The following is a 137,388-nucleotide window of genomic DNA, read 5'->3' as shown; positions in this document are numbered from 1 at the left end:
AAGCTGAGACAGAGAGAGCTCTTCTCTTTCACTTTTGCACAGCAAAGTACCATTGCATTTTCTGTACAATGTATAATCTTAGTTTAGGCTGCTGTAGCGGGGCTTGTGACCCTCACCTGATAACTTTGCTAATAGAATATGCCCTCAAGCACACTAGACCCTAAAGACCCCTGAAAGTTAAAAAACAAACATGTAAATGTAGCAAAAGGTTATGAAATGTATACTCGCATGCTTCATAGAGTAGGCCTGCAACTCTGAGATTTTACATGATGATAGGAAGTTCAATTTACAAAGTGCCTTTATGATAACTCACTTTGCTTTGAAGCTGAAAGTTTTGATTAGTGTTCTGTTAAACACAAAGAAATTCCTCTAAAATAGATCTGTAACATGACAAAACAATCTGTTTGCATGTAATCTTTAAAAAATTATACTAGTATGCATACACACACACATATATATATATATATATATATACATATATGTATGTGGTGTGTGTGTGTGTGTGTGTATATATATATATATATATCTATATATATATATATATATATATATATATATACACATATATATACATGTTTCTTGGAGTTTTTGACTATGTCTGTAAAAAGGAGAGAATTTTGTTGACATAAAATGCTGAAAAGATGTTTACATCCCAAGATGGAAAGCCACATGGAATAGGCTTCCCATTGCGCATGATGCGTCAGATGGTTCAGAATTGCCTAGAAAGAGATTTAGCGAGGTATCTGTTAGGATGGGCCCCCCTCTAGTGGCCTCTTTTGGTATTACAATTGTTCATACTGCAGCGTTAATACCCCTCAGCTGTGTACAGGCTGACTGACATTTTACGTGTGTTTCCTTTATGGTACTGTGATTGATTTTTGTTGTGCTATCGTTTTAAGTGTGTTTAAGTGATATAAGTGAGGGAGATTTCCTCACACACAAGTTGCGCCTCATGTGCCTCAACTTTTTATGGCATACTGTCAGACTTCCTTGTTAGAAAAACCAGCATAGACCAGCATGGCTGATCACCAACAAAACCAATATATGTTGTGTTGTGGATGCTGGTATGCTGGGTGAGCAGCTAAACCAGCACCAGACCAACACTAGACCAGCATAAACCAGCATGAAATGCATGCTGGACTGTGCTGTTTTTTCAGCAAGTTATTTCACTTTCTTCTGAGGCTTTCTTCAAAAGCAGATTTTGCTTTCTAGAAGCCCTAAAAGGCTATTCACAAAAGGCTTTTTAAAACATCAGCATACAATCGATTCCACAGCTTGTTAATTTCAGATAATGGCCATTACTTTTGGCCTCTTTTGGGTGCAAACAGTACACGCTTGCACATTCAGATTTGGAGCAATTGACTAAGGCCAGCAAAAGGGCAGTTCTTTGCCTTTAGGCTTTAGTATCATCTTGAGTCCAGATCTGAGATAAACAGACTTTTAAAGTTGAAATGACCCCATTAGTGAAACAATCCCTTTATACCTTCACAAATGATAGCCTAAATTGTAATCAGTTCTGAATGGGGGCCTTATCAGTCCAGTCCAACCTAGATTCTTGTTTAAGTGACCTTCATTGTAAATGGGCCGTTTTGAATGTGGAGGAATGGAAGATCATGCCACAGCATATAGAAAATGTTTCTAGCATTTTTGGACATCAGTGGACAAAACGTCATCATTTGTACCTCCTGTAATGACAGCCCTCCACCAGTAGGGGTCAGTGTCATCCTCTCTGCTTTCTCAAAATACACACAGGATTACAACTACTATACCTCTTTCCATCAGCATCTGTACCCACTGCAGACCCCCTGATCTCACACCACTAAATCCCTCCTCACGGAAAACGTTGCTCTGGTGAAACTTTTAAAAGCTCTTCTTAAGACACACTGTCCCAGCCAAGCAGAGTCTGCACCCAAACCGCTTCCTCCAGTAGCCTGCCGGGGAATGAGGGAAAGATCAGAGGTTTGGGCTCAGGAGAGAGAGATAGAGAAGCTGAGGAGCATGGATAGCGAGAGTGGCTTACTCAGCATGGCTGTGAGATTTAGTGCTTTTTTTCCTATCATAGTTTCTGTTTCAGCAGATATTGTTTGAAACAGATATTATGATTATGTAAGACTGTATTGGATGAAAATGAGTACATGTTTAGGTTCTTACAGCTGCTTTACAAAGACTGTAAATGAGACAGAGCGAGAGAGAGAGAGATCAAATCACTTACTACTTTAACACTGAATACACTCATTGGCCACTTTATAAGACACACCTTAAAGGGGAATTCTACCGACTTCAAAATTTCTGCATGACAAAATCATTAAGATGTCAACAAAGTCATTCAGATTGGTTTGATGTGAAATGCTCCATTCCAGAGAAACTAATTGTCACAATTATTAACAATGGTGGTGAAAGGAACCAGACATCTGAGTTCAGTTCCTCTCAAAGCTTCATCATAGCAAGTATTACATGAAATGAGAATGAGATATTGGGCGGCACGGTGGCGCAGTGGGCAGCCCTGTTGCCTCACAGCAAGAATGGCCTGGGTTCAATTCCCGGCCGGGTGACCATGGTCATTTCTGTGTGGAGTTTGCCTGTTCTCCCTGCGTCTACGTGGGTTTCCTCCCACAGTCCAAAGACATGCAGTCAGGCCAATTGGACATGCTAAAATTGCCCCTAGGTGTGAATGTGTATGTCTGTCTGTCTGCCCTGTGATGGACTGGTAACCTGTCCAGGGTGTATCCTGCCTTCTGCCCAATGACAGCTGGGCTAGGCTCCAGTGCCCCACCGCGACCCAGAATATGATGTGATGTTTATGAGATATTGTTTCACGATCGTTTTGTGAAGGCTTTGGCCTAAAATCTGTCTTTTGTCAGAAGATGGAGACGTATATGCAGGGTGTTGTAAGGCAAGATGGCCCCAAGAAACCATTACCATTATCAACATTACATGTAAAAACTCAGAACATGTGTAAGTTCACTAGTAATGCTGGATAGCAAATAAAATGGCTATATTTGTGTTGTAGACATCATGACTTCTGGTTCCTGTCACAACCTCTGTGAAGAAGTTTAGTAAAGTTGTCGGTAAGTTTCTCTACAGTGTTCTCTACAGTGGTCAGGACCTACACGGTACCTCAGCTGAGCAGGTATTATTTGGATGGTGAATCATTCTCCGCACTGTAGGGCTACTGGAGTTCACTGTGTACACCTACTGTTGACTCTATTAGACACACCAGCCATGTTGGTCCAACATGTAGAGCCAGTAGCTCATCTGTTGCTGCACAGTTTGTGCTCATCATCCTCTAGTCCTTAATCAGTGGTCACAGGATGCTGCCCACAGGACACTGTTGACTGGATATTTTTTGGTGGACTGTTCTCAGCCCAGCAGTGCTGAGAATGATCTATCGTACAATAATACCTGCTCAGTGGTGGCCTTATGAGGTCATCTTGACCATAGATGAATGGGGTAAAGAAGGGCTAATCAATGATACAGAGTACCACATGCACTGCTAAATAGATTTTGTATGTTGTATGTGTATTTTGAAAATTTAAATGTCCTTTTTCTTATAATTGAAACCAAGACTATTTAAGTCTCTAAATGTTCTAAATGTATATTCATTTTTATTTCAATGATGCTATATAAATATGGTCATACTAATAAAGCTTACTGAACTGATATGAACTAAGGGAGAGAGAGAAAGAGAGAGAGAGAGAGACGAGGGTAAGGAGCTCGTTTTCTGTTCCAGTAATGCTGCAATAATGAGCTGCAATCATGATTCCCATCATCTCTCCATCTCCATGAGTATTCATGCACTATCCCACTCTCTCCACTTGCTGAAAGAGTTTTTCCAATTTTTTTCCCACAATGCTTCCAGTTTTCCCACTACTCTTCTGTTTGGAAACTCTCCTTTACTGTTTTATTATTTCACCTGCTACGCATAGACATACTGATTTATACTGGCGTGAGCATAAGAAAGACTAATCTCTCTCTCTCTCTCTCTCTCTCTCTCTCTCTCTCTCTCTCTCTCTCTCTCTCTCTCTCTCTCCCTCTCTCTCTCTCTCTCTCTCTCTCTCTACTCCAGAGTGAGTAACATTCCACATGTAGCATTTTTCCCCTCTGAAAAGAATTGGCCTTTTAACCCCAGCACAGCCTCATAGGGTCTTTCTGGTAGTTCCTCCACACAGCTGGTGAAGGTTAATGGGGCTGGATGAACCACCTTAGCATTACAATAGCTGATGAGCTGTATATTACATTTTTCTTGTATTGTTCCCCCTGAGGTCCATGCATGATGTTTCTGTAGGTTTATAAACCAAAAAAAAAAAAATGTATTTTTGTTACTATGCCTTTGAGACTGATATATGTAAATGACCTCTGTTCTGATCAGCTCCCCTGTATTGTGCCCCATTCAAAAAGCAGTCCGGGCTAAAACACTCCTTATAACTACAAGGTTAAAGGGCGGAATTAAAGTGCCGTAGGCTAAATAGGTGGATGTTTGTAAATGTATAGTTTACATATGTGGACCAAAGGGACCAGTGAATGAATTGTACATTAAACATACTACATTGAACTGTTTTATTTAAAAATTGAGGACAATTCAGTTGTCTATATGGGTCTACATTATTTACAACATTATTATAGTTACTATGCTATAAAGTGCATGTTTTGATCTAGCAAGCTATTTAAAATGGGGGTACAGTAACTGTTTTATTTACAATGCTCTTCTAAATGTCAGTCATGAGCCATATTATCCTGCCTGTTATGCTATGGCTCCATAGAGGGGAAAGGGTTATTATTTTTGTGTATATCTAATGAAATATTTTACTGAAGGACGTTAAACCATCATTTTTATTGAGGTCAAGGTGTCCCACTGGGAAAATGACATAAGCAATAGAAATACCCTGAGGATGCACTAAAATCAGGGTCCACAAGTGTTGGCCATAAGTGTTGAAGCAGCATGAAGCACTCTTGAGAACAGGAAAGGGAGTGTGTTATCATGAATAGCATCACAGCTAGTCGACCTTGTGTTCTGCTGCTCTTACACAAAGGTTTGCAAAGTAAAATAAAAGTAAAGCAAAGAAGCCAAAAACATTGTTTAAAGTATTGGTTTTTAATATTGGAAATTTCTTCTGCCAAAAAAGTGGTTCCAGCAGCTTAGAGTAAAGTGATGTTGATACTTAGCAACTGGTGGTCAGGAGAATGATGCAAGCATGGTGAAAAAGCCATGTGGTTATCAGAAAGGAACTCAACATGAATTGAGTCGGAAATCTTAACACATTTTCCTTCTGTACTGTGACGTATTCCCAAATGAAGCACGGAATTAGGGAAGGACGCTGAGCTGGGTTGAGTGTTTTCGTTTGATGATACGTGGGGATGGTGTAGAGAGAGGTGAAACATATTACTGGTTAACATAATTTTCCCGGAGCATTGTAATGCAATCAAAAGTCAGAAGATGTTTTACACTCTCACAAAAAAAAATGTATGGAACTGTTACTGGGTACCCCTCTTGTCACTGGGGTGGTACCCTCATTGGTACATCTCAGTACCTTTGGTCAGGGAACATAACAGTACCATAATCCATTGAATTTCATTGTTTTTTTTTAAAACATCAGGTTATGAAAAGATACAAATATGTGCTTTTCCACTAGTAAAAGCTTATTTAAGGCACACAATTGGACATTAAAACCAAAGTTGTACCTCTGAACAAAAATGTACCTGCACAGAACCTTTATTTCTAGAGGTGGGCAAAAGTCATTACACTTCCATGCAACATTATGGAAATCAAGAATTTTGCCTTAAAGAGCCCATGTTCTTTATTTTTCTTTATTTTCTGATGATGTTTGTGTGGGTTTATGTATCAATTCAGGTCACAATTCATTTTACATGACTGTTTTCCAACTTCTCTTTTGTCCTTAGAATTACACAGGCTGTTTTTGTTATTGTGTCTTTCAGACTGATATATGTAAATGAGATAGAAACTTTTTTAGGTAACACTTCACTTGAATCCTGCTAGATAACTATACTATAAACATGCCATGGCACTACCATTAATAATCATGACATATGTTTTAATGTTTAATGTCCTGACGGCTAACTAGAGCACATTTGTGACATGTACTGTCATGATGTCAAACATTATGGTATCTGTCATGATGGTTACATGACTATTACTAAAACACTGTTATATTTCTGAGCTAAGTATGTCATGCCAGCACATGACATATGCCATGGTGTGTTTATGGCATGGTAATGTCAATGTTATGTAGCATGGTTCAAATAGAGTGTTAACCTTTGTTACTTACAGTAGGCCTATTTAAGTCTAGAGTGGTGGATATAGCTTTTGGCCCAGAGGGTCATTCATTCTTGCTCTCCCCTCGGCCTGCCTCTGAAGAGCTGATGCTCTGCCAGCACAGAGGGTGATCTCATGGCCACTGCTTTCATGTGGGTTTCTCCAATGTCAGAGTTGACACGGTGGAGAACAATAAAGTGTTCTGTGTGTGAGTGTGTGTGGCCTGGCTGCAGGCTTACCTCAGAGGCTCGCTGGGCTTCACACTCTAAGCCCACTACCCCTGCCTCTGTTACGGCAGCCTCATGCCGAGCTTACACCAGCCTGCTCTGAGATCCAACTACAAAGCTTTCTTTTAAGCAGCTACAGATTACAATGAAAGAGGTGGATTTCCTTTGGAATCCACCAAAACAGCAGACAGCCAACTTAGCGTCAAAACATGCGTGTGTACTCAAAATCATGTGCATCTGTGAGCGCTAGTGTGTGTGCTGGCTCTTAGAATGGGCCCTTTAAGCACCAGACACCCACCTGGACCAGTGCCATTTCCAGCTTTACAATGTTTCCTGTCTTCATGAACCATCTGCATGAGCTGATCTTTAATGTGGCTGCAATGTTTAATTATGTTTGATTGAGCTGTTAATTGGATGCAGAGCTGAATGAGGCTTAATGATTGCAGCCAGCTGGCAGCGTAAACACACACACCCCAGCAACAAGTGAAAAACAACTGCAAATATGGGTGACCCAGAGACACAACATGAATCGAGACCAAAAGGAACTTGCAAAGGCAACTTTACAGCTTGAGTAGAGTAAAATTAAAGATTAGAACAAAGAAAAGAACAGAACAACAGAGTTTTTAAGGCTGCACAATTTGGAAATGATAGCAGTAGAAGAAGAAGAATATTAATATAACATAAATGAACACATATTGGATAACAATAGTGTTGCACATTGCGTGAACACTAAACAAAGAAGGTTGAAACAACTGTTGAATTCTTTAAGGATATTTCTATAATATGCACTCATTTTTGTATCCTTTCTGCTTTCACTGTGACCTTTCAGTGTTCTATCAAAGCCAGCTGTCACCCTGCTGTTGGAATCATTGTGCAGTTGGGGTTAGTTTAGTCAGCAAGATATAAATAAGCAGCGGTTTGAACATGAAAACCTGTAGGCACAGATCAGAAGGGCAGCATGTGTGCACTCATTTGATGACAAAGAGCCAAAACATGCAAGACATGCAAATGTTTTTCAAATCCACACACGTGAAAAACCATCCAGTGTCCATTTTTACTGCAGCTTATCTCCAGGTTTATTCCCTGAGACACAATACACACCATATACAAAGATGAAGTCATGGCTGGCAGAAGAATGCTTGAAGTTATGATGTTTTGACGTTCCATTGCAGCTGTTGAGTCTTAAAGGTGGTAAATTTAAGGCTTATGGTGAAATGTTCGACCCTAAAGACAGATGTATTTTGTAACAGCTATATGAGTCAACACAATAAACAACACACAGACAAAATACGCTTCATCAAAATATATTTATTACTTTTAATAATGTAATGTCATTTGTATTTCATTGTGAATGCAGGGTGAATGTGAAAATAAGGTCAACACAGTTTCCAGTTTTTATCACTGTCCAGTGAGAGGAAAAGTGGCTAGATATTCCAACTCCTCTAGCCTCTAACTCTCATACTGCTATGTTACATCTTGTTTCAAGGGTAACTCTAGCTTTCTTTTTGTTGCTTTTTATTGCTTTTATTGATTTTTCCTTATTTTAGCTAAACACATGGGAAATATGCACTGTTTAGATACCTGAAGTATCATTGATCTGAATTTCCAGAACAGTATGTACAGCAAAATTTAACGATTGACATTATATGTTGACATTATATATATAGATAGTTGTAGATTGTTCTCAGTCTTTCGCCTATCGAGAGCAGGAAAATGTAAGTTTGATCATTTTGGACTTTTGTTTCATGAGAAATTGCAGAGAGAAAGCTGAATATCCAGCAAAAGACCAATATAAACCCAACTTTACCATGGTGTCCATAACGCAAAAGGATGCTGCTTTTTTGGCAGAGGGTATTGCCAGTATTAAAGCACAATTGATATAATGTTCAGGTTTTCTTTGCTTTTAGCTTGCTTTATTCAATGACCTCATATCTCCAAAAAGCTAGCTTTACAATAGAAGAAAAAAAATGTTCTCAACATTAATGGAAGTTAATGAAAAAGTAATTTTGGAGCATTTCTAATGGTTCATTCATAATGAAATTGTAACACATTGTGAAGGACGGCTGGCATTATTTATTAAAAGCGTAAAACAATTTCATTTGCATCATTTCTTCCGTCAAGGACATTAACATGGAGTTTACTCCCCCTTTGCTGCAGTAACAGCCTCTACTCTTCTGAGAAGACTTTACACTAGATATTGGAACATTACTGTGAGGATTTCATTGCATTCAGCCAAAAGAGCATTAATAAGTTCAGGTACTCATGTTGGATGATTAGTTCTGGATCACAAATGCCACTCTAACTCATCCCAGTGTATTGGATGGTGCTCCATCTCTCCAGAGAACACAGCTCCTTTGCCCAGTGCTGGGGGGCTTTATAGCCCTCTAGCTAACACTTGGCATCTCTGCTCTAAAGAGTCCCATTATATTGACAGTGCTTTTGGACACATAGTGCATATACAGGTTTGCCCAGTTTCTCTTTGGTTTTCTTACAAAGTCAGGACCTCAAAATGTACAAAAAACACAAATAGGTGAAATTCATTGTATTATTAACCACAGCAGTGCTGTGGGAAATACTCAGGGACTGGTCATGAGATAATGAATCTTGAGTCACTTACTGTCTCCAACCCCCCAAGGTGAGTATCATTTTTGATGAGGTTTCTTTGTTGTGCATCTTCTTCTATTTTTTTACCATTTGGTTCCATGACAGTCTGTTTTTCCCCCTGTTTACTGTCCACATCATCTTGCCACATAATTATTCTATAATGTGCATCTGTTTGTCCTGTTTCTTCTTTTCCACAACATTATGCATTTTGCTTTCTTTAGCATACAGTGTGGCCCAACCTCTGCTCATAATGACTTGCCTCTGGAATACTCTGTCCCTCTAAATCACAGTCAGAGTAGTCGAAGTCTGTATTTCCAGCTAAACAGTCTCATTCCAGGACCCCAGCTGTTTGGCTAGACACTAACGAAGACCAGCCAGTCTTTGCAAAGGTGCCTGCCTGCTTTTTATTTTTTCCAGACTCAGGAAACGAGTCATTCCTTTTTTCGGCTCGTGTGATCTTGATTATGTGTTTACTTTTGCTCCTGTCCCAGGCATATTTGCCATGGCTGCGGTGTCCATGTCTCAAGTCCAGGAAAGTGATATCGTCGTGTGCTTCATCCCTGGTGGGAGCGCTTTGTTCATTCCTGACAAATGACGTGTGACTCATGATTTGCTGAGTTGATTTTGGGGTGTGATTATTACGGAAGCCAAAAGTGAAATTCTATTTTAGGAGAAGAGTCATGTTAGGAAAAAATCTGAATTGCTGTGAACCAGCTGTATGCTTGAGAGTCAAAAACTTGCCATTCACCCTGTGATAAAAATCTAATTTAAAAAATATTAATGAGAGATTGTGTGTTGTTGCTATCATACAAAAGCCAAGTATCTCTGAAATTGCAGCTTCTTAGGAGAACACACTTAAAGAACTCTATTTAGAGAACCATTTTTGCAAATGAGATGTGTCAAGGTAAAGAAGCTCTTTTAATGTTTAAAGAGCCTCCACATGAGGTAAACGTTCTAGGAAGAACTCTTAAATTGTTTTAGAACCTTTACATTATGTGAAGGTTCTTTGACCCTTTAAAATCCAGGCTTATTACATACTAAGCCTTATTATTCAGTAACTACAGGGACTGCAGTGCAAACTGGTTGAGCTATTCTTAGGTTATAGGAGTGTGTAATAAAACTTTGGGCCTGGCCATTTAAGGGGTTAAACCTTTAAAAGTTTCTTCACACTCATAAATCACTCAAACATGGTTCTTTAGGGAACCAAAAGTGGTTCTACTATGCCTTTTTTAAAGTCCCGTTCTACTACTCCTTTTTTAAAGTCCCATACCCCCCAGATATTAAACCTCCTGCTGCGAGCCCCCTCTCACTCTTTACACACAAACATGTCATACCATATACTACGTAATACTGAGCAATACTGAATAAATAATCTTAGGCCTGTATTATAAGTGTGGTTCACTCTGAAGTGCTGATCAGATCACAGAAATTAGGAAGATGAACAAACTTTCTTCATCAGAAATCACAAAGGCAGCATCACAGGCAGTGGTCCATATGAGGAAACATGCCTGTTAGAGAGTCTTAGGCCATAAAATGATCAGTGAGTAACAAAATGTTTACCAACACAAGCCACATATCACATAGCGCACAGTAACACAAAGCATCTCTACAAACTAAAATACTAACTTCTAAATACTAGTTACAGCAGCTACAAATTAATAACTCACTATAACCGTGAACTAAACCACATCTGTGAAAGTAAAAGTAACTCAAATTCTCAATTAACAATGATCATGCATTACCAGATAATAGACAACACTTATTCATTCACACACACAGCAACACACACGAAGTGAATGAATGAACTACAAGTCAGTTTGAACATACGATGCACAGGATGAAACACAGTGAAGAGCCTTCTCCAAAGCATGCCTTGCAAATAATAAAGAGAAAAATTCTGAACAATTCCAACATCAGTTTGTCATGTGCTGAATGACTGTCCATCGAGAGTATGAGGAGATGGTCTGGCCAGTAGTCTGACTTGTCAGTTGCGCAAAAGATGTGCACAGTGCAGCCACATCCATTAATTCATGAAAAAAAACTACCCCTGCCCCTCTGCCCCCTGATTTCTCAAACGATTGGTCTTCTTACAGCACATTCACAGTACATGCACAATAAATGATATTAAATCAGAAACATGCAGTACAGCTAGCTGGCTAGCTAGCTTAGTTAGTTAACCTACGACATTGCAGTTTATGTTCACAACTTTGCAAAATGGACAAGAGGAGGAGAGAAAGATGGAGTTGAGAGGCAAAGAGAACATGTCCTCAGGATACCTAATTCAGAAAGACAGCAACAGGCCAGTCTTCACCTTTAGCCTCCTCTAATCACCTGATCTCTCGAGCTAGCTGAACCCCACTGTAGGCTGTATCCCTCCATCAGGAAATATCACAATAATCCACTTCTGACTGAGACGACTGATTTTCAGACACTAGCTGACCAATTTCATTAATGATGGCATGTTTAAGTCAAGTTAAGTCAGGGTTTATTTACATAGCACTTTTTACAATAGGTGTTACCGTAACGCAGCTTTACATAAAAATCCAGGTCTGAGCCACCATCAACAAGCCAATGGTGACAGTGGCAAGGTAAAACTCCCTAAGAGCAAGAGGAAGAAACTTTGAGAGGAACCAAGACTCAAAAGGAGAACCCATCCTCCTCTGGTTGACACCGGATAGCAAAACAATAACAAAAGAGCAAAATGAGAATAAGGTTTTACCATCAGTATAAAATATTAAAATACTGAAAAGGGGAAGAGCAGGTGAAGCATTAGCTATGATTAAATAGTTTGAGTCTGTGTAGCAGTTGGATCAGCAGAAGGGTCAGTGGCATGCAGGTGAGGTTTAGCCAGCGTTCCACAAAAGGAAGCCCCATGGTGGTCAGTAAGCAGTGGGCACCCGATCGAGTCAGATAAAGCAATGGCATCAGATCGCACAGGATGGACAGTTGTTCAGCTAGTCGTTCCCTTACAAAAATTGTCTGTGTTCTGTTTCCTAGAGTAGCCATTTTACATCTGATTACAAACTGAACCCAACAGAACAGTGTTCAGTCATATAGAACCCTTTGCTTACACTTGTAGTTTGTGCTCAGGCAGATTAAAGTTTGTTTTTTAGAGACTTTACAGAGATTTTCAGGAACACTGACTGTGCGTCATATATCCAAAAATACTGATACATTTAAAGGAATAAAGGCATCACTGAGCTGTAACTTTCACTGAGGATCTCTTTTTTTAACCTGGGTCTATGTGAATGCTCATTAGAGGACATATCAAGATGAAAAGGTTGCCTCTTTTGTCTTAACTAAGTCCAGCTAACCTTAGACCTGGCATATGATCAGAGGCGCTTTATCATAAACAGGGAAATCAGCTTCATTTATACATCCGCTGAGCTCTTGCTGCAAATGGCCCTTTCTTTCTCCTTCTTCTTGGGAAAATAACTACTGGGGATGGCTTTGTTGCCACTTCAAACTGCTGGAGTTACAGGTCCATTGGAATAAAGGGGACACATAAGGACAGGCATAGGGTCATGAATAAAAAATGAAAAGAAAAAATGTATACAGAAAGCTTTTTAAGTATCATACAAAATAGCATGAAGCTCTCATGAACCAACTGTCATGAATAAACAGTTGGCTTAAGCTGTGAGTGTAGTATAGAGAACAGCTTTGCATTTAGGGGCTAAAGACGTTTTCTCTAAACACAAACCCTAAAACCACTGGCTAGTCCAAACTGTATATTCAGTTTATATGCATAAATTACACACACGGTTATAAAATGCAGACATCCTCATGAGTATCGCTTCATTATTGGCAGGCTAGACTGGGTTTTTTAGGGTCAACCTGGAAAGTAACTTTCAGGCTTGTCTTTGTGTGTCAATATAAGGGAAAAGCCCTGTAAGCTTTATTAATGTACAAATAATCATATGCAAATGTTTGAACACCTTGGTCAAATTACATGTTACAAGTTAACACATCCTCTACAGGGAGCAAACACATACATACCATTTTCTGCTAATTCCAATGCACAATTGATATTTTTTGCTGAAAAAAAACCCCCAAAAAACACTAAAATATAACTTTTGCACAGGTCACTTATGTGCCTTTTTCCCAAATATGTTAAATTCAACAAATAAACAATAAATGTGCATTAAAATGTAAGTATGTTCTCTGTACAGGATGTGTGCTTGTGAAACAAACATGTAATATGACCAGGGGCGCCCATACTTTTGCAAATCCTGCATTGCTTGGTTTTTATTTCTAACTTAAGCAAACAGTGCCAGAGAAGTGACATGACTTGCTGACTAGATATGGATGCAAATTCACTGGCTACATGTGCCCACTTGACCCCGGTTTTGTACTTTTTGATGAATTCGAGTGTGGCTCATTTTGAATAAGTCACTATCGCAGCTTGTATGATATTTCACTATTATTTGTAACATTTCTTGAACATATTCCTTTTCATTTACTGGTTTACATCATAGACAATGGAAGAGCAAATTCTGAGGTGGTTTGAGTTGTGACTGGCGCATGGCATCATTTAAATGTTCTTTTTAGTTGCTCTAATTTTAGTTCCCTCATCGAAAAATGGTCAACATGACAATGAGTGTGTTTACATGCACTCAATATCCCAATAACTGCAGAAAATCAGATTATTCCAGTAATCCGATCAACACGTTTACATGCACTTGAGTAATCAGATAATGGGAAACTCAGACAATAATCAGATTTCTGCTTTGCAACCAGCCAATAAACTCACAGAAGAAGACGTGACATAACCATAATATAAAACTCAAATTTTATACTGCGGCTTTTTTTAAAAAACATCACACCACTTTACCTGAAAATATGAACATACATCATCTAGAAAATGAAGAATATTTAAATCCTTCATTTCATCAAGCAGTAGTTTCACCAGCGCTCCAGAAGTGTTTTGCTGCCATCTCATGGCAATGCTGCTTGCTTATTTCCGGCACCGCCATCTGTTTTTGCACATGTGCAGACACACAAATCTGAAAGAAATCAGAGTAGGAGTTTACATGCAATTAAAAATTAGATTACTGAGCTAAAATCCAGCTATTTTTATCAGATTTCTAAATCAGTTTTCTAGACCTTACTCTGATCCAAGAAATCCGAGTATGCTGTTTACGTGACAATTTGAATGATCAGAAAACTGCAGAAATCCGATTATGATTGGATTGTGGAGTGCATATAAATGCACTCAATGTTTTTTCTGAGGTAGGTGAGTTGAGGTTGGTGCATGAACTGGCCAGTCAAATGCTTGTTGAATTCAACTGCTCTGGTTTTAGACGACTATTTGAAACACGGTTAATAGTCCCAGTCAGTTAGAAAACTCTGAAGTAATAGAGTCGTAATGTAATTGTGTAAATTAGGGAAGTCAACCAGCAATTCCCACCCACCACAATTCATCAACAGCCACATCTCACAGAAAAATAACTAGATCATCTGGGCCTGAGTGGTAGCAGAAAGACCTAAAGCACCTGAAAACACTCAAGATTCCTCTACGCAGCCGCAAGAAGTGCTGCTATAGCTCCCGGATAGGCCATCATATGGAGGGCATTTACAGAGTCTGCTCGCAAAGGCTCAGCTTGGCGTTTAGGCGGTCAACCACGAAATAAATAATTATGCACAAGACTCTCTGAACCTAATAATTACATGCTAGAAATGACGGAGTTCTGGCTTTTCCATGGTAGCAAGGAGCAGAAAAGACAAACTTCGTAGATCCAAAACGATTTTCCTCCTTCTTACATTTTTCCATTCCGTTCCATATGATCTGATCCGGAAGCTCTATGAAACAAGAGCGCGTTCCCCTTCAGTAGAAGGCTGAGCTGACTCTGGACCGCATTATGAGCTAACAGGATGACGTGGGACCAACTTAACTTATCCCAAAGGCTTCTGAAGGGGCTGAGCCAGGCAAGATGAGCTGGCCAAGCCTGCAGCTCTGGTCCTGTTGCCTTGTGCGCTCAGGTTAGGAAGAGCAGTTTCCAACCACAAACATATTGTTTTGGTGTAGACGGCAATGGGGAGTCGTGTAGTTTTACACTCTCTGGGAATTTTGTTGAGCGCACTTGTATAAATTTACATACACAGAGAGTTTACCTGTGGAAATAATCTGCAGTGTGATTTGATATCAGTGCTGTGCATCAAGAGAACCATGCAGGGCCAGAATTGTATTTGCTCAGTAGGGGTGTGTGTATGTGTGGCTATGTGTTTGCACGTGTTTATTTGTTGGAAGCCACAGAAAAACGTACAGTGTAAGCGCCGACAAAATGGTCCTGACTTTGTAAAGTGATTTGTACAAAAGTACATTTTTCATTTTTAAGTTTTAATGTGCAAAATCATTTCTTTTTGGTTCCTAAGGTTAATGTTAGTGTTAGGCTTAGAACATTCTTATCACATATAGGTAGTTATATACATAGTAGTTATATTAAAGCCATGAGAGACTTGCATGATTGTATCATGATGCAATCATGGAGCACCTAAACCCCTTTATACATGGTGAAATCACTGTAAAGCACAGCCTTAAGTGGCTTGCTTTTATACAAAATAAAATATAAGATATATACATTTTCAATAAATTAAGTTATAATTAATAAATGTAATTGCAATAAACATCCATTCCACCAAGAAATGCAGTTTGTTTAGAAAATGCTATTGTTGCCAAGCAACTATGGACCACTGAACAGGACAAGAACTTCTCCCATCACCATATACTTCAGTCATTTCATGAACTTTTCATTTTTTTTATTACACTTATGGAAATATCACAATAATTCAGTATTTAATGCAGACACATTCACCAAATTGCTCACCAAATTACCACTTTCTGAAAATTTGGTACAATGATAATGCTAACTTCTGCTAGCATCTCAATGTGATTTCTGGTGTTGTGTTAACATCAAGCTAACAGTGCCATATGTTCGTTTTCCCACTCTGGGTTTAATACTACTTACAAAACATGAATATCTGACCAATGTAAGACATTCAAGAATGTTTTTATTGCATTTTAACCATGAATCATTCAGTGATACTTTAGGTAAGCTATTGAATGTTAATGGAGGACTAACTTAGCCGGTTAGACACATTTTAGCCTATTTAGCCTGCTATATTTTAGCCTAGTTGTGAAGAAAACAGTTTCTGTCCCTCAGTTTAAGCAAAACCATGTTCTTACTTCATCTGTCTGCACACTTGGTGGTCCATGTGAGCAGAAGTCCATTCACAGTTCAGTAGTTTGGCGCATTAATACAGAATTCAGTTGTTGTGACATGGTCAAAGTTGTGTGAATTAATGAAAAGAAAAAACTTTGAAAGCAGCTCAATCTTAGGACCAGAACTATCAATTAAAAAATTCTATTACCTATACTTTTAAAACTAAAGGTGGCTTCTTTGGAATGATGCCATAGAACAGTTAGTTTCAAAGAATCTAAAGAACCTTTCAGCAGATGGTTCTCTCTAAAGTTCTTAAAGGTTCGTGTGTTTGTGTGTGCACTGTGTTTGTGTGTATGTGTTGGTGTGAACTCTGTGGTGCAGTCTCTCTGTGGTGTGTGGTTTCAGTTTCCACATTACTCCATCTTCCAGTGTTGCTACTGGCTCTCTCTGCCAGCAGTCTCCACTGCCAGATATCTGGAAAAGTAAGAATGACTCACTTCTCAGGCTAGACCTTTTCTTTCTATTTCTGGAGGCGGGGTTATATTTATATTATGCAGCTCTGCCATTTTTCTCATTATAATGAGCTTTTCCACTGGCACACTGCTGCCCTACCAACAATTAAAATCTACTCCATTTTCTCTCCAGCAAAAGCTAATGACCACATGAAACTAAGAGTTAAAAATGTTTCGACCAATAAGCAAAAGCAAGCTATGGACACTTTCCACCAGAGCTGTTAATGTGCGCAGCCTATGGTCTGATTTTATTGCTTTTCTGACAATAGGGCTCATTGCAGACTCTGATGGTAGAAGAAACCTCCATGGTGGATGAATCTACATTCAGATTAGCAGTGTTTCCATGTAGATCTGATGCTGAAATGTTGTAATTGTAGCCTACAGGGATTATGGGGGAGTCAAGTGCATTTATGTCAAAACTCATGACACTAAAACTGTGTGAAAGGTTCAGTGTGGCTATCAAAGGCAGCTGTTGAAAGGAAGGAGTGATTCTGGATCAAAGTTAAAGGAATTTCCGATTTTATTACGGTTAACATACATTAGATGAACTATGATACAGTTTCTACAAATTCTTAAATGAGTACTTGTGTAATCCAAAATGTATGCAAGTCTTCTATGTTATTTTGCTATGAGCCAAAAAATCAAGCATCCACATGGTGGTATACCCTTAGAAATACAGGTGCCAAAAAGCGTTCTTTGAAATGATGCAACTGAAGGACCTCTTTTGGTTTCTTAAAGAACGTTCCAGTGAATGGTTCTTTAAAAATCTCACATACCAAGGAAATACTTTTACATATTTTTTTACAAATTACATATCAGTATGATATTGAAATAAATGTACCATAACATATATTTAATCTACTACCAAGCCCTGCTGGTGACATCCTGCATAAATAAAAATAATGCGTGGCCACAACTTAGTAAGGTGTGGAAACAAGATAATTAAGTCATGGCCACAACTTAGTAAGACATAGGAACGAGATCCTAATATGTGGCCACAACTTAGTAAGGTGTGGGAACGAGATCCTAATGTGTGGCCACAACTTTGTAAGGCATGATCTCGTTAATTATCCCCATGCCATACTAAGTTATGGCCATGCATTAGGTCCTTGTTCCCACACATTAATGAAGTGTGGCCACACATTATTTTTATTCATATGGGATGTCACCAGCAGGGCTCTGTAATCTACACATATGTGCATGTATATTTATATTTTGGCATATAGAGTACTGTACAATAGTCAGAGACCACCATTCATTTATCTATTTTCCAGTCAAAATGCCTGTTAAGTACAAAACATTAATTTTGCAGCTTCAGGTATAAAAGCCAAAAGGATTACGACAGCAAATATATGTTTAACCAACTCAACAACTACATACAGTTTTAACAGTGTCTGGTCTTTGCCTTTATTTCAGCTTCTATTCTGTTTCGAAGACTTGTTTTCAGTTTTTAAACAAATCTGCAGGGGTATTTTTCCACACCTCCAAGTTCAGTCTCAGAAGTTGGTTGCATTACTACTCACAATCTAAGTAATCCCAAACACATTCAGTGATGTGGAGGTCTGGACTCTAGGGTGGTCAGTCCATTGTTCTGAGAACACCAGCAGCTTCTTAGTTTGATTAGCAAATGTTTTTTTTTGTCTTTTTTCTTTCTTGTTTGCTACACATTATTACCTTATATCTATTATCTTATGTCTCAAAAAGAACTGAAAAATTAAAAACTTGTACTTAAACACCATTTTGAATGCAAATTAAAGAAATAAAGGGGTGAAGGGTGGTCTCTGACTTTTGTACAATACTGTATATCAATATATTGGCATACATTCAAATAACAAAAAGTGATGAATGTTGCACAAGTGATACAAGTGATAAAAAAGTGTGCATTTTTAAAACACTTACATAAAGGGTCTGATTAACATTAAATCAGAAAAAAACGAAATATAAAAACTCTCTTCATGCCTCTGATAACATAGATTATATTGTCATTTAGGTAGAATTGACCAAACACAGTGGTTCTAAACCGTCACCTATATTGACAGTCATTGCTTATATACTTGTATAGTGGAAATGTACATACATTGTTGTTTGCTTTCTGTTTTTATTAACATGTCACATACTGTCCTAACTATTCCAAGCCCAAGCCAAAAACTATTTGGGAACCTTTATTTTTAAGTGTATAACAGATAGTAGGACTTACCCATCTGTTAAAACTGCTAAATAACAGTAAAAAAGTCTGAGATTCTTTTACCATCTGTGACATGTATGTCTTTCTCTTAGCCAACATTCTATACCTCATCCAGTTATGTAAATAACAAATTCCTTTAATGCTCCAACCAAAAACACCTGGAAAACCCAACATAGTAAATTAATTGGTGTAGCAGTTTTTAATGGTTTATAAATTCGGATTTTGACTGTTGAACAGGTGCCCTGGACCCAAAGTAATGGAAAAAGAATGTGCCTGAGCAGCTACTGCTATTGGTTTGAATGTCGGAAGGTATGTCTCAAATTAAAATAAACTTCCTAGATGGAAGAATTCCTTCAGTGGTAGGCAAGTAAAAGGCAAGAAAGATACATTTCAAACAGCCATTCAGTTTGCACTGCTGTACTTTTGAACTGACCATTGAACCAGGAGGTTAATAGCTTTGTGAAAGCCAAGGCAAAATTTCAGGAGCGAGACATGAATTTATCATGTTTCTATCTCACACGTCATAAAACATATGCTTCCACTTTTATTTCACTGTACAACCAGTTCTGAACTTTAACTGGTCAGTAAGACACAGTAGGCTTCTAAACAAACAAGTAAAGCCAGAACAGTGTGTCTCTGATTAGTGTAAACTCAAAGCACTTAGACACACAGAAATAACTCAACCAATCCCAACAGAACTGGGGCATGTGTCCTAAAAGGAACTCTACCCCAGGGAGACTGTGTGTTTGTGTGTGTGAATGGGAATCTGTCCATCTATCTGTCTGGGTCTGAGTCTATGTATACACATGCTGTTTTAACCATGTCATTGCTTCTTTCAAGGTAGAAAAAAGCAAAATATATAGCAAAGTTTTTGCATCAAAACTGTTGAACATCTTCTCTGGGAACATTTCTACTGTACAGTGTGGTATCACAAAGTGTGGGTTATTACTAGTCTGAACCCAGAACTGTCCATTTCCTGTATCTGTTGCTCATTGCATAATGATATCTGCAAAAGTAAGAAGGGTTTTAATGATTCTGTGATGATTGTGTTTGATCAACCAGGGACTCATCATATCCAGCTCCACCTCCTCCCTATTCAGTGCTTATGGTACCATGGTGACAATTGATTATTGCTTCCATTCCTTTCTGGAGACTTTTAGTTTTCCAAAGAAACCTGCAGGGATGTTTTTCCACAACTCCAAAGTTCAGTCTTAGAAGTTGGTTGCATTTTCGGCTTCTCACAGTGTAATAATCCCAAACGAATTCAATGATGTTGAGGTCTGGACTCATGGTTCTGAGAACACCAGCATTATCAAATGTTCTTCTTTTTTGTCTATTTCCTTTTCTCGGTAACACTTTCTTGACAGCAACACATCCTTTCAGACCAATGGACAGAAACACCTGCTTTAATTTTCTAAACTGTGCTTTTGGGAAGATTTTTGCTTATTTTCCTTTGACTTTCCCCTTTACTATGCAAGTGAATAATCTCATAGATAATCTACTCAGAAATATCTCAAGCAAAAATGAATAACTTGCATTTAAGGGCCATTTTGACTAGAAGTGATGTATTTTTGTTATAAATATAATTGACAAGATCACATAATTTGCTCATTGTCTTGGCAGAACAGCGTGTGAAAGTAACCACTAATTCCTTAAGTGTTAACATTTCTGAGATCACCATTTATAGCCCATAACCACCGGATTTCAACTCAGTGAGGGTGCTGATTCCATTGAGCATTCCCAGACTACAGGAGTTGAGCTTTGAGTAAAATATGGCAGAACTGGAGAAGTACAGCCTTCATCTCAGCTTGCGAGTTTGTGAGAAAGCCAGCACTGGAGGCCAAAACCACGGAATTCCTCCACTTCGAAATGGCATGTCAAGTCTAAATTCAGTGCCATCCAAGTGCGTCTACTTTGGCATGACTGGTTGGTTGCCTCAAGGTTCTATGGCCTAACCATAGATTCTGACGCCCGTAAGATGACTTCTTCTAACTTCTAAACACATTTATGTGCTGCAGTCAGCGCCTCAGTGGATCTGTCAACCAAACATGGGAACCTGAAGATAGACTCATGAGGAGCAGTCTGAGAGTCATATATGGAAGAAAGAATTTCATGAAAACTGTAGTAAGTTTTTGAAAATTCTTTGTGAATTTTTCAGGGATCGTATGTTTTCCTTTATGTGGTTTTTCAACTATTGTCCAAAGCAGTTCGAATTGAAGTGAATACATCAGTGAATAAGACTTTAAACAGCTTCCATAGTTTTCATTCTGCTGTGGTTTTCTGGAGTGTCTTCTCACGGTGTGAAGATGAAGCATGCTGTTCTGAGGCCGAACATTCTGCGCATGTTTGTTCAGCCACAAAGCATCCCATAAACTGACCTTCATGTAGAGTTTCATCATCACGCTCAGTTACCATAGCAAGCCGTCCAAACAAGATCTGGAATTCTTTTTTTTCTCACATTTGACGAGAAACAACTCAATAGAAAAATATCACTGATGAACTTTCAGGAGGTAGCTGATCCCATAACAGTAGTGGAGAGCAGGGCCCAACCTAAAATGGTTTTTGCTTAATCATTTAAAAAGTTTTTGAAAGCAGATTAAAGCGAAATTATTTTTTTATACAAGCAAAAATGAAAACATAAACTTTGTTTCCAGCACCTAACATTTGTGAACAATTCAGCCAAAGCAAAGTGAGTGCAAATGTTACAGCTAACCCCATAGGTGGGGTTAACTGTAACAGATTGAGGAGCTACTTTTAATAGCCACCGAAAAACTCTGGTCAACCAATGAAAAACCAAATTGATTCAGTGCAATTCAATGTTGTTTGATCTAGGCAAGCCTTTCAACATAAATGCATAAAAATATATTCATCAAAATAAATACGATCATTGAAAAGAAAGTGGATCAAACATGGCAATTTTTGACACCAGAGTAAAACAGCATGGTAAAAATTTAAGCCTGTTTTAAATACATTTTATTCACAACATTGCATTTGATGCATCTGTGCATAAAAACTTAAAAAATTGATTGTTTTGATTTTAAATAGGCCATGGGCTGTATAAATGGGGTGGCCATTGGGTGACCATAGCAACTTTAGGGAGTCCAATGTCCATAAACCCAAATGTATGTGCAAAATATGTGTAATTTCCAAAAATGACCCAGAAAACAAGAAGTCGTATTACCTTTTCTTTTTTTTTATATGTATTCAAAATTATAACATTGACATTGGATGAATGGTAACTCAACAGAAACATAATATATCAAGACTTTTTTTATTTCTTTTTATTTCTTTTATTTTTTATTTTCCAAACTGACCCTAATCAAAACATAATTTGTATGTTTACCTGAATGCAAAGTTCAGTATAAATATGTAACTCTTTAAAATCCCATCTGTTTCAAATTGATTTCCATGTCATAATTGCTGTACCTCAAACGATTTAGACTTACTGATAAAACTAGTGGATAAACGTAGTCAGACAGCACCGAGTTAGCTATGTCTCTAGTTTGCTCACATTTATCAGCTAAGATTTAAATGTAAACATTATTATATTGGGGTAAAATTGATTATGCAAAGATAATGGCAGCTGATAATAGTGAGAGAAATCACTGGATGTGCCAATGATTGAGTAAGTGAGTTTATTAAGTCCTGCAATAGCAGTGACGCCGTCAGCATGTTGGAGATAAACGTGGGGAGGACTGATACGTACGCTCAAGGGTAGGAAGCATACAAACATGGTTTGCTTTAAGCATTAAAGTACCAAGCACACCATAGCATTAGAGAAATATGGCAACTATAGTTTTCCAAATCTGAACACTGCACCATTTAAGATGGAATGGAGCATTCCAAATTGGAAGCCAGTGAATAAGAAGCTAAATCCAGCCTCATTGTGCAAAGCCAGAGATAGGAATAGGAGTATTTTCTTTCTATTGTGAGCTCTGAGTTTATTGTGTTCTGGGCGATTAGCAAGCTAGTGTCTCCTCTAGCAGTTTTTTCCCACTGATGTGTTTGAATTAGATTCAGTTTTATGGCCAGATCCCTTATCCACAGAAGTAAAATTCAAGCTACGGTCCACCTACTAGAATCCCCAGTAGAGGCTGTATTAGCCTGGCTAGCTCTCAGCAGCCACATTTACATGCAGCCTGATAATCCGTTAATAATCCGAGTAATAGCTCGTAAAACAAATAGCTCATAAAAAAAAATCCATGTAAACACCTCAGTCGAGCAAGACTAGTCCAGTTGAAGCCATTGAAGGAGATAGGTAATCCTGTAAATAATAAATAGAAGAATAATAACCATGTAAAGTGCATCAGCTGTAAACTCAGGCAAACACACTGCTGCTCATCTCACTTTGACTGGACTCATGTGATGCTTGTTGTCATGGTAACGTCTACACTAAGTGGTGCTCTACGTATGTGCATAATTTTGAGTCGGATTACTTGTAGTGTGCATCTAAACAGATTTTCCATCAGAGTCTTACACTTTAGTCTTAATCTATAATCGGAATGTATTTAATCGGATTGGCAAAATTCATACAAACACAGCCACTTTAAGATATTTACATTCTTTAAAATGTGCCATATTACAGCCACCAAGAGGGTGATAAATAATACAGGACTGAATTCTCTGGCTCAGTGATTTTATTTGCAGTGGAAAAAGTTACTTTTGTGGTGCAAAACAGTCTTCAGGGTGTCAAAAATTGCAGATGAAGCTGGGGATCTAAGAACACGTGAAACACAGAAAGCATGTTCTATTTAAATCTGATTAACTACATTAAATATCCATGTTACATTCTGCCCCGCTCTCCTCTACACTCTCCCCATTGCTGGGTCAAAAAAAAAAAGTGATCTTACAGCGTATTCTCAAAAAAGACAACACTGTGTAATTTGCCTAAACATAGAAGGTTTATCTCACCCATACACATTTACTGGTCAAATGTGTGTGGGTAATGGTATCCTTTAGAAACGTCTGCATTTATGTTTCACAACATCAATCATTGCCTGTGTTACATCCTGGCGAAACTTCTAAGGCTTGTGAGAAAAATACGGAAAGAAACTCCCCAGCTTGGCATGTAGATGTCACTATAAAAACGCCAATGAAATTGTTTCAAATTATCAGCTTTGGTTGCCATTTCTTGAGCTATAAAATCTGGAAATGGCCAGTAGGAAAGAAACCCTGAGGCATAGATCTGGGTTACCACTCAGTGGGATATTGGGTTAGCATGACTCTGAATGGGAGGCTGAGGGCACTTGACTGCGGTTTCCAATCAGCACAATGCATTGATGATTTCCATGCTGTAACTGTGGGGAGATGCAGAGGGGAGCTGATACTGAGAATGCTCTGTCTATCTACTGCCAACGATCTGTGTTTTCCGAATCTGATATCGTTCGGAAGAGGCCTGTCTGCAGCTAGGAACCATGCCAAAGCGAGGGAGAGAGCAAAACAGATTTCAGAGTATATTCCTTGACGGCTTTTCAGAAGCACTGTCGAATTGCAGGTCACCACTCTTTCAATGCAAGTGTTATGAGTCAATTCTCCAGCTTTGGCAGATCATCTGGTTGTATTTTAAGACGAGACTACCTTTCGCTAGGGTCTTTAGCTATGATTGGTGCTCATCCAAAATGCACAGTCAGCATATGCATCCAAATAAAAGATGTAATATACTATTAAGTTCAGTTCTTGTTTATTCTCAGGGCTGTACAATGTGAGAATATTGTTGCACATGATGGGAGAAATTAATTCTGTGTGAATGCAAAAAAGATCACAGTCGCACATGTGTGAAATAATTTTATGTGTAGTGTTTATTCGAATAGTTTGTGAAGTCCTTGTGCTCATGGTCATTGTAGTCAATTATGTGATTCATAAGCTATTCTCAACACATCAAATATTTTCCTACTGTCCAGGCCATCTCCTCAGCACAGTCCTGCAAACAGCCACACAGGTTAAGTTCTGGTGTTTATGGTAGTTGTGGTCCGTTGGGTAGGACTACAACTACTTCATGAACTATAAAATGCCCAAAAATGATTCGGCTTGGGGCTGCAATGCCATACGTAACGCTAACTACGATTTGGGATTTTACTGTGTGTTTTTTGAACAAAATTAATGGTCCCAAAATCGTCTTTGTATTTAAAGGCTGAGACACCCCTGCTGTGCTTACTGCCTTTATGAATTAAGTTAAAACTCACATATTACATAAAATTGAGTTTTACCCTGAGGTAATGGAATATTTTGCGTCCTGTTTTGAAATTTGTCACAGCAATTCACAAATCCTGCTGATGTGGATTCATGCATGAGCTTAGTCTCTTAATGATGCACAAGAACGCTACGTGAGTGCTAACATAGCCTCCTTGTGGGTAATCCGAATTATTATCTGGGATTTATACTTAGATGATATTTATGTAGCTTTTCTTTTAGTGCTTCAGTATTTTAATTTGTGCAATGACACCTTTAACTTTCCCAACACCAGTGCTACCTGCTCAAAAAGTTTAAATACAGCCTGGAGTCCTAAATCTGTCCTTTCCTGAGTCATTTTTATAAGGTTATGTAGGGCTAGCAGGGCATGAGTTAGCCAGCAGGATATATTTGGGACAATATTTTAGAACACTAAACCTAAGGTAGATGAGAGGTTAGATGTATAGTGATGTAAGTGGTCACCAAACCTGCTCCTGGAGATTTGCCACCCCATAAAGCTGATAGAACAGTAATCCACTACATTCGATCAATTCAGTTGTTGTGCTCAGAACTTCTGCATTAGCTGAATAAAATGTGTAAGATTTGGGTGATGAAACCTGCAGGAATGCTCTTAAAAATTGAAGTTACCTAAACAGTTCCTGCTTTAAATGTTCTAGAAAAAAAAATGGTATAGAATCTTTACCTATATGTATAAGGTTCTTTAGTGGTGGAAAAGAGGTTCATGTTTGAATCCTCATGTTAGCATCATCAAGTCTGAAAATGTACTGATCTTCTGAGCATGTATAAAGTGTGGCGAGATCAAATAATGTTTCAGTCTATGACTCTCTCACTCTTAAAAACTAGCAGGCTGAAGACAATTATGTGGTACATAATATTTATTTTCAGATAGTCCCAATATGCTAAAAAAGTGTTTTCTTATTTGGCTAATCACCTCCCATGGAATTGGAGGTTTTTAAATCAACCAGCATACAATGAAGCATTTATCATTTACAATGTAATGATTAGTTTAACTGAAATATGTCAAGAGAGCAGAAATTGTCAATTGTTCTTTCTTCTTCCTTCCCCCTTCACTGGATGCACATGCTGCAGAGATTCTGCCAATTTAGATATGTTCTGCCAATTCTGTGACTGAAACCTGGTTGTGTTGACTTAATAAAACTTGGTAAGTGAAGTTTCATAAATTATTGTTAATATTTACAAACAAAAGTTAGCCTTAGCCTAGTCTGAGATATTCCTTCTTTCTCCTGATACGCATTGAAAATTCATAAAAGTTTGGCTTGCAAGGCCAGCCTTTCAAATTAGCCTTAGCAAAGTAGAATTAACCAGCTAGCTAATTGCTAATTGTCAAGTTAACGGTAGAAATATTACCATTTGGCTACTTACCTATCAACCAAGCTAATGCCATTAATGCAATAGCTAGTGCAGTATGCAGTTTAATAACCTTCAAATTGTTTTGCAATAAGTAATTTTGAATTTGTCAAAATCCAGTTATTGTTACTTCTGTATTTTCTTTACATGTAACTTTACAGTTTAGTTTAATCTTCATTACAAAGTTATTAAAAACTACCTTGTGAGAAAAAACACCACAGGCCTGCATACGTTTCTGAATCTGACAAACTTTATGGTTTCCCTTCTTGAAGGAACTGGTTAGGGATTAATAAAGAGCCATCTAAGGTAAGGTACTACAAAGCACCTTTTTGGAAAGGTAGAGTGAACAAATATGAATAGTTATTCTAAGAATATTTTCTTTTAAGAATCTGACAGCGAACCGAGTATTACAGAGTCAGCTGAAAGTAAAGGGCACCCAGACACACAGTAGCATAAGCTTCTAGCCCTGTCTAAGCCTTTCTCTGCTGCCCCAGTGTGTGGTATATCAGAGGTTTTGCATTAAAGACCCAGTGTACTAAACCTAAAGAGGGAGAAATGGATTTTTCTCCACACAATCTACTCATATTCTTCACTCTTTGTCCACTCTCTGAGGGCCTGCTCTTTTAGAGCACTCCAGCTCCTGTCCTTCTCATCAGCCACGCATCATGTTGGAGGTAATGCTGAATTGATCAGGATAATTGTTTGCAGTTGCTGGTCAGCGTTTGGAGCCTCTGCGGACATGAGGTAAGTGTTGCTCCTGCAATGGATGGGGATTGATTTTTTGCTACTCTTTATTTCAGGACCTCCACATTAAACAAGACAAGAAAGAGGGTCATATTTCTAAAAGCCAGATTCACATTCTGGAGGTCTCTCTTTCTTTCTGCCCCTAAATATCTGCAGTCCAGCATCATTGAGGGGGGGTATATCCACCATTCTGTGGAAACACTGACAGAGGCAACCCAACTCCATCTTGACCCTGGCCCTTTTCCTCCATTCACTGGGAGAAAAAAGGGGATAATTTTAATTGCAGGTTCCGCTCCAATTTATCATTTGTTTCTGACTGTTGACGTCTCGCAAGCGGGCAGCGGGAGATTCTTGAGCCATGAGCTACCTCCCCACAATTTTGCTGTGTTACTGCCTCATATTGTGTTGTGATAGTTACCAGACTACCCCCACCACATTCTCATTCTCTTCCACCCCATCCAAAACAACCCAACCATCCTTTCTCTCCATTTCTGTCTTTACTGGAGGAGAATGTGATCCTTTTGTTTCCGAGAGGCCAACGATTTAGGACATATTGTTTTTAATACGCTTGTCTAAGTTTGGTTAGCTTGGTTCAGGTTGCACAAGCGGGAAATTAGTGAGCAGCAGCGTGCTGATTGGTTCACCTGGTATATTCATTAATCTGACCTGCAGATGCACAGGCAATTTTCTGTCGGTAAATATGATTGCCTTTTACTGTTCATGGAAATAGGTCGCATTTCAATATTATGAGGAATATATGTAATAATAAACACCTCTGATATTCCTATAAATTTACATCAGACATTTATAGCTGATTTATAGCTCATAATGAGAGTATCCCCGTGACTATTTCCCAGTACAGCACACTGGAGTCAGTTTAACTGCTGATATAAAACTATAAGGATCACTCAGTTCTTGGAAAGAGTTCTCTTGATATTTTTAGAGTTTCCACAGTTCTGTTTGTCTGTGGGAGGGAGGTATCTGTCTGTTGACTCTGGATGACTATTCAAATTAGGACAAATGGTTATCGTTTGCAAAATTGGTGCAATAAACTATATTATCATGATACAAATTCAGTTGCAAAGTACCACTTGTGAGCAATATGGAGCCTTCAAACAACGAAAGGAATTAAGGTAAAACCAAACTTCCATAAAATACGCTGTTGTAAATATGCTTGTACATTTCAGCATACATGCAGTTACGCAGGCAACCATGTGACACCATGTTGTCCAATCATAGTTAGGGACGGTCTAAGAACAAGAGATTTGATTTGCGTTTTTCCTCTTTTTTATTGTCTGCTTTCAGCTCACTCAGCAAATTTAGGACAGAGTTTTTACAAGGCTGGGATAGCAAGAGAGAGAGAGAGAGAGAGAGAGAGAGAGAGAGAGAGGCACAGTGACAGGACTAGAATGGCACTTTATCTACTTCTATTGATAGAATGCATTTACAGTGAGACTCAACCGGATATTTACCAACCGGACACCAGATAATGGCCCTCAAAACCAGACTGTCTGGTCCAAAACTGGACACTTGACAACCCTACCCAGACAGCCAGATTATGATCTTAAACCTCCTGATATTAATATTTCCTGAGTTCATGATGCTGTTTATATCTTCCAACTTTATTTTATAACATTTGTTCTAAATCACATTCCTGTGGCTTTTGGAAGAAAAGTAACCCCAAAATATCACAGACCCACCACCATACTTCACAGTGGCATTTTGGTTGCATGATTCTTTTTACCCCAAGCAAACTTCTGGTATTTTTTTTGCCACAAAACTCTGTTTTCAAAGTTCCAGTTATGTTTTAGAGAGATGTGACAGTAAAGATTTTCTTCTGGCAAGCCTTCCAAAGAGTTTGTTGGCATCAAGGTGACCTGTAGTTGCAGTTTTGGAGCAGCTGAAAAACTTTTTCATAGTCTTTTTTGCTTATCTTTTACAATGGTGCTAGTAATTGTGGTGTGCACTGCATATAAAATGAGGTGTCCTAAGGGTTTCATTTGGAAAAGATATTGGAAATCAAATTTAGGAAATTTTCAGATGGTTTATTTATGCATTTATTGTTTGTACAGTGATGGAAACTTTTTAGGTCATGGCTGTTTGTCAGTTTGCTTTTCTTTATGTGACAATTATTCTCCACTCTTAAAAAACATGGTTCTTCAAGGGTTCTTTACTTAAGAAAATAGTTCTATATAGAACCATGAACACTCTAAGAACCATCTGCATGCTTAAATGGTTCTTCGCATGGTAGAAATAGGTTCTCCATTTGATAGATAATGGGTTGTATATTGTTCTACATAGAATCTTTTTGAAAATGGATCTATATATGAGCAAAAATGTTTTGCTATTGTTACAAGCTTGACATCATAACAATAGCAGAACTCTTTTAGGTGCTACGTAGAACCATATACAACACATTCTCCATCAATCTGAAGAACTATTTTGCTGTGCAAAGAACCCTTTAAGCATGCAAATTGTTCTCTGACTGTTTATGGTTCTATATAGAACCATTGTCTTTACTAAAGAAGCCTTGAAGAACCTTTAAGAGTGCATATCAAGCTTTAAAAAGCTTTACTATTTATCCTGAAACAGTAGGCCTAACTGGCACTGTAGGGACAGATGGTTGTGATAAAATAGTTTGATGAGAGGAAAGAAAAGATGACTTTTTAAGTACACTTAATGAACGCAGCTCTTTTTGCTTTGGTCATTCAGGATGTTTAATTCACAATTATCATTAGGAGCCCTTAAATTATGTGTTCCTTCTGTGAGTAACACATACTTAAGCACTCAACAAGTTTAACGATAGTTATAACAAAGGACAGGTGAAGAAGGATGTGAATAGAGGGTTGTTTTTGGTAGAGTCTGGGTACATAGCAGGGATTAACAAGCAGGCTGATACAGAGTGTACAGGGGTGTCTATCAAAAACTCATAATTATAAAAACACAATGAACAGACACTCTAAGTGAAAATAAACAGAACAAATCTAAGTAACAAAAAGTGAAGAGTAGAGAACTAAGAACAGACTAGAATTACAAATACACAGGCACTGATAAGACACAGGCGGGAACAATGATCAAGAGGAGGGCTTACAAACAACATGACAGCCAGTAGGAAAAACAAGGGTTAAACAGAGGAGACGAGACCAAGACAAAGCAAGAAAGCGACATAACCTGATTTAGAGAAGCGTAACAAGAGTAAAAATAAACATAATAATAATATTCTTTATTTGTGTAGCACCTTATTGTGTAACACATCGTCTACAGAGAGCACACTTTTGCACACATTACTGCATTTTACTGTGCAAAAGTTATGGCACATTTTATATTTTATGTTTCATTTTTTTCAATTTGTTAAACTCAAGCAGAAACTGTACACCAAACTTTGCATAACAATCCCGTGTTGTTAAGTTCTCTGTGGAGGATACATTGTCTTATTTTCACTTTGAAAATCAACAAAACATTAAACATTAAAACCAGGGTTATTCATACTGTTGCATGCAACTGTTCTTAAGAGTTAACAGCCTACTAAAACAGAGCATAAAAGCACTGAAATGAAACTAAAATGAATATATAAATTATATTTAAAGAAAAAGCAAAGCACAATAAAAAAGTCTGAATAAAAAGTACTGCAGTGTTGGATGACAAACAAACAGAAGACACACCAGTTCCAAACAGAGGGCAGATTATGTGATTAGCTACAGTCATAGTAAATCAAACTTTAATTTCAGACGCATTTTAAGCACTTATTTTGGTCCCATCAAAGCACATTTTGCAATGCATCTTCTCACACATGTGCATCTTGTCCTAACAGTTGAAATAGAGTTATTCTGTCGGTAAATATTCTTTCAGTATTTGGTAGAGGCCTGTTCATCCATCTACCCACTGTTATTATTGCCACTGTTAAAGGACAGCATGCATTTGAAACACTTCTGTAAATGAGCACCTAGTTTTAAGAGGCAGAGAAGATTCTACAGAAAGCCGACTGCTGCTACAGTTGCCCAAACTTTAATCAATCTGATTGAATATGTAATCAGTTGAATTTCAATTATTGCCACCCATTTTTTATCCCCTCACTTTTTGCACGATCCTTCCACAAATGCATAGGCCTGAGGGAAGAGAAATGCATTTAGCGCTTTAAACACATGTTCATGGCCCATAATTTGAATGTTTAGGCTTTTAGGCCAGTTTCATTTCATATTCATATTTATGCCTGAAACTGCCACTAAAGGTTTAGTATTTTAGGCACAGGGTCTTTAATAACTAGCCTAATAGAGAGGAATAAGTAACAATTCAAAACTGCTTGAGACCTGAGAGTCAGGCAGCCCCAACACTGTATAACATATCGTTGCTGTCCAAAAAAAACATCTCTATTTTCTTGATTGTATATTATTTGTACGTTATTGTGTCAAAATTTCTTGATGAATGGGCCAATAGAAATGCTCCAAAATCTCTTTATAATTACTTAAATCAAAATTTAAGAACTTTTTGTTTTCTCTTGTAAAGTTACCATTTTGGAGATACACATGGTTATTTTATTTATTCATTTATTCTTTTTTTTTTTTTTCTTGGACAGCAACGATTTAATGCTCCAACAATGTATCCTTCATTTAAAAAGCACTTATTGTGGGTGCCTGATGAGTGTCTTGTGAGAGGAAGGTCCCTAACTTAACAGCAAACCACACTTTTTATAGTTAGTTCTCAGAATCATTTTGATGAGATGTCACCAAATGTTATTTGCTGACTTGGGCTTGCAGAAAGTATTCAAGAAACTTGATCACGCTTTAAACACAAGGGTATTTAATTGTTGTAACATCAACAGTTAACTTTCAAGAATTTTTTAAATCCATTGTTTGACTGCAATGTATGGGAATGCAGTAACATGCTAAATTTACCTTCTCTCAATTTATAGTCTGAATGAATATCACCAGTTAAGAGTCTTGTCATAAATGTTGGTACATGTATATCGGAAAACTCAGGAAGGGAGGATAGTGCTTATTTTGGGGGAAATAGACAAATAGACGACCATTCAGCATGGGTACGTTTTTTCTGAAATGTGAATGGGGGGCCACTATCGAAATGGGTGTAACTAAACACAAAAGTAAAATGTAGCAAAAGCAATGTTTTGAAAAGTAGAAAAGTACTACTTGTTGCAAGTGGAAAAGTGAATTTTCTGAGATAATTTCCCTAATTAATTAAGTCCCATTTCCATTTTTCCTACCCTAACTTGATTGAAAAAACAAAGACCTTTTAATTAGTGAATATATGTGTTAAATGTATGGGTTGGATTTTATAGCATTTAAAATATATTAAGGGACAATCAGACACTAGTTTGACAAATTGTTATTTATCAATATATTCATTCTGTTTAAATGCTCATTCTCATACTTAAGATCCCTTTATAAAGAAGCAAACATACGTAGGGCTGTCAAATCTATTGCATTTATAATGTATTAATGTGGTAAGTTATTATCATTATCAGTGCCATTGACGCATTTTCGTAATTTGACCCTTTGAACCATCTACAGTAGTGCAAGCTAAAGCCCAGATGTACTGTATGTTGCATGTTAGAATCAATGATTGTAGCCCTCTCACTGAAATATAGCTTTTAAATACAAAGCAGCAACAACCAAGTGGAAATATATAGGTCTCCCTTGAGACCCTCCACTGTAACAACAATACACACTCATTGTTTGGAACATGCAGCCACTGTTGCTCTCACTGGACGTTTATGATGAACATTCTGTAGTGATGAAAAACATTATTGAACTATTAAATGTAATAAATACATTCTGATTAAGCTTATTTTACCCACTCATATAGCTGTAACAAAATAAACTGCTTTTTATATGGAAAAACAGGATCTCTTTAGGTTCAAATTGATTCATCATTATGAACTACCCAATATAATGTGATTAACTGCAATTAATTATTTTAATCATTTGACCACTCTGGCATTGAGGGGAAAAGAACATGCAGAAGATAAAAAAATGTGAATGCATCTGCAGTGAGGGTTTAAATCCTCTTTATGTTAAAGGGACTTACAGTTAATGTATAGTCTCAAAATAGTGAGTGGATGAGTCAAGTCTGATTACAGGGCAGTGAATATAAGCCAGATCTAGAAGTGATGATTTATGATGTATAGCTGCCAGAATCAGCGAGACAGAAAAATAGAATATAGATTTGTCAGCCTTGGCACTCTAATATGATGACTTCTACAGACTTTGTAGTGTGTGTGGGGGGGAGGCGGAGGTTGAGGGATGTGTGCACACACTTTGGATGTTTTACAGTCAGGATGTTTCGATCAGATCTTAATTACACTGCAGTGTGGTTGTGCAACACGTTCATACAGAAAGGAATGTGGGTCATCTATCTGAATGATAGTCAGCCGATTGTCGGTATCAGCTGTTACGTAATATGTAATTATATGGCTGGTTTGGATGGTGGTCCATGTTGGTTAAGGTTGAGCTGGGGGTTAGACAGTGTGGTTTAAGAGCTACCATACTGCTATGTAAACCACAAATCTCTGCATCAATCATGTAAATGGTGATGTAACTGAAGGATTTGCCATTACTATGTTACACATACTGGGACATTAACAAAGATCATTTCTGGCATGGAATTTAAGTAGAACTGTATGTCCTAATGTTTTTATTGTGTGGGCTTCAGGTTTATTGGTGCCATTTAAAGATTTCTATCAATTCTTTTGTCAATGGCTTTTTGAGAAAATAAAGTAGTGGCTTAATGTACAGTGCAAAAGTCAGAGATCACCCTTCATTTATTTAATCTCCAGTCAAAGTAGCCATTTACAACAAGTTATTCATTTGTTGGGACGTATTTCTGATGAGATTATATCCACTTACATAAAGAAGAGGAGAGTCATAGGAAAATAAGTGAAAAAACAAGAGCTTCCAAAACTGTGCTTATTAAAATACATAACAAAAAGAAGACTTCTAGCAACTGTGCAAGACCCGGTAGACCACCAAAACTATCACCATGATATAAGCATTACATAAACAGTTTTATACTGTGGCTCATCAGTCACTTGAACAATAAGATGAATGTAATGTAGCTGTATTGTGTTGTATACTTACAGTAATAAGCTGTAAATAAAATAATCTCCTATAATTTTACATATAAACTGTAAAGGTAATGATCTCAGTAGCCAGTAATTCACTGTAAAATTGCATATGAACATTGCTTATAATTTGCACAAACATGACCAAAATACCAAAATAAGCTGGCAATACTAATAACCAAAGTATTTCTTGAACACCTCAGTGTTCTAGCACTTAAACAAGGAAAAAAGTAAACTTTTAAAACTTTCAAAGACACCAAAATCTGTGTGGTACAGCTCAACATCATCCTCACTGTAACTTGCTGTGTTATTACAAATATTAGTTGACTTATTGTGAAAAAATTTGGTTAAATATTGTGAAATCCTGGCAATATTTAACAATAAAGCTTTTATATTTGAGAGAAAGATCTCTCAGAAAGTCAAGCTTCACTCTTGCTTCAGATCTGAAAAAATCCACAATTGTTTTTGTCCGTCCTTCCACTGTAAGAAGATAACTCAGTGCTATGGGTCTGAAATTGTGAGTAGCAGTCAAGAGATCTTTACTGAGAAAAGGAAATAGACAAAAAAGAAGAGAGTTTGCAAATCAAACAGTGGACTGCCACCCAAGCCCAGACCTCGTATTTGGGATTGACTGAATTGAGCAGAAAAATGCAACTAACTTCTAAGACTGAACTGGAGGTGTAATGTTGGACACACTAAATGCTGAAAATGATGTGCTTTTTCTTTCTGGAAATGAAATGAATGAAAGGTGGTCTCTGACTTTTGCACTGTAGACTTTTGTGTAGAGTAAGTCCTAACACAGTAATGATAGTGATAAAGTGAGTCACTGAGTAAAAAAGAGGAAAAGAGACAGAGTTAAGGAGGATCCCTCTGCAAACTACGTACCTCCCTTTGGTTTAGCCTCAGTCTCCTCCTTCCTCCAGATATAGTGAGTCTTTTCAGCAGCAGTGGAGTCAATCAGCCCTAGACCTTAAGGGGAACACACTGACGGACATTCTGCCCCCCCCACACACACACACATACTCACACATGCGCACACACATGGAGTACTACTGCACTCTGCTGCTTTGGATCCTCTGCTTGCTGCCAGGTGGGTGACTCCTGTTCTTTTCCTTTCATTTGATGCTCTTGCCTGCCATGCTTTGAAATGAAACGTGACATTGTCTGATTCCTTGCAAAGTGTTCATACTTTCCGGAGTCTGGAAAAAGCACTGGGCTCTTGCCACAGTCTGGTTCAATTATCAGTGAAATTACAATCACAGCAGCCCATTGAGAGACAGCTGGCAGGGGAGTGTTATCCTGAGGCTTTTAAAGAGAAGATTATTAAAATGGACCCTCCTATGATGAGGAATGGTTCATGAGCAGTGTTGGGGTAGTTGCTCAAAAAAATTAACCAAAGTAACTCCAATGGGATGACTTTACTTATCACTTTCTGGAACAAAGTGATCTCAGTTACTCTCTAAAACCTATTCATATGTGTACCAAATAAAAAGTGCGAAAGAAGACCTAATAGTCCTTTCAACACTGTATTTACAAAGAAATAAACAAAATTTAAAATGCATGTTACTATATACATTTGAAGTCACTAACCAGGAGAGATTATGAATGTAATGTAAAGCTTACAGAAGTTTTTGTAAATGAAAATCGAATCTGGCTTGTGTAGGTGAGGTTGGCGCTCTTTCTTCTTCACTACAGGGATCTTTATCCATCCATTTCATATATATATATATATATATATATATATATATATATATATATATATATATATATATATATATATATATATTATGGCAAGCCAAACAGGAAATATTTAATGAACATTGATATATATATACAATGAACTTTGATATATATTGAATGAACATTGATATATATGGAATGAACATTGATATATATACAATGAACTTTGATATATATGGAATGAACATTGATATATATGGAATGAACTTTGATATATATGAAATGAACATTGATATATATGGAATGAAAATGTATATATATTGAATGAACATGGATCGAACATTGAGATGAAAAATATAATTCATAAAATGTTTTGTTTAGACAGAGAGGGACTTTTGGGGTTGTGTGTGTTGTAGCCTTGCACCCCCCCCCCACTGTTTACATTGTTATTTAATGTTGCTTTGTTGTTGTTCTTCAGTTAGAGTGTGTGTTTGTGTTTACTCTGTTATTTTGTGTCCAGCTCAGAGTTAGGGAGAGTGTGTTTGTGTTTGGTGACCATCAGAAGAAAGAGTAGGGCTAGGAGTGACCTACCTCAATTTTCAGTTGCTTTTCAAGTGGCACTGTTTTCCCTTGCTCTCAATAAAAGAGCATTTTTCAAACAGAAGTTATGGCCTCATCTGACTCTTCTTCTGCACCATGTCAAATTATGTATATATTGAAACTCCACCCATCTGTGTCTTCACATCATATATCAGCCACTCTCAGGTCACTCTGTCCACAGGATCAATGTGTATAGATACTGGTCACTTTATCAGAATTCCCTTCCTTTAAGCTCCACCTGGAGTTTGTTAATGCCCATTTATTAATGTACAGTTTTTCTTGGCCATCCTCAACCCTTCAACAGCGGCTTTCATTCAATATATATCAAAGTTCATTCCATATATATCAAAGTTCATTGTATATATATCAATGTTCATTGTATATATCAATGTTCATTCCATATATATCAAAGTTCATTCCATATATCAAAGTTCATTCCATATATATCAATGTTCATTGTATATATCAATGTTCATTCCATATATATCAAAGTTCATTCCATATATATCAAAGTTCATTGTATATATATCAATGTTCATTCCATATATATCAAAGTTCATTCCATATATATCAAAGTTCATTGTATATATATCAATGTTCATTCCATATATATCAAAGTTCATTCCATATATATCAATGTTCATTGTATATATATCAAAGTTCATGGTATATATATTAAAGTTCATTGTATATATATCAAAGTTCATGGTATATATATCAATGTTCATTGTATATATATCAATGTTCATTAAATATTTCCTGTTTGGCTTGCCATAATATATATATATATATATATATATATATATATATATATATCGTGTATATATATATATATATATATATATATATGTATATATTTATATATTTATATATAATGTCATATACAAAATGTATATGAGTACTGAAAGAAATGCAGTTGCCATAAAGTCAGTAACTGTAACGTGAGATTTTTAACTGTAATGTGTTACACAACATCATTACTTTGTATCATATTACCACCAACACCCTAAACAACAGATAATACAGAAAACTATTATAACCTAAGAGTGTACATTCAAAAACTAAATGTAAAAATCTGAAATATTTCATTTAAATGTTTCCACATCAGGGTTATTTGAGTTCATGGGTTCATTCTTTGCCAATTTTCTTTCCCATTTCGTTCTGACACACAGGTCAATGAACCGTCTAAAACACTAGAAGCTCCATCGTTAACTAGATAAGAAAAAAAAAAGTTCCACAAAGTTGGCTCATCATGAACTAGTGCAACTGCATTTATCAGCATCCTTATCAGTGTACACTGGAAGTGAGCTAGACATTAACTTGCACTAATACTTCCTATTGGTGCTGGACTCCAATCCATTTTGCACTGAAAAGGGAATTTAGATAGCATGTAAATATTTGTGTCGTCGGAGGAATTGGGTTGCTGGCTGGAAGCCCTGGTCTCTTGTCCAGAAGAGCCAGATGAATCAACTGGTAAGAGACAGAGCTGGACAGACAGAACGAATAAGGGAGAGCTTCTGAAGTTTATGATGTGTAATATTTTGGAACTGGTGCAAGTCTGAAGGTGTGTGTGTGAGAGACAGAACTGTGTGGGAAAGCTTGCCATGTGTGTTAATCAGTTTTGGTCTCCATCAGCAGCTTGTCATCCACCTGTAAGTCTAAGATGCTCACTCCTGGCCCAGAAACGTTTACTTAGGACTTAAGTTTCAACATGTCCGACCACCATTTGCTTAACATATCTGTTTTCTGAACACCTGGTAATACCAACCCTAGCAACAGTGGCTGGTAATGGCAACACACTAAATCAAGGTTTTTGGTTTAGCTTAACATCTAAATTCCTCAATCTGGTCTCAATGTGCTGGCCTGAGGGACTTGAGTGGGCGAGTAGACTGAGCATAAATTAGATTTTCACATTTAACCTAGGGTTCTTCTCAGAAATAGCTGTCACTGTTTGGCTGAAAAGAAACATGCTTTATTAACTGGTTGTACTAGTATGTCCTCTCCCTGTTCCTCTGACTTAAACTGGGATTATCTTCTTCAAACACTTCCAGCCATCATATACAGTCAGCTCCAATATTAATCTCATATTGAAAATATAAGAAAAGTATATGATGTAATTGTACTATATATTTACAGGGTCACTTGAGCAGCCATCTGTGACTTCCTGCTCCACTGGGGTACGAATAAGACATGCTACAGAGGCCAAGTTCCCATAATTATGTATGAAGGTGAAGAACATTAAATATACTCAAATGAAGTGAGACAAACGTTTGTTGACCTTCATAAATCAGGCAATGACTAATAAAAAAGCTGCACAGCTGAAAATATTATACATTTTTGGCAATAATTAAAAATTAAAACAACCAGAGCTGTAGTTAATGTGACTGAAAGAGGATGTATGTTTATTTTGACCACATGTGTAGAGATCTGGATGGTTAGAGAATAACTGGAGATTTCAAAAGGTCACCAAGTCTCCAAAATTTAGACACTACTTCCCTGCCAGCAAATTATTTAGAAGGTATGCCCAAAGAAAGCCTTTCCCTTAATCTAATCACAAATGTAAGCATCTGGACTTCTCTAGATGCTACTGGACCTTAACTGGAACCAGACTTCTGTAGACAGATGAGACAAAAATAGAGCTTTTTGGCAACAAACACTCAAGTTCAACAATAAAAAAGGTTATACAGAAAATAACATCATTCCCACTATTAAGCATGGGGGAGGATCTGCAATGTTTTGGAGTCATTTTACCTCCAAAGGCCCTGGGAACCTTGCTCAGATAAATAATGGACTTTATAAAATACCAAGATATTTTGAATAAAGAGCTGACCAGCACTGGCAAAAAAAACTGGGACGTGGCTAGATCTCCCCATAGGACAGGGATCCAAGACATACAAGCAAATCCACACAAAAAAATATTAGATTTCCACAGATTCAAGCTTATGACATGGCTATCCCAGTCCCCTGACCTAAACCACATTGAAAACCAGTGAGGTGAGATGAAGAGGCATGTCTAAAACAGAGAACCTTGATTCAGAGAGATTCTGTATTGAGAAAAATGGTTCCCCATAACAACTGACGTGAATGTTTTCTCTGAGAGGTTTATTGAAGAATTCTTCCAGTTTGCATGCTATAACTTACATGACCTTGTCAGTAATTGTGGTTATTTTGTGTGGCTGAGGAAGCTCAGAGCTGCAAATACTGTCCACCCCTCCAAACTCACCAACCCAACCAGCTCACATCTTCCTGTTCATGCCTTCTTGCTCATTTTCTTTGGAAACAAGCATAGTTTAATGCCACAGACACCATCCCCTGCAAGGCATCGCTCAACAGCACTCTGATGGGTTTTCCAGACTGCAGAACTCACGACAGGAAGAGTTGACATGGATCGATAGCTGTTTGGGTTGCCTTTGTCTTAAAACTCCAAACTAAAATTGCATGTATATTATCTTACACTGTGTACAATACACATGACTTCTGGTTGGGTGGAACAGCATTTCCAAGCTGTGGTTGAAGAGATGCATTTCTGGCATGTGGAGTTTATTAGAAGCAAATCTGCTGGCCCGTAATTCTAGCCGGTGGGCAGCAGTGGTTCTCATTAGCATCTGAACAGCTCCACGCGTAAATATTTGTGAAGGAGGAGAGAGATGACTGAGGGGTGAGCAGATGTATGGAGGTGTTCTGTCCATCACAGATGGTGGAAAAATAAAGCGTAAGCTAAAGCTTGAGTCTTCCATCAGTTGCAGTGCTGTGGTGCTGAGTTTGATGTTTGGTTTAGCCTTTGTTAGTTGTCAGTGGTGAAGATTTGGTCCACAAGGGATAAAGAACTGGCCAAGGTTTCCATCCAGTTCTAAGTTTGGTTGAAGACAGCTCAGTCTCCTTAGGTTTGGTTGTGGGATGAGCCAAGATTTTGGGTCATCTGTTTTGGATTTAGGAGTGAGGGCTCCTCAAGTTGATTGAGTTTTAAAGTCGGGGCTTCTGTCACAGGGGAATGCGATGCTAGTGGGGTTGATTCAATTGTTCCAGTTACTGACTGATGTTAGTTTTCTTGATTTTGAGGTTGCTCTGTTGACCTTATGTGTTTGAGGTCTTTGGGGGATTTCATTAAGTACTTTAAAGTAGGATAGTCAACCTAGGATAAGATTTCCCTTGTTAAGGGTGATGTTGGTGACAAAACTGATCCCAGATCTGCACTTTTACTTGAGAATCTAAGAATTCAGAGGTCAGGGTCTAGTCATTGGTTTCGGTGCTCCAGTCTTGACTCCATGTCTGTCTAGGACCCTCACCGCTGCCCCTCTGGATCTGAAGGTGCTTGTGTGTCAGCATGATTGTGGTGGAGCTCATAAAACCTGATTCTGGGCCAAAGGCATCGCGGGCCTGTCCTGGACGCTCAGCTCCCAGGGCCAGCAGCCACCGTGCTGAGGTTTATTTATCTGGGCAGAGGGATCCGTACACAGGAAACCCAGGCAAAGACTCGAGCCGGCTTCAGGAGCTGCTGATATTACTGGGAGTATTAAATCGCTCTGCCACGTTAGGGTTTCAAATGGAAACTGGGGCCTCTGGAAACTCTTCTCTTTTCCCTCAGCTTCCTTTTGTTGCAGGAGTGAAATGAAAAAGCTGCTCTCTGATGGTATCTGGAACAGTTTCTGCAACGAGCACACAAGCTCAGAACTTTCGAAGCATTGCCAGGATGCAATAATGATAAAACATATGTGGGAGAGAATTTAGCAGAGTGAACAAAATAATTGTGAATGTAGTTAGCAACAGTATTATCACTAGTTTATTAGACATTCCTTTTCTAGGTAATTGGTCTATTAGACATTCTTTTTCTGTTTAGTTGAGCCAATTGTTGATTCACACATGCAAGTTGTAAACTATTTTTATAGTTGTTTATTGTTGAATTGTATGTGCAGTAGAGATGGCATAGCACCACTTTTTCTGACATTTTCACAAAATAAAAGCCTCCTGTGTTCCCTGACTTAGTGCACATTTTAGTTTGACATTGTACTAAGATTGATAATACTAAGCACAAAACATTGAGTATTTCTGCCATTGTAAGGCAATTGGGGGTTTTGACCATATACAATAGACCATATACAACAGACAGTGTTTCATCCTCGGAGGCTCTTTGTATTGCTATTCCAGTGAGTTGGATGTTATTTTAAAAGCAGTTATTCAGTAACCTAATGACCTTAGCTCAAAAGTCCAATACTGTGTTTTATCTGTAACAGGACAGAATGAATCAGACTCATGCGGACTGTAAGAAATGAAGAGGCTTTACTAGTTTGAGGAAGTTCCGAAGTCAGGCCAAGGTCAGTTCCAAAACAATCCAAAACCAGGAAAACACCGTCATAACAAAGTCAAAGGGGTAAAGCAGAAAGGCAGAGTTGTAACAAACAGGCAAAAGGTCAATAAACAAGAAAAACAAATCAGACCGCACAATGAACCGCTCAGTAGCTCTGGTAACAGCAACAATACCTTGCAAAGTGTCTAAGCTAAAGCCCGGGCCAATAAAGCTAACTAAACAGATAACATAATTAACAGAACAGGTGTTGATGAGACAGAGTCACATGATCATTCAAGGGGTTATGGGAATTCTAATCCCTGCCGGAGAGATGCATGATTGAGATGATACTGTGTTTTGTCTCAGTCACTATTTCTGCGATGCAGTTATTATTTAGTAGCCTTAACTCATTTACCTCACAAGATATCTGGTAAGAATTGGTAAATAGTCTGCAAAGCACAATCCAGAACAGAACAAAAATAGCCATAGATGCACTGCTATATGATGACAAAGATGAGACATAAACACTTTGGCAGCTACTAGGAGAGACAACGGTGCTGAAGCTGGTTGCTTTTATGTTATATTATTCTTGGTGTTCACATGTGACATTAAAATCCAGCACTTTTCTTACAAGAAAATGCTAATAATTATATAACCTATGTTGTCACCTGGTACAGCATAGTTATGGAATAATGAATAAATAATGATCAAAACGCAATTTAAATTCATCATTCCAACATTTCTTATGCCATATCCCAACATAAATAATCATCAATCCTTTAAAATTTAAATGCTCAAATGATCTTTGCAATTGAAGTGGTTATGGATTTGCAGCCTTTTAAGTGTTAAAATGAGCTGTTTGTAATTGAAGCACTTAACTTAAGATGAGCCTCTAAAAGATGCCCACCATGTTCAAACTGCTTAAACCCTCTACTAATCCCCAGAAAGAAATACAAAGCTAACAATGTGAGGCAATGTGAGACAGGCAAAATTTATGACAGGACTAGATTTCTTTTTCTCCCTCTGACATCCAGCCTAGCATTTTTCTGCTGATATTTACTCGATGCCAGTACCTGATGTCGGACTGTCACCATCTGCCTTCTCTAATGTGTAGCAGACATTCTGATATATGTTGAATTGGATGTTAAAGTAGTCAAGAAAACAGAGCACTACATGCAAACATAATGGGTTAAGATCATTAGAGGTGACCTTCCTGTGAGCCAGTTATATACTTTTCTTGAACCTTCAGCTAGTTTCAGATGCTGCTGTCTGTTTTGCTTGTGCATGCCTCACACACTTGCTTTGCTTGTTGTATATCATGTGCTAGGTACATGGTGGCACTGAAACAAAAGCTCATGTTCACTAAACCTGCAGAGGGGCATTCTATTGTGCAATAGTTGTGGTTACCACCTAGAGCATACAGGATGTTAGCTGTCATGAAGAACTCACATGTGCACACTAACAATAAGAGCTTCAATGTTTGTAAGCATGTATAAAACACATGAAAGGGTAAAAATAACAGAAACATTCTTCAATAGAAAAAAATTTCTTTGGAAAATATTTTGGGGAAAAAAAAAAACGTTTAAAGGGCTGGATCAGAATCAGAGCACTTCATGCAACTACTCAGAGAATGTGTCAATATTTAGATGATTGGCGTTCATATTATTGCTGGTCAACTGTGAAGAATGACCAATCTGATGTTTTCAAGTGCATGGGGCTCAGATTGTATAACCAAGTCAAACTGTCATAACAGTTAGGCTCCTTACAGGGCCTTGGAGAAGCAGAAGGCAGTATGGGGTCCATTCATCAGCTGCATGTCTGTGCTTTTATACTGTGCCTCTGAGCGATTTAGAGCCACACCATTCGAGCAAACAAAACATAGATAGATGTGAAGAATTATGAAATTTAGGAAGCTTTGTGAATGAGAGAAATGAGTCAAAAAGTGTGAGTATTTTAAAAGAATGTTAAAGTCTTGTCCTATGCAATAATTACAGTACTGTGCAATAGTTGGAGGCCACCCTTTATTTATTTATTCCAGTAAAAATGGCCATTAAGTACATTCATTTCCAGGAGATATTTCTGGGGAGATTAGATGTGATGCATTAGTAAGAAGAAAAATTAGCAAAATAAGTGAAAAAACACTTGGATCATGAGAAGCAGAAAAAGCAACCAACTTCTAAGACTGAACTTTGGAGGTGTGGAAAAATATCCCTGTGGATTTCTTTAAAAAACTAAAATCAGGCCTGAAAAGGATGGAAACTGTAATAAAGACAAAGGGTGCACATATTAAATACTGAAAAAATTTATATTATATTTAGTAGTGTAATTTTCTTTTAAATATACTGTATGGATGTTTTCTGTTTTTTTTTCTAATGCTGTAAAATGAATCTTGTACTCAGTGACTGTTTTGACTGGAAATTAAATAAATGAAAGATATCTGTATCTCAGCTTGATGCATTTTAACCCATTTATTAACGTTCTATGTGAATAATTTCAATGTTAAACACTGACTTTGTACCATATTTTAGTCTCAATTCAGCAACATATGATTTCACAGAGAATACAGTAAATTTACTGTATGTTTCACACTGAAAACTAGCTTATTAGTCATACTGATTCCTGGTCGGGCTTCAGGAATCTCAGTCTAAGCATCCCAAGAGCTGAGAGTTTGATCCAGATTTCAGTAATATGAGGAAATGTCGAGATGTCGATTTGTCAGATATGTCTGGCTGTTATCAGCGTTGGTCTTGGCAGAGGGAGAGCAGGATGGAGGGAAAAATCAGGAGAGAGGCAGGTCAGAGAGGAGATCTGGTGAGAATCAGTCTGCATGTGTCGTTTTCATTCACTGTATGAAAGCCTTCATAGCAGCTCACAGTGGGAGTTCATACTGTGACATGGGAAACATTTGGCTATTCCACTATCAACAGGCAGAAATAGCACTAAACTTCATCCAGCTCTTCATTGAAGTCACATAGACCTGTTGGTTTGGTTTAGGACACAGTATTACTTCTTGTAAAATATAAAAATGAACAAAAATTTACCATGCAGCTGCGGGCAATCACTTCAAACGACACCTGTTTTGCTCAAATTTGACTGCCCATCATGTGCAGGCATATGAACATATATTTGCAATTTCTGTTGTCTATTTTATAAAAAACTGTTAATTTTGAGTTTTCAAACTGAAGATATATGTTTAAAAATAGAAACAATGGAAATCATAAATCTAATCTAGTGTCTGTATGCCTGCAGAAAAGTTTTGTCCATTGACTTCTAGTGTCCATTTAGCAACGTCAGCCTCTAAACTGACGGAGCTAAATTTGGACACCAAACATGTGTTGGCTGATTGACTAGATCTTAATATCTCTGTCAAACACATTCTGTTCACCTTGTTTTGGACCACAACCCAACAGAAACACACTTTACTTCATGTCCTTTCTTTTTTGCAGTGGGGAAAAAAGTTATTTTAATGAATGCAAAACTGAGCCATGACATTGGCTCTCAGTACCACAGTAGGAGATCAGCCTCTACTGCAGCCAAAGAGGTAAAACAAGTGGGAGTCAGTGGCAGTGAAAGATGGGGTGAAGATAAATAGAAAGAAAGAGGGATTTAAGGAGAGTCAGACTAAGGCTAAGAAGGCTTAACTCCATGCTCCTCCTGTCTGCCTATGTTCCACATCCATCGATGCTCTGCCTAATTTACTGCTGTTACTGGAAAGAAATGCAAGATTCAGGCATTCTGCTTATCACTGCCATCGGCAATAAATGGCTTGAACTATGCTAGTAACAGGTATAGAACAGTTGGTTTCTCTTTGAAGAAAGCTCTTCATGATAAGTCTTTTAATTGAAAACAGGGGGTGATGCTTTTGCTTAGATCAGCCAGAGCTTAAAGAGCAGACGAGAAGACCTAAAGCCATCAGGAAGACCTCAGCCTTTGATCAGGCGGGATTTTTATGTCTGTTCTAAAAACCCATTGTTTTCTGTTATTGCTGCATGTTTAGGTTTGTGCTCCCAATATGTTGTAATCATGCTTTCAACATGGCAATTTGCTCTAATTCTTATAAAAATAAACTGGATCAAAGAAATTCATGCTTCTTAGATCAGCACCTGTGATAGATTTAGACAGCATGTGTTGACTCTGGTATTCCTTGGAAAAGCTAGTGACTGATATTTGTTAAAATATTACTTTCGTTAGATCATTATCTGATACATAAGTTGCTTGCTGAAATGAATAAAACCTGATGTTACATTTAATTATGGTAAAGTAATGGTATTTACATGTATCGTTTTAATACTACATTTTGTATCAATGTTTATGCTGTTTTTCCTTAATAATATGTAACATTATGCAACCTTAAAGACCACAACACAGCTCCTCCTAATAGAGTAAACTATAGTACATTCTTTAGTTGCTCTCCGACTCTACTGATGATGGGTCATCCACATCCTTCCTCTCCAGTTGATTGATGGTGTCATTCCAGTCTTTGTAAGTGACTGACAGATCTTCTGTTAGTGCTTAAACCTAGTGAGGTTAAATCAACGTCTGTATTGTACCATGGCCTCTGAATGAGCAGTAGAGGGTCAGGTGAGTTTGGGAGAAAGCATAGACACAGGGGAAGGAGAATGATTTTCACAGTCATGTTTCAGTAGGAGACCTCCATGGAGCGTTTGCTGTTTTAGCATACCCCAGGGGCCGAATTCCCCACGCTCCGGTGGGTAGGTGTGCTCCTCTTGGAAGAAGCAGAGTCTTGCTGAGTGATTCCACTGGGGCATGGGTAGCATAAGAAAACAAACTTGTTTGCTGCTGGATCTTTTCTTGAATGAGTGCATTCTTAATGTGCTAGACTTGCTTGAACTAAAACGCTTGTGGTGTGGAGTGTTTTCAGAACTGTCAAAACTTGGTCAAAAATGAGGGAAAAAATCCACCTCTATGATAATGCCAGTTTTTGCAAGCACCTCCATGGGATTCCAGTAGTACATCAGTGCTAACAGTGAATCACGTGAACATTTTTTAGCCACTGTAGGTTGAATCCATAAATTCGAAGCTTGTAAAAGATGTTCCATGTTTTATTTTCTTGTAATGCAGGTATTGACATATATTTTACCTTAGGTATTACCTTATGTATTCCAGTTTTACAATGAAGGGTCCTGGCATAGAACTGCAGCTGCTATTTTCCATTTTTAGCAAACCCATTTGTCAGGCTATTACTCATACTTGCTGTTGGAAATATTTAGGTCTTCCAGAAGGCCTAGAGTGATGTTTTTTCTCACAAAATTGGTCCCACCTGCTGTAAGTCAAAACATGATTGGTTGATTCCACTGTAATTTCCTAACTGTAGTTAATTAGACACATTAGGCCTTTGATTCAGCTCCTGAAGTCCTAACCAATGGGAAAGCTTGGCTGCATCTACGAAGATACAAAAAAAAAAAACCTGATTGAATCATTTTCCATTGGCCATTTTAAGAATTTAACCCTTTTGTTTCCAACGAAAACTTATCAATGAAATAAGAGTGTGTTTATAATACTTGCAGAGCTTAAAAACATGCATGACAATTATATTGAATAAAAATGAACTAAATATTACAGAAATCATTAGGCCTTCTCTGAAAGCCTAGAAGGCCTTGAGTGTTCCCTACTGCAGAACAGTAATGATTGTGTAGCCCTCTTTTACCAGAGAGGGGGTAAATGAATATTTAACCTGAGCTCATGGGTATGGTTCTCACCAGTTAAGTTTACTGTATCACCAATATAACTTAACCACCCGTTTCTAACTTGGTGCTACACGTAACAACAGTATACCCAGTGAGTAGAGTCGGACACAGGTTATAGAAAAGTAGAAAATGTATTATAAAACGGAATGGTTGAAATGGTACAACTGCTTTTAAATAATAAAAACAAAAAGTTCAGATAAAGTATGAAATTAAACCTTTCAGTCCAAATGGACTAGAAAAATATACAGAGCAGATAAAAAATAAAGACTCTTTGTCAAAAGAATAAAACTTTTTTAAAACACTGTTCTAAATCATCTTTTAACTCTCAATTACATGAAATGCAACCGAAATAAAGAAATTAAAGGTTTAACTTAATAAGACTGCAACTTAGTAAACCAATCACTTAAGGGATCTTACAGAGACAGACTCTAGGCTCAGCTTATAACTTAAAAGTCCCTTTTATATGAAGCAGTGTCTGAATGACAATATTGAGAAACCCTTCTTTCTTAAACTACATGAAATAAGAACTTTAAATCACAAACGTTTTACTCCCTTATTTCTTACCAAACTTAACTGTACAATATTATTGGGATGACCGGTCACTCACTACAGTAATATTTTTACCCTGTTTAAAGCCAGCAAATCAAAATGAACAAAATAACAAACGTTGCAGGCCCGTTGCAGCAAGAAGGGGATCCGTGTGTATTGGGCAAGGGGCACTCAGTCTGTGTCAGCTTTGTGTGTCTGGCTCACACTGACAGTCTATAATGCGCACTGACGAACAGTCCACAGCTCACCAGTGTGTCCTCTGGATACTGGCAGAAGAGCTGAGGGTGGGCTAACCCGAGGAACTATCGCACGTTTCCCGGGACGTCAAAACGCTTTCGGGCAGCATGAACCTCCCTCGTAGGCTGAGCTGAGGTGCCCCGAACGTTCCGGTAGCTCGGGACGCTATTAGCCAGCTCCAGGTCCAAAGAGGTGATTTAAAACGGCAAACTCACAGTCTACTGTCCATAAAAAACCCCATACAAAACAGGCAAACTGAAAGGGGTTATACTGAAGCTAGTGGCTTAGCTATGGATACTGGCCGCTACAGCCTTCGTTAGCGGCTAAGGCTAGTGCTGCTGCTTATACTTCTGTGTTCTGTACAGTAACCGGGTAGTTTTACTGCTCATGCACACTTATCAGTAGGCATTGCAAGTTCTCTAAACGATAAATAGCAACTGAGCAGTGCGAGCAGCACAGGCTCTCTCCCCACCCCTCTACTTCTATCGTGCTGCCCCCTCCCACACCTGATCCCGCCTCTGGACCACTCTGATAGGAGGAAAGGAAAGATAGCCAGTCTCTCTAACCAATAGCACTTCCGAACACTGGATGGATGCAATAAAACTAGGTGTCAGGACCACGTTGAACTTCAGTATGTTTCAGACAAACTCAGCGCGCCGAACGAGACAGCTACTCATCTACGCATGTGTGAAAATGCATGTCTCTCACAAACTATACACATACAAACACTGGATGACAAGGGTTAGGATTTAACCCTGGGCTACAATTGTATGTCGAAAGTTCAAGTTATTTGCCTAAGCTATGCGATTTGAGCTTGACATGAACAAGAGCAGTCGACATTGCTTAAAGGTGTGAATAAATGACACTAGGATGATGTTTAACTCATAATATTTATTCAGATCAGAGTATTCCTGCACAACGAAAGATCAAGCTACCATCCAAACTGGAGTCCATTGATGGCTGTAAATGGATTACGTTAGTCCTGAAGATGAGGTTTATAGCGCATGTCTATATCTTGCATTCGCATTCTTAACCCCCAGCTGCGGAAACTGTGTAACTTGGCAGTAACTTTGTGTTTGTGCCACTGTGAAATCTTTCCATGGTTCTTTGGGTCACTGCTGCAGCTGCTGGCTCTCAGAAATCACCATTGCCAATAAACATAGATCCCTTCTCAGTGGTTTTGTGGATGGATCATGCTCAGTTTTTTATTCTTCTATGTTTAATTTTTCCTTGTTCTTTTGCAGGGCTCCATGACTGTTTCAACATTGACACGAAGAACCATAGAATCATAAAGGGTCCAAAGCAGACACAGTTCGGCTACACGGTGCAGCAACACACAGCCGGAGGACAGAAGTGGTAAGGAGCCCCACTTCATCTATCACCCCTAGCACTTCCTTTTTATGTTTTGTTTTTCATGTTATGCGATGGCGAAGAGAAATTGTCCCTTTCAGCTGATAGTAGTGTGTGAAATGTATTTTAGTTAGTGTGAAATGTGAAATGTATTGGCTCAAATCAACTTCGGTTCAAATCACTTTCAGTGCTTTTAAAATAAGAAGTACTAAAGGAATAGTATGACACAAGATCAAACTTCTCCAATTTTCCACTTAGCCAAGATCAGTCAATTGTCTGAGAAGTATCTGAGTCTGAATTTTGTTTCTTTACTTTAGAACTGAAGTTGCAAGGCTTACATTGCTAAAAAACACTAGAACTCAGTAGTCACCCAAAGAGCCTAAATCATTTCTGTAAAACTACATCCCCAAAGCTTCTCTTATCCTGTTCAAACCGCGTCTACATCATAATTTAGACTGTGCTGATGTGGTACAGGATTCTGTATGACTTACTGTGAGCTATAAAAATGAACAAAACTTCTATAGGTAGCCATTTCCGACAACACTGTTAGGACTGATCTTGTATCGGATTCCTCCGTATTAATGACAATCACTGTCACAAATCCTGACTCTTGTTCAGCACTCCTAGTCCTGAGATTGTTTGCTGTCTAAAACACTCAACAAATCTGTGCAACTTTAATGAAGACCTGGATATGGTTTGAAAAGGTTGAAAGAAGTATGATTTGGGTTATTTGGGTGACTGTTGAGGTTTAGTGTTTATTAGCAACGTTAGCCTTGCCTCTTCAGTTCTAAAGAAAAGAAGCAAAATTTGGACTCCAGGCATGTCTTAGCCAATGGACTAACTCTAACCATTCTTTTAAGGACACCACACTCCAGGCACACCACATTGAAAACCAAAAGAAGGTGTACCCACCAGTGTCAACATATGGCACCACTAGGCAACTTCCACACTGTTCAAACTGTCTGTGCCATAGTGCGCCACTTAGCTTTCTTTGATTACTGTGTAGAATTAAATCCAGAACAAGGCCACAAAAGGTCATAACAGATGACATATGACTTCAGAAAGCCAGTCATTTTAAATAAACAGACAAATGCTAATGATATGTTACTTCAGTTAATCAGTAGCCTAGTCTTTTTTCACCTCATATATTTCCTTAAAGTGTGAAAAGAACTGCTACACATTCTATAAGTACACTGTATTCCCTACACAAGGCTACGCCACCTGGCGTGGTGCATCTGGTGTGTGGCGGCCTTTAGGCTAGGAAGAAGTAAACCAGACTGCTCAGGTTGATGATGATGTTGGTGATGCTATGATGTAGAGGAAACATCACTTACAAGGACGTGAACTGTCTGCGACTAACATTGGAGAAAACTGGCAAAAATAAAAAGAAAATAGTCAGAAGACATCAACTCACTGAGTTTATCTAGCAGCACTCCTCCCCCCAGTGTTTTCTTATGTCGAGTGCTTTTGAGGTGAAGGGAACATAAATGAAAAACTTCAGCAAACAGCGAAAACATTATTCAACCCGTCCACCAGTGTTCTTCACCCAAAGCACACAGAAAAACTCCTTGTCTCATGGTTTATGGGTTTCACCACTAGTAAATTTACATCTCATGTAAAATGGAAAAAATCTGCTCATGATGCATTCAGGGGAGTTATTAGACTTGGAACGAGCAGGACATCTGTCATCCATCACCATGACATCATCACTGCTCGGCGTCGCTGCTGATGTGATGAAGGGGATTCTTTGCTGGCGTCGTTAGTGCATCAGCTGGCCACAGAAACTCATGCCGCGTGTGTTCGTATCTTGGTTCTATTTTTTCTGTGCTTCTCATTTGTCTTTTGCTCTTTATTCAATTCCTTACCGTGTGTCATCATTTGTTTTTGTTCAATGCTCCAGTAAAATACTAGTGGTAAAAAGTGTCCTGCATCCATCAAGGCCACTTTCAAAGCCGCACATAATTAAGGTCGTTTAGCATGTGCATTTAGCGTATGCATATCTACGGATGGGTGTAATGGAATAAATAGAGTATCACAATATTTTGGCAAACAGACAAGATGTGATAGTAGTGTCATGTTTAAAAACTGCTATCAAAAACAGTGTATGCAATTATTATAATTACTCATTATTTCGCACATTGTACTGCAGTAAGTCTGATTAACTCCATAAAATCCTTTATTACATACTAAGACTTATTATTCAATGTCTACAGGGACATCAATGTAAACTGGGTGAGCTATTCTTAGGTTATAGAAGTGTGTAATAAAACTGGCCTTTTAAGGGGTTAAATGAGACTTTCTTTTAGAATTTCTTCTTAATGAAATATGCAGTTGGTCAGTGTTCTTTAAGTACTGACAAACGCTCAGAAATGTGTAATTTATATCACCGAAATAAAAATGATTGTGATAAAAATAAAATGTCCACCTTTGTTTATATCCATATTTACTTTAAACATACAATCTTAGCAAAAAGAGTTCTATCAAGTGCCTAAAAGGTTCTTTGACTTGTAGCTACAGCAGAACCCTGTTTGGTACTAAATACAGTACTGTGCAAAAATCAGAGACCGCTCTTCATTTATTTCATTTTCAGTCAAAATGACAATCAAGTACATGTTATTCCTTTTTCAGGAGATATTTTTCAAGACATACAAGATGCACATGAATAAGAAGGGGAAAGTCAATGGAAAATAAGTGAAACAACAGGATATTTCAAACTAGAAGTCAAAAACTTTTAAAACCACCCGAACTGTCCCCAATAGATAAACAACAAGTAAAGCTTTCATCTTTGAGAGATAAGAGAAAATCAACTCCACTCTTGCTTCATATCTGAAAAAATCCACAGGTGTTTCTGTCCATCCTTCCACTGTGAGAAGATAAGAGTCTAAAGGGTGTGTAGCTGTCAAGAAGCTTTACTGAGAAGCTGTTGGTGTTCTTAGAACAATGGACCAGCCACCCCAAAGCCCAAACCTCAACATCATTGAATGTGTTTGGGATTACTTAAATGGTAAGATGCAGAAAATACAACCAACTTTTAAGACTGAACTTTGGAGGTATGAAAAAATATCCCTACAGATTTCTTTGAAAAATTAAAGCAGGTCTTGGAAAAAGAAAGGGATTGTATAAAAGCAAAAGGTGGATTGTATAAAAGCGAAAGGTGGACACACTAAGTACTAAAGCATATAATATTATATTTAGTTGTTGAGGCTTCTGTGTAATTTTCTGTTAAATACATTTTTCTGCTTATTTTCCTGACGCTGAAAAATGTGTAACTTAGATGGAAGATGGAAGGTGGTCTCTGACTTTTGCACAATAGTGCATAACAATTTCTTAGAAAAAGGTTGTTGAAAGAATTGTATACAACAGGTTCTCCATCACAGAGCACAACAATTTAACCATGTAAAGAACCATTTAAGCATTCTAGAGGTTCTTTGACTCGTCATGGCTCGATATATAACCATTGCCTTTACTGTAGAAGCCCTGAAGAACTCCTTTTTTGAGGTAGTGGGTATATATATATATATATATATATATATATATATATATATATATATATATATATATATATATATATATATATATATATATATGTGTGTATTGTGGAGTCCTTTTACAGGCCTCAAGAGCATGAGTTTCTTGCTCCATTTTGAGCCCCATGGTTCTTGATTCAGCTGTTTACAAATAATGAACACAGTTACAGCTTCTACAGCTTCTACAGTTAGAATATTTCTTCAGGCTACTGACTGTCAGCATCTGCAGCTGGAGCTCCATTTATGCTTCTTAATTCAGTTAGTTCAGTGTATTCACAACCCTAACTTTAGCTTCATTGCAAATGAAGTAAAAGGGTCTCTGGTTTGCTTTTATAGAACAACTTTGATGTTTTCATAACACTCCTAGATTTTATGAGTACAGAACAACAAAGTTGTTCTGTACTCACGAAATCTAGGAGTGTTATGAAAAATTTCAAATCAATCAGACTTACAGGATCCATGGTGACTGAGATTGGATCTCTGAGATGAACTGATGTTAATAGAAGAAGTAGATGCCAGCATCTTTAACTGATTAAATCACTTGCTCTGTTGGTTGTGATGTAACCGTTATGCCGGTTAAACTAATGCATCAAATAGCGTGTCAAAGGAAGAAGCGATAATACACATACCCTTGTCATTATTATTAGATGCAGTGCAGCAGTTTCTGAACAAGCCAAGCATGCTTTTAGATCAGAATTCAAATTGTTAATAGCTTATTTTGCAAATTGGTGGCATTTTCTCAGGTAAAGTAACAATAAGAGGTGACCTAAATCTTACAGACAGTCTTATGCATTCATATGCCTGCATTAAAATGGTAGTTCATGACAAAAGCATACAACTAGATATACAATTACATACAATTTTCAAATACATACAATTTTCTTTTCATTTAAAATAGGCTCAATGACGGTGCCAGTGAGGTTGCATTAGAAGAGTAATGTAAAAGGCAGAATTAGCTTTTTTTCTTCTGCATATTGATTTTTTTTCTGATATCTGCTAAGATAAAAAAAAACTACTATGGGAAATTCTGTATACATTTATTATATACAATACATATACAATATTCAACATCTCACATTCAGACAGGACTGATTAGGCCCTCTTTTTAATCAAACATGCACTTTGTTTTACTGTCCTGGTGATATACACAATATGCTCAGAAAAGCATATATTAATGTAATTTATCATGACAGTAGTAAATATTGTCTTATAGACCAGCCCTACATCAATGCTATCAGAGCAGAAAAGGGTTGGTTAGAGACTCTCCGCATAAACAGTACACGTGCCGCTTCCATACATCAGCTCTGTGACCTGAAAGCTTCTTTAGTAGAAAAGGATCATTTAACTCGCATTCCTGTTTGAGTAATGAGAATGACATTCCTATTGTTCCCCAGATCATGATGAAAATCCCTCTGCCTATTCTACATTCTCCAGATAGCTCTCCGTAATGGCTCAGTGGCTAGCCTGTAGTTTAAATTGGAGAGTGTGTTGTCAGTTTAGCTGGGCTGATATTTGGAGATATCAACAAAGACTTTCTCAAGTGAGCGGCTGCCAAACAGACCCCCCCTCTGTCTAGCCCCCATTCACACCACATCTGGAAATCATTTACAGGCCAAAGGAAATTTTTTAGTGTGCTGTGTGTGCCTGGCCTGGCTCCTGTGTGTGCACGCGTGCGAGAGACAAGAGAGACAGAAAGAGAGAGAGTGTGTTCAAAATAATATGTTTTATTTATATAGAATGATATTCAAATTTGCATCACTTTTTTACAGTGCACACATATAATGAACATACACTACCTTCTGGAATCACTGAGCCTCATTCACCAACTGTTCTTAAGAAGAAATTTCTTCTTAAAACCCATTTTACGAAGATTCTGACAATGAACAAGTTTTCTGATTTGGGATTTGTTTTTATATGAGAACAGAATCTACGCACACTCAAGGGCACAAAGGTATGAACAATTTTGCAGTTTAAGAACACGTCATGCATCTTCGTCAGACAGTCATTTTTGATGAAGATCGCAGAGGCCAAAACATTACATAAAAGAATAAATACAAGAGCGTTAAAATAATCATTTATCTTTAGTTTTCGATTACTGAAGCATATCGGTGAAATCATATTTATTATTACTGTTTGTTAAGAAAGAGCAAAAACATAACTACTTTTCTTTAGCACAAATAAGACCGTGAAAGGTAGTGTAGACTCTATAGAGTTAATGGAATGGAAGTTTGCACAGCAGGTTGCTTCATAGTGAGAAATTAATACAATATTTTTCTTTTGGGCTCATGTGAGAGCATCAAGGAGTTGAAGTGTTTGCACTGGCTCAGCTCTGGGTGAAAGGAAAAAGAGAGGTACTGAGCAGAGAAGTTGTGGACAGAAGCTAATTGTCTTCATGGGGTTTGACAACTTTTGATCATACTGAACAGGGGATATGCTTTAGGCACTAAAGGACACTGCCAGCTGTCACTCAGTTCCATTCAGAAGCACTTTTTGACTCTTCGCAACATGTGAAGGCCTTAAGAAAGCCAGATTTAAGCCCATGTTTTCCCTTCCTTCAAACTATGTTGCTATGATTCATTTGAAAGGAGCCATAGAGCATGTTTACCCAGCCAATTTGAGTTATTTACTATGTAGAAAGTGACTCATGATGCCAATTATGTTTACTGAGTTGATCGAAGGGCTCTGACATATGCTGGACCGAAGGTCAGTGGACACTGACTCTTTGTCTGCACTCTCTGTCCTACGAGAGAAATAAAATAATGATTTAAAGTGGAGCCACAGGTCACTGAACACAGAAATTCAGTCTTACTCTCTCTCTCTCGTTCTCTCTTTATGTCTTTCTTTCTTTCACTGCATGTTTTCTTGGAGGAGCCTTGGCCCCCAGCATTGCTGTTTGGAAAAAGATGTACTCCCTGAGCTCAAGACTCACAATGAGGAGCTAGTAGAGGGGCTGGCAACTCTTACAAACAAGTCGACTGTGGTTAGCAAGACCCTGGATTGCACAGACCTCACTGGAGGCTCTGTTTTTTTCCCTGCCCCCCTCCGTCTTGGCAAGATATTGAACATACAGTACATTTAAGTACAGCTCAGCTTTGGCCTTTATGAAAACCTCTCAGTCTTCTAAGTAGCAGAGTAACAGATGCATTCTGCACTCCGCAAATTTGTGCAGCCTCAGCAAGCTTAGATCATTTTAACGTCAGATGCTATTTGTGCATAATTACAGGCTCACAGCTTTCTAACTATCGTCTCACAAATACTGAACTCTATGTTCCACAAATTAGTGGTTAGTTTCTTTAAAACCTATTAGAACACGCACTGTGTTTGGAACAGAAACAAACATGTAATCAGTCAGGCAGGATTACATAAAGCAGTCACGGAGGTATGCTTCCTGATCAGCAGTGGCCTTATTAGCACCCTTTTAGGGGCAGAGAAGCTGCCAAGATAAAATTAAGACCCGAGCACTGTCTCCTTTTCTGGGAGTTTCAATGAGATGCCATTAAAAAGTCTTAAAGCACCCTGATCCTTTACAGTCAAAGCAGCCCCACAGTTGCTTCAGGACTAGCTGAGAGTTTACTAAAGTATCTCCTGCCAGTTGAGTGATTTCTGATTAGAGCTTTTAAGCAGATGTTAAGACTAAGGATGTGCATTCTGACAAATTTGTGTTGTTTGAAGAGTTAATGAGCGGGTAACTGCGGGGAAAGAAAAAAATGTGTAAAACATCCAAAATAAACTACTTTGGCACCTTATTGATGTAGCCAGTGGCTTACTCTTTTAAGTAATAACACTTGTGGTAAAATGCAAAAAAAGTCAGTAGCACAAAAATTAGCAGCAAGCAAAGGAACACATTTGAAAACTTTTGTCTTAAAAAAAAAAACCATAGAAAAATCAGAAGTTTTTCTGTTGGATGAGTAACAGAGAGGGCTGCCTCATCAGACTTAAGCACTAAAGCTAACAGAAGCACTGAATGTTGATGAGAATTTGTCATTTTGCACAAGGTATTTTCTCCACAGTCGACAATGTGCCAACATGTTAGTTTGTCAGCAAAATATAGGTCCACTATATCTGGTCCTACCTAACATCAGCTACAGTAGTTAACCTAGTTAGCAAGAAAGCTGTGCTATCTTTGCCTTCTAAATTACACCCTTAACAATGCAGCTTTGGCAATAAGCACACATTCAGGCGCTCGTTTCAGAATGGCCCAGTGTAATATACATATTTGCTCACAAATATGAGAAAAATTGTACCATTTTACTACCCTTTTAAAACATAAAGTCAGCATTTCAATTAAATGTTAGTCTGTTTTGTTTTCTGTATGTTTTCTCCTTCTTCCTTTGCTGAAATGGAACAAGTACTTAAATAGTAATTTCAGTATTCAAATACTGGCACGTGTCGTAGCAGTGGCTAACGGGGTTCTCAAGTACCCTTGTTGAGACCACTCACACAGTGCATGTCTTTGACTTCTTCTAGTAAGTTCTAGTGAAATGTTGTAGCTCAGGAGAGCTGTGCTAGCATTTTGACCTGTAATGTTTACTTAAAAACGTCTGTCTGTTTAAATAATCAACATAATCATTATTTGTAATGTTTCACTGTTACTCTTTACAGTTTTCTGACTTGTGATTGGGCAGTCATTTTCAAGTCTGTAGATCTACTGAAAAATATGTATGTAGTTCAAAATGTTTATCCACTGTTTGGTTTGACAAAGACCATAAATTGTGGACCAAGAAGAAAAAAAGGTCACTCTAGACTTTCTGGAATCCTTAATAGTGTGATCATTGGCAAACGGAAGAGAAAACATGACCCATGCACATCAGTCCAGGGGAAAACACTAGCATCTTAATATCAGGGCTCTGAAAGAGTCACTATGAAACAGCTACAAGATAAAATAAATTTTAATCTGTTACAAGTTTCAAATAAAACATTGAATGTCTTTTACAAGCTTGAAATGCACACTTTTAATCTAGAATGACCAAAAAATGTTACAAATCTGAATCAGCATTAACTTAGTGCTAACATACTGCTAAAATTCCATTGTGGTGCTAGCACAAATTAGCATGATTGTAGAAGTGATTTTGTCTCATTTTTATGTTTATGACCCAAACTGAAGGCTTAGCTAGTCATGGTTCACCACTTGTGAACCATTTATTAATTGCTGCAAGTCAATGAAGGTGTAAGATAAACCCTTTAAGATTAAATTCCCTGTCCACTATCCTTCACCTCTTGCCTTTCCTTGGGTGGAAAAAGCATGTTTCAAAGAGCATCTTGTGATCAGCTAGGCCTTTGAGTTTGCCTTTATAGACTAAACACGACATACAATATGCAGGTAAACAATTATGTACTGTTACACTCCATTAAGAAAGGTGAAAGGAAACTACTCCTCAAACATATACATTCTGGTACCATTAAGATATTTTGATCTACCTTATAAGTTTTGAAATATGTTTGCAAAAGTAAATTAAGGTCAATCCACCGTGGCTAATCTGTTTTTTAAAACAACTGAAATATTTTTTTCTGGAAATGGGTCGCTACGGTTTGCTGTTGACAACCAGAAGCCATGCAGAGCAATAGTGCATGCACACTTGGTTTCACCTCTTGCAGAGAAACATTTGGAATTGGCTATGACCGTGACCTAATGGGGCCATTGTTCTGTTAGATCCCCAAACTTGCATGCCTATTTTAGTTAAGGGAAATGTTGATTTGTGCAAGATTTCCACATTTATTACATCAACACTTTTTTCAGTTAACTTTCGGTTTACTCTCAGTTTATTTACTTTTGACAATAACTGTTTTGATATGGAATGGATGTGCAGATTTGATTCAAAGAAATTCAAAACACTTCTTTTCAACATTGCCTCCCCCATTTTTTCCTGTAAAGGAGCTTCTTGAGCACATTATCTGAGCCGTGGCAAGCTGTATGTGGTCAATAGAACTTGGACTGGTCATGGGAGAATAAAATGTTTTGCAAAATGCACATTTTTGCCCATTGTTAGAAAAGTAAATATAGCTCTGACCAATACTGGCACCTAAATTCATATTGTATTGAAGTGTACAGAACCACATAGACTGTTCACCACAGACAGGTTTTGGAATACAAATTGGTACTGAAGTTAAAGCTTAGAACAACATTACTGTTTATCGCATTTCAAACAGATGAGTGCAAGTCCAAATCTGAGCCCTTGTTGCGGAAATTGCGACTCACATTTTACATGAGTCTCTGTCCTGGACTCAAGTAACACAGCATTGGTTTCCTCATATCCATCTCAGGCCACTCAGCTCCACTGGGCATCCTCCAGTGAAACTTTACCGCTTTCTCCTTATTCTATGATGTTGAAAGCAGATCGTGATCCACACAGCTGGCTTTGTGCAAGTCTCAGGGTCCATATGGGTGTTTTTGGGCACAGGATTTTTTCTGGGGTGATGGATGTGTTGGTTACTTCAGGAATCCCATGGTCTCCAGAAGAAGCACTGGAGGGTTCGGGATCTCAATGCCTCTTTGAAGTGGGGAGTGCTCTCTAGGGGCATGCAGCTCCATACTCGGTCAACTCACCTTTGGTCCAATAAAGAGTGTATGTGGTTTTGTATACCGTGTGCAGCGTATGTGTGTGCTTTCATATGCCAGTCTTTTATATGCTGAGTATTTCTTCCCATTTAAGTGTACTGCTTTGACCTTTCTTTTGGTCATTTCAGTTCAGCAGAGGCTCACACAACACAGTCAATCAAAGCCAGATTGAAATATTTTGAGGTCCATCCTTACCTCCTATTTCTGCTGTGGCAAGTGCCAGATTCTTCAGCTCATATGCATCCTGAAGACTATGGGTACAATCTGTCTGCTGTAACCATCGACACATGCTATTTGGATAGGAACAGAATCTGAGTTCAGAAAGGGGGAGCGAGAGAGAGAGAGAGAGAATGACTCAATAAAAGACCTTTGACTAAGAGGCAGTTCAGGAGTGGAAACACAGCTGATTTTGGTTAGAGTTTAGTAAAGCGGCACTTCAGAAATACATTTTTCTGATCTGCATTTCTGATACGTATATATTTCATTTTCCGTCCATCAGCACGGGCCATTGAAACTCAAGCTCCTTAATGACGGTATTTGTCCCTCGTGGAACAGAGTTTAAAAGACTTTTGCACACACTATTTCCTTTTGTCTCAAGTCTAGATCTCAGTGGAAACTCAACCCATAGTTTCAAAGCAGCTTAACATTAAAGCTGACCTATATGATAAGGTAATGATTGTATCATATAGAGTACTGAGCAAAAGTCAGAGACCTGAAAGGATGTGTAGCTGTCAATAAGCAAAGAAAAGTTGTTGCTGGTGTTCTCAAAACAACAGACTGACCACCCCAGAGTCAAAACCTCAACATTATTGAGTGTGATTGGGATCACTTTAACCTTTTCAACTCCTTGAGACCACTGCTGCTTCCAAAACGCACTTCGTCATATTCTTCATAACTTTCATATTTCATAAGCTACATTCAAAAGGTGGGTGTCATATGAGAGCTGTAGCTGTCTTCTTTCCAGTCAAATAGATGGATAATGTAATTTTAAACCCTTATAATAAAAGAAGCTGAACTCACAATTTTTTTTAGTCTACTGAAAGTCGACCCATTTTTCCACAAATCTGGGCTATAAACTATAAACAGATGGTGTCTCTTCAGTGATATACTCTGTAAAAAATATTTTGTATAAAATAATACAAAGAGCATCTAAGATTTTTGGCCTTCAGCAGTAAATTGTAAGCATATAGCAATATTTGCATGATCATAAAACACATGTTCTGTTAATTTGAAGGGAGCTTTAAAAATAAATAAATAAATAAATAAAATAAAAAAATTTACATTTATTTCACGCAGTTACTGAATAATTTGCCCTACGATTTGGTCATGTAAATTCAGATGGAAAAACCAAAATATACCCTGGTCAATAATGAGAAGCAAAAACAACCAAATTCTAAGACTGAACTTGGCAGATGTGGAAATTTTCTTTGGAAAACCTACAGTAAGTCACCCAAAAAAGGATGGGAGCTCTTAAATACTGAAGATATTCTCTTCTTTTATTCTTGATGCTGAAAAACAAATATGTATTTAATGGCTGTTTGAGTGGATATTAAATAAATTAAGGCTGGTCTATGACTTTTGCACAGTACTTTATAGGGGTGAACTGTTATTCAGTAGGCATTCCTTTCTGGGACAGTGAGCAAGACCTGCAGTGATGAGTAGAAGAAAAAGAAATAAAAAAAAAAGCTTGCAAGGAATGCATGTTTATCTTTCCTCCTCAAGTGTACATTTTCTTTTCCTGGCGATGAGGTGATGAGTTTCAGAGCACGCACATCCACAGACACCCACACACATCAGTGTGTTTGTTTTTTTAAAGGTGGCAGTGGATCTCCCATGCTGGGTGTTGACCTTCGCTTGGTCTTTAGTTCTGAATGCTTGAAGCAGCAGGACACTAACAGAAGCCCTCTTTTGGGTTAAAATAGAGCTGAAATACAATAATAGCCTAAACCATCTTCACATGCATGTGATGCAGTGGTTTGGCAGGCCAGACTAATCAATCCAGACTAAAATGGTCAGGTTAAACCAACAACCACAACATAATCATGAACTCTGAGAGGGCTAAACTGTTACCATTGGCTTTGCTTTTGCAGACTTTTCATGAAATTTGATTTAGCAGAATGATGGCCATGTGTAGAGGAGCAAGATAATCATTTACAGTGTTGATTATATGCATAAAGGTTTAAAAAAAACATTTACAGACTTTCAGGCTGTTAATTCAGCAACAATTGTGATTTATTATGTTTTATTCATTTGGAAGAGATGTGCACAGGTACTGGAGTACTCTGTTAACTCTTGAAGGTGCCAGTATCTGAATACTGAAATCATTATTTGGATGTTTGGTACATTTCATCATATTTCATAAAAAAACAGAGACAATGTTCAGGCTAACAGTTCAATGAAACTACCATATGTTTTAATGACTTTAAAATGTGTCAGTTTTGCCCATATTTGTGACTGAGTGTATTATATTATATTATGCCTTGCCTACTATGCAACAAGAGTGCCTATTAAAGACGTGACTAAGAAGTGCAGAGCTAGCTACACTAGCTGATGTTAGCTAGGTCCAGCCACAGCAAAAATACGTTTCTCAGATGAACTTATACGTTGCACATCCACTGAACAGAAAAGACTTTGTGTAGAAGGTGACAAGTCTTCATTAGCACCTACTGTGGTGCTGGTTTGTCTAGTGTTAGCTCACCCAACACAAAAACTGACACAAAAGCCAAGGCCTTGGTTATTTTTGAATGTATAAACGTATTTTTAAACACATTCCTCTGCAAGCTGCAAAATTTTGTACTACTGAATTTTGTTAGCCTCCTAACACCATAACCTAAAAAAGTAAGTGTACAACCCTAACTTCGACCAAATATCTGTTTGTTCTAATGAATACATGAATAATACAATTGGTCAAAATTAACATATGCCTATTGTGAACGATATGCACCTCTGGTGGTGTGTTTCCCTTCCTTTCATAGATCTGGTAAATTGGTTAAAAGAACTGCTAAATTCTCTCTTAAATGTTTTCAGATAGGATTGCTGTTGTTGGAGCAAAACCTGATATCTCCAAAATGGTAACTTTACAGGAGAAGGAAAAAACATACTTACTTTTAATGTAAGTCAATGGAACCAGACTTCTTTCCAAGTAATTTTGGGTGATTTTTTTGGTCCATCCTTCCTGAAATCCCAAATACACACAATGTAAAGGGCAACAGGCATTTTCAAATTATGTCACAAACTGAAAATTGGCAAAAATGGAGATACAAGGTTTTGTTCTGATATCAACGATGAATACTGCCATATGTCATACAGTATATAACTATATATGGCATATATTTAAAATGACAACATGTTCCTGTCTGAAGTGGAGTCATTGTTTACCACATGTGGGACATTTAGCACTGCATTATCCAATAATTGTCAATCACATACAACTTGAACTGCATTTATTTAAAAGGGAGTACCAACTAATAAATGAAGGTAAAAAAATAAGTAAGTGCTGATTTGTTAGATAGGCCCAATAAAGGTTTCAGTTAACCTTTATTGGACTCTTGAAGAAGAAAATAAGTGTTGTACAAAAACTTCCTTGGTGTCTCTGATAACATAAATTATTATTTCATTGTCATTTATGTTAACTTGATCATGCACATAAATTTTGGATATGAAGGAGTTTATGTACACATATTTTCCATTGTTTTTAATTTGGCTGCTATGCTAATTTTGAATACTGAGAAATATATGTACATATTTTTTTACTATATTTGGAATTATGTATATATATATATATATATATATATATATATATATATATACATACATATATATATATTGGATGTGAAGAAGAATTTGTGCCTCTATATGTGTGGTAAATATATATATATATATATATATATATATATATATATATATATATTCATTTTTTATTTTATTTTTTAAATCCCCTGTGGTAGCAATATATTTATATGGTAGCAGTGAACATAGAACACATTATGTTCTATTATAGGTTTTTCTCTGTCAGTAACTAATTTAGAATTTGTAGATTAGAGGGTGTCTGTTTTATGCATGAGTACCTTTCCTTATGCTTCAGACTCTGAACATATATGAAGGTGATGAAACAGCTTGTCACTCCCCTCTCTTTCTCTCTTTAGACCTGAGATATTTGGTTTCATGTCCAGTGTCTCGCCGTCTCCTAACAGGAATAACACTCATGGCACGTCAATCCTCACTCGTTTCCCTGGAGCCTTTTTTAATGAACTCAGGGTCTCCTGTGTAGTTGTGCTCTGTGGGAGGATATGTATTGCCTCCATTGGTGTTCCTTATTGGTGAGGTGACCTCAGCGCTGCCACTCTCAGTGTGTCTGTGGTGCACGAAGAACACTTGACCCTAATGAGTCGTACGCTAGATGGTTTAACAGCTCGTGTGATTGGACTAGAAGCAGCTAAACACCTGTAAATCACTGCCTTAATAGCCTCTTTCTCTCTCTTTCTCAGCCATTTGTATCCTGAAATGAACCCTCTGGTGTAACGTAAGGTATAAAGTAATAATGGTGATAATAATCACAATATTAATAGCTGTAGAAATATCGGCACCATCAGAACCTACTTAGCTAAGATTATTTCCAGAGATATTTGGCAAATGTTGGTGTGGAAGCCTCGACTACAGATGTTAGCAGTAGCAGAAGAAAGCAGTTCAAAACGTCATTAATTATCTAGTTAAATAAACCAAGGATTATGTCTGTGACAAACAGCACAACACAAGCTATATTTGTTGAAAGAAAGAAACCTTCATTGTTAAGAAAGTTAGATCCAACTTTTGTAGATCCAGATTTTGTAGAGAATCCAAGCCAGGCGTGCTGAAACGGAGCTGTGTTTCGGGGCCAGAGGTCCGACAGCATGACCTCTGGCCCGCAGCTGAGCACTGACGGAGGTCTGGATCTGCAATAAACAAGTGTCAAGTTTCATTCCTCTGAGCTACTGCCGTCCTGAAGAGATGAGAGTAGCGTGTTAACCCCTACTGTCTGGCACGCCAAAACTCTTCATGTCAGCAGACCATTCATGAGCAACATTAAGACGTGTTCCTTCTGCTCTGCTGGCGCCATGTTTAAATGACACGTTTGGAACCCTCCAAAACGCTGAATCATCCGTCATCAAGGAGAATAATGTAGAATTAAGTGGAAAGGGGCTTTGCGGTGGATGAGGAACCATGAGCACTAGACCTCAAGTTTTATTAGGCATTCGCTCCAAATATACTGAAAGAATGCATATCAGTGAATAAAGGAGCTTACTGTTTAAGATTAGTAAGAACTGCTTTGAATGATTGTAGAGCTCATGTTGCAATCTTAAAAGGGCAAAAAAGTGCTCCATTAGGGAAAATATGCAGTTTAATAACAAGTATTGCTCTTTAAAGTAAGACTGGGGCAAGAGTCATAAAACTGGTTGTCTTTTCCAATGAAAGAATTTTTGTTCTTCATGTTGTCTGAACTGTTGTGCTCGTGTTACTTTAACGCTGTCTCAGTTGTTTTTCTTTCCGTCCTTGACTTTAACCGCAAGGTCACTTTTTAGGGTTATGAGAATGAAAGAACACTTTGGTGCTACTGATGTTCTTAACACTTTAAGTCATTTGCTGACATTTATAGGCCCATTTAGACTTGGAAGTACTGTCTAATCTTAAACAGTATCAGACTCTCTTTCTCCTTTGAGGCTACTTTCATGGGAAAAGAATTTGCATCATGAAATCCATAAACTGCTTTTGACTCTCCATGAGGACTGCTAGACCAGTGCTCTGTGAATGGTGTAACGATTCCACCTTGAGTATTTAGCGTGAGAGAAATCCTGCTGCTTTCTACAGTTGTTATACTCATGAAAACTGCTCTCTAGAGAGCCTTTGCCATCACACTTGAATGATGTATGCCAGAGGTGTAGGCAGAAATAAATTTTTTGGTTTAAGCCTGTGAAAAAGTGAGTAGGCAACCTAGGATGTTAGATTTTTGGCTTTGTCCTGCATTGTCGTAATATCAGTCTTCACTGTACCGCAGACAGCAGTGTAGTCATCATTATGTCCATTTAAAATGCTTCTGCATGATTCTGTTAAATCAGACAGCTAAGATGTGAAGGAAGAACAGCACAACAAACCATCAAGTATGCATTGCCATGGCAGGCATGAAAAATGTTTATGAACCATTTATGTCTTACCATTGTGAGTGGACATTTGCTTTGACACTTTGACATTATGACATTTTAGCTTTTGTAGTAAAAGAGCATTTTATGCACCCAAGATGCATCAGCTTTTTTAACATAAACTTACATTTTGTAAATGTATTTTTGGCTTTGGGAATTAGGTAGAAAATGAATACTCTGTCATGGTCTCATTTTTACATGTCCACTTTGACCATAGCTGGAGCTTTAACCTTCTGGGGTCCACAAACCACACATCAAATTCTCTATCTTTGAGATGACACAGTGCAGAAATATGCTTTAAACATTTCTGAATCTATAGATTCTGCTGTTTTGATTTAATCTTATTGCAAGATCGTATGTGATTCACATCTGAAGTTATGAGGCTATGAAGAAGGTTTGAGATACACGTCATCCGCTTCTCACCATGTGGAATTGGTGGATTTGTGTGTCCATCTACATTTCCATCAACATCAGAGACACATATGAAATGGCAGGCACATAGTTTATAGCCGCTGAAGTTGCTGCAGTGGTTTTGGAAAGTAGTAACAAAGATAATATAGTATTTCAATATGAAACATGGGAGTATCATGTTGTATGCAAGTGCCTTTAAAGATCAATTTAAGAAGATATGCAAAAATCGAGAAAATGCCCCTAGACCCCATAGGATTAACACAACACGGTAAAAACAAGAGAGCCTTTAAATCTGTTGCCAGAGGAGTTACAATAAGTGTGCGTGCCCCTTTTTAAACAGTAACATCAAAATCGTTTTAAGTGGAGCCTTGCCACTTCCTATCTCTCCCATTATATCAAAAACATGACTACAAAATGTCAGAGGGCACCCACGACGGAGTCCTCAAAGAATGGGGGTAAATGGTGCTAAATGGCTAAAAACAAAAAAGTTAAAATAGTGTCTAACTACTTGTCCAGGACCTTTCTTTAATTTAGTGAAGCAGAAGGATGAAATTTACTAAAATTACATGTATATTTCCTTTTTTTACAGCATATGGGTTTTGGGCAGTAGGACACTAGCATTACTGCTATTAAGTGCGGATTGGTTGGTGAGCTGATCAGCTGATTGGCAGACTGAAGCAGTTTGTTCTCATTGACCTCATAAACATACACGAGGCACTATAACTGAAGTTTAAAAGTGCTAAAAGAGTAATGATAAAGTGCCACTGGTGTGTGGCTTAGATTCCTATTCATGTGCTTCATGTTCAAAAAGGTAGTTTGTGACACAAAAAAGCTAAAAATCTCAGTTTTTTTTATTTGTTAGATCACATTTTTTATATATCAGAATGAACACAATATCAGCAGTGAGAAATTATATGATTAATAGAGAAGAGTAGATTAAATGGCAGAAATAGACATTTTTTGTGCCAACATTAAGGGGTTAATAAATATTTTTTTTCTGTATTTGATTGAGTAGGCCTGTGATCAGTCAGAGCAGGCCCAGGCTGTGGCTACGCACCTGACATATGCGTGCCTGTGACTGAAAATACACGTATTGTGTTTTCTCACCACAGGAGAGTCTTCTCTGTAATATTTTCAGGTTTACAGTTCAGTAGTAATGGACCAGGTGTGTTTATGTGCCATGCCAGTCTGGGTCACAGCACACACAGTTGCACACACATGCTCAACACACACACACACACACACACACACACGGAGCCTAACATACCTCACCACCTTGTGTGTTTTCACTGATAAAGTACACCAACATCCAGCTCAATCTGTTTAAACATCCCTCTCCTCACTGATTCCACATACCCGTCATTTCTTTCATCCTTGCCAAAAATATCCACGTTTACTGAGCAAGTAGCAAATATTCTGCCAATGTTTACTTGATGTCTCAAGATCCTCTCCATTTCCTTGTTTTTCAAATATCTTTCAAATATTTAAAGGGACAGTTTGACAACAAGTCAGATTTCCACAATTTTCCATATTTACCAAATGGATTTAATGAACAACAAGTATTGGAAACTTTATTTAGAAACCCAATTATCATTCCTATTATGTGCTTTCCTCAAACTGTGTTGAGTTAACTAATCTTAAATAGATTTGCTTGCATAGTTTCTGACTCTCTATGACTTTAATATCATACAGCACTGTGCAAATATCTGAGATCACCCTTCATTTATTTAATTTCCAGTCAAAACAGTAGTTTTTAGGAAATATTTCTGAGGGGATTCAATATTTGTGATTATTACAATTTAGGTTGCTGTTTTGAGAACTGGCCAGGGACAACAGATGAAAATTAGCCTATAGGGCTAACTCTGGCTTATTTACAGTATATATATATATATATATATATATATATATACATATTTTCTTTTCTGTTGGGTACTGACCACTGTCGCTGTCAAATAAATGAATAAATAAAAAAAAATGATATAAGACAATTGTCTAACATTAGAAAAATGAACGTCAAAGGGAAAACTGAACTATACAGCCTAACAACTGCGCAAGACCAGGTAGATGATAAAGACTATCACTATCAGATAAACAGTACTCACAGCTTTCATCTGTGAGAAAATCAAACTCCACTTTTGCCTCAGATCAAAACAAATTCCACAGGTGTTTCTGTCCATCCTTCTGTGGGAAGACAACTCAACACCATGAGTCTGAAAGGATGTGCAGCTGTCAAGAAGCTGTTACTGAGAAAAGAAATAGACTGATAGATTGAATAGATTGTATCATTGAATGTGCTTGTCATTACTTAGATTGTAAAAAGCAGAAAATGTGTGGAAACATATCCCTGCAGATTTCTTTGAAAATCTGAAAGCCAGGCTCCCAAAAGAGAATGAAAGCTGTAATCAAGATAAAGGGTGGACACAATGAATACTGAAAAATCTGATATTATGTTTGGTTGTTGAGATTTTGATTAAATATTTGATTAATAATTAAATGAAGCCTGGTCTCTGACTTTTGCACAGTACTGTACTATTCATTTTCCCAACTTTTAAAGTAATCATATTTGTGCTTACTTTTAGGTTACTGGTGGGAGCTCCATTAGAAACAAATGGGCAGCACCAAACGGGTGATGTGTATAAGTGTCCTTTAAGCAGGAGAGCTGCTGGCCCCAGCTGCACCAAGCTCAATTTAGGTACTCCACTTCACATTCCAGAGGATTATCCCTACACATTTATTTGAGTAAATACACTTTAAAAGGGATCATAACTCTTTACTGTGCCAGTGTAATTACTTCTCAACACTTCCCTTAATCATTTGGATAAGGCTTAGAGTCGTGGTGTGGGTAAAGCGTTACCAGGCAGCTCTCGGTGTGAAAAGCTGCAGGAGAGAACATCATAATGATTCATTCTTTCCTCATACCTCTCTTTACATACATTTTCACATCTGTGCTCTTGCATGTGTCACACATCTGCATGGCATTCCACAGTGGATGTAGTGGTATGTCTAAATAGCTTGCAGAGGCCATATCTGCAAGCTATTTACACCAGATTAGATGGTATTACTAGATAACATTGTTGTTTATTTATAGTTGGGTAAGGAAGCCTTTGAAAATTACACATGAACCATATTTAATGTGGCCAGTGCTATTCTTACAAGTTTGTTTTGTTCATTTCTTGTTCTCCTTAAGGAAAGATATCTTTGACAAATGTGTCTGAACGTAAAGATAAAATGAGGCTGGGGATGACGCTTACCTCCAACCCTAAAGACAACAGCTTTGTGGTGAGTTTCTAATGGTTTCATTTCATATTCGGCTCTGGTCACTTGCTACCTTGATTTGAAGTAAATGGACAATCCAAATTAACAAAATGAAATCTATCAATTGTAACCAGTGTTGGGGTAGTTACTGAAAAGTAGGAATCCATTACAAATTGCTAATTACTTCTCTCTTACTGTTATGGGATTACATATTTCATTGGAATAATATTTCCTAGGAAAATAAATCTCACTAGTAACTTTTTTACTTCTGTGTTACTCTCTAAAACCCATTCACATCTGTATTAGCCGGAAAGTACAAAAGACAACACAATAGTTCTTTCAGTACTGTATTTGGAATGAAATGGCCAATCATAAAAACATAATTTAAGAGACCTATCAGTATCCCTAATCTAACTCTAACCAAAACAAAGCCCATTACAAATAAGAAGGGCTTTTTAGAAATAGTTCCAAAATTTATGCCATGAAATAAAATCTTTAAGGATTTTCTTCAGTGTGGGGGTCTTTATCCATCAGTTTCATAGCACCATGATTACATGGCTAGATAGCTTGTTGCCGAGTTTACAGGACTTCCCGCGCCAATGCTGCCTGCTCATATTCACAATCAGAGTCACGCAGTCAGCTGACGCAGGTAACATGTGCGCAAGTTACATACAAGAACAGTCACAGATAATCTATATAGAGGAAATGTATGTTTTAAATGCAATACGCGTAATCAGTTTTTCTGTCAAAGATTTATGAGTAACACAAGTACGTTTTATCAAATCAATAACGGTAATGTGATTACAAGAATGTAAATTGTAAGGTGATACACTACTTTGTTACAGAAAAAAGGATTGCATTACTGAACTGCATTACTTTGTACTCAACACTGATTGTAACTGAGGAGCATCAAAGACCTCTACACTTATACTGAGTGTAAATACACTCAATCCACTCATCCATAGATATGATATTGTGTTATTATAGCTGTGTCATTTGCTTAAGCAGTATAGACTGTAGTGTCGGTACAGTGGAAGTCGGTGAATTTAACTGTAGTTCTCCTACTTTCAGGCGTGTGGTCCTCTGTGGTCGTACGAATGTGGCAGCTCCTACTACAGTACAGGAATCTGCTCCAGAGTCAACGCCAGCTTTAAATTCTCTCGCACCATTGCTCCAGCTTTCCAAAGTAAGCACAGCACACCTGTGTACTCTGCTTGAGACTTGATTTAGCTAGGAATATTCTGGGTTGTGACGTTTCTGTGGTATTTCCAGCTACTCCTTTGCCCATGACCACTATTTTACATTAAATTTGAACATAAAATTATCTGGAAATGACAAGTTCAATAGAATTCAGAATCAATCTCCTTATTATGCTCCTGAAATGTTTGAAAGTAAGAAAGATGAAGCATCTTCATACACTAATATTTGTGAAAGATTGTCACACTTCAGCTGCAGTACTCAAACCAATATATTTTAACTTCAAAAAATTTCTTTCAGGATGTGAGACCTATATGGACATTGTGATAGTTCTGGATGGCTCTAATTCCATTTACCCATGGTATGAAGTTCAAGACTTTCTCATCAATATCCTGCAGAAGTTCTACATTGGGCCAGGACAGATACAGGTATGGGTTAAAAATTCACATAACCTTGTAATGATAATGGTTTTAATAATGATGTAAAATATTGAGAGGTATATTGGGTTTACATAATGAAATCTATCATCTGAATGCTTTTGCTGGGCTTAAGTCAAGAATGTCACCAAAATCTGTCACGTGACCTACTTTTCAAACAAATAAGCATGTCATAAAGTTTATTTTGTCATTTGTCTGGTTTGTGTATATGTTTGTAATTAGGTTGGTGTGGTCCAGTATGGAGAGAAGGTGGTGACTGAGTTCCAGCTGAATGATTTTCGTTCAGTGGAGGATGTGGTGAAGGCTGCCAGAAAGATAGAACAGAGGGGAGGAGAGGAGACCAACACTGCACTGGGCATCAATGTGGCACGGTACACACACACACACACACACACACACACACACACACACACACACACAAACACATACAGCTCAGTGCAAAGCCAGTGTACAGAGAGTCTTTCACCAATGTGCTATAAAGCAATAATAAAATATGATTAGGTACAGTAGTGGACGCATGAAAGTACAATACTTGAAACAATCTCTGGATTTCTGCTAAAATATAGCCATCCTATCTTATATACACTCACTGAGCACTTTGTTAGGAACATCTTCTTGTATCTACATTTATTGTCCATTTTATCAGCTCCATTTACCATACAGGTGCACTTTGTAGTTCTACAATTACAGACTTTAGTCCATCTGTTTCTCTGCCTACTGTGTTATCCCCTTTTCACCCTGTTCTTCAATGATCAGGACCCCTACAGGACCACCACAGAGCAGGTATTATTTGGGTGATGGATCATTCTCAGCATTGCAGTGACACTGACATGGTGGTGGCATGTTAGTGTGTTTTGCTCAGGAATGAGTGGATCAGACACAGCAGTGCTGCTGAAATCAAAACCATTGTTTGATCCGTTATTCCTAGCAGTAAAAGTTTGTTTCGTTTAAATTTCATAAGTACCAAATGAACAAATGCTAGCAAATCTGTGGGTTCTTACCTTGAAAGCTTTGCTGCTATCTATCATAATCCAAAGCATGTGGTCTTAATAACATGACAAGAGTCTCAGAGATCAGTATACACAATTATTCTGACAGTTGGAAAAAAACATGAGTGTTACCTTTCAAATGAGGCCAAGATCATGACTGTAGCCTGAAGTATGTGGGAACAGCACTCCTTTAACTTCGAGTATGCCATTTCAGGCAAAAGTGGAGTGGCAGTTAACAGGTTAAGTACTGTTATCTGGTGGTGACAGTTTAGTTGGTCTCCCAAGTCTTGTACGGTTGTTAGGGGTCCCATTTGTTTTATATTTTTCTAATGATTTTTTGAACTCCAGTTTTTAAAATGTAAAATTTGTGAATATCTCCTGAAAAATGAAAATTGTACTTAAAGCAACATGTAACAATTTTACCTTAAAATAACAAATCATTTGATACACTGACTTATAATAGGGAGAATGATGTCTCTGTCATTGCCACTCCAAGCCCAGAACACCTGCTATAGTGCTATGTAACTTTGGAGGAGTGGACATGAAACCTCTTGTGAGAACTGCATAACGCTTAACAGTTCTTCAGCTATAAGACAAAGGCAGCTCAGTATTCCATCATAGCAGAGGCTGCAAAGAGACAGAGAAAGACATTGTAGGAGAAAGTGAGGAAGAGAAAAAGAGAGAGAGAGGGAGGGAGAGCAGGCAAGAGAACGAACAAGAGTAAATCTCAGATTGGCTTTTACTCTTTGGCGAGAGCTGAAAGAGATAAAAGGATACAAGACAATGAAAGGAAAACAATGAAAATCCAACAGCAGAGTGTACATCCCTGCCAGAGTTATTTATGAAAGATCGTGACGTAGACTGTGACTTTATCTGTGACACCCTGTCTCACAGATTTTTGTAGTTTTTCCAGATCCCAGAAGTCATCTAACCTTATTCCTGTTTTAGGCTAGCATGCAAAGTAGTAAATTCATCTCACACCTAAAAAAATTGGTTAGTCTTTGTCAATCTCATGCCAAATAAGCCTTGAAAGTGGAATAAAATCCTGTAGAATTACTCTACCTTGTAATTCAACATGTTTCTTTCTCTTCTGCTGTTGTTCTCAGGTTTTGTGCCAAATTCCGACTCCCTGGCAGAATCTGACTGCCCTTTGCATGCACATGCGTCATGCAGGCATGTGGACGCTACCCATTACATAATTCCTGTTATTTCCACATAGAAACAACTGAGTTTGCAAGTGTAATCAGTAGCGTCCATATACCTGCATGACGCAAATGGATGCAAAGGGGAGTCGGATTTTGTAGCCTTCATTTGGTCAACAAATGTACGTGTACATGAGGGGGCTCACAGCGTGTAAAACACACAGTGATGTGGAACTGAAGTACATTTGCAACTGTAAGGGGAGCCCAAGAGCAAAAAATACCAATTCTCACATAATGCTGCTTTGCTGGCTGTTTTGAGTGGAAATTATGTTAATAGATGGTGGCTTTTCTGACTTTTGTACAGTATTGTACATAGAAAAAGTGCATATGTAAAATGTTTAAAGGGTCTGTAACTGTAACATCAGCAATTTTGTTTAGAGATTATATGGCTAGAGGCTTATTATGTAACAACTACATGGAAAACAATAGAAACTATCAACAATAGAGTCATTCTTACATTACATGAGTGAGTAATAGAAGTCTGGACCCACCGACAGGTCTTGGCCACTTAAGGGGTTAAAATACGGTGCAGAATTTTAGATTTAGAATCACCTCAAGCAATATTTGACGAAAAAATGTCATGTGTTTCGCCAGATCTCAGGCTTTTAAACAGGGTGGGAGGAGAGGAGCAAAGAAGGTCATGATCGTGATAACAGACGGGGAGTCACACGATAGCCAGGACCTACAGCAAGTTATTGACGACAGTGAGAAGGATGGCATCATTCGATATGCCATTGCTGTGAGTCCGTTCTGTGTTTCTCTCTTCTTTTTCATGCTTGCATACTTCTTGTTCTTGTGCTTTAGTGAATAGCTGGGATAAAAAGTATGTGCACTGTTCCAGTACAAATACAGAAGGGGTGCTTATAATGTCAGTGAAATAAAACTTCTACATGCATGGTTCGCTGAACCACAAAAGAATTGCCTCAGTGAGATACAAATAAGCCCAAGCAGTTTTGTGGTAGTTAGGTATTGCCAGCTCCAAAAATGAATGCTGTTTTAATAGTCATCCTGACCTAGAGAAGCCACAGTCCTCGCTCTCCCTCTCCATTAATATCCCCTCTAAGAGCTTGGACCGTAGGTGTAAATGACCTGTTCCAAAGTGACAGGGCTAGAATGCCCAGCACTGGTCTGGTACTGATCAAAAACTCGGCCTCTTGCCGGGATAATGAGGTGGACAATTAGAGTAGAGGCAGAGCAACATGGGCAGGGAACCTTTTGAGGTCACATTTAGTTGCTGACACCAGCGGAATTTGTGACACTGAGAGCTGGATGTCTGAGCCTCTTTTAAAGGGAACTAGGTTGGAGTAGCATTGGCCCTAAGGAGAAATGAGTCATGGTGAATGGAAGTGTGCTCCAGACTGGTTAATAGCTAGCAGTGGCAGGATGCTGTCTGACAATCTGGACCCTATCTGGTCTTTCTCCAGGTTCTGGGCTACTACAATCGTCGAGGAATCAACCCAGAAGCTTTTCTTAATGAGATCAAGTACATCGCCAGCGACCCTGATGACAAACATTTCTTCAATGTGACTGACGAAGCTGCCTTGAAAGACATTGTGGATGCTCTGGGAGAGAGAATCTTCAGTTTGGAAGGTAGTGGGTTTTCCCACAAAGGCCAGCAAGGCACCACACTCTGCATTGCCTCATGTCCCATAATACGTTGAAAAACCTCAGCCTATAAAACATTTACAACATCTCGGCATTGTACTGCACTGTAAATCTACTTGGAGCGAGTCTTAAGCACTCTCTCCTTACTCTGAAAAATGCTCAGCGTCATAACTCTTTCTAAGACGCTCTAAGACTCAGCTGAAATGCAGTGTGGTGAGTTCTAAGCCAGTGGAGGACCCCTTCACCTCCCTCTGTGCTCACTCTGGCTCTGTTTTTCTGTAGGAACCAGCAAAAATGGGACTGCATTTGGTCTCCAGATGTCCCAGGCCGGTTTCTCCACACATGTAGTTCAGGTAAGCATGGTTGTTTGTCCGTCTGTCTTTGGTGTCTTACACATTGATGGTTTTCTGTGTCTATTTTGCCTCCGTGCTCTAACTAGGCTCCCCAAATTCAGCCTCAGTACACCATGGATCTTGAGATCATCATGATATATGGCTCCCTCCAGTCTCTGTCCCTGCTAATGCAGACGGGATTTTTTTTCCGATCCCCATTCCAAAAAGACGTGAATGAAAGGCCCTGCTTTCACCTCCCAAGGGAGGAATGCTGTGGTGAGTGGTAAAGAGGAAGTGTTCCTCAAGTGAGAGAGAGGAAAAGTACATCTCTCTTTTCCCCTATGCATTTTTCTCCTGGGTCTGCAGCTGATATCAGCATGAGAGTTATTGGCTCACGGGTTGACACAGCTGGCTTGTCCTGCAACGCAGTCTCGTAAGCTCCACGCTCCTAACTGTACCTGCGAGTCTGGACAACCATCAGCAGCAATTCGTCCAAAAAACATTCCAGACTGTACCTGAAGGTCCTACATCTTTCCAAGCCTCGTTCTGGGCTGGTGCGCTACTTATCTTCATCAGTATCCAGGCCACACCGTCTGCTGATGCAACTGCTCCAATTTTCCAATCCATCGGCACAAATGGGGCCCAACCTGCCACGGGAATTATAAATGTACAATATTTTGCTTTTGTGGGAAAAAAAATAAATAGGAAAACTGCAGCTGGTGGCTGGGATGGCTGGAAATCCCATCCGTCAGACTACCGAATGCCTGGGATAGCACTTGCTCAACACGAAGCAACCTGAGTGTTGAGAAGAAGGATAACTTATTGGAAAGAATATTTGAGCTTTAGAAGAAAACTGTCCCCCAAATGCACAGATGGTTTTCACTTAAGCTGCGCTCTGCCAGCTTAAACTGTGGCTTAAGCCAGACATATTCAGATGTTCCACTGTGTTATGTGGTCTATGAGTCGTCACATTTGCTTTGCTTATTTATTTTATTCAGCCATTAGTAATCATAAGGGAAGGTGATCTGGGTGAGGTTTAAATCATCTCAGTAACGTGATGTGAGACTGAAGACTGACGTTTCTAAAATTTATTTATGTTTAAAACCAACAAAGAAAGAATAAAATATTTTTAAGCAGGCAAAAAGTCTTACTGTTAGATAGTGGGTTTACATAGTTCTACTTATGTAATAGCATATCTAGACACATATCAAAGCTTTTTAAATGCATACAATACTGTGCAGAAAGTCAGAGACCACCCTTCATTTATTTAATTTACAGCCAAAACAGCTGTTAGGTACAAGTTAATTTTTCAGGAGAAATTCATAAAGACATTAGATATACAACTATCCACTTGCATAAGGAAGGAGAAAGTCAAAGATAAACAAATGAAAAAATAGGAGTTTTTATTAAAAAAAATATTTTTTAAATGGGACTCCTAACAACCGTGCAAGAGCTGGTAGACCACCAAAACTGTCATCACCAGATAAATAGTACTTAAAGCTTTCATCTTTAAGAAATAAGACCAATTCCAGCTCCACAGGTGTTTCTGTCCATCCTTCCACTGTGAGAAGACAACTAAATGCTATGAGTCTGGAAGGATGTGTGGTGGTGTTCTCAGAGCAATTCACTGGCCACTCCAGAGTCCAGACCTCATCCTCACTGGGTTTGGGAAGATACTTTGATTTTAAGAGGTAGAAAATGCAACCAACTTCTAAGACTGAACTTTGGAAGTGTGGAAGAATATCCCTGCAGATTTCTTAAACAACTGAAAACAGATATCTTGATAAGAAATGAAGCTGTAATAAAGACAAAGGGTAAAAACATTACATGCTGAAAAAAATGAAACATATTCAATTGTTGAGCCTTCTGTGTATTTATTCTGTCAAATGTTTTTACAGTATTGTTTTGGTCCATTTGTTTTGGTAATTTCAGAAGACTAGGTTCTGGTTTTGTTTTGTACACACCTCTAATCTCTGAACACATTTGTTCTGTTAGAAGATCTCATCCAAGGTTCAGTTGAGATGCTAGAAGATAAGATCTCAGTTTAGCTCCAGTGTACATAGCTGAACATCCATTGCAGTGTAGTGCACACTCATATTGCTTTATAATAAATGATTTTGAATTCCCTTTTTCCCTTTTGCAAAGAAAAGGGGCTTCTTTTTTGTACATCTCATTGACACCTGGGTTTGAGCACATGAGAATCCAGAGGAAAAATGATTGCTTATGGCATTGGTTGTATTAAGGGGCCTACGCAACGTTTGTTGGCATTTAATCCAGTGGTAATAACTGTGTTTGTTTAAGCACCGCAGTCAATCTAGTGTAATGAGTCTAAGGTCACAGGTCACTGACCATGACTTAGCCTGTATTGAGGGGGGGTTTCACAGACTATATGTATTCATAAAAACAGTCACTGGTGTTTAAATAGATGTCAACATGAGCCACACAGTTCATTTAGGACATGGTGACTGGTCCGGCCCCGGTCATTATTTAGAGTTTGAGTATTTCTCCTCCATGAAACGAAAGAAGATTTAAATGCTCACTAAAAATCTTGGTTGTTTTGAGTTTCCACAGTTTCCATGGCAATAGTCTTCAACACATATACACAGTCTTACCAAGAAATATGTACTGCATGAAGTGGTAGACTTACTGAATCACTGCAATATTGATTTAGAAACGGTTCCAATGGGTTACAAGGTATTTGTGGTGTTTTGCTATCCACAAACCACTGGAAAATGTGCAGTGACCATTTAGCTATTTCACATTTGCTGTTTCACATAAACCTGATCGTACTGCAGAGCAGCACAAAAATTGTAAAATATGTTTGTGAAGATCAAGCAAGAATGGTTTTCCTCTCTTCCCGAGGCTCATTTCTCATTTCACAAGCATGGCCTTGAATCTATTGGTTTAAAGTCCAGTACAGTGATCCATGCAGTTGTGCTTGCCTTCATTTTACAGAGAGTGAATATGTGAATGTGCATTTGGGAAGCCAGCACTTCACCTTAATTAGTCTGTAAATAAATCACTAATGAATGATTCATTTGACTAATTTGGGCCTCATCAGCTATAACTCCTAATAAACTTTAATCACTGTAATTAGTGCGACTCAGATGGTCTCATAACTCATTACAATTAGTTTAATGACAGCAGAACTAACAATTCCAATGCACAATGGATGCTTTGGCTCTCTCAAAAAAGTGCAAAAACACATGGTGCAAAGCCATGATTGCGAACAAAAGCTGATGTCGTATGTCTGATGGTCTTCCTTGCAGGATGGGATTCTGGTGGGGGCAGTGGGGGCGTATGATTGGAACGGAGCTGTACTGAAGGAGACCCGGCATGGTAAGGTGGTTCCACCCAAGTCCTCCTATGCCCAGGAGTTCCCAGAGGAGCTGAAGAACCATGGAGCTTACTTAGGTAAGCACTGCTCAGTTCTTCAACCTTGCTGTCTCAGCCATATACAGACACATCGGAGATCAAGAAATAACTATTTTGATAAGGGTTTAGGCTGGATTTAGTCTTTCTTTCTTTCTCTCTGTTTAAAATTTGTATCTGTTTAGTGCATCTTAAGGTTTTGAAAATTAATGTTTAAGCACTCATTAGAATTATAGCCTACTTGTCTTCCTGTCCTAGAAACACTGCAAGTTTATCAAGTGCATCTCAGTCACCCCTTCTGTAATAAATTCCATTCTTTGGATCCCAAATGAATCAGAGCTGTGTGTGAAATTAGGAGACATTAAAAGAGGAGAAATTGAGTCTAGCTACACAAATTAAGATAACAGCAGGCTAACAAGGAGTAATAAACAATAAAACTAAATTAAACAGCTGCCGTTAGCTGGCTATTTAACACAGCTTACTACAGAAATGTTAGCATTGAGAAACTCGTGTTGTCATGGCTCAGGATGCTGGCAAAATGAAAAACTACCAATCTTGATCTGGGGTTGGGGGAGGGGGCTCCTTTTTAACTGCCTTATAGACCGTGTTCTGTTTTATTTCCCTGTGAACCCGATCGTTTTAAAGTATGTTGGTTGATGTGATCACATGATGTGTTTTTGCTGTTTATATTGACTGGGAGATTGAGTTTCAGATGAGTTACAAGATGCTTTACATCATGCAACTCAAGTGCAATTTAGTTTCACATAGGTTTCAGGCAGTTATTAGGAGTTGTTACTATCGTTTCACTATACGATTGAAATTTAATTAAATAATTACAGAATAAGTTACACTTATTATGTAATTTATTTCCCTTTTATTGAATTGAAGTTCTGCATCAAAACATGTGTTGGTTTTAATGACAACAAATGACAAAATATGCCCAAAAATGTTTTTGTTCTTTCTATATTACAAAACTGTCTACACAACAATAAATGCAATACTTTCAAACTCTTCTTCTACTAGTTCTTCTTCTTCTGAGCATAAATGTGTCTATTGAAAGTTTAGAATATGTACTTTTTTGATAATTTCTCCATTTGTTTAATAATCTATAGTGAGGTTTTCTTTTTACGAGTGGGTTTCTCTTACACGTGTCTACATTTTTCTATCCCTTTCATCACCTCTCTTCGCTCTGTCTCTTTCTGTCCACTGTATTGCACATTCTCTCTTCCACTCTCTCTTTTTCACTCTCCAGTCGTCTCTGTCTCTCGGTTTAAAAGACCATGTGGTGGGTGTGTGGAGGCTCTGTGGTTTAATGCCTACCACTGCTGCAGTTCTGTCTATAAACTCCCTTACTGCCCGCTTAGAAACTCATTTTTCTACCTTGCTTCGAGTCCTTCTCCCTTTCACTCTTTCTTTCTCTATTTGGCACTAAAGGCCAGCACATTCACTCGTTAGCTGAAGCGTAAAAGGCCCCATCGTTGCCTTATAACTAGAGCTGACTGCCAGGTTCAGGATGATGAGCAAATGATTACAGAGCTCTAATTGGAGCTCTGTCTCAGCCACATTAGCACAGAGCACTGCAGGGACTTTGGGCTACTTTGCACAGGCATTGTGGTTTCCGGCTCAGTTGTTAGCATCTCTTTTGCAGTAATAACTGTTCAACAAGTGATAAACTGCAGCGTTTGATGTCATTCATATGATTCATACATCTATTATAATTTTAAACATGGCGTTAAACCTTAGATGCAATTACGTTTTAAGCTCAGGCTGACTGCCAAGAAAAAAGAGGTCTATTGGTAATTATCGTATATCGGATTAAGCTCTTAAATACTCTTAAATACTACTCTAATCTTTAATAACAACTACAGTATTGTATGTAAGCTGGCAAAACAAAAGAGAATAAAGGGTTTACTGGAAATGATGGCATGTTGGTTTATATGAATAGTTTTTTTTTCTTCATTAATGATGGCTGTAGGTTACACTGTGACATCGGTGGTGTCTGCGCGGAGTGGTCAGCTGTATGTGGCCGGAGCTCCTCGTTTTAACCACACAGGCAAAGTCATCATTTTTACCCTGCAGAACACAGGAGAACTCAACATACTGCACTCGCTGAAAGGACAGCAGGTACCCACATCACAGCTCTATGACGTATTGCAGTCTGGTTGGTACTGTTTACACACACACATACACACACACACACACACACACACACACTCGCATATACACACACATGTCAGACTCAACATCTCTCACACACCACACTCTCTCTCACGCACTGTCAGTCCTCACAGTTGCACCACATTACCATTTAGCATTTATTTTGTTACCTAAACAAAGAATTTGAGAAATATTGGGTTTAAAATGTTTATTTTAGATAGTCCAACAAAATTGGCCCTGGTAGTAGAAATACATAAAATATTTAAAATTAGAAAAACCTAAATATCAAAGCTTTGCAATTTCATTTAAATCTAGTTTAAAATTATTTGTGGCTAATCTAAAATTTTGAGAATTTGAAATTTAAATAGTAAGTTAACAATTCACTGCTGTCGGGACAAAACCTCATATCTCCATTTTTTTCGTTTTTCGGTTTTTGATATACCCTTTACATTGTGCATAAATTTCATGAAGAATGGACCAAGGGAAATGGCCAAAAATGACTTCGAAAAAAGTCTGGTTCCACTGACACACATTAAAAGTTAAGTATGTTTTTTCCTTCTCCTGAAAAGTTACTATTTTGGAGATACGAGGTTTTGTTCCGACAGCAGTGAATGGTTAAATAAATATATTATCTGATGTTTAATAAACATAAATCAGCTATATTACTTTTTTATTTAAAGTTATGCTTTACACATTTTTACAGTAAATTAAACATTTATGGACACAGTAATATGAGAAACGTCAGGGGACTCTGGAGTGGCGTAACTATCTAAGTGTGCACCTCAACATCAGGAGACTTTGAGTTTGCACCCTAACGATGCCACAGCCATGCATAACTGGGAGCCCAAGAGGAAGAAATGCCTGGTGGGATTTGTGTGATGGAAAGTGAGCAAACAAAATAAAAAACAAATTCTGTTCCTAACTGAGATCTAATAAAACTGAAAAATGGGAGTTAGAAGAACTTTTGACCCCTGGATGTAAGATTCCTTTCCTGTGCTTGTTGCTGCTCTTCTGTATGTGGCTGCATGTGCAGGTCTGGTGTAAGAGCCCACTCTCATTTCTAGGCGTGACCCTAGACTGGGCTGTAACTGCTCATCTGGGATTTGAACCCGGGACCTCTTGCGACCGAAGCGAGAATCATACGCTCGAAAACATGCAGAAAAATGCTGTACTCAAGTTTGTTCCCTTTAGGGGGACCTATTAATATATTTTCACATACAAAATCAACAAGACTTGTAATTTGACCAGGGGTGTTCAAATTTTGCACATGACTGTGATGTTTCTAATGTTTGGGCCCAGACAATAAATCACTTTCAAGGTACGATTTTAAGTCAGCTACCAATTTGTAGTAAAATATTTCTCCATGTCTTACTGTAGAACAGAATGATATCTGCATTTCCTAACCACACATTCACCCAGTTTACCTGACAATTTGTGTGCATAAAAGAACAAACAGGTCTGGTGTAGTTTAGCTTTGTTCGTATCATGTGATAACTGGAGGGATTTGGGCTTTTGAGTGCTTTATTGTCGCCAGAACTTGTGTGTGATGTCCTCTTTTTGCCTTATTGTCTACTGTGCGCGCCTCCACTACAAAAATTCTGTAAAAGACAATAACCCTGTGATGTTCTCTATTTTTAAAACCTGTTAGAAATTTTATAAATATGTAGTGTACACCCGACTTAAGAGTTTATGACGTAGTGTGTTTAAAAGATTTGATAGTATGTGTGACGGGGGGTCATTTATGGGGCAGTGCCCCTCCAACCAGTCATCAATTCCCTCCAAATCAAAGTCAAAGTCAGCTTTATTGTCATTTCTTCTCATCACAGATGTGTTGATAGAGAAATTAAATGTATTTTCTCTAGGATATGGTGCTACATTTAACCTAGAACAGCAGAAGACAACAGTGCAGACAATAAATACAATGAATACAGACAAACTATACAAGTACTACACAATAAACTCTTCTGCACAATGTACAATAACTGTGCAACCATTAAGCACAGGAGAATAGAGAAAACAGACCTCTGGTCTTGCTTCTAAGGTTCTAAGGTGGCAAGTGGTAAAAAGTTTACAACGTGAAACTGCAGATTGTGTGCACCACCACACTGTTGTACTGGGTAGCAGTGGGCTAATGGCTAGACATTTGGTGAATTGCTCTGAATTGGGGTTTATTCTTTTTTGAATGCTGTGAGAGTCACTACAACAGATCCAGTGTAGATTTTTACCTTTACATTTTTCTGATGTGTGGATGTGCCGAACAGTGCAGGGAATACTATGGTGTATAAGAGAGGTTAGTACGTGAGAGAGACTGTGATAGTGTGAGAGAGATGTCAAACCTAAAAACTTGCCGAAAATGCTTCTCAGGCACATACATCCTCTCAAAAACACGAACATGCACACAAATGCATTCGCACACTCATTCACTATCTAAATTGTTTTGGTTGACATAGGTTAACCAAACTTCTTCTGAAGTTCTTCAGAAGTTCATTTTCTTCAGAAGTTCATTTTTCCCAAAGTTTCTTGATATCATGATATTCCCCTTTGGTTTTTCTAGGCCAGACAACTTCAGATCACCACTGAACGCCCCAGTGAGAGGAAATGCTTTTTAACTGTGAACAATGTTTATACTTTCTCAAACACTCTGGTGACACTTAGACCATGTCAGACCACTCAGCACAATTGCAGTAATATCATTCTCTCTTATCCTTTTCCATCTCTGATTTGGGACACAATATGATACAGTCTAGACTCCACACTCCCACATAGTACATGTGCTTCCAATCACAGGGCATAATTCAAAACACAGACAGTTAGACACAAGCATACAAGCACATGCATACACACGTACAAGAATCACTCATGTTTGTTTTTGGCATGTGATTGTTTTCTTACAACGTAGGCTTCTCTGCTTGCCATATGTTAGTTGGCTTTATGTGTTTATTATGTATATGTTATGTGTATATGTCCAAGTCATATCTGATTGTTTAGGTATGCATGTCAGCGTCCACATGAATGTGTTTTTATGCATGTAGGGATTGCAGTTTGTTTTGGGTGCATTCTTGTGAATTGCCTCATTCAAGTGTTGACTCTCTGACTTGGGACAGATTGGCTCCTACTATGGCAGTGAGATTGCTCCAGTAGACATCGATGGAGATGGAGTCACAGATAATTTGCTGGTCGCTGCCCCGATGTTCTTCAGTGGAGGCTGGGAAAGGGGCAAAGTCTATATCTATAAAGTCACAGAACAGGTAAATATTCATGTTTAGCAAAACCTACAATTATATACAGGTAAGTGCACTTGTGCTTTATTTGAATGAATCCAAAAGTTTGGAGACACCTGCTCATGCAGCATTTCTTCTGAAATTTAAGGTTATTAATAGGGAGTTTGTTCCCTTTTTGCTACAGTAACAACATCTGCTCTCTCAAGTAGGTTTTACACTAGATGTTTGAACATTGTTGTGAGGATTTGATTGCATCCAGCCACAAGAGCTCTGGATCACAAAAGCTGCTCCAACTCATCGCAAGGGTATTGGTTGGAGCACTATCATTCCGGAGAACACAGACCTAACCCTAAATAGCTAGTTGCTTCTTAATTTCGATGTATCGCTTCATTTGATTTGTGTTGTTAAATACAACACCTTAAAGCACCTTAAAATATATAAAATAGGAAAGACGTTTGCCCTGACACAATAAAGACTATATTTGCACAGTTAAGCTCATTTTCAGAAAAACCGAGGACTATTTCTGTAAGCATTTAAAGTTAACATTTTAGAATTTCAGCCTTTGTAAGGAACAATTGTGAGTACAGTAGAAAGTGTGTTTGTACTGTAATAGTCTGTAACAAACAACACTGTAGAAAACAACACTAATGTAGGCATCTCATGACCTAAGTTGGCACTAAACATGCTGCATAACAGTTTTAAAGTGGTTTTCCATTATCTCCCTTATTTTTTATTATCCTCTTTCTGAGCACAGAAAGATGTTTGACACCTGCCATCTTATGCCTCCTGCCAGCACCATACCATGTCTTCATTAGACTGCAAGTGCACATTGAACTCAGTGGGACATTCAGTCCTTGAGGGATAATTACCTGCAGCTTGCAATAAGACAGAGCTGCGCTAATAGCTGGAAACGGCTGGACAGTAACTGTGAGAGAATCGTGGTGGATATGAAAGGAACCGCAGGCTGGCTTGCTTCTTTCATCCAGTTAGAGTTTATTTTCTGCGACGTTTCCCCCCAGTAGTTCATAGCAGATTGGCCAAGAGGGAGGAGCAGTCAGCAGGAAACAAGGCAGGATTCAAAGCAGAGATAGCTCATATTTACTGTCTGTGTCAGAAAAGCATCTTTTAATCTTTCAGAAGTGGTGTTGAGCTAAAGGGAGCTGCACACACAGTTACAGAGAAAACACATTTATTTACCATAGATTTAAAGCATCCGTATCCTACATTTTTATTGTATGTTTTCCCTGAAGTTCACTTTAGACATCAGTCGTAATTCATTTTTTACAAGACGGTTTTCCAACTTTTCTTTATACCTCAGAGTTAAGGCTGTGTTGTACCTTGTCTGGTCTGAAATACACAGAGCAAACTGCTAAGTTCGCATTGAAAACTAATAAAAACTTTGCATAAATTACCTCCAGCCACTCCTTTCAAATGTCTGAATCTTTTGAAGGCTTGATGCAATAAACAGCACAATGTTTAATCATTTCCCCAACATCTTTCAGTTTAATAACTCTGCTACAGCCTGTCTGCAGTAACAACACTTCCCTATCACTTTACTGTGAGTAGGGTAGGCATATGTAAATGAGTTCATGGTTGCTACAGCACAACCATGATGCATTCAAAGCCTGTAGAGTAAACAGTATATTTATGTAGCACATCAAATGTTTGTTTTGGAAAAAGCAGTGACAACTGAAAAAGCTCCTTTTCTTAGTGTGAGTCATGAACTGGGTGCTTATTTCAAATGAGAGATGTGTAGGTCATAAGGCCAGTGTACAGCCAATTGACTTTGGGAACATCCCCATTCATTTTTATAATACATAATTGAGAGGGCAAAAGACATGAGGCGCAATAGAAAAAGAAAGAGAGAGACAGAGACAGAGAGAGAGGGAAAGAGATGGTTTGTCTATGTACTATGGCCTCTGTTTAAAACCCAGAGGTTGTTTTTCTCTCACCATCTCCTCTTTCCCTCTCTCACTCTACTCCCTTTTCCTCCTTCTCTCCCTCATCTTCTCCTCTTCTCTCTTCTCCTTCATCCTCTCCTCAGAAAGACTATAAAAAAACAAGTGATCTCATGTGCCTGCAGTCTCAGGGCAGTATATTAAGGGGAGAAGGATGGTATTCCTGAGGAGGAGGAGGGGGGTGTGTGTGGCTAATTGCACTCCCGAATATTTGGCTGACATGTAGAGTCTTTGCTCTGAGGAACTGCACCTTTCCCTCAAAACTTTCCATCCTTATGAGACTAATTGTTTTCAAAGGCATGGCGGATGTCTGTGTACTGACTTCACCTTTCACTGTAGACGCTCGCCGTAGCCAAAGATGCTTAAATGGTAATGCAGATGCATTTTATGTATTTGACCTTGTCAGTCTGGGTATGTTAACAGATGATTTTCTTTATTTAGATATCCTCTGGGAGAAGTGTGCATACAATATTGAGCAGTTTTGAAGCATGGTATAAGATTTCAGCCTATTTTTCACTGGAAATGCTGTGGTCTCTAATTTGAATTCATGGATACATTTTTGTGTTCAGCTTTCATTCGGAATTTGAAGTAAAAGAAATAACAGTGACACAGTTACCCCTTATGCATAAAGATGGTGTCCACATGTCAGCAAATCTTCTGGATTGTATGGCGCTCCCTGAAGAGTGTGAGCGATTTCAGAATATAAGCCTACACTAATTCCATTTCTTGGCGTATTTATTCACAGCCCCGTTTCATTCTGGAGGGGGCACTGGAGCTCACTGAGCTGGGGCAGAATGCCAGGTTTGGCTCGGCCCTGGCCCCGGTGCCTGACCTGAATGGTGACTCCTTTAATGATGTGGTGGTGGGAGCTCCACTGGAGGATGATCATAGAGGAGCCATTTACATCTATAACAGCCAGCGCAACAGAATACTGAGGAAGTATAAACAGGTAACAAAAGAAACTTCTATATTTCTCAAATGCCTTGCATTGCTCTAAATTACTCTATTACACTCAAGAAAAAAATTGTTGCATGAACTTTAACTGCAACACTCATTTTGATTAAACCAACTTAGTAGTGTCAGCACATACAAACTTTGTTATCTCAACATGTAGTTGCAATTGGAGGGGTATTCTGGTCTTAACCAAATGTCAATATGTTATTTGTTGTTTTATGCAGAATTCTGGGGCATTATATTGCACAGCCCTGTGGTTTCTCAACTAATCCTCACTGCTGGCCTAGCTGCTGACCTATAGGTTAAAGAATTTAACCGAACTAGTATTAATGTTACTTTGACCTCAAGAAAACAGTGATTCTATCTTTATTCAGCACATTAATGGACACCACATCATTTTATCTGTTCAGCCACAGAAAGCCAAACTGAGGTAATATCTATAGATGAGCAGGTAGCTTCCTAACGTTAAGCTTGTTGTCCTCACCTGACAAGCCTTTTATCTGATTTCTGTTAGTCTAAGTAATCAATTCTTTTGGAGGAGGAGGGATAATGCTATGGGTTAGCCTAGGCCCTTTAGTTCCAGTGAAGGGAAATCTTAATGAAATCTTCAGCATACCAAGACATTTTGGACAATTACATGCTTCTAACTTTGTGGGAGCAGTTTGGGGAAGGCCCTTTTCTGTTCCAACATGACTGCCCCAGTGCACAAAGCAAGGTCCATAAAGGCATGGCTGGATGAGTTTGGTGTGGAAGGACTTGACTGGCCTGCACAGAGCCTTGACCTCAACCCCATCGAACACCCTGGGGATGGACTAGAACAGAGATTGTGAGCCAGGCCCTCTCGTCCAACATCAGTGTGACCTCACAAATGCTCTTCTGGATGAATGGGCAAAAATTCCCACAGACACTCTCCAAAATCTTGTAGAAAGCTTCCCAGCAGAGTGGAAGCTGTTATAGCTGCAAAGGGGGGACCAACTCCATGTTAATGCCTATGGATTTAGAATGGGAGGTCATGAAAGCTCCTGTGGGTGTGATGTGTAGGTGTCCCAATACTTTTGTCTATATAGTGTATATTAAGCAAGAATGGGAAAACATTTCACTTTAAAAACTAGTGTAATAGTGTTGTTAAAAGAAGAAGTGATGTAACACAGGGGTGAACATGTTCCTGTCCCAACTTTTTTGAAACGTGTTGCTTTGCATTCTGTTTTTGTGTGTGTCCCAACTTTTTTGGAAATGAGGTTGTACATTCTCTCTCTCTCTGTCTGTCTGTCTCTCTCTCTCTCTCTCTCTCTCTCTCTCTCCCTCTCTCTCTCTCTCAGAGGATTGGTGCAGCACAGCTAGCCCCTGGTTTGCAGTACTTTGGCAGGAGCATCCATGGAAAACTAGACATGAACGGTGACGGTCTGGTGGACCTGGCTGTGGGCTCCCTTGGTGCTGCAGTCCTCCTCTGGTGAGTGAATACACAGCAATGTTAAATGGGCATTCTGGCCTAAAACTAGCATTTAATATATTGTTTGCCATGTTATGTAATATTCTATAGCTCAGAATTGTATCCCTCAATATCACTAGTTGGACAGATTTCACATTTCTATATCGGTGTCATGTGTTTGTCCATCAATGTTCTCTCACTAAACACCCAGCATGCATTTCACAAGTACATTATCAACCATTAGAAAATCCTTGTAGTGTCAATCAATCCTGACTACTAGTCTATCCACAGAGTGATATGGACTGATAAATACAACCAAGTTAGCAAAAGTGTACCTTACCTTGGTCGTCAATTATATCCTAATAAAATGGACACTGGAGACATGTTTTTTCATCTTTCAGCCAGAAAAAAGTCAAACTGAGGTAAGAGATGTACCTAGCCAGGTAGCTACCTTGCTAGCTTTAGCAATTAGCTTGTGGTCCTCCCAATCTGTCATTTCTGTCATTTGATTAATCCTTTCTATCCACTGTAGTGATGATTTGAAGACAGTTACTACAATTATAGGTTAGGCTTATAATAAGATATTTGACTTCCAAGTAGTGTCATTAGCCATCTAACTTACTTCTGCAATTGCCAGCTAGCCAAAAAAAAAAAATTCTAAAAGCCTGGCCCCAAAATTCCACTAAGATACATCACAGTCTACTGTAGCACAGCTGTAGGATACAAGTAGGCATGTTTACAACAGATGTAGCAATGGTTAATTTTTTAAAAGTGCCCCTTTAAAGCAGACAGACTGCAACCAATTCATACACAATATTTTACTATGAAGCTGAATAGCTCTGTTCAGTAGAAGTACAATATAATGCTTTGTCCCAACATAAAGTAGACTAAACTGCAGGAACTGAGACCATGACAGTGTTTATTTATGTTGCTCTTTTTGTGTTGCAGGTCTCGCAGTGTGATCCGCATTCATGCCAATGTTCGATTTGAACCCAGCAAGGTCAACATCTTCAATAAGGACTGCCGCCGAGGAGGGAAGGATGTGACATGTATGTCGGCTATAGTGTGTCTGAACGTCACTGCCAGGACTGCCATCAGAGCCTCACAGGAAGTAGGTCAGTCCTTAAAGTTACCTCATCCTGTTAGCCATGGCAAGCTTCCACAAAGACCTTAAAAAAGAGTCGAGTTAGTGATTTCAAATGATCCCCTTAAGTCTTTTGATTACTTATGTCAATTTTTTAATGAATATCTACACTGAAAAAAGTGCACTGACTTTATTTGAGTCAAATACGTGCATCAGTTCCATGAGAATAAAATATGTTACATCAACACAGTTGTTCTCTATGTTTACTCACTTTTGGCAAGAATTGAGTTGACGTAATGTATTTTATAGTCAGTTTACTTTTTGTCAGTGTATCAATAGATTATTTAACTGAAATGAATGTGAGTTTTGTGAGTTGGGACCGAGTACTTGGAATAGGCTTCATACTGTAGATTTCTATGAAATTGGAACTGTTTGCATAGCCTGTTCTATTTTTCAAATGAATGAGAACAGCTTTTTTATTTTGGCCTTAGTGCAAATGGATACAGTAACTGAAACTATTGCCTTCTTACAGCGCCATCTTCACAACTCAGTTCATCTCAGGTTCTTAGGAAGCTCTCTTCACGTTTTATGGCTCAAAGAATAACATAGCAAGATGAACGATTCAACACAAAGCAGGCTTTTGATCATCATTTAATGACTTTGTTGACTCGAGCACTGCCTTGGAAGGGAAAATCTCCAACTGGAGAGCAGACCAGGATGAAATTAGGAATACTTGATCGTAGATTATAAAAGGGGCTTGCTTTTGAAATAGCACTGAATTAAGTCTAAAATAACACTGTATTTAAGTAAGTGCTTTTTCAGTCTTCCACACATTGATAGCCTGCTGGGCTAAATGTTTTCTTGCACATGAAATATCTGGCCTGGATATAAATTGGTGCCGAAACTCTAGCAATGCCTTAAATCCAGACTAGACATCTAGAGTTCCAGTGTAAACTAGCTATTCCAAAGGCTGCAGTTATGAAGATTACATGCTCGAGTAGATTGAAAGTGGTGCTCGCTAATTCTTAGTGCTTTTCTGTCTTGTATCTTTTCGATCTTCCCTTACAAAGATGTGATATACCGAAAATATATATAAACCACTGAAATAATAATGTATGTAAATAGTGAATATACTTAGCTTGAAGTAGTCATTTAAAAGTCAGAGGTGTCAGGTCGTATTTCATGGGAGTTTTTGGACCATGTCACTCACACATCGGCTCAATTTTGTGGTTCCATGGTGTAATGGTTAGCACTCTGGACTCTGAATCTTGCGATCCGAGTTCAAATCTTGGTGGGACCTTCTTTGGGGCAGTCATGGGCTGGAGGTTAGGGAACCAGCCTTGTGACCGGAAGGTTGCTTGTTTGCTTCTTTTGGCTGACAGTGTGTGACTGAAGTGCTCTTGAGCAGGGCACCTAACCCCCAACTGCTCCCCGGGCACCGTGGATAGGGCTGCCCACCACTCTGGGCAAGTGTGCTCACTGTCCCCTAGTGTGTGTGTTCACTAGTGTGCATGTATGTGGGTGTTTTACTGCATGGATGGGTTAAATGCGGAGGTCTAATTCCTCTGTGTGCAAAACACAGTTGGCTAATGGTTCTGAATTCAATTCAGTGAATTCAAAAAAGAAGGTCCTGCTCGATCTTTAGGTCTCAAATGCAAAATCAACTTTTTCCTGATGAAGATATGATGACAATAGTAGATAATTTTCTTACGTCCTCAGAAGACGTGACCTTCAAGTTTTGACTGAGCTCTCTTTGAATACTCTTTCAACATGCTTGTATTCATCAGATTCATCTGCTTGAGGAAGAGGCCCGAAGCAAGATGTTACAAAATGTTCCACACATTGCATGCAATTACACATTTCCACCAGAGATATCACCAAATCCCCAAAACTTACAAAGTGTAGCTTTAAGTTTTGTCTTATCAGTAGTTTTCATGTCACAGTGCCAGAGCCTGTCGTTGCCGTGTCCGGAAGCTGTTGGTTGCTAAGTGGGAGAAATCCAGCAGGACAGAGAGCAAACACATTGCTGCTTATGTATGCCTTATTTTCTCAGGATAGGACTGGTTACCCTGGCAGTCAGAGTATTATGGTCTGTCCAGCCCACCCACAGTCGGACACAAGGCAACTCATCACAAATTTGTTTTAAGAGACATGTAGCACAGATTGGGTTTCTTCTTTCGGCCCTTGAGGCCACATGTGTTTTGGGTTAACTGCTATGACCCCAGAGCATCTCCATAACACAAGTCATAGGTGTCAGACAAGGTAATAGTCACTGAGAGATGACACATTTGCCTTGGAATGGTCAGCCGGGGAGACGAAGTGACAGACTTGGTGGGAAAGTAAATATAGAGGCACATCTTTTTCATGTTCTTCTGCCACTGCCATGCCTGCTGCTAATTCTGTTCAGATGTGCAGGGGGCTTTTGGGGACTTTGTGGCAATCTGTCATCTCGCTGCGGAAAACTATCCTCAAATATGCAGATACTTAAGCTTTAAGGACATTTTTGTTGTTTGCTGTTGGAATAAATCTTCAAGGTTCATCATGTGGCTCACAGTAGATTTAGTGTTTTATCTTGTAGTGTATCTTTTGCTTGCTCTCAGTTTAAGAAACTGGATTCTTATCTTTGTGACTTTATGTTGCTACAGACTTCTTTGTCACTGGCCTCTTCTACAGTTTTACAGGTTCTCTCTTTATCTCTCTTTATCAGCAAGAGAGCAGACAGAGTTGGATGTCTGTAAATAAAGACTGGATTTCATTTTAAAACTTTATTTTGCAACGTTATGATTTTAATGTTTTCAAAAAATAACATCAAGCTATGTTTAACTATTTTATTTAGAATCTTTTAAAGTCTAGATAGAATCTAACCTTTCATAATAGTTTACTTAATTTGTATTAATATGTGGTTGAACGGTTGGTGGTTGGACACCACTTGGCATTTTGGACCATTGGAGGCATGAATGCCAAAATAAATTTTATGATGATGCAGTGAGAATGTATTCACATAAAGGAGGTATTGAAAAATAATGTTATGTTTGTTGTGCAATCATTACATTATTTGATAGAAGAAAATAACAGACCTCGACACAAATGATGCACGTCATGAGCACATTTCTTTATTTAATGCAAAAGTGTTTGAACTGAGCTACTTTTTGGTTTGCAATTGCGAACCTCTTGTTTTGTAGCATGAATAGTGACTGTGTAGTGCAGGAGGGAGAAGAAATTCCAAAAACTTGGGCTGAAGTTCTAGGTGGCCTCTGCTTTGCGCTAGAACGGAGAGGAGATGGAAATGTTGTGGGATGTAAAACCTTCATAACATATAACAGAACTGAGTCCCCAGTTATTGCATTTGACTCTATGTGGTGGCAGTAACTGACAGTAGAGTGTAGTCACTGTCATACGAAAACCTCATATCTCTGAAATGATAACTTTTGAAGGATGAGAACACATTCTTAACCTCTATTAATGTCATTTAAAAGTACTTGAAGTGTTTTCAAAATTTCTGTTGGTCCATTCATCATGATATTGTTCACACAATGTAAGGGGCAAATGAAGCTTTCAAACAGTTTTAAAGCAATAAAAAAACTAAACTGAGTTTTTTCTTATGACAGAGACAATATATCAGTGAATGAGTTCTCTGATGTGACGGTACTTCTGTTAGGGTAAGAATCTTGATTTCTCTCACTTTCCTCCCTCTAGATCTTTGGTACAGCGCTGTTATTGAAGAGAAGCGTTTTAACCCTCGTGCTGTGATGGATGATCCAGAGCGTCAGCAGCCGCAGAACCTCACCCTGCTCCCTGGAGAGGAGACCTGCGAACACATCTTTTTCCATGTTATGGTGAGCTTAGAACTCATAATATCACATATTTATTTATTATTTTGTAGCAATTTTATATCCCCCATGTACTTCTTACATTTTGTTTCTTGTCATTCATAGTTCAAGGTAATAAAGAAATCCATTAGAAAAGTGCAAATTCTAAACTTCAATCAGTATTTGTAAAGAAGAAAGGCTATTAAATGAAGGTTTGAATTTTATGTTGATTTGAATAATTATCTAACATAAATAAAAGTATAGAAAAATCTAGGTACTTGCTTAACTCCTGAGACGCCTTTTGAAACCCACACCAGTCCCTCTCTCTCTCAGTCCTATACAGTTTACAGGCTGGGCATGGCTGCATGGCACATTGTCAGGATCTGGCTATGATTATACAAAGAAAACACAAGTGTGTGTGATTACACAAAGATAACAATGAATTAAAAAGTATTTATATATCAGGGTTATTCTACCATTGCGGTGGCAAACAAGATATCAGTGTTGATAAGTAATTCAAGTGTAAAGTGGAATCTGTTATCCTGAACATCAGTAAAGTTGTAACGCCACTGACTGTAACGCTGCTGACAAAATTACTAAAATCTCTAGTTTCAAAGTCATGTTGTATGTAGAAAATGATAAATATTGCATTCATGTTATTTTATTTCAATTACAAATAATTTATTATTTCATAACCACAATCTTTCTGCAACACATGAAGCTATCAGCGTTTTAGCCAAATTTATCAGGAATATAAAAAGAGATTTAACTAACTGCAGACTTCTTAGAATTAGTCTTTCTTCCTTTGCTATGTCCATACAACAAGGACAAAAAAATCCTTTAAAAAAAAAGTTTAATCTTAACATAAGACAGACAGTAAATTCAATACATTTATGCAATTTAAAATAAAAAACAAGCAGCCAAATTGTTGTTTCACAGAAAAATAATACTTCAGCATCTGTAAAGTCACCCCTGTGACATTAATTTTCATGCACAATGTGACTAGAAATCACTAAATTCTGAAAGAACAAGTATCATAGTTTTGGCTAATTCTAGATTAGAACAAAGAATACATGGACATCAACTTTCTGCAATTCTTATTTTGAGCTCACTTTAAGTAATTATTAAAAACTGCTGCTGTTTTTACCAATTGCATTTGAGTAAGTTCACACATTATTCCTTTTGCAATCCTAGGACACTACAGATTATGCCAGGCCCATCATATTTTCTGTGGAAACAGGTCTACAGGACCCAGAACAGGGTCCCACGCTAGATGACACCTGGCCAACCACCGTAAAAACCCAGGTTTGTCACTGTTATCTTTCTCTGTGATCAAGCAATAGATTGTTTAATGGAGTTTAATAGGCACTATAATGCATAACAGTTGTTAGTCAATGGATTTCATCAGTTCTAGTTGGGTCTCTGTGTATGGCTGTAGATTAATGTACTTATCATGCCCATGAATTTCATGCTTTTTTCATTTTCTCCAGCTTCCTTTCTGGAATGGCTGTGATGAAGATGATCACTGTGTTCCAGACCTGGTGATACAAGCACAGACCGACCTGATCAGTCGCGAGTATGACCACAAGCACACACACAAAACACATATAGAAACAAAGAGAAAACACACTTCCTCATACCTGTTCTCTGGTCTGTTAGGCAGTTTTGTGGACAGGCATTCCGTGCAGGCAGCGTTTTGTGTCGCAGTCCAACCCCAGCAGAAGTGAGTGAGAGAGTTATAGAGGGGTCCAGGCGGAAGTTGGTAATGGACGTTCGTCTGGAGAACCGGGGAGAAAACGCTTACGGAGCCCGCCTTAACATCTCATACTCCAGAAACCTACACTTCTCCAACCTTGTAGTGAAGGTACAGCATAAGAAAGTGGTTGCATAGACATTAAACATAAACAAAACTGATGATTGTAAAGATGCAAAAATACAGACAATAGAAGCACTACATAAAAGCTACTGACTACTGATTATTACTGATAAACATTGCTTACATGTTTTGCTTTGACATACTGTAATGTTCAAAACTCAGTTCCCAGTCAAAATGCCATTAGGTACAAGTTATCAGCATCAGTGTTTATTTTGTGCCGCTTTAACTTTTCCGTCCTTCTGATATTAAAACCAAGGAGTGTTCTTCCGACAAAAGATGTTCCCAGATGTCACAGACATTATGATCCCCTCCAAAGAAACACAAACCTTCACAAAAGCAACTAATACAAAAACACACCTTAGCTGTCTTGCTAATTTCTATCTCATGTGCATCTAAAATGGCTAAACGGGACATTTCTGAGGAGATTAGATAAAAGATAATCCTCTTGAAAATAAGTGAAAGGAATGAGGAAAATAAGTGAAAAACAATCAAATGATTCAAAGATTCAGGAAAAATGGAACTCCTAACATCCGTGCAAGAGCTGGTAGACCATCAAAACTATCACCGTCAGACAAACAGTATTAAACCCCTTAAATCCCAGGCTAATTACACAGTAAGACTTATTATTCAGCAACTACAAGGACTTCAATGCAAACGGGGTTAAGCTATTCTTAGGTTATAGAATTGTGTAATAAAACTTTAGACCTGCAAGTGTGATCCGGGCCATTTAAGGGGTTAAAGGTTCCATCTTTAAGAGACAGAGAAAATCAATCTCCACTCGCTTTAGATCTGAAAAAATCTGTCCATCCTTCCACTGTGAGAAGACAACTCAACACTTTGGGTCTGAAAGGATGTGTAGGTGACAAGAAGCCATCAAAAGATGTCAAAAAGGAGAACATTTGCAAATCAAACAACAAAGCTGCTGGTGTTCTCAGAACAATGGACTGACCACCCTGGAGTCCAGACCTCAACATCACTGAATGTGTTTGGGATTACTTGGATCGTGAGACGCAGAAATAGCAAACATCTGAGACTGAACTTTGGAGGTGTGGAAAAATTTCCCTGCAGATTTCTTTTAAAAAACTGAAAGCACATCTTCTGAAGTGAATGGAAGCTGTAATAAAAGCAAAGAGTGAACAGGCTAAATACTGAAAAAAATACTGTATTTAGTCGCTGAGGCTTCTGTTGCATATACATCTAAATCCTTTTCTCTGTATTGAAAAATGATTAATGTGTACTTAATGGCCATTTTGACTGGAAATTAAACAAATGAAAAGGTGGTCTCTGACTTTAAGGGTGGTGTCTGACACCTTTAAATGGCTAGGACCCTTTAGCAGGTCTAGGCTTCCATCCTTTAGTCAAAGTCAAAAGTCAAAGTGAACTTTATTGTCATTCAGACTATACAACAAGTAGTGCACAGCTGAACAAGATCAGATATGTTTCTCTTTACTCAGAGAGCTTAAGAATAGGTCAGTTAGTTTGCACTGATTTATATGTAATTACTGCATGATAAGACTTATAAGCCTGGGATTTTTTCCAGTGCAGCACAAATTATTTTATTGAAGAATCTCTCTTTTTGTTATGTAGGATAACTCAGACATACACATTAACTGCCGTGGTGGGGACAAGCAGAGAAATGAGAAACACTGCAATGTTAGTGCTCCCTTCATGAGAGCTAAGACTCAGGTGAGTGTCTTCCACTTATTTTCTGCCAGGGAAAGTGTGGCTGTATATCATCACTGTCCAAAGAAAAACAAGTATCTCCAAAATGGAATCTTTAAAGGAAATGGCAAAAACATTGTTAACTTTTAATGTAAGTTAATGTAAAGAGTTTTTTTTTCCAAACTATTTTGCAACATTCCTGTCGGACCCAATTTTCCTACAACATAAAGGACAGCTGGGGTGCTCAAATGATATAGAAAAATGGAGATACTTGGGAGTGGCGATAGTCCATTATTCCGAAAACAAGACAACAAGAAATAAAAATAGTGGCTCTATTCTAAAGATTTAAACTTAGATGTTTGGCGCAGCTAATTAAGGGCTATTTGCTTTCATCTCTTTCTTTCCGGTAAGTATGTACTTAGTAGTTTTGTATTATTCATCGTCTGGTTGTTCTTTCATTTGACACATATTAACTTCTGCAGAGTTTAATTTGATTCAGTGGTACTCTGTAGGAGTTAATCCAACATTGTGGACATTTTGCTATTCGATTTGATCAGGAAAGATATATGGCATACATTAGTTAGTGGTTCATGTTTGACTGAAGAGATCTGTAAATTACAGCCTACTATGAACTCTATACCACTGTGACTGGATGGTTTTTTCAAGCTCTACTGTATTTGTGAATTGTGGCCCTGGTGTCTATGTGGTAACGCAGCTCTGTTCTGAATTTTCTGTGGTTAATTTTGTAGCCCACTAATGTGCCACAGATCCTTACATCAACTTTGCTCTAAATAAAGACTTCTAAATGCACAAACAAGCGTCAGCCATTGCTCAAAGTGCTGCTGAGCAACTTTCTAGCATGCTGTACTCACATGGACACAGCAGAAAGCTGTGTTAAATTTGTTTTCATGTGCATGTTTTTGTCTGGAGGGGAGATGTATGAGAAAAAGAAACAATAAGGCATTTTGAAAAGCGAACGTTTCTGTAGTGCTTGGCAGTAAATCTGAAGAAAGCAAAATGTGATGTGTGCACCATACTTTGTACAACTCGCTAAGGTCAAAAGGCAGCGTACAAAGGGAGCTAACAAAAAAACTGAAAAACTGATACAGCATAGGAATCAGTGTGTTCCAGTGCAATCCTATGAGCTAGAATAAGCATACAGAAACATCCCTAGGGCATAATAGTAGTCATAGTTTGGTAGTGAAGGAATACATGTGACGGTAGCCACGTTTACATGCAGCCTAATAATCCATTAATAATCTGACTAATAACTCAATCCAGAATAGTAGACGTCCATGCATAAACCTCAATCGGAAAAAAATAGAAATTGAGGCCATTCAGAATACAGTTCCTATTCGATTGAACGATGTGGGTAATCCTGTAAATAATCATTTAAATAGAAAAAATGATAGACATGTAAATGTCTGTATTTGATTACATTACCAATCAGAAAGTTTAAGGACATTCTGTGCATCTACGTTCGCGTCATAGCGAAAGTTTATAATGTTCAACATGGTGGGAGCAGAAACGGGTTGCAGAGGAGAGGAAGCTTTTATGCTTTGAGCTTTTAAAGATGGTGGTTGGACAGGTGTCTAGCTTATGTGTCTCAGAACACAACGTCTTCCTCTCACCCTTTTTAATAAGTACATGTGAAGTACATTTTCTTGAGTCTGGCATAATTTTAAAACACTTAAAAACACAAGCACTGCTTACTGCTACTCGTCTCACTCTGAACACCTAACACTTCAGTCTTACTGTATAATTGAAATGTATTCATTCAGATTAGCAAAAATCTTTGCATGTAAACACAGTCACTGTTACGTAATCAAGATACAAATAAAGGTAATTGTATTCCGTGATTGCTGCTAAATGCAGATATTGCCATGATATTTTTTATCTTTTGTGAGAGCTTATCACTCTTCAGGGAAGTTGTCTCCTTTAGGCTGTCGCTCTGCCGAACTCTCATGGAAAGAAAAAAAAAAATTACGGCCAACCTGTTGTAAAACTTTCCTTGAGTCCTGCTACATAACGTGTTAACATGTACCTAAAAATCCAAAAACTGCAGAAAATCAGATTTTATATTCACTTGGGTTATCAGATAATGGGAAAACTCTGGGTCTAGATGATTTCTACCTTGCAACCCGCCAGCAAATTCACAACAGAAGAAAGGCATGATGAAAATTTGAACTTCATGCAGTGTGGAATCACTTTATCAGCAAACATGAATACAGATGAAAAAGATGAAAACTATTCATATTCTTACATGACCACTTGAATAGTCTGGTAACTGCCAAAATACAATATTGGCGTGCATGTAAATTCACTCATACACATGACTGTGCCACAAATATGTCATGGCAGATGTCATATTTTGTTGTCAGTTCAGTAATATAGTACTGTCATGTTACCATTAATGTTAGTTGTAATGACAGATGTCAGATTGTTGGATGTCATGACAACCAACCAGAGTAGCACAGCAGAAATTATAATGTGATATAAGCTGCCATGATGTTAAACATTTTGGCATTTTTCATGAAAATTCAGTGCAAATAAATTTTTGTGTGAATTTTTTTGTTTGAAAAATCATATAAGCAGGGAATGCTATTTTTGATGACCTGTATTTAAAATAAAGGGGCCACCAAAACATGAATAAAGCATAATTTGGCTTTTTAATATAAAAGGTAAAAATAAAATAGAAAATAAAATAACTGATAATCCAGAAAAAAGGGCAGAATGGTTATTATATACTTTCTCGTTGGAGGGGCTCAATTACTGGTAATGGTTACATAACATTTATTAATTGTACTAAAAATCTGTCATGGCAACTAGTGACATCTGCCTATGACATTTGCCATGACATGTTCATGGAATAGTTATGTCTATGTTACGTAGGGTTATAAAGTGCTACCATACTTGCTATGGCAATGATATTAACTTTAAATTCATAGATCCACAGTAACTCATAGATCCACATTTCTTTTTCACGTGGTAAATTTCTTTTTCAATTTCAATTTTTTTTTTCAAACTTATTTTTTCATCAGTTAGTGATGTAGGTCTGTATTCTTGTTGACATTAAAAATCGAGTTGGGATGAAAAGCTTTCCTTACAACACAGAATGTGAACCAAATTGATATAAAAAGTGATATAAAAAACACAAAATATCCAATAGGCTGACATTGGACAATATCGACTGACACGTCTAAATGGCTCAGCTAGGATATCCACATAATTCCTTTGAGTGCAGTTTAAAGGGTAGGTTAGCTTGCAAAACAAAACAGCGTTCTAAAGACATTATTTAAACATATGACATGAAAAGTATATTTATCAATTGAAAAGTAATCCAAAAGGAACATAAAGCAAGTAGATTTAATAACTTTAATATATTAATCCTTTGGATTAGGTTACAGATTTTTTAACAGGTAATCTGTAATCTGTACTGTAGACATTTTTAAAGTAACTCTTCCAACCCTGCTAATAATCCTGATGGGAAAATGGACAACCTTCACTTTCAGCAGCATCAGCAAAGTAGCATCCCATGTGATTACAGTTCAATCAGTTCAGTAAAATCTATATTTTCAGAACTTTTCTGAGTGAAAAGTGAGCACTAAGTGAGGAACCTTGGCACATTTTTATCTTATCTTGGCCCAGGGTCTTTTATATGAAGCCATAGAGGGTTCAGCCCAGCAAGCAACTGCTTAGTTGTAAATCTGTAGGCAGTAAATGCGACGTGTGCACGCTGCTAATGGAGATGTTTTATTGCTGTGTGTGCTAATGCTAGTCCTATGGACGTGAAACTGATGAGCGCCAATCTGCTTCTGATGACTGCATAAGAAAGGCCTGCACACACTCACTTTACACCATGACATCAAAGGACACCACCACACTTCACTTTCTTCCTCACATCACACTTTAGCAGAACTAGGAAGGTCTGTCAGGGGAAGATCTTTTGCTCTTTCTCTTTTGACTTGATCCATAAGCCTGAGTGAAACACAACTTGATCAAAGAATGCTGGGCCAAATGTGTATGTCTTACTCAAAAAGCACTGTGTTGCCTTGAGTATGACAGACAACAGCCCAGCATTAAGCTCTTGCTCCAATGACCATGTGGCCCCTGGTTGTCAGACAGGCACCTCAAATCTTTTTTTGGCATGTCTAATTTAAGCAGGACAGATTTTATATAGTCTGAATAGCAAAAATTCAGAATGAATCTGACTTTTTTCAAACCAATTCAAGCAACATTTGTATGTGTTTTCATCATCATACTGAATTACATGTGTTACGTTTTGTCATTTCTAGTGTGTCAAATCTTCAAAAAGTCAGAATGTGCTATACGGAAGTCGGTGGTGCACATTTACATATTATAGCTGAAATATGAGGATCTTTAGATAAGAAATTTGAACGGGCATTTAGGTAACATTGATAACATAGGTGTCGTCACTTTTGGAATAGAGGTCAACGTGGCAAGATTTTGTCCATGTAATTTTGACCATTTCTATTGGTCCCTTTCATCATGAAATAATAACACAATGCAAAGGCCAACTGGTGTTTTTAAATTATGCAAAAAAAGGGAAAAATGATAAAAGTGGAGATATTTGCCTGACATTTTTTGTATGTTGCTGTCCTACAGTGGCTGTTTCAAAGCCTACTTAAAGCCTGTTTTTGAATATTACTCATAGATCCTTTGAGCCTGTTAGCTGACACTGCCTGCTGATCAGGTGTTCCTACTGTAATGTTCTATTCATGTTCTCGTTGCTAAAAAATGCAAAGCTGTTGTGAAATATAGTGTGATTGTTCTGCAAGCTGGTTATAGTTGTTAAGTAACCCTCACAAGTGAGTCATTACTATGGCAACAAGTGTGTAAATGTATATGAACAAATGCACTACAGCCTGGCCAGTCAAATTGGACTCACTTCTGAACACTTTGAAATCAGATTTGAAGAAAAGTAGAATGTTACCAATTTTAAAATACTAAGGCATAAACAAAGTAATTCAGAGTGGTTTCATGTGAAATGCTCCATTGTAGACAAACATAAAGAGTCAGAATTGCTTACAGTGATGGTGATCTGAAGCATTAAATGCCTCTAAAAGCTCCCTCACAGAAAGTTTTCAGGAAATGGTCATAAATACGCTGCCTGATGCCTGTGACATTGTTTCATGATAGTTTTGAGACAATGTTTTGGAATAAAAAGTATTGCTTTAAAAGACATTCATGAAGAGGTATATGCATGACACTGTTACGCAAAATAGCACTCAATTGAAGACTCAATACATTTTTTGGTAACACTTTATAATAAGGGTACATGAACTGGCAGTAATTAAGGCATTTACTAATGAATAACTAATCAGAAAGTAATGAGTCATTAATCAGGAACAAACGAATAAGTCATATATTAACAACCACAAGACTAAATTACTAACGCATGTACTAATGAATGAAGATGAAGGTAATAAAGGCTTTATTCAGTGCCTGAATTTAATAGGAATTCATGTGTTAATTAATGTTGTCACAAGATCCCCCTGAGACACAGTGCTCTGGAATATTATGCCTATCAAAGTCAACTGTTTTTTTTTTTTATAGCTCCATCCTCTCATCATCTTGTCCTTCTTCTCCATCATGCTGCGTAAGCAGCCCTTGTATTTGCCTGTTTCTGTCAGGTCTTGAGTTTATTGTTTTTGATTTCTTATGTTACCTTGTCTGTTTCTACCTACCTAGTGACTGTTTAGTAAAATTAAAAGCTTACACTGACATTGTTCTGCAACTAGTCCTCATTTGTGACAGTTGCCATAGTTTTAATTAATCTTGCATGTTAATAATATGACGTTTTAACTCCTGTATTGATACACAGTGCCTCATGAGGGAATAGTTTAGCCTACAGTTACCACTGAACTCAGAAATGAGTTAATTATTGGAGTGTCCTTCTCCTGGGGTCATAAGAATCCGTAATTGTATGCACATTTTTGTGCTTTCCCAGATCTAGTACACCTGATTGAACTCAACTGCTGATTTACAAGCTTCTGTTGTGCTGGTTGAGGTGTGTCAGAGTGAGAAAAATACAAAACTATGCAGTGTCAATTCTCAATTCACTATAAAGAAAGCAGTCATTACTGATGACTCAAGATGAATTCATAATGTTTGTGCCCCCTAAAGTAAAGTGATGAACCAGTCACACTTTATTACTCATTAAATACTGATTCTTCATGATGAATTCATGTTTGTGCCCCTAAAAGTGATGAGCGAATCACACTTCATTACTGATTACATACTAATTCTTCGTGATGAGGTCATGAGCTAATAAAATAGCAGGGGTTAATCATTTTACTTACCAAAATGACAGTCATTCTTTTTCCCTCTCAAGAACAGTGATGAAGGATAAGTAGCTACAATATGGCTCATATGAAAACATGACATTGACGAAATTCACAGGAATGAAAAAGCATATTTTATTATCATTTTATGACGTCTACACAATACACAGAACCAGAGTAAGTGAATCTGTCACTGTAACACGGAAAATGAAGAGAAACCAATACATACTGGTTCTGTAGTTCCACAAACATCTGTAAAACGGACAGAACTGCTGGCTGATTAAAGTCACAAAGATATTCATACTGCAGCTCTGTTTCCAAATAACTCACACAAGCTGAAGGTCGAGTCTGTGACTCAGCTTTACTGAAAAACTCAGAACGGAGTACAAAAGAAAGTGGAGAACATGGCGCTAAGTTCGCGCTCGGCTAAGCACAGTTAGCGCGCCCTCTCGCTGTCTCGGCTCAGTCTGTTTACTACTGGGCCCTGTGAAGCACTGCCACCGCACACATAGCCCTTCACAATAAGAGTCCCTGTCAAAGGAGGAATAACAAATGAACCAAGCAGCATAAAATTAACATGTGATTTTAACCAGACAGAATAGACGTGCCTGACGCCACATATTACTACTACTACAGTAAGAAAAATGCGAAATATTGCAAAAAGGCGAAAAGAGAAATATTGAAATTTCTTTTATTATTTCAATTATTTTAATTCGCTGCTCTTAAACGTTGTACTAGAGATATTCATTCAAGACTCTATCGCCGCTTGACATATAGCATTTAACGCAATTACAGCCATTTACTGGCGAAGAAAAATAGCAGTAATTTCCAGCTGCGGAAACAGTTGAAGTGTTACATTGCAAAATGCTGTGTTTCCATTAATAAAACATTTAGATATTGCAAATTTTTAAAAAGAATAATAGATGTATAATGGGAAACATTTTCATTTTCTGAAGGTGGTATTTCTCAGAATAACTGTGGCATATATTAAGGTAATTCACAGTTTTAATTAAATCAAATGCCTATTTTCAGTAAATAAACTAGTTTACATTTTATTGAACATACAACAGTTTATGTTTCTATTGTAACAGTATGACATAGGTAATCATAAATTGCATGAATAGAATGAAACTAACAGAGCTTCTGGCAGTTCGCCAATGTGTACTAACATTCTTTTTGTATGCTTAATTAATACATGAATTCCTAATTAGTTCAGGCACTGAATAAAGCCTTTATTACCTTCATCTTCATTCATTAGTACATGCGTTAGTAATTTAGTCTTGTGGTTGTTAATATATGACTTATTCATTTGTTCCTGATTAATGACTCATTACTTTCTGATTAGTTATTCATTAGTAAATGTCTTAATTACTGCCAGTTCATGTACCCTTATTATAAAGTGTTTTTCAGTGAACCATTACACATGACTTTGTTTACATCTCAACCAGTGAATTATGCAGAATTGTTGAAAAATCAGTGGAACCATCTTTAAGAAATAAATATGATTTGTCCTGCCATGTGAACAAAGTCTACATGCCTAAAAGTATCCAGATTCCTGCTTATCCAACATTTTTTCCACCACCAAGGGATTAAAAGAGAGCATTTCCCCCTTTGCTGCAGTAACAGCCTCTATTCTTCTGGATAGGCTTTACGCTAGATGTTGGAACATTGCCGCTGGGATTTGATTCCATTCAGCCACAAGACCATTAGTGACTTAGCAGTGTTGCATGGTTCACAAACGACACTCATCCCAGTGTTGTTAAATGTTCCAAAGAATATGATTCGACTGCTGCACAGTCCAGTTTGTTACTGTAAATAGAAAAGGAAGGAACTAAAGATAAAAAAGAAGGAGTATCCATACTCCTTCTAGTCAGAAAGACGGCATGGTTGCCAAATGCAAATATTTTTTCTTTGCCAGACAATGACTAAACAGTCACACAGAATCTCCATGCCTCCTGGATAGCTGGACGTTGACCCGTACCATAGCGATAATGCAACACATACATTGCAGGCAGATAGAGGGGGCCTGTAGGCATAATGAGTACTGCTATTATCAGCTGAGTCTGTGGCCTGTCTGTGCTGAGTGATGTGTATACAGGATATGGAAGTTAAGACCTCATTAGAGTGGTTTTCTGTGCCTATAAGCCAGCCTTCAGGCTGGGGTAGAAGGCAGTAAACAGTGGCCTGTTGAACTGCAGGCCTCTTCCCACATGCAAGCTGGTTCTCATGCAGGGCGGGGTGACGGATAGCATGGTACTCAGATTGCTTTGGTATTCAAAGCCAAGATAGAGTTGGAATTTGCATGCCTTGATTGTGGATTCTATTTTTGTTTTTAGTGGGCTCATGTGCAACGACTTTGCACAAATACAGCTCTGTGTGTGCCTATGTGCTGATGGGTAGATCTTTGTGCATGTCAGCAAATTCATTTTATATGTGTGCACGTGTGTTGATCATCAGTAAGACAGCTCTGAGGCTGTTCAGTGGTGCCTGTGGCTGCTTTGCTTTGAGGCCACAGGCTTACAGCAGGTTATTGCAGGCTTTACTGCTAAGCCCTCCACTAAAGCTTGCACTGTTGCTATTGGCAGCTTTCATATACAGAGGGGAAAGTTCTGCCCTCCTGTAGAGTTACACACAGAAGACACTTACATGTAAACACTGCCAGCACCCAGTGTGCTTGTGCAGTTTTTCTGATACAAACATATTCATTGTCAGATGTAGGCTATAACGTGGCAGTTTTACAGACAAGCCAGTCTTTTTACTGACTTTTCCTTCATCTTTTTCCTCCCCCCCCCTCAACAGGTCACCTTCCGTTTGGAGTTTGAGTTCAGAAACTCTGTGTTGCTGGACCATGTTCGGGTCATTCTGGGGGCCAGCAGGTAATGAACCTCACATTAGTCAAGTTTATAAGCTTATCAATGCCTTTCAGTATTTTAGGAATTCTGCACCAAGTACATATTGGTACTGATGTTATATCACGATTACTCTGCAGAAAAAGATTTGGGGTGTTATTGAGGCAGGTAGAGTGTGACAATAGTGTTGCACATGCTAGGAGATATTTTTCCTGTGTGAATTCAGTTATTGAGTTAAAAAGCTTACAGAAGTTCAATTATTTACAGCCAGTTACTTGTGAGCTGTTCTAACTGTGTAGTGTGCAATATCAATCATTTCCCCACTGTCTAAGTCATCTGCTTAAATGTAGTAGCGTGAGCTGTGATGTAGGATAAGTTCTAGTGTTTATGGTATTTGTAGTTCATCAGGTAATGCTAACACTAAAGAACAAATCCATATATTTGTAACCACAGGGCCTCACAATGTACAAATTTTTTTTGTGATTTTATCGTTTGCCTGCTAAAAAAAATAAGTCATCCCAAAAGACCTCTCTGGATTAGGGAACTGATGTGCCCTCTGATGTTACTATTGCCCTTACTATCTTTGGCCCATATACTCTCTTTGCCCTGTTTCAATAGTAAAAAGCTGATTAGATTAAAAAACTACTTATTAAATAACAAAGAACTCCATCCACATGTGCATTACTGCTGGTGTGGATTTTCTCATACACAAATATGCAGAAAAAATGCTACTTGAGTGCTAATATAAAATTAGAATTATTTATAAGAAAATAAATGTAGCAAAAAGAACATTAAAATACAAACCTTTTACCTAGTGTTTCTGTTTTTTTTTTCACAGTTAAAATGAGCATTTGTTCCACTTTTTGAGACTTATACTTCTTAGAAGCATTTAATGTAGTTTAAATCTCAGTGCCAACAATAAAAATATTTGTGCTACAACTCTTGCAACCTTTATAGCACCATAGCTACATGCTCAATATTTTTATGTACAGACTCATACTGAGTATGTATGTATGCTAATATATTTAGGGCTTGGACAAAAATTAACAAAATTATTGAAATTAAGTAGTTTTTCATTATTAAAAAGAAGTATTTTGCAGTTACATATTCCATATATCTAGGGTAGTTTTGTGCCAGAGGGGGTGACAAAGCTGCAATCCCTTTTTACACTAGCCCCAGTTTTACAGACCAAATTTAAAAAAAAAAAAAAGTCTTTCACATCATAGCTTATTGTTCTTGTAGTTTGTAAGCTCATTTTGATTGTCAGAGCTCCAAGCTGAAGAAGAGCTTCAACTCCACTGTGAGTCAGGAGAACTCTTCTTACTGTGATGTCATCCAGTGTCTGAGACTTTGATTCACACTGGTGAAAAAAAAATAACTTTGTCATCTTCTTTTCACATTTTCATTGTTAAATAAAAAAGTACATCAAGCTTGATGCGAAGGTTTCAGTGCGTTAATTCCAAATATTCGGTGAGAAAAGACCTCATGATGACTAAACATTAATTGTACAACCAGGCCATTGAATTACCAGTTTTACTGATATGTGATATAATGGATCAAATAGTACATTTCGTCCTCCTCATATTTCTTCCCTAATGCAAGTTCATTCTCTAAATATGGCCAGTTGCCTTGGTAACACAGCTCGCTCACACCTCTTATGCCAGGCAATCTACAGAATATCAACATCACACCGTTACAGACTAAAGATTCGTAGAATAGAGCACAAAAAATCCATTGTATCCAGTTCTATTTTGTTCCATAGCTTATTATCCTCTCACCTCCCATGCCTCTACAAGATTACCTTAAAAGACTCAAATATTTGTTATCGAAGGGTACTTAGAAGGGACAATGATCCTCAAGTCCATTGTACAAATTATAGAGACTTAAGGAAATGAGTGGTTTGGCACAGCCACATTTAGAATTATGTCACTGGCCTTTGTACAGAGCTTTAGAAAGCCAACCACTGTGGTTTCAGGGGGTCCTCTTACTATCTGGTGAACTAAAACTCCCTTCCATCCTATTAAATCTGACATCACTGAATAACCTCTAGCTCAGGACTTGCACTAAAGTCTTTACACTCAGTTTACCTCAGATGTGACCTTGTTAATAATAGTCCATGTCATAATGCAGCTGTGGCATTTAATATATACTAAAATAAAACATATTTAGATAAGAAGCACAATCTTGAAGAAGTGTGTTGCAAAATTTGATCTTATAATAAAGGGAAATTCTGTCTACATGTTACCAGATTTCTGCATAATTAAATTCTTAAGAGTTAACAAAGTCATTCAGAGTGGTTTGATGTGAAATGCACCGACTCAGCACGGGTGATAGGAACCAGATGTCTGAAGCGTTTAATGCCTCCAAAACCTACCTCACATAAAATGATTGCAAATAAGTTACTTGAGTCATTGGGCTGAAGGCAGAAAACACCCTGGAGAGGTCTCTAGTCCATCACAGGGCTCTATTAACATTACATATAAAACTATATAAATCTCTAAAATGTATCATTTTACATAAACCACTCTGAATGACTTTGTTTACGTTTCAATGATTTAATAACAGAAATTTTAAAAATTGGTGGAATTCCCCTTTAATGATGTGGAAGAACCCTATGAAACTGTGCATGAGAGAGAGAGAGAGAGAAAGAGATAGAGAGAGTCAGACAGACAGAGAAATGTTTGTGACAAATTGGAATGAAACTAAAGTGTTTACACATGTAACCAAGTGTCACTTGACTGTTCCCAGAGCTGGCATTTCTAAAATATTTTGGTCTGGAGTCAGACTTCCCCCCTAGTTCTGTGCTAAAAGCCATAACTGTAAGTTAAAATATCCAAAGTGATCCCAAAACAGCATTCCTGCTTTGGAGAAGCTAAATAAACCCATAATTCTGCCGAGTAGAGAGTAGAGTAGCTGTAATGTATCTGATGTCTCTTCCTTATGTTTCTCTGCAGTGACGGGGAGGAGGTGGCTTTACACGACAACATTAACGATATTTTCTACACACTGAGATACGAGGCTGACCTGCTGTTCACGAGGTCAGTCACTGAATGTGTGCGTCAGTTTGCGTGTGTGTGGGAATCGCACTTCAATAACAAACAGCTTGTACAAGAAATGAAAAGCCTGCTCTTCCACATCGCTGTTTTTCTCAGAGACTCCAGTCCGTCGCGCTGGGAGCTCAAAGCTGAACTCTCTCTGGAGAAGCCTGGGAACATCCACCCACCCTTCAACTTTACCTTTCAAGTGAGCCCAGCTGAACTGTTCCCTTATTTTACTGTAGATTAAGAGAGCTGGGAGCAAATGAGACTAAGTAACCTCAACTGAATATAAAGTCATTGTCTTGTGCTGTTCAGATCCAAAACCTGGGCTACTTTCCTGTGAGAAACCTGCAGCTGAACATCTTAATCCCTGAAGTGACAAAAAATGGCAATCAGCTCCTGCAGATCCAAGACTTTCATGCAGACCAGGTGAGAAGAAATGCCAAGCTGAAGAATTTTTGGGCAACTGCAACACCATCCCAGCACAATATGATATCTATGATACCCCATTCCTGCTAGTTAGAGGAGAAAAATGTTCATGTTTTTTCCCATCTTTCTCTGTTTCTGGTAGCAGTATGTCAAAATGTTGACTTAGCATCTCAAAATAATGACTTACTATGCCAAAAACTCTGTCTTGAGATTTTGACTTAGTATCTCAAAATAATGTATTACAATTATTATCTCTTTTCTTGAAATTAGGACTTACTTTCTCAAAAAATGTATTTATCTCAAAATGATGACTTATCATTACAAAATAATTACTTATTTCCTTGAAATTTAGTTATTATTTCAAGATAAGTTAAAATGTGAAGAAAATCAGTCATTGTTTCAAGTCAAAATTTTGAGAAAATAAATAATTATCCCTTTATTTCCCCTGATTATCCCAAAATAATGACCTAATTTCTTGAAATGTAATGTTATAATTTTGAGATACTAAGTCAGAATTTTGAGGAAATAAGTAATTATTTCTACAAAGTAAGTCATTACATTGAGACACTATTCCAACATTTTTAGAAAATAAGTATTTATTTTAAGATACTATGTCAACTATGATTTATTTTGAGATGATAAGTCAAAAACTTTGATGTACTGCTGCCAGAAACAGAGAAGGAGAACAAAACTTTTATTTATTTCTCTTCTACTTGGCAAAATTGGGTTTCCACAATAACTGGTAAACGTTCAGTAAATAGTTTTGTCTATTTTCCTTTGAGGAGAAGCACTTTCTTCAGGTTCTTTCCAGGCTACTAAGTTATGTTAATGGGTTAATACACACTAACTGCTATGTTTCAGTTGTTAAAGCCATTAGAAAATATTAGAACACACAGCACATAGAAAACACCACACATGCAGAATTACTGTGTACTGGCAACTGGTCAGTTACAATGAGTTTACATTTGTTTACATTATGTCTCAATACTGTACATCTGTTCTCTTAGTCTGCCTCTTTGCAGACTTTGATGTGCATCGTATGCTGCCACCATTTTACTTCTCAGTACATTCCATCATACACAAGTTGTCATCCACTCAGTACCACTTAAACATATCCAGACTCTGTGGTCAGAAACTGACCATTGACAAAGGGCTAGGGGATGGCTGTAAAACAAATTGTGCATGGCAACTATAAAGCCAGACCAGTTAGAGGTTTCTAATAATGTGGCCGCTGTCTTGCCACCATCTTACTTATGAAAATTCTTACTCAATTTGTTATTTATTTCAGACTAAAAGCTGAATGTAGCTTTAAGATAGACTCCTCTCCTGGATTAACAGTGAACTGTATTCTTCCATCAGGAAAATGGGATTCAGTGCATTCCTCCTCAACATGTAGCACACAGTCGTGCATCTCCTGAGGACCTGACCCGCATCTCACGTCTGGTAATGCCTCTTACTTTTACCTTTGGCTGTATCTCTATATCTACAAGCAGACAATGCTTCTAAAGCCCACATTTGGTCTCTTTTATGCTGGTGTCTTTGAAGCTTTGTGTAATTTTAAAGGTCTCTCTTGTGATGTCACTGCTTGTGAAAAGCATTTACTCCCCATATGTGGCAAAGAGTTCCTACTAGGCTTGCTAAACTGCAGTCATCTATCATGCAAAATGTCTGGCTTTATGTAATCCAAAGCAGAAACTCTACAGAAGTGGTTTATCCTTTAAAATGTGGTTCTGGAGTGCTTTGAATGAAACTGTAAATAAGGTTTATTCTTAGTAGCCCTGGTTCTTATCTTCAACCAGCTTTATTAAAGTCATTAAATTGTGCAATATCTTCATATCATTGAAAGGGGGTTTCGCAATGAAACTCTCAATGTCACAGAAAGTTTTTTTTGTTCCAGAATCTCACCACAAGCAGCTGTATCTGATCTTGCAAGTGTTTGTGAATACAGGATCTTAGCAACATTTCTCTGTGTTTGTGCACACAGAATTTCACCAATACCCTGACAGTGCCAGTGCAGTGCAGCATCAACTTGACCTCTTACAGAGACGTCAGTGTGACGATCAGCGGGTCTCTGCGCGTTGACTCCCTACATGCAGTGAGTAAACGAACTGTTTCTACAGTCTACAGACACTGTATCTTCTTACAGACGCAACTTGTTATATAAAAAACAACTAGCTAGTTGCTTTAGGTTAAAACAGCCTCACTAGCAAAAGCTTGTACAAAGCTGATACAAAGTCAACTTAGTTCATACGCATGACTATACATACTCCCTTATGACTGATGACTGTGTTGTTTGGTCTGCCACTGAGTGCTAGTCTGGGGCTTCCATCTGTTGCTCTGTATGGTGAGTGGTGTTCATCTAAGGTCAGGATTTCCTGAAGCCATTAGGACCTGTCAAAATAGACAGCACATACAGAGCAAACACCGCCCAAGTAGAACAACTGTGTATTGGCAACACTGGAAAGTTACAATAAGTTTACATTTGTATACATTATGTCTCTATGCTGTATATCTGTGCATTCTCTCTCTCCAACCCTCCACCCCCCATTTCTGTCTCTATCTCCTTCTGGCTTTCTCTCATACTGTGCAAAAGTCAGAGACCACCCTTTCATTTATTACATATCCAATCAAAAACAGCCAGTAAATACGTTATTCACTTTTTAGTGTCAGAAAAAAGGCTAAAAAACAGATATTTAACAGACAATTACACAAAAGCCTCAAAAACTAAATATAATGTTAAATATTTCAGTGTTTAGTATGTCCACTCTTCCATTTTTTCAGGAGACTTGCTTTCAGTTTTTCAGAGAAATCTGCAGGGATATTTTTCCATTTTTTCCCCAAGAGAACATCTCCAAAGTTCAGTCTTAGAAGTTGGTTAAACTTTCAAGTTCTTGTGGTCCAAGTAATGTCTTGCAAAACTACTTGGAGTCCCATCTTCTCTGCATCTTTTAATCCAGGGATGTCCAATCTTTTCTGTAAAGGGCCAGTGTAGCTGTATTTTTTTGTTCAGCATAAACAAAGCAGCAGCATACACAGTTATTAAAGACTGAGGCTAAGTAATTAAATGAGTGGAACCTGGTATACTAATGCTTGTGTGGTATGACAACCACACTGACCCTTTGCAAATAAGATTGGACACCCTTGTTTTCATGGTTTCATAAACTCTAGTTTTGGAAACTATTTATTTTCCTTTGATTTTCCACTTCATTATGCTTGGTGGATTATCTTGGAAAAAAATAATAACTTGTACTTAATGGGTATTTTGACTGAAGTTTAAATAAATTAAAAAAATGACTTTTGCACTGCACATGTATGACTCCATTTCCGAAAAAGTTGGGATGCTGTGCAAAATGTAAATAAAAACAGAATGCAATGATATGCAAATCATGTAAACCCTATAGTTAATTGAAAATAGTACAAAGACAACATATTAAACATTGAAACTGAGAAATTGTATTCTTTTCTGAAAAGTATTTGCCCATTTTGAATTAGATGCCAGCGACATGTTCCAAAAAAGTTGGGACGGGGCATGTTAACCACTGTGTTGCATCCATTCTTCTTTTAACAACACTCTGCGTTTGAGAACTGATGAGACCAATTGCAGTAGTTTTGAAAGTGAAAAGTTTTCCCATCCTTGCTTGATATAGGATTCCAGCAGCTCAACAGTTCAGGGTCTCCTTTGTTGTATTTCTTGTTTCATAATGTTCCAAATGTTTTCAATGGTGACAGGTCTGGACTGCAGGCAGGCCAGTTTAGCACCTGGACTGTTTCACTATAGAGCCATGCTGTTGTAATACGTGCAGAAAGTGGTTTGGCATTGTCTTGCTGAAATAGGCAAGGCCTTCCCTGAAAAAGACGGTGTCTGGATGGCAGCATATGCTGCCAAAACCTGTATACATCATTCAGCATTAATGGTGCCTTTACAGATGTGTAAGTCATGCCTTGTGCATTAATGCATCCCTATTCCATCATGGATGCTAGCTTTTAAACTGCATACAAAGATTCCTCTGGATTCTCGGAATCTTTTAATGATATTATGTACTGTAGATGATGAAATCCCTAAGTTCTTTGCTATTTTGTGTTGAGAAACGTTATTCTTGGATTGTTGGACTATTTGCCTGTTCAGTCTTTCACAGAGTGGTGAACCCTTCCTCATCTTAACTCCCGAAAGACTCAGCCTCTCTAGAATGCTCTTTTTATACCCAATCATGTTATTAACCTGTTGCTAATTAATCACTGTTTTTCGTTCAGCATTACACAACTTTATGAGTCTTTTGTTGTTTCATCCCAACCTTTTTTGAAACGTGTTGCGGACATCAAATTTAAATTTGGCATTTATTTTTCAAAAAAAGAAGTTTTAACATTTGGCATGTTGTCTTTGTACTATTTTCAATGATTAAATGATTTGCATATCATTGCATTCTGTTTTTATTTACATTTTGCACAGCGTCCCAACTTTTTTGGAAACAAGGTTGTAAACATGCATATGCATATAGACATGCACTCTTTGATATTCATCTTGTGCTGCTGTTTCCACCATTTTTTATTACTCATGCCTTTACTTCCTGTCAGTCATCATCATCTCTCTTTCACTCTATTACTCTGGGAGCTGGTGAGTGCGTGGCAGACAACTGACTCTGTGTTTTTCTTCTCATGCCCAGCTGAAGTTTAAAACGCTGGAGTTAGTGACTACAGCCTCGATGGAGCTGGGACCAGACAGCCCTATGTTCCTTCATGAAGAGAAACCCATCAGACATGTGAGTCACGCTCTTGACATGTTCATGTGGACAGGAAGCCGCACATTATCTCACAAAAGCCCAGGCTGTGACACTGCATAAACAGGCTGATGTAGGACAGATCTGGATCTGGACAGGGGGAATATGTTGGAACTGGAAATTAACTTGAAGATTCAGTTTCAGGATACAGTCATTTTGCAACAGTTACTTTTATAAGACTAGATAGCCAGATCAGCAATTTGCATGAGCATTGAACACTGGTGGTTGGCTGTATAAAAATCTGTTGACATTGCTGATATAGTCAGCAAAACCTCTGTGACTGTAGTCATGTTCTACGCTCGAAAACCAAAAATATTCTCATTACTAATCCAAAATTAATACATCTGTGTGACTAAACTCTAATTATGTACTGTGTAGAGCTTGAAACTATTAATACCATGCACATGAATGCAGTGACCTGAGTCACACTCCACTGAAACTGTGCCCAGATCGTTTATCCTAACATATCCACTCACGTAAACTTGCACAACCCACGTAGTAATGCTTACCAGACGGAGACCTTCTGTTTGCAAATGAGTGGGAGTTCTGCAAAGCTGCAGTCCATTTCACAGCTGACACAGTGGAAGCTTTTCAGTGCACTCCAGCAGTCTGGAACCAAAGGACCGAAAGGACCAGCCGACCACCATGCAGCCCTTCACTCTACCACTGATCTCTGCTGCCATCTATGGACACTCCAGCAGAAAACAAAACTTACTGACATCAGCAAAAAAGGCTTTTCTTCTCACTATAAAAGTAGCCTTATTGAAGCTTATAAAAATACCTATATTTACATGTATTTTGTCTTTATTTATTGCCACATGATCATCAAGAAACCTATACCAAGATAATGATCTTGGTCCAAATTTGTCGTTTCATTCAGTTAAAGGTATGCATAGCTTCATTGTCATATGTCTGTTCTTTTTGTGTGTTTTTCAGATAATTCTAGAAATTAGGAAGGAAGAAGATTACCGTATTTCCATCTGGATTATTATTGGGAGTACACTTGGTGGGCTGTTGCTACTCTCTCTCCTCATTTTAGCTCTGTGGAAGGTAATAACCTGCATCTGACTCTTGTGCCTCACAGGAGCACTTACTGTATGATTGTCACTATGGATGCTGCATTTATGAAAAATATTTGTCATCATACTTGTGATTTTTTTATTTAATAATTTAATTTTTTCTAACTACTATGAATTTCCCAAGGGGAATTCCTCCCATGTTTCAAAATTTCTACATTATGCAACTTGCATTGCATTGCATTGTAGAGAAACGTATCAGCATTTCTTTGCAGTGGTGGTGGTAGGAACCACAGGCGATGTCTACAACACATATATAGCCATTTTACTCTCCAAAATGACCAGTGAACCTATATGTGTCTTTGTATGTAATGCTGAAATGGTAAAAAAGTGGTATTACCACCATTAATGCATTTTAAAAATAAATTTTAAAACCTTGTGTCAAAACTATTGTACAACAAATAGAACAAGGCATCAGAAAGCATATTCGTAACCATTTCATGCCATTCCTTTCTGTGAGGAAAGCTTTTAGTCATTAAACATTCAGATGTCTGGTTCATATCACCACCACTGTGAACAATTCTGACTTGCTAAGTTTTTCTAGAAAATCCTATTGCACATCAAACCACTTTGCATTACTTTTTTGCATCTTGAAATTTTGAATGGGAGGAATTCCCCTTTTAGTAACTATGAACATAATATGTAAGTTTTGTAGTTATGAGCAGGGTTTAAGGGGTTAAACGGTTTTGGTTTGCATTGGTATGAAAGACAGCATGTACAGTATGATGATATTGAAATTCAGTATTAAAGGGCCTATCCTATATTTCTCTTGTGTTTTATTTTTTTGAACAGTAAGTTTGGAAGCTTTAATTGTGTTTAAATATCACATAATACTCTTTTATTTAAAAAAAAAGTGTTGTGCAAAAGTTGTTTAATGGGAGTTTAGCTTGCGCATTGGATTGAATGCTGACTCCTGGCTATTTCTGCATTTCTCCCAGCTGGGTTTTTTCCAAAGGCAGAAGCACAGGGAGGAGGCAGAAAACGAGGCCAATGGGAAGGTGGCAGAGGAGCGATAACGCAGGCTGCCTATGGGGTTCAACCAGGCCCAACTCTCAGGGAGCATCCCACAGTAACACTACACGTCTCAGAAACAGAGAGATGGGGGGGAGTGAGTGAGTGGCAGAGAAAAATGAGAGAGAGAGAGAGAGAGAGAGAGAGAGATTAGGAATAGGAGGAGAGAGAAATGTTGGAGACTAAAATAAGATTGAAAGAAAAGTGAATAAGAGAAGAGAGATATATATAGAGAGAGAATCATGAGACGGACACAGTGAGAAAGAAAATGGAGGATTTGCTCTGTGCACTGGATGATCTGTTGCTCAATCATAAAAAAAACACTGCATCGCCCTTCACCTGGCCTGCACTGCTTACTGAGCCGAACCCATGGATCAAGGACAGGTCCCCACATCTCATCCTCGATCACACCCTTACAGTGGCCCTAGTGCTTCACACTAAGAAAGGAAAAATGAAAAATACCAATGGGACATCGTGCAAAACAAAGATTTTTGGGAAATCCATTTAGGAAAGACTTCTGGGAATATGAGTTTTCACATGGTATCTGACTCATCGCATCTGATCTTCTGCCAAATTAAATGTCACGTTCTGCAAATATACAAGAGAAACCTCAAAGGGCTGTGACTGTCCGCAACAGCCATGTTTCCTGGTGCTTTTACTCCAAAAGTAGGACATCTTGGAAAAAGACAGAGTGGGGAACGGGAGAGAAAGAGTTCGCACAAGAGCTGGCTTGCTTTTTGTAACAACATCGACAGATATACAGCACTGCGCAAAAGTCAGAGACCATCTTTTATATATATCATTTCTCATCAAAACAGCCTTTAAGTACAAGTTAATTATCAGGGAAAAAAGGATTTAGAAAACATACATTTAACAGAAAATAACAAAGAAGCCTCAACAACTAAATATACTTTGTTTCAGTATTTTGTGTGTACACCTTTACCTTTATTACAGCATACGTTCTTTTTCAGTGGCCTGTTTTCAGGTTTTCAAAGAAATATGCAAGGATATTTTTTCACACCTCCAAAGTTCAGTTTTAGAAGTTGGTTGCATTTTCTGCTTCTCACTATCCAAGTAGTAACAAACACATTCAATGATGTTGCAGTCTGGACTCTGGGCCGGCCAATCCACTGTTCTGAGAACACCAACTGATTTTTGGATTTTCAAATTTCCTTTTCTCAGTAAGGGCTTCTTGACAGCTCCACCCATAGCGTGGAGTTGTCTTCTGACAATGGAGGGATGGACAGAAACATCTGTGGGTTTTTTCAGATCTGAAGCAAGCATGGAGCTTGATCTTCTCCTATTCACCTGTAAAGTCCACCCTTTACCTTCATTACAGCATCCATTCTTTTAATATTTTTCTTAGCCCTCCAAAGTTCAGTCCTAAAAGTTGGTTGCATTTTCTATTTCTCATGATCCAAGTAATCCCACATCTCAGATGTCTAGCTTTGCTGTTCTAGAGCAGTTTTTCTTCTTTTATCATCTGTTTCCTTTTTTAAGGGCTTCTTGACAGCTACACATCCTTTCAGACCTCTATCATTGAGTTTTCTTCTTAAAGTGAAAGGATGGAGTGTGGATTTTTTTCAGATCTGAAGCAAGAGTGGAGCTTGATTATCTCCTCTCTCGCGAAGAGGAAAGCTTCAAATACTGTTTATCTGATGGTGACAGTTTTGATGGTCTGTCTGGTCTTGCAGGGTTCTTAGGAGCCCCATTTTCACTTATAATTTTTGTGCATTTTTAAAGTGGATTATTCTTGTCTAATGTCTAAATATCTCCTGGGAACTTAATAACTTGTACTTAATGGCCATTTTGACTGGAAGTGAAATAAATAAATAAAGGGTGGTCCCTGACTTTTGCACAGTACTGTAAGAAGTAACATTAGGCACTGGTGTAACTAGCTCGTTTATTTGCAGTGTTTATAATTTATTCTTATGAAAATGAATAGTGTTTTGGATGTTTTTCCACAGTGCTTCAGCAGAATGTCCTCCTGTGGTATTCAGAAATGATAACACATCCACATTGCCCTAGCAGGGTATTTTGTCCATGCATAAGAATTATTCACTTCGCTTTGAGAGAATGATCAATTTCCAGATTTTTTTTTTGTCTAATTATTTTTGATGCACTTTTTTGATATTGTAGAAATACAAACTTGAATTTTGTAAATATACAAGTATCTTTTTTTTTATATAACCCAAGTTGAAAATGGTGTAATATTGCTTCCACAAGGACTGTGGCATTACCTTGTAGCTCTAGTGACATCAACCCTAGTTTCGCTTTTAGGACAAACCATGGTGTTCATCTTCGCATATGCTCAGCACCTCAACAAATAGCCTTTGAGAAAGGGTATGCTTATTGTACAGTTTCAACCAGGCTCAGCTTCTCCATCTGTGCTGTGGATGGCACGTGTGATTAAAACATCAAGAACAGTGCCAAATGTTGAGAACTCAAGTTACTTAAGATGGTCATTGTTTTTAGTGTCGAAACTGAAATATGTAATAAAGGCAGAGGAATTTGAATGTACTATGCTTTTTTCAATCTATTAAGGTGTATGTCAAAAAAATAGGACAATGAGTATTTGTATAAAACTGAATAAAATAAATGCCCATTTTATCAGTGAGCTAAAACCCCTGTATTGTTTCTGACTGTCCTTTATTTGGTGAAGCACAATATCATGCAGCATTACTGTGTGAAATCCTGAGAAAATGCATACTAATAGAATGTATTGGTTGCCTTACTGAATAAATCCAGCCAGCCATGAGCCAAGACAGTGATCAATCTCAAACAAGGATTAAAATATCAATACTCAAAGGATTCCTGAAAACATCATGAATCAGTTATCACATGTGTCCTTAAATATCATAACAGCAACCAACACATGGTCACCAGCCTTTTGTAATTATGATGACCTCAGGGTGACCCTCAATAGGAAATTTCCCCTACACAAACACTTGTCAAAAACATTTTGTATAACTCAATAAATAGCTTACATTCACCTAAACAATGTTAAATAATGTGTAAAAAATGTTTCATGTGCATCTTCAGTCATGTGAATAAAGTAAGTAGATAGTAAATAGGTAAAGGTGATATAATTTAACAAGTGGCATCTAAAACTGACATTTTTGTTAACATTTATATAGTTGAAATATATAGTATATATATAGTTATATATGTGGAAAAAGTAAGAACCCCTACATATATCACTACTTCAAATGTGTCTGGTCTGGTTTGCTGTTTGCTACTGGAGTGTGTGGTATTATCCTAGATTAAAAGAGTTTTCTAAGGCTATCAAAAAGAAGGGTGAAGATGCCTATGAGTCTGGGAAGGGGTTAAGATTTCCAAAATATTGGAAACTAATCATTCGACTTCCTGAAATTATCACCCGGAGAACACTTTAAACCACTGCCAACTTGACCAAGCCAAGCCAGGCCGGCCCAGAAAATGAACCCAAGAGCAGACCATAAGATGCTAAAAGAGGTCTCTACAAACCCCAAAACTTTTTAACACAGGTAACTCCTGCCACTGTTGATGTCAAAGTGCATCCATCTACCATTAAAAAGAGACTGCACAAATTTGACCTACATATGAGGTGCACCATGAGGAAGCTTTTGCTGTCTAAAATGAACATCAGGACAAGACTAAAGTTTGCTAATGAATATCTAGGCAAGGCCTGGGACTTCTGGAACAATGTGCTATGGACAGACAAGTCAAATATAGAGTTGATTGGTCACAGTATCAGAAGCTATGTTTGGTGAAAACCAAGACAGCGTTTGATGAGAAGAACCTCATACCAACTGTAAAGCATGGTGGTGGAAGTGTTACAATTTGAGCCTGCTTTGCTGCCTCAGGGCCTGGCCTACTTGCAATCATAGAAACAACTATGAGTATGAGGCCATCTGTCAAAAAGTTGAAGCTGAAGAAGTGGACCTTCCACCAGGTTAATGATCCCAAACGTGCAAATAAATCCACCAAGGCAAAGCTCAAAAGGAAGAAATTGAGGGTTATGGAAAAAAGTGGACCTTCCAACAGGGTAATGGCCCCAAACATTCCAGTAAGTCGACCAAGGAATATCTCAAAAGGAAGAAATAGAGGATAATGGAACGGCCTAGGCAAAGCTCAGATCTAAATCCCATTGAAATTCTATGGGGGGATTTAAAACAGGCTACACATGCAAGAAATGCCTTAAACATTGCTCGGTGAAAAGAAAAACAGAAAAAAAAAGACATTTCAGTGATTTTTTTTTTAAATAATTAGTTGCAAAGTCAAATTTCCATCGTTTTTGTTCTATTATAAACCATTTATCTATACATACTGATTGACTGAAGATCAAATACTGATCTACATATGCAAAAAAGGAAGCAAAATAAAGGGTGTACATCTTCACATGACTGTATCTGTAACTATATGTAAGAGTGCCACTATATTAAAAAGGTCTTACCTTTACACAGATTTCAGTGTGCTATACTCTCTTGAACTTGAACATTTCTTAAAAATAATTATGCCATACAAAACTGGTTGTATTGGTTCCTAAGGATGGGCGGATTGATGCTTCTGATCCAGATATTTCTTTTTAAGAATCATTCATCAAATTAAAATAAAAACAACACCCTCGCTCATTATGGGGTGCTTTTTAAAAATCACAGGCCCATCTCTTGACAAAAATATAAACGTTCATACTGAAAAGCGGCTAACAAAGGTTGCTAAGCATTGATTTGAGGGCTAAGGAAAACAAGCTAGAATATTCCAAAAAGAGCCAGGAGGAGAATCTTCTGATTTTCATCTACAGCATGTTAGGACACACTCATTCTTTTGTCTTAGTGTGATTGATTGATAGATAAATAAATAAATAAATAAATAGTTCGGTGCCCGTCGGCTCCCACTGTTCACCTGAAAAAAAAATGGCTTAAAGTGCTTTGGCATTACTTGGTATCAAAATGAAAAGAAAATGAGTAAATTGCCCATCCTTGTTACACCCCTCCCTCATTTCCAAATATGCTTCAATAAAATATATACAATCAAAAGTATCTTAGATTACATTTTAATACAAAACACATCAATATTGGAGGAAAAACTGTCAACTCCAGCCGCAAGTAAATTTTCGAAAAGTCATTGGCGCTCTTACAACAAGCCAATCAGCATCGCAGGGAGATGTTTATCTTGACCAATTGCAGTCGACTTTATTGCTAAGTAAGGGGCTTCGTTTCCACAACGACGAGTTACAAACAAATGAAACTGAGTGCTGGTTGTTTGTTGCTCTGTTCATATTCCTGACTGCACTGACCTGCCGAGGGAGTTACCAGCAGTTCGGCGAAGATGGTAAATAATGCTCGAGCAGTGATGTTAATTTACCGATTCGGTTTCCATCTGACTGTGTTTTCCTATAACCGGCAAGCGTTCACAGCAAGCGCGGTGAGGCGGTTAGCCCGCCTGCTAGCACAGCGACATCAATGACAGACTGGCGATGCTAACTTTTTAAACAAAGCTTTTATTTAACTTAACTATAAGCTTTCCGTTCTGTTTCTGTCATATTTAGGTCTGTGTTGTGCAGTCTGCATAAAGGCTTGAGTATCTCCATTTTTCAGTGATGCTAAAATATTGATATTTCACTCTGCTGCACTAAATCCAGTTGAACAGGACAATTTATGCCCTCTTTTTAGTCGAACGAAGAAACGGAAACGAGGCTGAAGTTGGATTGCTTTCGCCAGCTTCTTGTTCGAATTTTTCCGTTCCACCTTAAATGGTGCAGTAGTTGCATTCTAGCGCCTCAGAATGTCCACAACTCAGGCGCCAGTGTGTATCTGCTGCACAATTTAAGGTGGAACGGGAAAATCCAAACAAGAAGGGGCGAATGAGAAGCTGACTTCGGCTTCGTTAGTTGGAAAGTGATTTTTAAGTACTGGCGATATCCACAATATGCTTAGAAAAGCTTATTGTGACATATTGTAAAGTAATTTGTCACGATAACGATAAATATGACCATATTGCCCAGCTAGCTGTATTCAAAACAGGTATTAAAATTAAATGAAAACTGCATCGACGGTATAGTCCCTACGTCCGTCGGATGCTTTTGAAAGTCTTCTATTTGCTGTGGAAACCAAAGACATCTGGGTGCATCTTAGTCGTATTTGTATTGTTTATAGCTCAGTTGCATTGTTTTATAAGATTACTGCTTGGTATAAGCAGAAGCTAATTCAAAATATTACATTTTTAAATAAAATCTGTATTTTTCTGTGCCAAACCCATCTGTATATGATATGAACACAGTTCTGTAGAATAAAAACGTTTTAACACATGAAATATTAAAAAGTCAATCACTACCAAAAACAATCATACCTATTTCCTATAATGAAAGGAACCCAAGCAACTCTTCCTGTTGAGGACAGGGTGTCCACTATAGGGTTTCCATTTTTGTGGTGAGATCATGATCAGTGAATACTTCTGAAACATAATATCTTAAGTGTTATTCAACAGTGGTAGTAGCAACACAATACCACATATTTAGGTTCACAGGTCCTAAATCTCACACTGTTCAGCGTAAAACTAAACATTCTTTGGGGAAAAAGTGTGAACAGTAAGGTGCAGTACAATACTGTATGTACCTAATTAAACTATACATAGCTACCAGGCCAAAACATAACAAGTGGAATGTTTTTCATTCAAACCTGTGGTAACAATGTTTTTGGAAGTAAGCAACGCTCTTGGCAGATTTGGTTTAGCTTGTTCACTCGGATTCTGATATTCAGGCTTCCATGAGCCAGAGACGCAACATGTCACTCAGCCGTCACCAGAGGATGGTCATGGAAGGCCGGAGGCTGGAGCAGCAGCGTGAGGATGAGGCCAGACAGGTCACCAGAGACAAGCAAATGCAAGCCAGTCTGAAGAGTGAGGAGAGGTTTGAGAGGAAAATATATATGCGCAAGATGCAGGATGAAGAGTATGAGAGACAAATAGAAGAAGCTTACATGAAGGTTGGTTATCATTTTTCTCTTCCCCCCTAATAACCACATAATATTACCATGAGATGCTTTTCTTTTTTCCATTGGAAGCTTGAGTCTTTATTTCTACAGGCAGAGCAAGACAGAATATTGAAAGAGAAGCAGCTGGAGCAGGAGGAGAGGATGGCTAAGGAACTGGCCCGCATTACTCATGAGAAAATGCGAGATGAAAAAATTAGGCAGTACATCAAAGAAAACAGGTGTCTGGTCATTTTAGAGCACACAGTAATGCCCATAAATTGTCTGTCAGTGTAGTTTTCAATGTATTAACGGCTAACAAATTTGTAGTGTGGAACTTCGTGAGCTGGAGGCAAAGCTGAAGTCAGCTTACTTAAACAGAGAAAGGGCTGCACAGATAGCTGAGAAAGAGGCCATGAGGTACAAGGCCATGGTGAGTATGAACTTTTGAACTAATTCAGATCTGCTCTATGGAGGGAAAGAAGTTGAAAAAGCCTTCATGCCTTTTGTATTGAGAAATTTGGTTATGGTTAAATTTCAGAAGGAGGAAGCTGATACTGCCCGTAAACTGAAAAGTGAGCAGGAGCAGGCAGCTATAGAGAAGGAGAAACAGGAGCAGAGGCGCTATGAGGAGCTGGTGCGCTATCAGCAGGAGTTGGAACAGCAGCTGGAAGAGAAGGAACAGAAGAGGCAGGAGGCCTATGAGGAGTTCATCAAGGAAAAACTCATGGTGGATGAAATCGTACGGAAGATCTATGAAGAGGATCAGATGTAAGACATAATATTTTATCTTAATTTTTAAAGATTTTCTTGCAGTTGAAATACTAATTTTACACTGACAAATCAAATCTGTTCCTACAGACATACCAGGGACTTTATCAAACAGATTTACTAAAAGAGACGCTAATTACTGACAGTCTGCAGAATTTGGGGGTGTCCAGTTTAACACATTATTTACTAAAGACTTTGAAAGGAGGATTCCATCGGTGTTTCAAAAATCTGTGTAATTCAATCTTTGAAATATGAACAAACTCATTCAGAGTGGTTTCATGTGAAATGGTTCATTGCAGGAAACCTACAGACTTCTTTACAGTGGTGGTGATAGAATCCAGGGGTCACAATGTCTAGCATGCAAATGTAGTCATTTTATTTACTATACAAAACTATAGTAAACCTTTTTATATGTAATGATAAAATAGTGGAAAATCTGAAGATTTTTTTTACCTTACCATGCACTGCGTGTACCTCTCTGCCATTAATGCATTTAAAAGTTTGTTATCTCAAAACTATGATAAAACAATTTCTCAGGCATCAGACAGCACTTTTGTAACCATTTAATGTACAAGCTTTCTATGATGTAGCATTTAGAGGTGTTAAATGCTATGGATGTCTGGTTCCTATCACCACCACTGTGAACAACTTGGCACCGTAAGTTTCTCTAGAAACTGATCAGAATAACTTTTTCAATATCTTAACGATTGAATTATGAAGGTTTTGAAAAATCAGAGGAATTCTCCTTTAATACACATTTTTGTAATTATATTATGCTGGACATTTGTTAAACCCATTTTGCTCACTTTCTTTTTGTATAGAGGCCTGTTCCCATAAGACAGGGGAAGGAAAATCGTCAGAAGAATGCAGTAATGTTTCCCATGCCTGGTCCTGGAGGCACACTGTCTTGCACATTTTAGAGCTTTTGCTGATTTAACAAACTCCCTTCAACTCAGTTAAGGGTTGTTAATGAGCTCCCAAGTATGTTGGGAGCAGGGAAAGCACTGAAATGTGCAGTGTGTTTCCAGGAACAGCTTTGGGAAAAAATGGAATTATAGTATATTGAAATAATTACTCTTTGAATAATCAGGAAAACAGGTTCTTATTTTGTGACATTAACTGATAATTTTGAGAGGTCAGACATAAGACAATATTTGACTTAATGACAGAAATGGGAAAAAGACAATAGGTGACTTGTTTTCCACCTGGTGGAAACAGGCTTCTATGGGTGTCTTCTGAGCAGCAACATCATCAGCCATGTTGGCACCAAAAATAAGACAAGCTTTACACAGGCGTTGAATAGCACATGTAATCAAGTCAGTATTCACTTTCAGCCTTGGTAAGACAGAGTATGTGGTTCATTATAATAACCTTCCCCCAGCATTTTGCACATTGAGAGGGAACATCGCATAAATGCATATGCAAGGAGTTATTTGGTGTAGCAGTTTAATAAAATCAGAAATGTTTATTCTGGAGTCTATCATGGATTTAAACGGGTGTGCTTTGTTTTCAGGGAGCGTCAGCTCCGGTTTGAGAAGATAACAGCCACACAGAGGTACATTGAGGAGTTCAAGAAGCAGCAAGCTGAATGGAGACGCATGGAGCGCAAGAAAATGGAGGAAGAGAACAGAAGAATTCTGGAGTTTGCTAAGTACCAGCAGAGAAAGGAAGAGGACAGGATGGCAAGCGCAAGGAGGAGAGAGAAGGCTAAAGAGAATCTCCAAAAGATGGTACGTGGTGGAAGACCAGTTGTTTCAAACCTTAACTTTTTCATCTGAAGCATAATCTAGAGCTAAATCAGAGCTTTAGAGTTACAGACATGATATGAAGTTTTTTTTTTTTTTATTTAATAAGTTAAAGTTGAAGTTAATACACTTTTAATTAGGCCTGTAACACCATAGATCTGCAACAGATTGGGTTATGAATGACTTCTTTACTTCCCCTTTTTTGGTTTAGCTTAGTGAGAAGATTGAAATGGAACGGCAGCAGCGTGAGGAGATGGAACGTGTCCGGGAGGAGCTCTACCTGGAGGAGCAGGCAGAGGCTGTTAGACAGAAAGAAATTGTGAGAAGTTGTCCTTCTTAACATTGCATTCATAAGGGGCAACCCCACCCAAACAGCTGTGACAAAAATGTTAAAGAAACTTTGTGGAAAGACTTATTTTTCAACAAGCTTTAAACTCACTTTTAGTTGAGTCTGTGTATTTTTCTAAACCAAAACTAGCATGCAGTAATTTCTCATCTTTTTTCTTTAACTTTCTCAGGAGGAAATGGAGCAGAGGATCAGGCAGAGGCTGGAGCTGCAGCAGGCGTTTCAGGAGCAGCTGGCCTTCAAGCAGCTGCGGCAGCAGACTGAGAAGGAGGAAGAAGAGGCGTTCAGGCAGATGATGCTGGCCAAATTTGCAGAAGATGACCGCATTGAGCAGATGAACGCGCAGAAACGGCGAATGAAACAGCAGGAGCACAAGCGTGCTGTGGAAAGGCTGATTGAGGAGAGGAGGCAGCAGTACTTGGCTGACAAGGTGAGGCACAAATTAAGCCAGATTTAGGCTGCTTCATTAGCTTTACTGTGTTGTATTAATATCTGATTGTGTAAGGTTCAAAATGATTACAAACACGCTTGCGTTAGAATGTTTGAAAGGCAGTGTTTGATGTTATAGAGTAAGGCTGGGTGATATGTCAAAAATATAACATCACTTGAAAATATCTTTACAATAATAGATGCATCATAATACTTCTGAAGTAAGTAAAGGAGTTGGAATAGTCAACATACACCAGGAACATAGTAGATCCACATTAAAAAAAAAGAAAAAGGCTGTAAATAAATAATAGGTTAAATGTTATGTTTTATTTGGGGGGGGGTTCCCTTGTTAGCAGCAGATTGCACTGTAATCCAGCACCAGAAGTTTAACAAGTTGTCCCCAGAGTTGTCCCCAGACTATATTTCTAGTTCTATAAGAGATCACATAACCATCTCTGTTCTCCACTAGAGGGCCTGTGTACCTAAGTTTTGATCAGAAGTTGTAATTAGGGCTAGACAATATGGTAAAATTCAATATCACAAATTACTGTGATAAAATACATTACAGTATGTCACAATATACTTTTCTTAGTATACTGTGGATATTGTTACTACTCCCCAACTGCATTTTTGATTGCCTAGAGTCCAGAATTAGCCCTGGTTAATTGGATTTAGTACAGCACAGTGTGTGATATTGAATACAAATCACTAGATTCATAGTTTTTTAAAGTATGTCCTAAACGTGGCACTACTTTGTCTGTTCCAGCTTCACAGATTAAACCAAAAAAATAAAGTCATGCTTGTTATATTTGGTCTAAATCTGTCTTTCTATGATACATGTCAATTTTGTTTTAATAAATGTAACAAACCTTCTACATAGGAGCGTGAGGCAGAAGAGAGAGCAATGGAGCAGGAGAGAGAAGCCCTGCGCCGACAGATCATTGAAGAGGAAAGACAGAAGCTTCTCAAACAACATGCTACAAAACTCCTGGGGTACCTACCAAAGGTAAAGAGACTTCACTATACTTCATAACTATATGTCTGAGTCTGAGCTTAATAGTAAATGTTTGTTTTGATACCAGGTTTATTAATGAGCTGTCAGTAGGCACTGTATGATTTAATGGTTTGTTTTTTATTAGGGCATTTTCAGGGAGGATGACTTGGAGCACTTTGATGAAGATTTCAAAAGCAATTTCAAGAAACGCCAAGCTGATATATTCTCAGAAGAGGGCTGGGGAGAGGATGAACAATAACACACTTCCACTCAGGACCACTAGAGGGCAGATTTTTTTCAGTGGAGTTTATTTTATCTTTCCTGTCCTTTGCATTACATTATCAAAACAAGAGGGTTCACTGCTTTCCATGTTATTCGATGAGTTTAAATGCATTTTGCTAAATGCATTTTAAAAACATTTAAACATGCATATCATGCAGATACAAGACAACATGTAGTTTTTTTCCCTCCTCATTTTACCTATTGAAAAAAGGACAAATATATTACGGCTGTAATACATGGTAGGCTGAGAGACAATGTGAAGTTCTTTGATAATTATTTTGAGCCAATATTTAAATAAAGCTGTGCAATATTTTAAAGTCATATGCAGTACAACCTTAAAATTGGTGCCATTATATAATTTGTGATCACTTTTAAATAATTGATCAGTAGTACAGCAGGTTTAGTTACAAATGTCAGTTCCCAAAAAGTTGAGATAGTATATGAAATGCTAATCAAAACAAAGCTGAGATTAGTAAATTGTTTGAACTGTATTTAAGATATTTGATGTTTCACCTTAACCCTAAAATTATTTATTATATGCTCATTCCAAGTTTGATGCTGAAACATGTTCCAAAAAAGTTAGGACAGGAGCATGTTTACCACTGTGACATTGCCTTTCCTTTTAAGATCACTTAATAATTGTTTGGGGACTGAAGACCTGATTCAGTTTTGAAAGCAGAATGTTCTGCTATTTTTCTGTTTTTTCAGACTTTAGCTGCGCAACTGTAATTCATTGTCATATTTTGTGTTTCATAATGTGCCACACATTTTCAACAGGAACAGGTCTGGACTGCAGATATTTCAGTCTAGCATCTGCACTTTCTGATTATGCAGCCTTGCTGTTGTAACATATGCAGAATGTGGCTTGGTGTCACCGTGTTGAAATAAGTATGGCCTTCACTGATGTTCAGATAGCACATGCCATGCGCACTAATATCTCCCATTCTATAACAGACCCTGGCTTTTTAACTTTACACTAGTAACAATCTAGATGGTCATTTTCGTCTTTGGCCCAGAGAACACAATGTTCATTATTTGCATAAACAATTTAAATGTTGCCTCATCAGACCACAATACACAAACACTGTGCATCAGCCTGTTTCAGATGAACGTGAGCTCAGAGAAATTGGCGGCGTTTCCAGACGTTGGTGACATAGGACTTCCACTGCGCATAGTACAGTCTTAACTTTCATTTGTGGATGCAGTGATAATAGGTGTTTATTGACAGTGGTTTGTCAAAAGTATTCCCAAGTCCATGTGGTGATACCCATCACAGAAGCATGGCAATTTTTAGTGCACTGCCATCTGAGGGTTTGAAGGTGACAGGCATTTAGTTGTGGTTTGCGGTGTCTACAGAGATTTCTCTGGATTAGTCTTTTGACATTTGTGTGCCACAGAGGCTGAAATGTCTAAAATCCTTGCAATTGCAGATTGAGGAATGTTTTTCTTAAACCTTTAGATTATGCGCTGATGCAGTTTTTTGACAAAGTGCTGAACGTCAACCTGTCTTTGTTCATAAAGGACTAGGCCTTTCCTGGATGCTCCTTATACACCCAAACTTTATTGCTTGGCCTGTTTTTTGAACCCCATCCCAACGTTTTTTGGAATGTGTTGCAGGCATCGATTTAAGAATGAGAATGCATCATTGGAAAAAATATTAAATATTTTCTTTGTACAGTTTTCTTTTAAATACAGGTCAAAGTGGATTTACAAATCACTGCCTACTATTTTCATTAATGTTTCACATACTGCCCCAACGTGTTTGGAACTGAGGTTTGTAGATCACTAGGAAGTTTACCAGAAAAAATGCTTTAAAGATGACACTATGACACCAATGTAGTGGCATCTCTGTGTGTTTTTGAATATTTTTAACAATATGGTTTTGTTCTTCTATCATAAAGCGCAAATTCACAATCCTCCAGAAGTGAACTGAGCTGCCCTCCATGATTAGCTCGCCTGTCCAGAGTGCAGCAGCCTGTTGATGGTCATCAGGCAGGTCTTGTAGGCTGCAGAGTCTAATCAAATGTGACTGCTCAAGCACAGCTGAGCCTTTGAGCGTTCTGTCATCTGTCAGTTGTGCCCAGCTGTGCACATCCTGTATGATTTCCACTGAGGGGCTGCATTTTCCTCCCTGAACTGTTGTCTGTGATCATGTTTTCAAACTTTGTCAGGTCCTGCAAGAGTCTCTGCTACTCAAACATAGACTCCACTCAAAAACTGCTTTCCTCACAGCCCTTTGTTTTCTGTTTACTTAGAGGGGAATTCCAGCGGTTTGCGACATTTCTACATAAATGAATCATTAAGCTGGAAACAAAGTCATTCAGAGTGGTTTGATGTGAAATTCATAGTTCTAGAGAAACGTACCGACTTGTTCAGAGCAGTGGTGATACAAACCAGATGTCCAAAGTGCTTTTTGCTTCTAAAAGCTACCTCACAGGAAGGTATTATGAAATGGTTGTGAATATGATATCTGATGTTTAAGACACTTGATGATAGTTTTGAGATAAAGTTTTTATCCTAAACTTTTTATTTTTTTTATTTGTTCATGGTGGAAAGGTATGGTGTTCTAAGGCAAAACTGCATATTATTTGGATTTTTAGCTATTTTCACCATTAGCAACATTTACATTAAAAAAAAAGCGGAAGACGTGTGGGTTCACTGGTGGTTTTGAATAGCAAATGAAATGGCCCTGTGTTATAGGCATCATGACCCCTATTTTCTTCTATTCACCACCACTGTAAAGAAATCCATCAGTAACTTTCTCTACCATACACCTCAGAAGTCATTCATCACTCTGTAGTCAATGTTATGCCCATATTAGGCTCTCTCCAGGTCTAAGCAGTTTTGGAGTGGAGTTTTGAGAATCGCCACAGGTGTACCCTGTAGTAAACAAAATGTATATGTCACATATATCATGTCTGGTACAAGGTTGTTTAACAGTAGAAACAAATCAATGAAATGTGTTGCATGAAAAGAACTGCTGTGCCTTAACACTATTATATATTAACACCAGCAACTCAAACTGTAATCTACTCTTTTCAAAGCAACTTAACCACCACATTTGACGAAAGCTTGTCAGTTTGTGTGGGGTTGATAAGTCTTATAGTGTTAGTTCAATGTGCAGCAGTGTTAGCGTGAATGTACCAGCATTCATATTTGCACTTTTTAATGACTGTAATCCATTAACATTTGGGAGGAACATGTATATATGGAAAAATGTATCAGCTTTGGTACATGTTTATTTACCACTGGATGAGATGGTGATAATTTTCAAAAACTCCATTTAGTTTTATCATAGAGGAAAACTGCTTAGACATGGAGCTCTTTAAATGGACATTGCAACAACTACAGAACTTGCAGTCAGAGGTCTATGCACCATTTCACATTCAGAACAATCTGAATGACTTTGTTTACATTTCAGTGGTTGAATTGTACAGGCATTTGGGGGAAAAAAATCAATGGAATTATCCAGTATATTCTAAATCAGTAAATCATAATCAAATGAACATCACTAAAAACACACACAATTAACATACACATATGATAGTTACAGTTGCAAGAAAAAGTACGTTAACCCTTTGGAATTATCTGGATTTCTGCATTGATTACTAATAAAATGTGGTCAGATCGTTATCTAAGTCACAATTATAGACGAACACAATCTAACTAAACTAGTAACACACAAACAGTTGTACTTTTCAGGTCTTTTATTAAGCACATTGAGTAAATATCCACAGTGCAGGCTAGAAAATTAAGTCAACCCTTACATTTAATAACTTGTTGACCCCCTTTAGCAGCAGTCACCTAAACCAGACGTTTGCTGTAGCTGCAAATAAGATTTGCACCATGTTGAGGAGGAATTTAGGACCATTCCTCCCTGCAATTGTGTTTCAGTTCATCACTATTTCTGGGAAGCCTTGCTCAGCCCTCTTCAGGTCATACCACAGCATCTTGATGGGGTTAAGCTCAGGACTCTGACTTGGCCTTTCCAAAACCAAAATCGTCTTTTTCAAGTATTCTTTAGTTGATTTACTTGTGTGCTTTGGGTCATTGTCTTGTTGCATCACCCAATGTCTCTTAAGCTTGAGGTCATGGACCACTGCCCTTACATTCTTCTGTTTAATGCTTTGATCCACCTTAGAATTCATTGTTCCCTTAATAATTACAAGGTGTCCAGGCCCTAAAGCAGCAAAGCAGTCCCAAACCTTGATGTTCCTTCCACCATGCTTCACAGATGGGATGAGGTTTTGGTGCTGGTGTGCAGTGTCCTTTTTCCTCTTTTGTGCTAAAATTCCACTTTTTTTTTCATCTGTCTATAATATTTTCCCATAAGCATTGTGGAACATCCAGGTGGTCTTGGGCAAACTTGAGACAGGCCACGGTTTTTTTTTGTTGTGTTTTGCGGCTTCATTGCTAGTGTCCTTCCATGCACACCATTCTTGTTCAGTGTTTTTCTAATAGTAGACACATGAGCAAAGTTTATTGTAGTTTGTAGAGTCTTCTATAGGTCTTTTACTGTTACTCACCTCTTTCAGGTTTGCCCCTTGTGCTTTTGGAATGATCTTAACAGGATGCCCACTCCTAGGGAGAGTAGCAGCAGTCTTGAATTTTCTCCATTTGTTGACAGTTTGTCGTGGATTGATGTACACCCAGGTCTTTGTAGCCTTTTCCAGCTTCATGCTTCTCTGTAACTTCTGAGGTCTTCTGAAAGTTGTTTGTGTCGAGGCATGGTTCACACTAACCTGTCTTGAAAAGAACAGATTTGTCAGTAACCAGGCTTTGTATGCTGCCTTCATTTAATGGGCAAAACACCTGTGAAACCCACACTTCCAATCTCATCTGCTTAATTCAAAGCCCTTTTGCCAGTTAGCTCTTGGAGAAATCATTAACAAAATACATTTTTCTAGCCTGCACTGTAGATGTTTATTCAATATGCTTAATAAAAGACATGAAGTACAGCTGCTTTGTGTTATTAATTAGATTGTGTCTGTCTATAATTGTGCCTTAATGATCAGACCACATTTTATTAATAATCAGTGCAGATATCCAGGGTTCACTTACTTTTTCTTGTAACTGCATGTGCTAATATAGCTAAAATAATGCAGAATTTCCATTGACCAAATTTTCCCATGCATCCCAAGCACATTTTTTTTCTGGAATAAACTTTTCATTGCTGTAAGTGTCAGATTAGATCATTGTATACACTGTAATTCCCATCAAACCATGATGACAAAACTTCCCCACTCTCCATTACGTACCACATGCACCAAATTCTGGAATTTTTTTTAAAAGGTTAGCCATGGCTGATGTAAGACATTAATCTTTTATGTATAAAGGCTTTCAGCTTATTTTCAGTTTCTGACCTAAAGTCATCAACAGGAAACCAGGTCATCACTGTGGTAACAAGTTATTGAGGCATTATTTTTAATGATTACATGTGAAAGGTATGCTTCTTGCCGCAAAAAAGAATTGGATGAAAAGCAGGTTTGTAATAATACAGGAAACCACAGTCACAAGGCCTAGAAACTTATGGAAAGCTACGCACAGTGTTGGTATTCTCTTTTAGCAAATTGATAGATACTATCAATTATAAGACAAGGCCGGTATGCAGACAATCCAAATCTGATCGTGTAATTAAAACCAATGCATAAAACGTAAGGAATAATCTTGTCTTTGACAGAGTGAGGAAGTGCTCCTGAGCGCTTCTTGGGCCGTGAAAAGGTCATGTGTTAACCAGCCCTCAGGTGTCTTGGTCAGCCCAGTGCTGTCCGCTCTGTCGTCCGTGCAGGAGATACGGAGATGGCAGCGGAGTGTGTACGCATGCCAGATGCATGCATGTGGAATGCTGACGCAAGAGTTTATGCCCCAGCACACATGGACATAAGCCTCTATAAGCACTAGGGGCCACTGAGAGCTGTTCCAACCAGCCATGAGTTTAAGGTCTTACAATATGATCTGCTGTATGATGATCCAACAACTTCTTGTAGCATGCTTTACGTTTCAAAAGGTCAGAGCGAGAAAGTCGTCAGTGAGGGTGTGAACTCTCGTTAAGAGCTCAGACCGTGCCAAACGTTGACTCAGATTCTATTCAGCTCTGCTCAGTTAAACCATTAATTAGTGTTGACGCTCCATTTCCAAAATGAGCTGTCATCACCTTTTAAAATTTGGTATGGTGATTTTGTACAGATGTTTTTTTTTCCTCCTCTGCTTGATGGCTGACGGCTTCAAAGATGGGAGAAGAACCATCTCTGAAGTGAACCTCACTGCAGAGACTTAATGCGAACTGACATTGCTCTCCATTGCAGACCTTCTTTGGCTCACCTGAGAAGACAAGTAACATTGATACCTGTAGGAATGGCCGAGGGGTAACCAGAGACCTGAGATGTACATCTGAGCTGTTACGCAAGTTTTAATGTGAAATATGTGAAAGCTCGATTCTGTGGTCACTGAATCATTTTTGTATGGATTTGGACATTTTGGCTCATTGTTTGGCTGGAAGATCCAACCATGGCCCAGTTTTAGCTTTTTGGCAGTGGCAGCCAGACCTTCATTTAAAATACCCTGCTTCATGGAGTCCATGTTGCCATGTATCCTAACAAACTTCCAGTGCCTTTGGAGGAAAAACAGCCCCAAAAGATCACAGATCCTCCACCATATTAAATAGTGGAGATGAGGTTATTATAACCATACTTCTTTTTAAACCAAACCCTGTTGCCAAAAGTTGTAACTTTGTCTCATCTGATAACCGAATCTGATTCCAGTCAAAGTTCCAATATAAGTTATGTTTATGTTTGTGGTTAGATGAAAGAAAAGGCTTTTTAAATCATAGTTTTGGAGACTTCATAATTACACTTTTATCTTATTTCATTAGTGGATTCTCTATTGTTCCTCATGCTGATGAATGACTAAGAGAATTTATGTCACTTCATATTTATACCCCAATGAAACAGAAAGTCATGAATAACTGCTTAAGAGTTACTGAACACTAGAATTGACTAAAAGTGAAATATAAATGGCACTGTGCTTCAGCTTTTTTTATTTTTTAAATAAAATTTCTAGGTGAGGTAAATTTCCTTCTATTAATGGCTAGATTTCCCTTATATTTTCAGTGTAGAATTGAGCTAATTATCCACAAAAACATTTTTTGACCATCTTTACTCATCTTTACCAATGGTGCCAATAATTACAGAGTACCTAATAAACTGGCAGTTCTGTGTATATGCATGGTTCAGCTTTGCATGCATCCTATTATGCCTAAGGAACTTCATGCTGCTGAAAATGATTCTGGATTGAGTTACATTGATTAAGTCAGGGTTCAGAGGAACCATAGCAACAGTAAGGTAGATGGACCACACTAGATTAGTGCTAGGCCATGATCAGAAAACAGGCCTTGATGCTCAAATCAAATTAGTTTGTTTGTTTGTTTATCTGTGCTGTTGTAGGACTTCTCCACCATTTAGACCAAGTCAAATTGCTTGGATATTTATTGTATATGGAGGAAAACTGGCCTTGCCGCCTGTCTTCACAAAGACCTTAAATGACTGGTCTAAGCTAAATTGGCTTTATTAACCTATGTTGATGAGGTTCCTGCTGTAAATGCTGGAGCAGATGCTGAAGAACAGGAAACTGCTAATTTGCATCTGCATTCACATTTACATTCACTTTCAGACTACATGTAGGGTAAGGCAGGCTCCGTAGCCATTAGCTATAACTGACCAAGCTGACATGCAGGATATGAGGCATCTGGAAATGTTCTGTGGTTTTATCCATTTCCTATTTGTCTGGCCCCAAGGATGGCAGTAATCACCCCATCACACATCCCTTTGCATTCTTTAATGAGGCAGTACATGACCTGTAATGAAACAATCTTAAAAACAAAGGTCCCAAAGAGGATTTTTGGAACAATCCTATATAAGAACCACTTTTGGTATAGTAAACAATGGATTAATGGATAGTTCTTTAAAGAACCATTTTTGTAAATGAGATCTATGAGAACTTTTTAAAGTTTTAAGAACTTTCACACAAGGCTCCAGTTTTTTTTTTCTCTAGAATTGTATGTTTTATTTTATTTTAGAATTGTATGCAGATTTATGTGTGAAGCTCATTGATGATTCACTGACCTCACTTTAAGTTTTTGTGGATGATGTTGATCAAACAGTACCAGGAACATGCGGAAGTGTCAATCAGTGCCACCACAGGTGGGGTGCGGGGTCGGGAGGGGTCAACCTTTTTTAGGTTTAAGCCTCTGGCCCTCTGAAGGTGTATGCATGGGTCTGACTTGCAATGTACACTCATAAAAATAAAGGTGCTAAAAAGGGTTCATTGGAGGATGCGATAGAAGAACCAATTTTGCTTCCCTAAAGAACCTTTCAATGGATGGTTCTTTGATGAGCTATTTTTATAAATGAGTACAACTGTGAAGAACCTTTTAAAGTTTAAAGAACCTACACATAATGTAAAGTTTCTAAACCAATTAAGTTTTTTTTACCTGGCACCACACATCCAAGCCAAGAACCATAGGAACATTTATTTTTAAGAGCCTAAATATTTGCAATATGTAGAGGTTTTAGTTCTCGTGTGCCGGCGAAACTGGCTGTCCTTCAGTAGGTGGTGGGCCTTTCTCCTGACCCAGCCTAATGAGATGTGTGGTTATGGGGCTCACTACAAAAGACGCTATTTACAGCTGAGGACGGCCACGTAGGTCTTTTAGATCAATGACCAGGCAGTGGGAGGCAGAGACAATAGGCCAATAAAGAGGAGAGGTAGCGTGAGAATGCCTGAATAAAAGATGAGTCATGTGTTTGAGTTGGATTTACATCAGCAACTCATTATATCGCACTTTTGGGTTAATTAATTGCTGGGGGGGGCTCGTAAAAAAGGCTATTGCTCATAACTACCAAATCATTATTAATCCAGTCAGTGTTCATTAATCCAACCCTGCGTCCATACACCGGCTTTTTATTACTTTCCACCTTTCCCACTTTGGAACAACTTACCTGCTCTATGGAGCATGACACAGTCTGATTTTAGTCTTTGGCTAGAGGTTTCCTGTGTCGAGTGATGAGCAAATAGGTCGCCTTCAGCACTACCTAATCAAAGCTCCTAGTTTGTTTGGTTATTAGGAGCTTTGACCATCACCCTTTCAACACGCATTTGTCCTGCGAGGCCACACGTGTTCTGCCATGGAAAAACAAGAGTTGATATGTCTAAAAATATTGTCTTCTGAGGTGAAAAGGGTGTATGCCCAACAAATGCCAAGGTCTGTGTAGGTTTGTGTGGGCCAATAAAAAGCCCCCGCCTCTTAGAGGAGCTGTTCATTTGGCAGTGGTGCTGAATTAGTGCCCCACAGAATGGGGTGGAAATATACCAAAGCCAAGGCACCTCTAATACAGACACCTACTGCATACTGGAAAATGCCAGTCAGTCATCTCAGATTAAA

The 137,388-nt window shown here is 38.1% G+C and overlaps 2 protein-coding genes across 2 annotated transcripts; both read left to right on the top strand.

Moving 5' to 3' along the window:
• The first annotated feature begins 35,288 nt into the window (after nucleotides 1-35,288).
• Nucleotides 35,289-117,854, top strand: itga11a (integrin, alpha 11a). The gene is made up of 30 exons (XM_036584217.1): nucleotides 35,289-35,425; nucleotides 49,638-49,749; nucleotides 68,990-69,102; nucleotides 69,598-69,689; nucleotides 70,737-70,851; nucleotides 71,163-71,290; nucleotides 71,522-71,670; nucleotides 74,085-74,229; nucleotides 74,915-75,080; nucleotides 75,378-75,448; nucleotides 78,697-78,841; nucleotides 80,775-80,923; nucleotides 84,061-84,204; nucleotides 86,881-87,084; nucleotides 88,409-88,539; nucleotides 89,467-89,633; nucleotides 93,299-93,438; nucleotides 94,606-94,716; nucleotides 94,902-94,987; nucleotides 95,071-95,275; nucleotides 96,875-96,973; nucleotides 106,054-106,130; nucleotides 109,058-109,141; nucleotides 109,256-109,346; nucleotides 109,457-109,570; nucleotides 110,930-111,013; nucleotides 111,555-111,665; nucleotides 114,232-114,327; nucleotides 115,282-115,395; nucleotides 116,360-117,854. The coding sequence occupies exons 1-30, from the start codon at nucleotides 35,365-35,367 to the stop codon at nucleotides 116,435-116,437; spliced, it is 3,582 nt and encodes a 1,193-aa protein (XP_036440110.1). The 5' UTR covers nucleotides 35,289-35,364; the 3' UTR covers nucleotides 116,438-117,854.
• A 3,784-nt stretch (nucleotides 117,855-121,638) lies between these two features.
• mns1 (meiosis-specific nuclear structural 1) lies at nucleotides 121,639-128,341 on the top strand. The gene is made up of 10 exons (XM_036584040.1): nucleotides 121,639-121,745; nucleotides 123,173-123,397; nucleotides 123,497-123,624; nucleotides 123,713-123,815; nucleotides 123,924-124,153; nucleotides 125,667-125,883; nucleotides 126,110-126,217; nucleotides 126,417-126,674; nucleotides 127,554-127,679; nucleotides 127,813-128,341. Exons 1-10 carry the CDS (start codon nucleotides 121,743-121,745, stop codon nucleotides 127,924-127,926), a joined length of 1,512 nt encoding a protein of 503 aa, XP_036439933.1. The 5' UTR covers nucleotides 121,639-121,742; the 3' UTR covers nucleotides 127,927-128,341.
• Nucleotides 128,342-137,388: the final 9,047 nt, after the last annotated feature.

The sequence above is a fragment of the Colossoma macropomum genome, unplaced genomic scaffold (assembly GCF_904425465.1).
Source record: "Colossoma macropomum unplaced genomic scaffold, Colossoma_macropomum, whole genome shotgun sequence".
Lineage (NCBI taxonomy): Eukaryota > Metazoa > Chordata > Actinopteri > Characiformes > Serrasalmidae > Colossoma > Colossoma macropomum.
The sequence above is the reverse complement of the archived record's forward strand: the minus strand, read 5'-3'. Positions and strand labels throughout refer to the sequence as shown.

Bases quoted from the DNA above. Each gene is read 5' to 3' on its own strand.
- itga11a (XM_036584217.1), top strand. From the start codon at position 35,365: ATGCGCACACACATGGAGTACTACTGCACTCTGCTGCTTTGGATCCTC. The intron at 75,081-75,377 runs GTAGTGGGTTTT...GTTTTTCTGTAG, and splicing joins GAGAATCTTCAGTTTGGAAG to GAACCAGCAAAAATGGGACT. The intron at 95,276-96,874 runs GTACAGCATAAG...TTTGTTATGTAG, and splicing joins TCTCCAACCTTGTAGTGAAG to GATAACTCAGACATACACAT.
- mns1 (XM_036584040.1), top strand. The intron at 123,625-123,712 runs GTGTCTGGTCAT...ACAAATTTGTAG, and splicing joins CAGTACATCAAAGAAAACAG to TGTGGAACTTCGTGAGCTGG. The intron at 123,816-123,923 runs GTGAGTATGAAC...GTTAAATTTCAG, and splicing joins CCATGAGGTACAAGGCCATG to AAGGAGGAAGCTGATACTGC.